We start from the raw sequence: 144179 nt of genomic DNA on the forward strand, positions 1-144179 counted from the left end.
TCAGTTATACATATACATCTGTTCCCATATCCCTTCCCTCTTGCGTCTCCCTCCCTCCCACCCTCCCTATCCCACCCCTCCAGGCGGTCACAAAGCACCTAGCTGATCTCCCTGTGCTATGCGGCTGCTTCCCACTTTCTATCTACCTTACGTTTGGTACTGTATATATGTCCATGCCTCTCTCTCGCTTTGTCACAGCTTACCCTTCCCCCTCCCCATATCCTCAAGTCCATTCTCAAGTAGGTCTCTTTATTCCTGTTTTACCCCTAGGTTCTTCATGACATTTTTTTTCTTAAATTCCATACATATGTGTTAGCATACGGTATTTGTCTTTCTCTTTCTGACTTACTTCACTCTGTATGACAGACTCTAGGTCTATCCACCTCATTATAAATAGCTCAATTTCATTTCTTTTTATGGCTGAGTAATATTCCATTGTATATATGTGCCACATTTTCTTTATCCATTCATCCGATGATGGACACTTAGGTTGTAGCAAACACTTTATAGTGTTTATTTTCCAAGAACTGTTCTGAGCAGTTCATTTTCCAGGAACTGTTCTGAGCATTAACTCATTTAATCCTCACAAGGGCAAAAATTGATTCTTGGAGGCAGGGTAGGAGGACAAAATCTCACTCTTTTTATGTATAAAGTCATATGCTCGAGATCACAGAACTAGAAAGATGGGCTTCAAATCCATATAGTTGGCAGCAGAGCCTGTACTTAACTACCACATCATAATGTAATAGTATGTATAGGCTATAAACATCTTCAAATTTGTAAGAGAATGTTAAAATGTTTTCCAAAGAGGTTATACTAATTTATACTCCCACAAGTAGGATAAGAGAGTTTCCATTATTTCCTATCTTTTACAACACTTGTTATTTGTCATATTTTAATCTGGAGGTTGTGTAATACAATATCATTGTGATTTGCATTTGCATTCCTCTATTACAGATGAGGCAAAGGGTATTTTTTATGTTTACTGATCATGTGGGTTTCCTAGTTGTGAATTTCTTGTTTTTTGCCTATTTTCTATTGGATTTTACATCTTTCTCATTGATATGTAGGAATTCTTTAGATGTTCTGAATACTATTTATTTGGCCACTATACACGGTGCAACCATTTCTTCACACTCTGAGGCTTGCATTTGCATGCTTTACTCCTTTGAATGAAAAAAAGTAACATGTTAATATATTCAGATTTATTTACATTTTTCCTTTACAGTTAGAACTGGTTGTGTCTTATTTTAAAAATCCTCTACCACTCCAACATTTTGAAGATATGCTCTGTATTATATTCTTACAGTGTTGTAATTTTGCCTTTAATTAAGAACCTATAGTCAATTCTAGGCACCAAAAAGTTTGTTTTTCCCCCACAAAAATACTCAATTGTCCCAGAACCATTTACTGAAAGGGAGTCCTTTCTCCACCATTATGGCAATGGCAGTACCACCATCGCCATAAACCAAACCTCCATATAATTAAATGCTACACTGTCTTAATGACTATAGTTACGTTACTGACCAGAGTTCTTCGAATCTTTAATCAATAGAAATTAGTAAGAGGCCAGACAAATTCGGGCAAGGCTTTACTGGGACTCGTGCTGCAGCACAAGGGAGCGAAAGCAAGCAAGTTTCCCTTGATAGCTCTCTGGGGTGTGGGTGAGCTGTTCCTTAAATGGGGTGAGGGTAGGGGCAGGTCCGGGGGTCGGACAGGAGGGGCGGCTTGGGTGGCCTGCCCACCCCTTTGGTGGTGCTGGGATCATGTGCAGTAGGCTGCTTTTGCTCCCAGCACCTCAGAAGTGGCGGTTGGGTTTTGGTCTTTTTTGTTCCTTGTTTTTCATAATTTGCCCCAAATGTACATGCACGCAGTTACTTTTCAGTCCCTTGTAGTTTCTTTGTATTCTGCTGCTTGAGGAGACGTTTGTCCAGGTGCAAGCACTGCAGCGAAGGGTCCCAGGTCCCAGCCTGTCTCAGTTATGTTTGGATAACTCACAGGCAGGGTAAATCCTATTACATTGTTCTTCTTAGAGTGTGCCTTGGCTATTCTTGGTCTTTGCATATCCATATAAATTCTAAAATGTGCTTGTCAATTAGAAAAAGATCATCTGGAATTTTGATGAAAATCGCAATGAAACTACAAACCATTTGGCGATACTTAAGATATTTACAATATTCAATCTTTAAATCTTTGAGCATGGAGTACAACTTCATTTAAGTCTTCTTTTAGTGTCTTTAAGTGAAATTTCACAATTTTCTCCAGAGAGTTTTGAATATCTTTTGTGAAACTGCTAAGTATTTAATACTTGATATTATTTTAAGGATACTTTCATAAATTTTCATGTTGTTTGTTGCTATATAGGAATGCAATTGACTTTCATATAGAATTTTTGCATCTAACTTGCTAAATTCTCTTATTCATTCTAATGATTTATAGATTCCTTTAGATTTTCTACATATATGATATTATGAGACTAACAGTTTTGACTTGAAGAGCAGTGATGACAGACATTCTTGTCTTTTAAGCTCGGAATTATTTATTTATTGAATACTTGGCGGTACTCATGAAAGAAGTTATTTAGGCCTGGAGTTTTCTTTCTAGGAATATTTATTAATAACTGTAAAACCATTCTTCTATTTTGGTAAGCTATATATTTCTAAAAATGTGTCCATTTCTTCTACATGATACAAATTTATTGGTTTTTAGTTGCTCATATCATATTTTAAAATCACATAAATAGTTATGTCCTCTTATTCACTCCTGATATTATTTGTGCCCGCTTTTTTTTCTTAACTTCACCAGACTTACCACTGTTGTCTTTTTTCAAAGAATGAACTAATGCTTTTTTAAAAAAATTTTCTGCCCTTATCTTGATTTTCTTCTTTACTTTGAGATTATTTTATGTTGTTTTTCTAATTTATTAAGTTAGATGCTTCTCTCATTAATATTCAGCCTTTTTCTTTTCTTTCTTTCTGCTAGACACATTTAAGGCTGTTAATTTCCTTCAACTACTACTTTAGCTACAACCCACATATTTTATTAAGTATTCCACTAGTGCTCAGTTTCACTTATATTCTAGGATCCATTAGGATTTCTTGATTAATTCATGGGTTATTTGGAACTGTTAGCTTCCTAGAATATGGGGTTGTTTAATCACTTACTTCCCAGGTAAATAACAATTTAAAATGATCCTCCTAGTAAACTGAACCTTTCATTTTATGAAGTTACTTTCTTTAGCAATCTCTCTGCCTTAATCAATTTTTTTTCAAATATGTATATAACTACATCAGCTTATTTCCGGTTGGTATAACTTTTACCATCATTTTACTTTCAAACGTTCTGTATTTTATGCTTTAGGTGTGGTCTCTTACCGTAGCATATAATTGGTTTCATTTTTTAACCAGTTTAACAATCTGCCCTTAACTGGATAACATAGTCCATTTACATTTAAGATAATTACTGACATTTTGAGTTATATCTCTCAATTTTTATCTCTCTACTTATCTCCTCTTCTATGTTTTTTCTCTTTCCTTATTTTATAATTATTATTTTTTCCTATTTCATTTTTCCCCTCTACTAGCTTGGAAGTTATATTCTCATTTCTATGTAACAACCACTAACATGTTATACAGAAATGAGTTACACACTAGAAATCACATTTCCACTTAGTTAATCAGTACTTTTATTCTCTTCTCAGTCCATCCAAACTTAGAGTACTTATTCCAATCACTACCATGCCAACTTACATATTGTTTTCTAAATCCCTCATTTCTTAACCCCAGGAAACATCATTATTGTTCTATATGGTAATGTTCCTTTAGATTAATCTATATTTACAACCATCTTGGTCCCTTATTCCTCTTTCATCACCTTTCTACTATACAAAGCACATCCTTTAGAATTTCCTTTAGTAAGAACCTGCAGGTGGCAACTGTGCTCATGCTTCGTTGTCTAAAACTGTCTTTATTCCACCGTCATTCTTGAAATATATTTGCTAAGTATAGAATTTTAAGTTGAAAGTTATTTTTTGCTCACGCATTAGTTATCCAACTGGGTTCTGGCTCCCAAATCAGCTAAAGAAAAGTCTAGCTGACGTAGCTCTGAAGGTTATCCGCGACTTCTGTTTTAGCTGCTTTTACAAGTTTTTGTCTTCAGCATTCCACTGTTTCACTGCAGTTTATCTAAGTGAGGATTTCATATTTATCCCACTTGGGATAAATCTGTGGACTGGTATTTTTCATTGATTTAAAAATTCTCAGCAATGATTTCTTCAAATATTGCTTGTTCCCCATCATCTATTTGAGACTATTATTAGCTATACATTAGACCCTGTTTTAGCACCCAGATAACTTGAATTTGGGGTGACTTCACTTTGCACAAACACTGGAGCAGGTTTGCTTCTGGCTCACTCTTACCCTGATGGTGTAGTCCTTAGTGGCTGGCTTTCTCCACCTCTGGAGGGCTGTATGCTTTGTCCTCTGCCTACTGTTCCAAAGGACTATCAAAACCAAAGCTGAAATTCACCCTCAGAGCCAAAGGGGCTTCAGCAGTTTCACTTAGATATTGGCCTTGTATTTACTTAATCTCTTAGAATACTGCCAACTCTAAATGCTTCTCAAAAATGCTTTTATATTCTACCTAAAAGTTTTCATTTTCACGAGGAGAAATGCTCAGATTAACAAAGTCTGCCACATTACTGAAAAGGAAATCTAACGTCTTTGTGAAATGTTGTCTATTTTGTAGCATCCTTTTTGTGCTTATCAGTGTCAAGTAATTTCCCATGTCGTTAAAAACCCTTTGTAAATCTAAATTTAAATTGTTTGACTATACATGTTATCACAACTCACTTAAACTTTCTGATGTTTGGGGAATTTCTGTTCTCAAATTTTGACGCTTTTAAACACCAATTCTAATAATACGTTTATATCAAAAACTTTGTCCACATTTCTAATTTCTCCCCCCTTAGGACAGAATTCTAGAAATAGAGTTAATGGGTCCAAGAGGTATGATAATTTTTAAAGTTCTCAATACACATTGCCAATTTCTATAAACTGTACTAGATTCCCCTCAACCACCACCACCAATGGTAAGTTGATAACTGAACAATCTCTAGATCAGATTTGCATGTCAATAAGGCAATGTTTACAGCCAAATGGAGAATAATATATTAAGGAGTATGCCAAAGACAAGGAAGCCATATATAACTTACTACAGAAAAGGAAAAAAATTCTGTCTGAAATATCAGACTAGGTAGAGAAAAGGTAGTGATTCTGAAATAGTAAAGCAGTAGAGTGTATCAGTTTTAACTATATAACAAACCACCACAAAACATATAGTGACTTAAAAGGACTACCATTTATTTAACTTACAATTGGCAATTTGGGCTGGGATCAGCCGGGCAGTCCTTCTGGGCTTGGCTGAGCTTATTCATGTAACTGCAGTTGGCTGAGAGCTGGCTGGTCTAGGGTGGCTTCATCTCTGCTCCACATTCTCCACAAGACCAAGTTTGTTCACATGGTAGCTGGGTAGGTTTCCAGTAGTGCAGGTAGAAGTGTACAAGGCTCTGAGGCCTAGAGCCTGAGTTGGCATACTGTCATTACCCACATTCTTTTAAGCAAATCAAGAAACAAGGCCAGTTCCAGGTTTGGGGAATTCTAAAACACATGGAATTCCTGACGGGAGGAACTGCAAAGTCACACTGCAATGGGCATGGGTACTAGGAGCGATAGAGAACTATGGCTATTCTGCAGCCACCACATGGAGTTGTCAGAATTGAATAATGAGGGGGAGGCCTCCAGGAAAATTGTGAAAATCTAGGCTAAATTACAGAATTCTGGACTGAGTATATGTTAATATCATTCATTCCCTGAGGAGGGAAGAAAAGTAATTTTAAATATGAGTTGGAAAACGCCAAACAGAATTTTAAACACAGATCTGAAGGTAAGAAATGAGATTTAGGTTGGTCTTATAGATTTAAGAGTATAGCTAATATCTGAAGCAATGGATGTGTAAAGTAAGAGTCCTGAAGACGAAATCCCAGAGAACATCACTTTTTTAAAAATGAGAAAAATTATAACCTAATGGAGAGTTAGGCAGTATACAAACCAAGCAGGAGTGAGTTAAAAGCAGGAGAGAGTAAATAATACTATCAAGCCTCACAGGATAACATATCAATCTTTTTTTTTTTTTAATTTTTAAATTTTTGGCTGCATTGGGTCTTCGTTGCTGCGTGCAGGCTTTCTCTAGTTGTGGCGAGTGGGAGCTACTCTTCATTGCAGTGTGCAGGCTTCTCACCACAGTGGCTTCTCTTGTCACGGAGCATGGGCTCTAGGCTCACAGGCTTCAGTAGTTGTGGGTGCAGGCTCAGTAGTTGTGGCTTGTGGGCTCTGGAGCACAAGCTCAGCACACGGGCTTAGTTGCTCTTAGTTGCAGCATGTGGAATCTTCCTGGACCAGGGCTTGAACCCGTGTCCCCTGCATTGGCAGGTGGATTCTTAACCACTGCGCCACCAGGGAAGTCCCTAACATATCAATCTTATACTGATTAATACCCTATTAATTTTGGCAAGTGAGTGGTTACCTTGGTGAGAGCAGCAGATGAGGTAAAAGGAAAAGGAGACAGTGACATTGAGGGTATTGCTAAATGGCTGGATGAAGTGAAAGATCACAGAAACTAGGGGAGATTGGGATGGAAATGAAGGCAGTAAAGGAATGATACTGAACATACTGAGTGGTCAAAAGACTAATGAGTTCACAGTTACAGACCACTCTCTGACATGCTGCTGATTTCATCAGTTCCCACACTCTTAGTGTCTCAGTATTTACATAGCACACCTACAGCAAACAAAACAAAACCCCACAACAGTTTCACTACATACTTCAAACAACTCAGTAGGCATGTAAGTACTAACAAACAATTTAGCACCTACTGGACACTACACAGCTTCTCAAACACTGTAATCATACTGGACATTTTCTGTCACTAATTTTTGTGTGGTATTTGCTTTTCTCACAGCAATTGCTAAAGCCCAGGTTTACAAAGATACATCATTCAAAAGAATGTTGAAATACAACAGTAAAACTGAAATACCTCAAGCTAGTAACTGTGTGGTATCCAATAAATATGGCTGTGATTTCCTGAAAATTTAAAAATATCCTGCAGCGCCACTGTGGTTCTCTGTGGTGCCCTGGGGCATCTCAGTTCATATTTTGGGAACCACAGCTCTATCCTCTGTCCTTGCTTTATTTCTTCATAGTTCTAACCACCCTATCTATTTTATTTATGTATTTTGTTTCCCTCCTTTAGAATGTAAATTCCATAGGGATAGACATTTTGTCTTTGATAACTGCTGTATCCCAGTCTCTAAAATGATGCCTGGCATATGAAGGTTCTTTAGTATTTGTTGAAAGAATGCCCTGGTGCAGGAGTAGAAAACTAATCACATTAAGATGCAATGACAAAAGCATGGAATGTAGTAATTCATAATTTCAGAATTGGAGCTTTATTCAGTTTTGAATAAAGCAGGTTTACGTGTAGCCAAGAAAATGGGTGGTTGGATTAGTGAAAGTGAATAATGAACCATCAAAGAACCATCTGGCTACTAGGCAAGTCAACCACATAGATTAGTACTAATGTCACCAAAATGATGGCAAGACATGAGATGAAGAGGTATGAGCCAGGTACCAAAGAACAAGAAAATGTATAACCAAAAAGAAAATACTACAAATGAAAGAATTCTTAAGTAAGGGTGACACAGTGATGTGTTGAAAGGGACAACAGGAGGGGGTTCTATGTTACAGTGAGTTCTAAAGGATCCCCACCTCCCACATCACAAGACACAAAGAAGCAGTGTCGGGCTTCCCTGGTGGCGCAGTGGTTGAGAGTCCACCTGCCGATGCAGGGGACATGGGTTCGGGCCCTGGTCCAGGAGGATTCCACATGCCGCAGAGCAGCTAGGCCCGTGAGCCATGGCCGCTGAGCCTGCGCGTCCAGAGCCTGTTGCTCCGCGACGGGAGAGGCCACAACAGTGAGAGGCCCGCGTACCGCAAAAAAAAAAAAAACAGCAGTGTCCTCACAGGTGTTAGGTTTCTATTAACCAAGAAGATGAAAAAGATAGTACTATAAAGAGTTTGAGGATGTAACATATTCGTTCATGATGAAACAGGGTTCCTGAATGCACAGTTAAGACTAACTTCAGGGCAAGTGCTTTATCTTATTCATTGTTTTATTCCTGGAGCCTGTTATAATGTAAAGACTAATTACTGATTGACTTATGAGAAAAGACTCACTGATCAGAAAGGAATAGAAGAAAGGACTGAGGGACCCAGCAGCTATACACATAGAGAAAGCACAAGACAGAAGAACAGAGCAAATATGAATTAATTTTTTAAAAAGCTGACATAAACACAATTGCATCTGAAAAATGATCACTTAAGAATCTCAGAGTACAGGTCATGAAGCACCTAGGGGTAAGATGGGAATAAAGACACAGACCTACTAGAGAATGGACTTGAGGATATGGGGAGGGGGAAGGGTAAGCTGTGACAAAGTGAGAGAGTGGCATGGACATATATACACTACCAAACGTAAAATAGATAGCTAGTGGAAAGCAGCCGCACAGCACAGGGAGATCAGCTCGGTGCTTTGTGACCACCTAGAGGGGTGGGATAGGGAGGGTGGGAGGGAGGGAGAAGCAAGAGGGAAGAGATAAGGGAACATATGTATATATATAACTGATTCACTTTGTTATAAAGCAGAAACTAACACACCATTGTAAAGCAATTATACTCCAATAAAAGTGTTAAAAAAAAGAATCTCAGAGTACACATACATAATTATATATGCAAGTTGTTTTAGTGTACAATATTTTTTTAAATTCATAATCCCAGTCACATTCTAAAATGCTTATTTTTTTTCAGTGTATAAATCGACTTAAGTGTAAGTAAAAAATGAAAGTGTTTTTATCTCCCCATGAATTAGGCCATAAATGAGATTCTCAAGGTAACTACAAATTAATTTAAGGGGTCATCTGTTATTAACAAACACCAGAGAAATGTATTAATAAACATTGTAAAATCTAGTAGACAAATGTTAATATGTATAATACTGAATCCTAAAGCTTCTTTTTAACCTTTCATTGTAAATAAACAATGACTCAGGGAGAAGGGACATTTAAAAGAATAATCATAAGTATTATTAAAGCAGAAGTGATGAAATTTTCAGGATAACAAGGTATTTAAATACTAACCTTGCTGGACTTGAGCTCACCTCCTCTCGCAAAAACTCCAAAATCACAATCAACTGATTTTTCAGCAGAAACTCTGCAGGCCAGAGGGAGTGGCACAATATAATTAAAGTGATGAAAGGAAAAAACCTACAATCAAGAATACCCAGCAAAACTCTCATTCAAAGTTGGAGAAATCAAAAGCTTTACAGACAAGCAAAAGCTAAGAGAATTCAGCACCACCAAACTAGCTTCACAACAAATGCTAAAGGAACTTCTCTAGATGGAAAAGAAAAGGCTGCAACTAGAAACAAGAAAATTATGAATGGGAAAGCTTACCAGTAAAGGCAAACATACAGTAAAGGCAGGAAATCATCCACACACAAATATATCAAAACCAGCAATCATGAAGAGAGTTACTAATGCAGGATATTGGAAATGCATTTGAAATAGAGACCAGCAACTTAAAACAATCTTGTGTATATATAGACTACTAAATCAAAACCTCCTGGTAACCGCTTTACCATGGTAAACCAAAACTATGATGCACACACAAAAAAGAAAAAGCAATCCAAACACAACCCTAAAGACAGTCATCAAATCACAAGAGAAGAGCACAACAGAGGAAGGGGGCAAAAAGGGCCTTCCCTGGTGGCAAAGTGGTTAAGAATCTGCCTGCCAAAGCAGGGGACGCAGGTTTGATCCCTAGTCTGGGATATGCTGCAGAGCAACTGAGCCCATGTGCCACAACTACTGAGCCTGTGCTGTAGAGCCTGCAAGCCACAACTACTGAGCCCACATGCCACAACTACTGAAGCCTAGAGCCCGTGCTCTGCAACAAGTCACTGCAATGAGAAGCCCACACACTGCAACGAAGGGTAGCCCCCAGTCACTGCAACTAGAGAAAGCCCACACACAGCAACAAAGACCCAACACAGCCAATAAATAAATAAATAAATAGATAAAAGAAAAAGAAAAAAAAAGAAAATTTAAAAAAAGAGGAAAAGAAGAAAAAAGACCTACAAAAACAAATCCAAAACAATTAACAAAATGGCAGTAAGAACATGCGTATCGATAATTTCCTTAAATGTAAATAGATTAAATGCTCCAACCAAAAGACAGACTGGCTGAATGGATATGAAAACAAGACCCCTATATATGCTGTCTACAAGAGACCCACTTCAGATCCAGGGACACATACAGACTGAAAGTGAGGGGATGGAAAAAGATATTCCATGCAAATGGAAATTAAATAATAACCTCAGAATTCTATATCTATCAATCATTATCATAATAAATATACTTATAAAGCTAAAGCCATGAAGCTAATGCTTAAACAAGAATAGCATTAAAACGAATTTATACATAAAAAAATTTTTGGCAAAATTTCACAAGCTTGTCCATTTTAGAGCCATTCTTTCTTGTTCAATCCAAAAAACAAATCCTATCCTTCAAATGCTGTTACTTCAATAATGTAAAGTTTCATCCACTTATGATCCTGATCTGTATATTACAAAGAGCATTCATCCCCAGATAAAAGAATATTTCATTAACACCAGGCATTCTCAAAGCCTAAAAGCTTAAGAAATAAATTTTAAAAACCAATGATAGTTAAAATAAGGGGCTCTGAAATGCTTTGTTAAACTTTATTGTATAGAGTAAAATTTTGGTTTCCTGGACTCAGTAATACTCAACTGCCTATTGGGTTTAGTGGCTTCTTGCATCAGCTCCTGCAACTGTCCGATTTGTTCATCACGAAAGTCATTAAGTCTTTCTTCTGGTAGGGAGATTCCAAAACATGCTTTTTCAGTTGAATTGTGTCTGTTTTCATTAGCTTGTTGCCATAGCACTGCTGCATATGCCTAGTAAAAAGAAAAAAATTGAAGGTCATAGATATTAAAATGAGATCTGTATTCATTCATTTAATGTTGAAGAACTTAAAGAACTCTATCACTGAGTCTTGTGCATTTGGCAAATAAGACGCGAACAACATAGAGCTGTGTCTTTACTACTCAGTGATAATTTCAAATACATAATCTTATTTTTAGCATTTTAGGAGTTTTATTACCAAAGTCCTGAATCTGGAAATCTAGAAGGTTCAAGGCAGGTAGAAGTGGTCCATGAATTGGCTTCAGGAGCATGCATAAACCACCCAAAAATCATACACAAAATTGTATGTACACAAACATGCACATAGTTCTGGGGCCATAACTTTCATCAGATTTTCAAAGGGGGAGCCATGGGTCTTATAAAGTGGGTCTCAAAATTCTTTAGGTTCATTCCCCTGTCTTCAGTTTAAAAACTAATTTAAATCACACTTAGAAAAAATTTTCAAACCTTTAAGCTTTCAATATTTAACAACCATCTTTGCCAGAAAAAAATTCTACATTTTTCACACTGTAATTTTTCTCTCATTCAGTCTTCACTTTCAACTTAATATTCCAACTACCATTATCTAGCACAGATTAATTAAAAGCAGATTCTCACTCTAAAATCAGTATTTTAATCAAGCAGGAAGTACCACTGTATTTCAGTTCATGAAGTTAAATTATGTGCACCCTCTGGGTAAGTAAACAAATTAGTTAACTCTGGATAATGCTGCTATTGTATCTGGTTTAAGATAATTAAATTGCTCATAACTGTTAGATACCAGCATCACCAAAGAAACTTTAATTTCAGATATTCCAAACCTTTATTTGAATTGGAAATAATATCTTTGTCACATTTTACAGAAACCCATTTCATATAATACCAAAAAATTGCACACACCCTAGGGCTTTATAAATTCCACTTCTAAGTATATGCCCCAGAGCATAGTTTGTCAACCTCAGTACTATTAACAAATTGTATAATTTGGATAATACTTTGTAATGGAGTGGGTGGGAATCTGTTTTTGCATTGTAGGATGTTTAATAGTGTCCCTGGTCTCTACCCACTAGATGCCTGCAGCACCCCTCCTCAGTCTTGATAATCAAAAATGTCTCCAAAGACTGCCAAATGTTTCCTTGCAAGCTAAACTGCCCAGGTTGAGAACTACTGTCCTAAAGACACTTTCCAACATGTGGACAAGAGGCATTCAAAGAATGTTCATTGTGGCATTCCTTATAAAAGCAAAACATTGTTTATTAATAAACAAAGTGTTTATTTAGACACTTCTTTATAACCCATTAAGTGAATTAAATGTCGATATTAACATGAATAAATCTCTAAAATAATCAGAATCCAAAAAGCAAGTTAAAAAATTTATTCATTTGTAGAAATAGAAAAACCAATACTCAAATTCATATGAAAATGAGAGGCCTTGAAGAGCCAAAACAATCTTGAAAAAGAAAAAAACAAAGTTGGAGCATACACAGTTCCCAATTTCAAAACTTACTGGCTTTAGGGTAGATATATATAGACCAATGGAATAGAACTGAGCATCCAGAAATAAACCCTTACATATATGGCCAACTCACTTCTGACAATGGTGTCAAGTCCATCAATGGGGGAAAGAATATCTCTTCAACAGATGCTGGGAAAATTGGATTTCCACATGCAAAAGAGTAAAGCTGCATCCCTACCTCCCACCATATACAGAAATTAACACAAAATGGATGAAAAACAAACATAAGAGCTAAACCCATAAAACTCCTGGAAGAAAACAGAGGTAAATTTTCATGACCTTGGATTTGGCAACAAGTCTAAGATATGACACCAAAAGCATAAACAACAAAAGAAAAACTAGATAAATTGGATTTCATCAAAATTAAAAACTTTTGTGCATCAGAAGACACTCAGTGAAAAGAAACTGCAGAATGGGAAAAAATATTTGCAAACTATATGTCTGATAAGCATTTAATAACCAGAATATGTCAAGAATTCCTACAACTCAACAATAAAAAGACAACTCAAAAAATGGGCAAAAGACTTGAGTAGACATTTCTCCAAAGATATATAAACCATCAACAAGGACATGAAAAGAGACTCAACATAATTAGTCATTAGAGAAATGAAAATCCAAATCACGAGATACCACTTAATACCCACTAGGATGACTATAATAATAGACAATAAATAAAAGGAAAATAACACATATGGGTGAGAATTTGAAGAAACTGGAAACTTGTACATTGCTAGTGGGAATATAAAATGGTATAGCCACTGTGGAAAACAGTTTGGCAGTTCCTCATGAAGTTAAAGAATTACTGTATGATCCAGCAACTCCACTTACAGGTATATACCCCAAATAAATGAAAGCAGGAACTCAAACAGATACTTGTACATCCATGTTCATAACAGCATTCATTATTCACAACAGCAAATATGTGGAAACATATCCATCAACAGATGAATAAATAAAATGTGGTATGAACATACAATGGAATATTATTCACACTTTAAAAGAATTTGATACATTCTACAACACACATGAAACTTGAAAACATTATGCTAAAACTGAAATAAGCCATACACAAAAAAACAAATATTGCAGGATTCCACTCATGTGAAATATGTAGAACAGGCAAATTTATAGAGACAAAAGTGTAATAGAGGACACCTGGGGCTGGGGGAGAGGGAGTGGGGATGTACTGCTTTTGGGGCACAGATTTTGGGTAAGAAAAAGTTTTGGGTATAGACAGTGGTAACCGATGAACAAGACTGTAAATGCAATTAATGCCCCTGAGTGGTACACTTAAAAATGGCTAAAGTGGTAAATTTTACGTTATATGTATTGTTACCACATTAAAAAAAAAGCTATGCAAGGAGTTCTACTCCCATTAATAGTGGAGTACCTTCTATCAGACCAACCCTCCTGCAGATAACATAAAGTCTACACAAAATATAATCAAACAACAATCCCAAGACACTGGAGAGCAACCAAATCAGAAAGTAGAAAGGAGTTGACAGAATGGAGAATGGCAGGGAACACAGGGTTAGATTGCCACTTTTACGGCATTTTTTCTGAGGGAAGATGCCAGTTGGTGCTGCAAGGTTACTGAGGACTCAGAGCACAATGTGGGAGAACAGCAGCAGTTGGAAAGTAAGAAAGGGAAATCTCAGAAAAAGAACTACAAAAGGGGAACCCCAAATTCTGCAAATAAACTCTGCCAAAATCTCTGGCTAACCCCTTAACTAAGCATGCTCACGACAGACTGAAGCCCAGCTAAGGCAAAAAGAACGAAATAGACACTTCTTGTCAAGGGGGACACAGAGCTTGGAATCTGAGTTCTGCCAAGTTAACTGCTTGATAAAACAAAAATCAATACACTTTGGAAGAACATAGTGGAATAATGTCTCTACAATGTATCTATCATTCACAGTGTCCAGAAAAAAATCCAAAATTACAAGAAACATGAAGAAACAGAAAATGTGACCCATAATCAAGAGAAAAGGTAATGCCTGAAATGGTTCAGACATTAAAACTAGCAGCAAAGGATTTTGAAACAGTTATTATTTATGTTCAAATACATAAAAGAAAATGTCATAATAAATGCATAGATGAGAAATCTCAGCAGAAAATGAGAAACTGTAAGAACCAAATGAAAACTCTAGAACTCTAAAATGCAGTTATCTGAAATTTTAAAATCCTCACTGAATGGGCTTAACAGCATACTAGAGATGAGAAAAGAAAGATTCAAACAATTTGAAAGTATGTCAGTAGAAATTATCCAACCTGAAAGTAAAAAATATTTTTAAAATGAACTTAATCTATATTTCTGTTTTTGTGCCAGTACCATACTGTCTTAATTACTGTAGCTGTGTAGTATAGTCTGAAGTCAGGGAGCCTGACTCCTCCAGCTCCGTTTTTCTTTCTCAAGATTGCTTTGGCTATTTGGGGTCTTTTGTGTTTACATACAAATTTGTGATTTTTTTGTTCTAGTTCTGTGAAAAATGCCAGTGGTAGTTTGATAGGGATTGCATTGAATCTGTAGATTGCTTTGGGTAGTAGAGTCATTTTCACCATGTTGATTCTTCAAGAACATGGTATATCTCTCCATCTATTTATATCATCTTTAATTTCTTTCACCAGTGTCTTAAAATTTTCTGCATACAGGTCTTTTGTCTCCTTAGGTAGGTTTATTCCTAGATATTTTATTCTTTTTGTTGCAATGGTAAATGGGAGTGTTTCCTTAATTTCTCTGTCAGATTTTTCATCATTAGTGTATAGGGATGCAAGAGATTTCTGTGCATTAATTTTGTATCCTGCTACTTTATCAAATTCATTGATTAGCTCTAGTAGTTTTCTGGTAGTATCTTTAGGATTCTCTATGTAGAGTATCATGTCATCTGCAAACAATGACAGTTTTACTTCTTTTCTGATTTGGATTCCTTTTATTTCTTTTTCTTCTCCAATTGCTATAGCTAAAAGTTCCAAAACTATGTTGAATAATAGTAGTCTATGTTGAATAATAGTGGTGAGAGTGGGCAACCTTGTCTTCTTCCTGATCTTAGTGGAAATGGTTTCAGTTTTTCACCATTGAGGATGATGTTGGCTGTGGGTTTGTCATATATGGCCTTTAGTATGTTGAGGAAAGTTCCCTCTATGCCTACTTTCTGGAGGGTTTTTATCATAAATCGGTGTTGAATTTTGTCAAAAGCTGTCTCTGGGGCTTCCCTGGTGGCGCAGTGGTTGAGAGTCCGCCTGCTGATGCAGGGGACACGGGTTCGTGCCCTGGTCCGGGAAGATCCCACATGCCGCGGAGCGGCTGGGCCTGGGAGCCATGGCCGCTGGGCCTGCGCGTCCGGAGCCTGTGCTCCACAACGGGAGAGGCCACAACAGGGAGAGGCCCGTGTAAGGCAAAAAAAAAAAAAAAAAAAAAAAAGAAAGCTGTCTCTGCATCTATTGGGATGATCATATGGTTTTTCTCCTTCAATTTGTTAAGATGGCGTATCACGTTGATTGATTTGCATATATGGAAGAATCCTTGCATTCCTCGGATAAACCCCACTTGATCATGGTGTATGATCCTTTTAATGTGCTGTTGGATTCTGTTTGCTAGTATTTTGTTGAGGATTTTTGCATCTATGTTCATCAGTGATATAGTAATCAAGGCAGTATGGTACTGGCACAAAAACAGAAATATATAGATCAATGGAATAGGATAGAAAGCCCAGAGATAAACCCACACACATATGATCACCTTATTTTTGATAAAGGAGGCAAGAATATACAATGGAGAAAAGACAGCCTCTTCAATAAGTGGTTCTGGGAAAACTGGACAGCTACATGTAAAAGAAGGAAATTAGAACGCTCCCTAAAACCATACACAAAAATAAACTCAAAATGGATTAAACGAAAATGTAAGGCCAGACACCCTCAAACTCTTAGCGGAAAACATAGGCAGAACACTCTATGACATAAATCACAGCAAGATCCTTTTGGACCCACCTCCTAGAGAAATGGAAATAAAAACAAAAGTAAACAAATGGGACCTAATGAAACTTAAAAGCTTTTGCACAGCAAAGGAAAACAAGACCAAAAGACAACCCTCAGAATGGGAGAAAATATTTGCAAATGAAGCAACTAACAAAGGATCAACCTCCAAAACATACAAGCAACTCATGCAGCTCAATATCAAAAAAACAACCCAATCCAAAAATGGGCAGAAGACCTAAATAGACATTTCTCCAAAGAAGATATACAAATTGCCAACAAACATATGAAAGGATACTCAACATCACTAATCATTAGAGAAATGCAAATCAAAACTACAATGAGATATCATCTCACACCAGTCAGAATGGCCATCACCAAAAAATCTACAAACAATAAATGCTGGAGAGGGTGTGGAGAAAAGGGAACCCTCTTGCATTGTTGGTGGGAATGTAAGTAAGTTGATACAGCCACTATGGAGAACAGTATGGAGATTCCTTAAAAAACTAAAAATAGAACTACCATACGACCCAGCAATCCCACTACTGGGAATATACCCTGAGAAAACCATAATTCAAAAAGAGTCATGTTCCACAATGTTCACTGCAGCTCTATTTACAATAGCCAGGACATGGAAGCAACCTAAGTGTCCATCAACAGATGAACGGATAAACAAGATGTGGCACATACATACAATGGAATATTACTCAGCCATAAAAAGAAATGAAATTGAGTTATTTGTAGTGAGGTGGATGGACCTAGAGTCTGTCATACAGAGTGAAGTAAGTCAGAAAGAGAAAAACAAATACCATATGCTAACACATATATATGAAATCTAAAAAAAGGAAAAAACAATTGGTCAGAAGAACCTAGGGCCAAGACAAGAATAAAGATGCAGACCTACTAGAGAATGGACTTGAGGATATGGGGAGGGGGAAGGGTAAGTTGTGACAAAGTGAGAGAGTGGCATGGACATATATACACTATCAAACGTAAAATAGATAGCTAGTGGAAAGCAGCCACATAGCACAGGGAGATCAGCTCGGTGCTTTGTGACCACCTAGAGGGGTGGGATAGGGAGGGTGGGAGGGAGGGAGATGCAAGAGGGAGGAGATATGTGGACATATGTATATGTATAACTGATTCACTTTGTTATAAAGCAGAAGCTGACACACCATTGTTAAGCAATTATACTCCAATAAAGATGTTAAAAAAAATGAACTTAAGATCAATTATCTGTGGGACAATGTCAAAACTGTGTTTTAATGGAATCCCAGAAGAAAATGAGGCAAAAATTTTTTTGAAAAATAAATGTACAGGTTCAAAAAGCTTAGCAAGCCCCAAGCAAGATAAATACAAAATGAAGCCACACCTAGGCATACAGTAGTCAGATTGTTGAAAAGGACCCATAAAGTAAAAATCCTAAAAGAAACTTATATAGTATGACCATATGTGTAGAAAATATATATTCTTTAGAGTTATATACATATGTTCAAAATGTATGAAAACAAGCATGGAAACAACAGACACCAATGTCAGGATACTGATTTCCCCCTTCCTGTTTTTCAAGGAAAAGACTGGGGTAAAGTTTTAGCTGTACTTTTAGTATTCTATTTGCTTTTTTTTTTTTTTTTTTTTTTGCGGTAGGCGGGCCTCTCACTGTTGTGGCCTCTCCCCTTGCAGAGCACAGGCTCCGGATGCGCAGGCTCAGCAGCCATGGCTCACGGGCCTAGCCGCTCCGCGGCATGTGGGATCCTCCCAGACCGGGGCACGAACCCGTGTCCCCTGCATCGGCAGGCGGACTCTCAACCACTGCGCCACCAGGGAAGCCCCTATTTGCTTTTTAAAAGACTGACTTAAGCAAATACTGTAAAATGTTAGTATTTGTTAAATCTGGGTGGTGGATACATGAATGTATTTTATACAATTTTCTTCTTCCTATATTTTGGAAATTTTCATTATTTTACACTTATAAATTTAAGTATACAAAATTTTAGAACATTTCACTGGGGTATAATTTATAATAATTAAGGTAACAATCTAATGCTTATCTTAAATTCTTATGTTTCCTGAGAAAACTAGAAATGCATTTCACACAGAAGTGTGAGGAGGAGGTCCCAGTTCAAGATGACAACAAAGAAGGCTCCTGAACTCTTCTCTTCCCACAAACACACCAAATCTACAGCTATACATAGAACAACTTCCTGTGAAAAAAATCCAGAAACTAGCTGCATGACACTTACATATTGGGTAAATAAGAAAAAATCCACACTGAAAAAGGTAACAGAGGCTGAGACACAATCTCCCCATAAACCCCAACCCAGCACTGAGGATCTGCAAATAGGTGGGCACCATCCTGGCATGCTCCCATTGCCCTGCCACAGGTTGTCAGTATCTCTATGAAAGAAGCTTGTAAGGCTGGTCTAATAGTGATGAACTCTTTCAGCTTTTGCTTCTCTGTCAAGAGTAAGTCCATATCTATCGACAGTTATTTTAAATGTCATGAACTAAATTATACAATCAAAAAACACAGAGTAGCTGAATGGATTAAAAAAAACAGACATAAGTATATGCTGCCTACCAGAGACTCAATTCAGCTTTAAGGACACAAACAGACACGTGGAAAAAGATATTCCATGAAAGTGGAAACCAAAAGAAAGCTGGGGTAGCTATAGTTACATCAGATAAAACAGACTAAGACAAAGACTAAAAGCGAGACAAGGAAGGTCACTGTATAATGAAAAGGGGGTCCATCCAAAAAAGAATGGCATTTTTAATATGTATGCAGCAAATATTAACAGATCTAATGAGAAAAACAGGAAATACAATAATAGTAGGGGGCTTTAATACCATACTTTCATCAATGTACAAATAATCCAGACAGAAAATCAGTAAGAAAACATTCAAGTCCATCTGGTGTAACATGCACTTTAACAAACATTTACAGAACATTTCATTCAAAAGCAGCATAGTACACATTCTTCTTAAGCCCACATGACACATTTTGCAGGATAGATCTTATGTTAGGACACAGATTAAGAAGACTGAAATCATATCAAGCATCTCTTCCAACCAAAATGGTATTATTACGCTAGAAATCAATTCCAAAAAGAAAACTGGAAAATTCATAAATATGTGGTGATTAAATACCATGAAATTGAACCACCAATGGGTCAAAGAAGAAATCAAAAAATATCTTGAGACAAACAAAAATGGAAATACAACACACCGAAACGTAGAGGATGCAGCAAAAGCAGTTCTAAGAAGGAAGTTCATAGTGATAAATGACTACATTAAGAAAAAAGAAACACCTCAATAAAAAAACCTAACTATATACCTGAAGGAACGAGAAAAAGAAAAACCTAAGCCTAAAGTTAGTAGAAGGAAGAAAATAACAAAGATCAGAGCAGAAATAAATAAAGACAAGAAAGGACAATACAAAAGTTCAATGAAACTAAGCTGATTTTTTGAAAAGATAAACCAAGTACACATACCTTTAGCTAGATTCACTAAGGAAAGAAGAAGACTCAAATGATATTAGACATGAAAGAGGACAATACAACTGTTCCCACAGAAATGCAAAGGATCATCAGAGACTACAATGAACAATTATCCGTTAACAATTTAGACAACCTACAAGAAATGGATAAATTGCTAGAAACATAAAACCTACTAAATAAGACTGAATCATGAACAAATAGAAAATCTGAACAGACCAATTAGAAATACGGTGATTGAATCAGTAATCAGAAACCTCCCAAAAAACATAAGTCCAAATGGATTTACTGGTAAATTCAACCAAACATTTAAAGAATTAATACCAATCCTTTTCAAACCCTTCCAAAAGACAGAAGAGAAGAGAACACTTCCAAACTCATTTTACAAGACCAGCACTATTACTCTGATACTGAAACTAGACAAAACAAACAAGAAAAGAAAATTACAGGCCAATATTCCTCATAAACATAAATGCAAAAATTCTCAACAAAACATTAGCAAGCCCAATATAACAATACACTAAAAGGATCATAAACCATGATCAAATGTAATTTATCCCTGGGATGAGATGGTTCAACATCAGCAAAACAATCAATGTGATACACCACATTAACAAAACTAAGGATAAAAATCATGCGATCATCTGAGTAGATGTCGAAAAAGCATTTGACAAAATTCAAATTCAATTATGACAAAAACTCTCAACAACTCGGTACAGAGGGAACATGCCTCAACATAATAAAGGCCATATATGACAAGCCCACAGTTAATATCATACACAGTGATGAAAAACTGAAAGCTTGTCCTCTAAGATCAGCAATGATAGGAGGATGTCCACTCTTGCCACTTTTACTCAACATACTACTAGAAGTCCTAGCCAGAGCAATCAGAACAAAAAGAAAAAAAAAAAGAAAAGGCATCCAAATAAAAAAAAGTAGTAAAGCTGTCATTATTTGTAAATGACATACATAGAAAACCTTAAAGACTCCAAGAAAAAACCTTATACATGAATTTGGTAAAGTTGCAGGATACAAAATCCATATACAAAAATTAGCTGTATTTTTATACACTAGTAACAAACTATTAGAAATATTAAGACAATCCCATTTACAACTGGATCAAAAAGAATAAAATACTTAGGAATAAATTTAACCAAGGAGCTGAAAGACCTGTATACTGAAAACTGTAAGACATGGATGAAAGAAATGGAAGAAGGCACAAATGAAGAGATACTCCATGCTCACGGACCAGAATATTGTTAAAATCCATACTACCCAGAGCAATCTATGTATCCAATGCAACCCCTAACAAGATTCCAATGGCATTTTTTTCAGAGAAATATAGTAAACAATACTAATATTTGTATGGAGCCACAAAATACCCCAAATAGCCAAAGCAATCTTGAGAAAGAACAAAGCAAGAGGCATTACACTTCCTGCTTTCAAACTATGTTACATAGCTTTAGTAATCAAAACAGTATGGTATTGCAATAAAAAACAGAAACAGATCAATGGAACAGAAGTAAATCCGTGCATATGTGGTCAACTAATTTATGACAAAAGAGCCACAACTATACAATGGAGAAAGGACAGACTCTTCCTGGATAAAGAAAATGTGGTATATGTGATTTTATATATATACTACCATATATAATACGATATATATATACACGCACACACACAAAGGAATATCATTAAGCTATTTACAACAACATGGGGGCATTGTGCTAAATGAAATAAGTCAGATAGAAAAACACAAATATAGTATAATCTCACTTATATGAGGAATCTTAAAAAAAAAAAAACCTCACAGATTCAGAGAACAAATTGGTAGTTACTAGAGGGAGGGAGCTGGGCAGAGAAGGGAGGAAATGGGTGAAGGTAGTCAAAAGGTACAAACTTCCAGTTATAAGATAAATAAGTCCTTGGCATGTAACGTATACATGGTAACCATAGTTAACAATACTGTATTGTATATTTGAAAGTTGTTAAACAGTAAATCATAAAAATTTTCGTCACTAGAAAAAATGTAAATGTGTGGTGATGGATGTTAACCAACTTATTCTGGTAGTCATTTCACAATATATACATACATTAAATCATTATGTTGTAGACCTAAAACTAATACAGTGTTATACAATCATCCCTTGGTATCCACAGGGTATTGGTTGCAGGACCCCCTGTGGATACCAAAATCAAAGGATGCTCAAGTTCCTTATATAAAATGGTGTAGTACAGTTGGCCCTCTGTATTAGTAATTGCAGCACTCACAGATACAGAGGGCCAACTACATGTCAGTTATATCTCGATTTTTAAAAATCTGATAATTCAAGCCCATATTAGTTTGATAAAATGCCAAAAAAAAAAAAAAAAAGATCTGGGCTTCCCTGGTGGCGCAGTGGTTGGTTGAGAGTCCGCCTGCCGATGCAGGGGACGTGGGTTCGTGCCCCGGTCCGGGAGGATCCCACATGCTGTGGAGCGGCTGGGCCCGTGAGCCATGGCCGCTGCGCCTGCACGTCCAGAGCCTGTGCTCCGCAACGGGAGAGGCCACAACAGTGAGAGGCCCGCGTACCGCAAAAAAAATAATAAAAGATCTAAGGGGAATGATCAGTGAACATTTTGAGTGTAAAGACTGTCACAGCAGGGAAAAAGAACACCCTTCCCCCCTGCTGTCACCCTCTATTGCCTACCAGTCTGCCCTATGCACTTTCAACATTCCTCTATTGACAGGATGCAAGAAAAATGTCAAACAAAAAACCCAAAAACTTTAAGACAATTTGTATGTGTCCAGATACAGGGAGAAGCAGCAATAAAATATTAATTTTCTGACTCGATCCCCTGCCAAGAAAACCTACCTAGAGGGAGAAAGACAGAATAGAAAAACATCTCATATGAGCTACAGCACCCTTTGGTTTCAAGCTTGTCATGCTAGCCTCTAAGAACAAAGCTATCCCAGAATTTTCCTAAAGTTAGAAGACTCCTATGATTTGATCTCTTGAACCAAAATGAATGCACAGTGCTTCCTCAGGTAGCAGAAAGCCATCAAAGGAAGACTCTTTGAGTATGGTGAGAGAAGGTGTAGTGGGTTGAATGGTGTCCTCCAAAGATAACAAGTCCTGATTCCTGAAAACTGTATTACCTTATATGGTAAAGGGTTTGCAGATGTATTTAAATTATGAATTTTTGAGCTGAGGAGATTATCCTGGTACCTAAATACCATCACAAATGTTCATAAAGGAGAGAGACTGAGAGAAATCAGACACACCAGAGGAGAAGGTACTGTGAAGATGGAGACAGTTTGGAATGACATGCAACACATCAAGGAATGCCTTCACCCACCAGAAGCTAGGAGAAACAAAGCACGGTTTCTCCCTGAGAACCTCCAACATCTTGATTAGGACACAGAGCCTCCAGAACAGTATGAGAATAAAATTCTGTTGTTTTAAGTCACCAAGTTGTGCTAATTTGTTACAGCAGCTCCAGGAAACTAAGACAGCAGTAAACTACAGAAATATGATGTTAGAAAAGGCTTGTAACAGGGAAAACTACCCTTCATGCTATGGTAACAACTTGAAGTGTGGCTTGCTAATTCTCTTTCTCACTAGAGTTTTTAAAAAGGCAGAGAACCTAGAGTACCAGAGTACCTAGTCTTATCAGTGACAATAATTAGAAATATTTTAAGAGACTAGTTATGCCGTCACTGTACTTTCTTATTCTTTATGCATTAAACTTGTCTATAGTCTGAATCCAATTGATTTACCATTAAATTACTGGTAACAAAGTAGATAGAATCTTTTATAACATGACTTTAACTTAAAAGATAAAAATAAACTGTCCATCTAATAAAATTACCTCTAAAGCAAAGTATCAGCAAAATGCAGGCAAAGACTTTTTTTTTTTTCTGGTACGCGGGCCTCTCACTGCTGCAGCCTCTCCCGTTGCGGAGCACAGGCTCCGGATGCGCAGGCTCAGCAGCCATGGCTCATGGGCCCAGCCGCTCCGCAGCATGTGGGATCCTCCCGGACCGGGGCACGAACCCACGTCCCCTGCATCAGCAGGCGGACTCTCAACCACTGTGCCACCAGGGAAGCCCAAGACTTTTTTAAGAATAAAAATGAACTGTATTAGGTTTTTTTTTTAACCAGCTTTGGGACTTAAAAAACTAAAGGAATAACTCAACAAGAGAAACAACCAGATATTATGGGCCTCCTGATGGAAGCACCTAACACAAAAATCTATCTACACTGAATATCCTCTACATTTAACCCAATTTACAGAATATGTTAAATATCACTATGGAAATTCAATCAGCAGAATCCAGACTATGAAGAGCTACAAAAACAAACAACCCCAGTCTTAGAGCTAATAAAGAAAAAATAACTTTACAGTGGAGAAACCTAGAAGACACCACATTAACCAAATGATCAAGATTAACATTACCAGTAATAAGTGATACTGAAAACATCATGGTGGAGTAAGATGCTCCCTTTGTTTCTCCTCTTCAATCTGCAAACTCTAAAACATATGCCCTCAACAAAGGTACCTCTGCCCAACACATCAGGATTCCAGAGATCCACATATCTGTACATCTAAAGGTGGGTAGACTGGAACACATAGAGAAGACAGAACCAGAAAAAGAGCAAAGGCAGTGCCTGCAATCGCAGCTACCTGGTTGTGGCAGCAGAGCCCACAGCCCCAGGGAGCCCAGTAACAGCAGAGGAGGTAGCACACATGACTCCAGATACCTGGCCACGTTGGCACTCCTGGCCATGGTAATTGGGCAGCAGCAGCAGAGGGGCCTATGACCACATTCCTCCAGCCACAGAGACACCCACCACTCTGACCCCTTACTCAGAGCAGTGGTGCCTGCAAACACGACAACCCCAGACACAGCAGAGGCAACCTTGCCCCAGCTCCTCCCCATTCCCCTCCCCCCACAGCAGCAGAGCCTGTGGCTTGGGTGATCCTGGACACAGCAGAAGCACTTACCATCCCAGTGCCCCTGGTGGCAATGCCAGCAATAGTGCAGCAGCAAGGCACCAACAACCCTCGAGGCACAAGCAGCAACAAGGTCAACTGGCAACACCTATGACAGGTGGTAAAGGGTGGAAAGTGCCAACTCTCAAATATAACCAGAGGCAGCTAAGGTAAGAAAAACAAAAAACTTGTGTCATAGTGTCACCCACTGGAAAACAAAAGAAAGGACTCTAATTTCTAACCTGTTGAATCCTTAGAATTAAATTAAAAAACCAAAACTAAAACCAATAACTTTAAAGAAGAAAGATGTTTGCTATTTCAAATGCACCAGCAGAGGAACAAGTCATCAAGTACCATGAAGAACCACAGTAACACTATATCAGCAGTCCCCAACCTTTTTGGCATCAGGGACCAGTTTTGTGGAAGACAATTTTTCCATGGACCAGGGCTGGGTGGGAATGGGAATGGTTTCAGGATGATTCAAGCACATTACATTTATTGTGCACTTTATTTCTACTATTATTACATTGTAATATATAAAGAAATAATTTTACAACTCACCATAATGCAGAATCAGTGGGCGCCCTAAGCTTGTTTTCCTGCAACTAGAGGTCTTGCCTGGGGGTGATGGGAGACAGTGACACCTGAAGTGTGTTGCTTATTTCCAGTCTACTCCATAAGATGCAGCTTAATTGTCACTTGCCACTCACTGATAGGGTTTTGATATGAGTCTGCAAGCAACTGATTTATTATGGTCCCTGTGCAGTCAAACCTCGCTGCTAATGATAATCGGTATTTACACTAAGCATCACCGCCTCTGCTCAGATCATCAGGCATTAGATTCTCATAAGGAGCACGCAACCTAGATCCCTCACATGCACAGTTCACAGTAGGGTTCATGCTCGTATGAGAATCTAATGCTGCTGCTGACCTGACAGGAGGCAGAGCTCAGGCAGTAATGCGAGCAATGGGGAGCAGCTGTGAATACAGATGAAGCTTTGCTCCCCTGACCAGCGCTCACCTCCTGCTGTGCAGCCCGGTTCCTAACAGGACGCAGACTGGTACCAGTCTGTGGCCTAGGGGTTGGGGACCCCTGCACTATATCACAAAAAGAGAATGACAATTCTCCAGAAACCAAACTTAAAGGCATGTAATATTGTGATCTAACTGATAGAAAAGTCAAAATAGCTGTCACAAAGAAACTAACAAACTTCACAAAAACTCTGAAATGAGCTCAGGAATAAAATTAATGACAAGAAGGAATACTTTACCAAAAAGATTGAAAGGTAAAAGAACCAAACAAATTCTGGAGATGAGGAACTCAATAATCAAAGTGAAGACTGCATTAGAAAGCACTAAAAACAGAGCAGACCCCATGGAACAAAGAACTAGTAAGCCTGTAGATAGAAATCTATAAATAATATAGGTAGAAGAAGAAAAAGAATGAAGATCCAAAAAAATTGAAAAATAAAAAAGAATGCCATTCGCAGTGACATGGATGGACCCAGAGATTGTCATACTAAGTGAAGTCAGAGAAAGACAAATATCATATGATATCACATATGTGGAATCTAAAAAAATGGTACAAATGAACTTACTTACAGAACAGAAATAGAGTCACAGATGTAGAAAACAAACTTATGGTTACCAAGGGGGAAAGGGAGAAGGGACAGATAAATTGGGAGATGGGGATTGACATAAACACACTATATAAACACACTACTATATATAAAACAGATAACTAATAAGAACCTACTGTACAGCACAGGGAACTCTACTCAATACTCTGTAATAACCTATATGGGAAAAGAATCTAAACAAGAGTGGATGTATGTATATGTATAACTGATTCACTTTGCTGTACAGCAGAAACTAACACAACATTGTAAATCAAATATTCAATAAAAATAATAAATAAATATTTTTTAAAAAGAGGAAATTCTCTAAGAACTATCCAACTCTTTTAGGAAAGGCAACATTAGGATAATGAGCATTCCAGAAGGAGAAGGGAGGGAGAAGGAAACAGAGAGTTTATCTAAAGAAATAATAGCTGAGAACTTCCCAATCCTGGGGAAGGAACTGGATATACAAGTCCATGAAGCTAAGAGAACACCTAATTACCTCAATGCAAAAAGACTTTCTCCAAGACATTCTACATTTAAACTGTCAAGTCAATGGCAGGGCTTCCCTGGTGGCGCAGTGGTTGGGGGTCCGCCTGCCGATGCAGGGGACACGGGTCCATGCCCCGGTCCAGGAGGATCCCGCATGTCGCGGAGCGGCTGGGCCCATGGGCCATGGCCACTGGGACTGCGCATCCGGAGCCTGTGCTCTGCAACAGGAGAAGCCACAGCAGTGAGAGGCCCACGTACCACACACACACACACACAAAAAAAAAGTCAATGACAAAGAATTTTAGAGGCAGCTGGGGGAAAATGTATGATAACTGACAAAGTAACCACCACTAGGAAATGAGCAGATTTCTCACCAGAAATTCTACAGTCCAGGCGAGTATGAAATGACCACCTCAAAATTCTCAATGATAAACACTGTCAGCCAAGGACACTCTATCCAGCAAAGTTATTCAGATATGAAGGAGAAATAAAGACTTTCCCATCTCTGAGGGAGCTCATCAACACTAGACCTGCCTTACAAGAAATGTTGAAAGGAGCTCTTCTACCAGAAAGAAAAGGCCAGAGTACACAAAACTTTGCATAAAGTGATAAATCTGAACATTTCAACTCTACATCAGAATAGGTTTTTAAACACATTATAGAATAAAGGTTAAAGAGGAAAAAAAGCAGCAAAAATAACTATAGCTACTTCAATTTGGTAACAAACTCACAATATAGAAAAGGATAATTTGAGACAACAAAAACAAAGGCAGCAGGGGAGAGGAAAAGGACAGAACCCATATAGGCAAATGAAGACAAGATGCTGTCATCACAAAAAGGACTATTTTACCTATGAGACATTTTATACAAACTTCATGTTAACCACAAAATACAAATCCAGAACACAGACACAAAATATAGAAAAAGAGGAAACTGAGAAAACATAGAAGACCACCAAAGGAAACATAAGGAAAAAGAAACAATGGAGATAGAGAGCAACCAGAAAACACAGCATAAAATGGCAATACTAAGTTCCCATTTATTAATAATCATCCTAAATATAAATGGAATGAATTCACCAATTCAGACACAGAGTGCACAGATGCATTATAAACATGACCCAACTATATGCTATCTCCAAGAGACTCATCTCAGCTCTAAAGACAAACTTGGGCTCAAAAGTGAAGGGATAGAAGATGATACTACAAGCAAATGGCAGCCAAAAGAAAGCACGCATAGCCATAATCACATCAGACAAAATAGACTTCAAGCCAAAAAAGGTAACAAGAGACAAAGACGGACATTAATAATGATAAAGGAGATATTTCATCAAGAAGACATAACAGTTATTAATGTAAATGCACCTAACATAGGAGCACAAAATATATACAGCAATTATTAACAGACCTAACAGGAGAAATTGACAGGAACACAATAATAGTAAGGGACTTTAACACCCCACTTACATCAACAGATAAATCATCCAGACAGAAAGTCAAAGAGGAAACAGTGGCCTTAAGTGAAGCACTAGACCAGATTGATTTGATATGTTTTTATAGAACATTCCATCCAAATGCAGCAGAATACACATTCCTCTCAAGTGGACATGCAACATTCTTAAGGACAGACCATATGTTGGGATGCAAAACAAGATCAATAAATTTAAGACCAAGATCATATCAAGCATCTTTACTGATCACAGTTGTATGAAATTAGAAATCAACTCTAAGAAGAAAACTGGTAAAATCAGAAATATGTGGAGACTGAACAACAGGCTACTGAACAACTACTGGATCAATTAAAAAGTCAAAGAAGAAACTTAAAAATACCTGAATAGAAATGAAAATGAAAATACAACATACCAAAATCTACAGGATACAGCAAAAGCAGTGCTTAGAGGAACATTTATAGCAATATAGGCCTACCTCAAGTAACAAGAAAAAATCTCAAATAAATAAACTTACACCTAAAGGAATGAGAAAAAGAACAAACAAATCTCAAAGTCAGTAGAAAGAAGAAAATAAAAGAGATCAGGGGAGAAATAAATGAAATAGAAACTAAAAGGACAAAAGAAAAGATCAATGAAACTAAGAACTGGTTCTTTTAAAAGATAAAATCAACAAACCTTTAGCTAGACTCACTAAGAAAAAAGAGAAGGCTCTGATAAATCAGAGATGAAAGATAAGAAATAACAATGGATAGCACAGAAATACAAAGGATTATAAGAGAATATTATGAACAGCAATATGCCAACAAATTGGACAACCTAGAAGAAATGGACAAATTCTTAGAATCATACAACCTTCCAAGACTAAATACTGAATAAAACAAATCTGAATAGGCCAATTGCTAATTAAGAGATTGAAACACTAATCAAAATCTCCCAGCAAACAAAAGTCCAGGACCAGACAGCTTCACTGGTGAATTCTACCAAACATTCAAAGAAAATTTGATACCTATCCTTTTCAAACCCTTCCAAAAAACTGAAGAGGGAGGAATGCTTCCTAACTCACTTTACGAGGCCAACATTGCTCTAATACCAAAACCAGACAAGGACAACACAAAAGAAAATTACAGGCCAATATCTCTGATGAACACAGATGTAAAAATTCTCATCAAAATTATTAGCAAGCCCAATACAACAAAAGGATAATACCCCATGATCAAGTGGGATTTAGTCCAGGTATGAAGGATGGTTCAACATCATCAAACCAATCAACCTGATACACCACACTAACAAAATGAAGGATAAAAACCATATGATCATCTCAACAGATGCATAAAAATGATCTGAAAAGATTCAACACCCATTTATCATAAAGTCTCTCAATAAAATGGGTACAGAAGGAATATAGCTCAACATAACAAAGGCAAACCCACAGCTAACATCATACTCAATGATAAAAAACTGAAAGCGATCCTTCTAAAATCATGAACAAGACAAGGATGCCCACTCCCAGCACTCTTATTCAACACAGTATTGGAAGTCCTAGCAAGAACAACTAGGCAAGAAAAATAAATAAATAAAAGGCCTCCAAACTGCAAAGAATGAAGCAAAACTGTCACTATTTGTAGATGACATTTTATTTAGAAAACCTGCAAGACTCCACCAAATAACTATTATAAATAATAAACAAATAAAGTAAAATTGCAAGATACAAAATCAACAAAAAAAAATCTGTTATGTTTCTAACACTGAGTTAGCAGAGAGAGAAATTAAGAAAACAATCCCATAAAAATGTTATAGACAAAAGTTACATGTTAATTCATGGATTTATCATTTCATACTCTGCTCTCTATTAAATATATCATAAAATTAACCCATATCATTAAAATTCATCACAAACTTAAAGAAAAAAGAAAATCCCACTTACAATCGCAATAAAAAGAATAAAATACCTAGAAATAAATTTAACCAAAGAGATGAAAAACCTATACACTGAAAACTATAAGACACTGTTGAAAGAAATTGGTGAAGACACAAGTCAATGTTCATGGATTGAAAGAACTAACACTATTAAAATGTCCACATTACCTAAAGCAATCTATGGGTTCAATGCAATATCTATCAAAATCCCAAGGACACTGTTCATAGAAATAAGACAAAAAATTCTAAAATACATATGGAACCACAAAAGACCCCAAATAGTCAAAGCAATTCTGAGAAAAAAGAACAAAGCTGGAGGTATCACACTCCCTGATCTCAAACTATATTACAAAGCTATAGTAATCAAAATAGCATGTTAGCAGAAAAACAGATACGCAGATCAATGGAACAGAATTGAGAGCCCAGAAATAAACCCCTTATATGTGGCCAACTAATTTATGACAAAGGAGCCAAAACTATACAATGCGGAAAGGACAGTCTCTTGGGAAAACTGGACAGTCACATGCAAAAGAATCCCTATCTTATACCGTACACAAAATTAACTCAAGATGTATTAAAGACTTGAATATCAGACCTGAAACCATAAAACTCCTAAACAAAAACTATAGGCAGTACACTCTTTGACATCAGTCTTAGTAATATCTTTCTGGATATGTCTCCTCAGGCAAGGGAAGCAAAAGCAAAAGTAAACAAATGGGATATCAAACTAAAAAGCTTCTGCACAGCAAAGGAGACCATCAACAAAATGAAAAGACAATCTATCAAATGGAAGATATTTTCAAATCACATATTTGATAAGGAGTTAATATTCAAAATACATAAAGAAGGCATACAACTCAACAAACAACCTGATTAAAAAATGGGAGGAGAGGGCTTCCCTGGTGGCGCAGTGGTTGGGAACCTGCCTGCATGCAGGGGATGCGGGTTCATGCCCTGGTCCGGGAAGATCCCACATGCTGCAGAGCAGCTGGACCCGTGAGCTATGGCCGCTGAGCCTGTGCGTCCGGAGCCTGTGCTCTGCAACGGGAGAGGCCACAACAGTGAGAAGCCCGCGTACCGCAAAAAAAAAAAAAAAAAAAAAAAAAAAAATGGGAGGAGAAACTGAATAGACATTTTCCAAAGATGGCCAACAGACACATGAAAAGATGTTCAGCATCACTAATAATTAGAGATACGCAAATCAAACCCACAATGAAATATCACCTCTTGACTGTTAGAATGGCTATTGTCAAAAACAAGTGTTGGCAAGGATCTGGAGAAAAGGGAACCCTCATACTGTACTGGCAGGAATGTAAATTGGTGCAGTCACTATGGAAAACAGTATGGAGATTCCTCAAAAAACAGAACTACCATATGATCCAGCTATTCTACTTCTGGTATTTATCCAAAGAATATGAAAACACTAATTCAAAAAGAAATAAGCACCCCTAATATTAATGGCAGCATTATTTACAACAGCCAAATATTGGAATAACCTAAGTGTCCATTAACAGATGAATGGATAAAGAAGAAATGGGGTGTGTGTGTGTGTGTGTGTGTGTGTATAACCATCAGACATAAAAGAGATGAAATCTTGCCTTGTGACAACATGGATGGACCTTGAGGGTATTATGCTAAGTGAAATAAGTCAGAAAGAGAAAGACAAATATATGACTTCACTCATATATGGAATATAAAAAACAAAATAAACGAACAAGCCAAAGCAAACAAAAAACAGAAAAAAACACATAGGTCAGAGAACAGATTAGTGGTTACCAGAGGGGAAAGGGTTGGCAGGGCAGGGTGAAATGGGTAAAGAGGATCAACTGTATGGTTACAGGTGGAAACTAAATTTTTGGTGGTGAGCACAATGTAGTGTATAGAGAAGTAGAAATATAATGTACACATGTTTAAAACATATATGAACTTATAATCCAATGTTACTTCAATAAAGAAAAATAAAAAATAATACATGATATTAATATCATGACCCTCAGATAATTACACACTGAGATGGGTATATAAGCTCTGTAATATTCGTCTCAGTAATATACAGCCTCAATCTAATCATAAGAAAATATCAGACAAATCTCAATTAAGAGACACTCTCGAGGGACTTCCCCGGTGGCGCAGTGGTTAAGAATCCGCCTGCCAATGCAGGGGACACCACTTTGACCTCTGATCCAGGAAGATCCCACATGCCACAGAGCAACTAAACCCATGTGCCACAACTACTGAGCCTGCACTCCAAAGCTACGAGCCACAACTACTGAAGCCCACGTGCCTAGAGCCCATGCTCCGCAATAAAGAGAAGCCACCGCACCGCAACGAAGAGTAGCTCTCACTCGCCACAACTAGAGAAAGCCTGTGCGCAGCAACAAAGGCCCAACGCAGCCATAAATTAATTAATTAATTAACTAAAAAAAAAAGACACTCTAGAAAATAACAGACCAGGAATCTTCAAAAGCTTTAATGTCACAAAAGGAAAAACTAAGGAACTATCACACATTAGAGGAAACTAAGGCTGCATAACAACCAAATCCAATGTGTAATACTAGATTAGGCCCTAGAACAGAAGAAGAATATTAGTGTAAAAACTGGTGAAACTGAATACACGTAGTAACTAATATTGCACCAATGTTAATTGCTTACTTCTGATAATTGTACTATAACTCTGTAAGAAGCTAAAAAAATAAGGAAAAAATATCTAAAAGAGATTTAATGGACATATCAACTAATCACAGTGCATCAGTTTATTTGGATTCTTATTCAAACGGAAGTGCTATTAACAAATAGACAACTAGGAAATTTAAAAAACTGATTAGATGTTTGATGATACATGAATTAGGAATTATTTCTAATTTGGGAGGTATTATGGTCATTATTTTAAAGTCTCTTAAATATTGAAATATTTGTGAATAAAATTATATGCTTGTGATTTGCTTTAAAATAACCTAGGGGTGAGAGGAAAAGTAGGTGGGAGTACGGATGAAACAAGACTGGCCTTAAACTGATGCTAAAATGTTGGAAGCCAAGTGATAGGTACATGGTGGTTCCTTATATTCTCTCTATATTTGTATACGTTTGAATTTTTTTCCATTAACTAAAAAAAAGTACATATATATACACATATGCATATATAACATATAACTTAAAAGAATTAACTGTGTACAAATAGCATTAAACTAAAACTATTCCCATCACTTATAAATTTCAACTATGAGTATGAAATTTAACTTACCTCCAAAGCTTCCCAGACACTGAAACGCTACCATTGGTCTAATCTAACCCCAAGCCTGCAACTCTAGAGAGTGCTCTCATGTTGCTTTAACTTCTCAAACCAAAAATCATAGCTCTCAATTCTTTTTGTTTCAATGAGTGAGAGATATTAGGTGTCTTCAGTGCTAAATTTAAATTATTTATGAATCAGCACAGAAAAAAGCAAACTTTCATTCAGATTCGAGTATTATTTGTTCTTTGCCGTCTCAACTTCTAAATTACCCTTTGGGGTTTTTGTTTGTTTTTGTGGATTCAGCAGGGTTCATATAAGAAAACTAGTTAGCTTTGAGGGTATCTTTTCTCAGTCCTGAGAACTTCGTTTCCAATGAGGTCATAATGATTACCTGGGTAACAAAGTTTCATCCCTTTTAGTTCTTGTTAATTAATCTTATTTGAGCCTCAGTCTCTCCTGCACCAATTAACCATTTCCTTAGGTTTCTCCTTCTTCTCTATCAAGTGTTCATTAGAGAGCACACCAAGGTTCTTTAACTTTAAAAAACCCTACATTCATCATCCATTTTTCTTTTTTCTGTTTCTGACAATATTCTTAAACACCTTAGAATTACTGTAATTTTTAAGACAGACACATTTTTTAAATCTAAGTAAAACATACCAAAATCATTTTTAAATAGGCTTCACAACAATTTCCTCACCAAGAGAATAGAATTTTGAATTCATACTTTAACACATGCTTGTGACTGTTGATTAAATTTACTTTGTGCACCACTTAATTACCATTTGTATTTATAATTAATGTGAATCACTGAATTTGTGCTACCTGCCCCACAGGCTAGCATCAAAGTAGAATAAAATTCCTTATACACCTGACATACAAAACTTGAGACTGATTGGTTCTTATAAACAAAGCTGGGCCACAATTTTTTAAGATGCCAATGAGAAACACAGTTGGTAAGAAGAGAATGGGATTGAATATGAGATGGTGATAGAATATCAGAAAGCTCAGAAGCTATAGATTTCAGAGAATTGAGACTTTAAGTGCAAGTAACAGGAACATGTGGGCAGAAAAGATACTGGACATATTCATATCTTTAAAAAAATCCATGTATATAGAAAAAAATAAAAGGATTGGTCAAATTAACTATGGTACATCTATTCTATAGAATAGTATGCAGCAGTTAAAAGGAATAAAGTAAAAAATGTACTGACATAAAGAGCTCCCCAAGACAAGTAAAAAAAAGCAACTTAGGGGCTTCCCTGGTGGCGCAGTGGTTGAGAGTCTGCCTGCTAATGCAGGGGACACGGGTTCGAGCCCTGGTCTGGGAGGATCCCACATGCCGCGGAGCAACTAGGCCCGTGAGCCACAACTACTGAGCCTGCGCATCTGGAGCCTGTGCTCCACAACGGGAGAGGCCGCGACAGTGAGAGGCCCGCGCACCACGATGAAGAGTGGCCCCCGCTTGCCACAACTAGAGAAAGCCCTCGCACAGAAACGAAGACCCAACACAAAAAAAAAAAATTAAAAAAAAAAAAAAAGCAACTTGCAGAATATTATGTAAATACAATTCCATTTGCATATGTTTTTAAAATATGTACAAATTTATATATGTAATAGAATTTTTATATATTTATGTAAACACAGAAGCTGAAAGAGTGCCCACAAAAGTTTGGGGGGATGTCTTTCATATTTTGTTCTCAACATCTCACCTCTGTACTGTTTTGATCTTTTATAATGAACATTATTTTAATAGTTAATATTATTTAAGTAGTTAAATGGGAGGGAAAGAAAGCAAAGAGAAGCTTATATGAGAAATTTTGGAATGGAGGAAGTTACAACTCTGCTTTTTCATGATTTATCCTAACAGCAGAGACCAAATCAATTTGCCTATTGTGCTTAATGAACTTGGCCATAAAGATTAACAAAAGAAAACTCAAATTCCATTATTTTGTTTAATCACATACATACTATTTGTCCTTCTTTGTTCTTTAGAACAAAATTACAACTAAATATCCCAAAAGCACAGTCAGAAATACTTGTTCTTTCTTTTTTCAGGAACACTTTTGATTCTGTAAGAAACCATGATATATGACAATCCAAACCGTCAAACTCTGTAAATAAAAGGATTGCGTCCCAAGAGGATATTCAAACTTAGAAAAGCATTTATCATAGACCCCCTTTAATGAAACCAAATGGTTTAAGATATCTTTCTTTTGAACTATATAAATCATATTATTAATTCCATTACAAGATAGGCATATATGGTGCTGCCATGCCCACAATTTCCTGGAAAGCTAAAATGACAATAATTTTTCAGAGTTTTGGCAAACTACTTATACTCCTTCAGTGTAAACTCACAAAGAGAAGGACAACTACTAAATCTAAAAGGAAAAAATTACCTTTCTGCCCAAATTACTGGATTATTTAAAAATTTTATTTAGCAACATTGAACCAATAAACTTAAGTTTGGAGCATTTAGTCAAGCTTTCCCCAGAGAACTGATTAAAATGCCATGGCGCCTCCTCCTCCTCAAGGAACAAAAACAACAAAAACAGCCGCTCTGTAAGAAACCTGAAAGTTACTTGAATTACAATGACTAAATTCAAAGACACCTTGGGGATTTGAAGCACAGCTGCCTAAGTCATTAATACAGAATACTTTATATTACAGGAAAAAAAGGCATCCATGTTGTCAATAATAATAAATTTGATTTCTTGGCTCTCTTTAATCAGGTTTTATGATTTTCAAGTCACTGATGACAGATTATCCCTTTTTATAGCACAAAAAATATCAAATAACCACCTATGCTATTTCTTAGCCCCTAAACACTTTTATTACATCACACTGACTCACAGAATACAAACAAACAAGAATAGAAAGTAGCACCAGGCCTTCACTGGTGGCGCAGTGGTTGAGAGTCTGCCTGCCGATGCAGGGGACATGGGTTCGTGCCCCGGTCTGGGAAGATTCCACATGCCGCGGAGCGGCTAGGCCCGTGAGCCATGGCCGCTGAGCCTGCGCGTCCGGAACCTGTGCTCCGCAACGGGAGAGGCCACAACAGTGAGAGGCCCATGTACCGCAAAAAAAAAAAAAAAAAAGAAAAGAAAAGAAAGTAGCACCAGTGTCACCAATCAGTGTATTTCTCAGGTGGCCATGAAGCTGGGCCTCCCTGGAATCAAGGTCCCCAGGTTCCTCTGCCCAGTGCAGTAAAGCAAACTCAGGTCTCACCTATGACTCCAGGGATGAACAAAAAAGGTATTAATTACTACCTAAAGCAGGAAAAAAAGACCGGAACAAGAACATGTAAGATTCTTTGTTAGGAAAATAGTAAGGAAATGTAGACGATCTGGTTCACAAATGCTCCTTACACTTGTTTACTATGAATTCTGTAGACACATACAAATCAAATATGTCATGATGGCAGAAATGAGACATCAGTGCAAATAAATAAGCACATTCCTATTTATGAAATTCATTCAAAAGTTCCTAGAAGCCTAATAATAACAGATTGTACTTAAGGTAAATATTACATAACATTTTACTTAAAGGCAACTCTTCACCACCTAAAAATAGATTCACAAAAGTAATTTTAAATATACATTTTCCTGACCATTTAGAGAACTATGGAAGTAAATGGATATGTACATTTTATGCTTTATATAGTAACTTTATTCTTTTGTGATATAATTTGCCTAAGTCTTACAATACTTATGTTATAGATAATAGAATTAAATCTATAATACTGTGGCTCACTAACATGGGACACTGAAAAATGATTTAAACAATGTTATCAAACATTCCAATTAACTGGACATCATTATTAGACCTACCAAATGTGTACCGTACAAGATTATTGTGAGAATTAAATGACAAACAGTATTTTTAAAAGGTATATGTACCCAGGCTGTAAAATACTGTAGAATTCTCTTGAGGGTTATGTATCTTTGGGAGTACTCTTGCCTGAAATGCTCTTCTTGTGGCTGGCTGCTGCTTCTCCCTCAGGTCACAGGCTTAAATGTCACTTCCTTAGAAAGGGCTTCCTTACTCACCTATATAAACCTGTTACTCTCCTTCTCAGTACCCTAAATTTCCTGCTTGGCACTTACCCTACTACTCTAATATTATTTTATGTCACCCCTGGAATGAAAAATCCACAAAAAAAAATAGGGACACATCTATCTTTTTCACTACTGAATTCCCTTGATCTAGCATGGTACCTAGATCAAAAAAAGTGCTCAGTAATGATCATCTTAATGATGAATAAATGAATGTTGTCCAAACATCTAACAGAAACCACTTTTCCAAGCACAATGTCAAATGCCTAATCTTCAAATACACCTATTTTTTAATCTAGTTTTTTTTAAAGAATTCATAATATAAGATTTTGATATTTTCACTTTATGGAAACAACCATACTCCCCTCAGTAATCTATTTCTTACTGATGACATTTTCAAAGATTATCTTCTCTGCTCAGTGGTTCTCAAACATTTTGGTCTCAGAATACCTTTGCACTCTTTTAAAAAAACAAAGAATTTTTGTTATGTGGATTTTATCTATCAATATTTACCATATTAGAAATTAAAAGACTTTAAATTAATTTAAAATAATACAGGCATTAGCCATGAACTCATAAATTTGACAAATAAACTCATAAAACAGCACATTTTTATAAAAAACTTTTCCAAAAACAAAAAACCTCTTAGAAAAGTGGCACTGTTTTCTGGTTCTGCAAATCTAATGTCCGACTTACTAAAAGACAGATGGGTTCTCATATCTGCTGTGATATATAATTGTGGTTGAAGTATATATGAAGAAAATCTACCCTCACACCGACATAACAGTTGGAAAAGGAAGTATAGTATTTTAATACTTTTTCTGATAACTATAGATATTATTCCTTGACACTACACCAAAACTGGACAAGTGGTAGTTTCTGAAATGTTAGTTGCAATATACCGTATCAATGAACTTTTTTTACTCTATTACATAAAAATTCATTGCTGTATTTCACCTTTTGAATGAATTTTTTAATCCATACATAATTCTGTAATATCATGCATTGGTCATTTGGAAAACATTGGCTTATGCTGATCTCCCAAATGCTGACATTTTATTATAGTATGTAATATATATATATATATTTGTTAATATCACCACTGATAAAATGAGGGAAATCTTTAAGTGTTGGGAACTGTCAAGCTTACAGTGGTAGATATAACCTTTCCAAATCCTAATTTTTACTTGAAAGCTCAAATTTTATCTTTGGCAATAAATGTCAGTTATTTTCCATGAAGTGACTGGCTCATTCCAGTCATTTTTGAGAAAATGCAAATACCCAAGTCCGAATAATGATTGTCACGTTGTTTTTTTAGATAAAAATGGTGCACAATTTAAAAAGTGACTAACATACAATTCAAATATATGCATAAATGCTTTTACTCATGACAATCATGATATGTCATGAGTAAAAAACCATGAAACCAAAGTGCTTCATGAGTGCTTCCCATTCTTTGGTATGAAACCAAAGTGCTTCATGAGTGCTTCCCATTCTTTTTTATTAAAAAGACATGCACTCAAAGATCAAAATTTAATAAAATTAATAATCTTTACTGTTTCATTAAGACCAGTATTAAAATCAGCATTGAAAAGCACAAGTGCAAGGCAGATGAACAGAATATTACCTGTGTCCTGATGCAATTGTGCTCAGGTGCCAGCAGTTTTACCCATCATTGGTTTTGCACCACCAGTTCCACTGTTAAGAGACTTTCCCAAAGTATCTTTCATGGATCTCTAATCCCACTATATGCTCTTCCTTAGAAAAGAGAATTCTCTGTTTAGGGGTATTTGGAATATGCTGCACACTATGTGCCATCTTAGAGATTACTCATTAGTACATTTAGGGTTTGAAAAGTACCAAAAATTTTTTTTTAAAAAAGGAAAACTATAAAACTGTTTAATATAATGTTCCAAAAACATGTCTATAGAACCTCTTCAATGAAGAGATTAAAAAGATCTCAAAGCACACACATGAAAAAAACATTACTATGATCAGCAACTTTAAAGTGACGATTCCAACTTGCCTCAGAGAAGAGCCACTAGTCTTTCCAATTTTGCATTTTTCTTTCATTAAATGCTTACTTTAGTTGTCAATTATCTAACTGCTATAAGGATTTAACAAAAATAAAATCTAGGAGAGGACCTTCAAGATGGCAGAGGAGTAAGATGTGGAGATCACCTTCCTCCCCACAAATACATCAAAAATACATCTACATATGGAACAACTCCTACAGAACACCTACTGAACGCTGGCAGAAGACCTCAGGCTTCCCAAAAGGCAAGTAACTCCCCACGTACCTGGGTAGGGCAAAAGAAAAAAGAAAAAACAGACAAAAAAATAGGGATGGGACCTGCACCACCAGGAGGGAGCTGTGAAGGAGGAAAGGTTTCCACACACTAGAAGCCCCTTCACTGGTGGAGACAGAGGGTGGCGGAGGGGGTAAGCTTCAGAGGCTCGGAGGAGAGCGCAGCAACAGGGGTGCAGAGGGCAAAGCGGAGACATTCCCGCACAGAGGGTGGGTGCCAACCAGCACTCATCAGCCTGAGAGGCTTGTCTGCTCACCCGCAGGGGCGGGCGGGGGCTGGGAGCTGAGGCTTGGACATCGGAGGTCGGATCCCAGGGAGAGGAATGGGGTTGGCTGTGTGAAGACAGCCTGAATGGGGTTAGTGTACCACGCTAGCAAGGAGGGAGTCTGGGAGAAGTCTGGAGCTGCCGAAGAGACAAGAGACCATTGTTCCGGGGTGCACGAGGAGAGGGGATTCAGAGCACCGCCTAAACGAGCTCCAGAGACGGGGGCGAGCCGCGGCAATCAGCGCAGACCCCAGAGACGGGCATGAGACGCTAAGTCTGCTGCTGCAGCCACCAAGAAGCCTGTATGCGAGCACAGGTCACTCTCCACACCTCCCCTCCCGGGAGCCTGTGCAGCCCACCACTGCCAGGGTCCCATGATCCAGGGACAACTTCCCCGGGAGAACACACGGCCCACCTCAGGCTGGTGCAACAGTCATGCTGGCCTCTGCCGCCGCAGACTCACACCGCATTCCCTACCCCGCCCCACCTGAGTGAGCCAGAGGCCCAGAGTCAGCTGCTCCTTTAACCCCTCCTGTCTGGGTGAAGACCATTTGCCAGAGGGCGACCTACATGCAGAGGTCGGGCCAAATCCAAAGCTGAACCCAGGAGCTGTATGAACAAAGAAGAGAAAGGGAAATGTCTCCATGCAGCCTCAGGAGCAGTGGATTAATTCCCCACAATCAACTTGATGTACCCTGCATCTGAGGAATACCTGATTAGACAACGAAATATCCAAAAATTGAAGCGGACTTTGGGAGCAACTGTACACTAGGGGTGTGCCTTCTGTGTATAATTTGTTTCTAGCTTTATGTTTATCTTAGTTTATGATCTAGAGCTTATTATCATTGGTAGATTTGTTTATTGATTTGGTGCCTCTCTCCCTTTTTTTAATATACATATTAGATTTATATATATTACATTTAAATATTTATATATTTTTTCTTTTCGTGACTGTGTATTGTATGCTTCTTTGTGTGATTTTGTCTGTATAGGTTTGCTTTTACCATTTGCCCTAAGGTTCTGTCTGTCCATGATTTTTTAGTACAGTTTTTAGTGCTTGTTATCATTGGTGGATTTGTTTATTGGTTTGGCTGCTCTCTTCCTTCTTTTTAAATTACTTTTTTATTTTTTATTTTAATAAGTTCATTTTATTTTTCCTTTTTTTTTTTTTCTTTTCTCCCTTTTCTTCTGAGCCATGTGGCCGGGTGTCTGGCCTGAGCCTCTGAGGTTGGAGAGCCGAGTTCAGGACATTGGACCACCAGAGACCTCCTGGCCCCTCGTAATATCAATCAGTGAGAGCTCTCCCAGAGATCTCTGTCTCAATGCAAAGACCCAGCTCCACTCAACAACCAGCAAGCTCCAGTGCTGGACACCTCATGCCAAACAACTAGCAAGACAGGAACACAACCCCACCCACTAGCAGAGAGGCTGCCTAAAATCATAGTAAGTTTACAGACGCCCCAAAACACACCACTGGATGCAGTCCTTCCCACCAGAAAGACAAGATCCAGTCTCATCCACCAAACACAGGCACCAGTCCCCTCCACCAGGAAGCCTACACAACCCACTGAAATAACCTTACCAACTAGGGGCAAACACCAAAAACAATGGGAACTACGAACCTGCAGCCTGCAAAAAGGAGACCCCAAACACAGTAAGTTAAGTAAAATGAGAAGACAGAGAAACACAGCAGATGAAGGAGCAAGGTAAAAACCCACCAGACCAAACAAATAAAGAGGAAATAGGCAGTCTACCTGAAAAAGAATTCACAGTAATGATAGTCAACATGATCCAAAATCTTGGAAATAGAATGGAGAAAATACAAGAAACGTTTTAGCAGGACCTAGAAGAACTAAAGAGCAAAGAAACAATGATGAAAAACACAACAAATGAAATTAAAAATTCTCTAGAAGGAATCAATAGCAGAATAACTGAGGCAGAAGAACAGATAAGTGACCTGGAAGATAAAAGAGTGGAAATTACTATAGCAGAGCACAATACAGAAGAAAGGATGAAAAGAATTGAGGAGAGTCTCAGAGACCTCTGGGACAACATTAAATGCACCAACATTCGAATTATAGGGGTCCCAGCAGAAGAACAGAAAAATAAAGGGACTGAGAAAATATTTGAAGAGATTACACTTGAAAACTTCACTAACATGGAAAGGAAATAGTCAATCAAGTCCAGGAAGTGCAGAGAGTCCCATACAGGATAAATCCAAGGAGAAACATAACAAAACACATACTAATCAAACTGTCAAAAATTAAATACAAAAAAAAAATATTAAAAGCAGCAAGCGAAAAGCAACAAATAACATAAAAGGGAATCCCCATAAGGTTAACAGATGATCTTTCAGCAGAAACTCTGCAAGACAGAAGGGTGTGGCAGGACATATTTAAAGTAATGAAAGGGAAAAACCTACAAGCAAGATTACTCTACCCAGCAAGGATCTCATTTAGATTCGACAGAGAAATTAAAACCTTTACAGACAAGCAAAAGTCAACAGAATTCAGCACCACTAAACCAGCTTTACAACAAATGCTGAAGGAACTTCTCCAGGCAGGAAACACAAGAGAAGGAAAAGACCTACAATAACAAACCCAAAATAATTAAGAAAATGGTAATAAGAACATACATATCAATAATTACCTTAAATGTAAGTGGATTAAATGCTCCAACCAAAAGACACAGACTAGCTTAATGGATACAAAAACAAGACCCATCTATATGCTGTCTACAAGAGACCCACTTCAGACCTAGGGACACATACAGACTGAAAGTGAGGGGATGGAAAAAGATATTCCATGCAAATGGAAATCAAAAGAAAGCTGGAGTAGCTATTCTCATCAGACAAAATAGACTCTAAAATAAAGACTATTACAAGAGACAAAGAAGGACACTACATAATGATCAAGGGATCAATCCAAGAAGAAATCACAATTGTAAATATTTATGCACCCAACATAGGAGCACCTCAATACATACGGCAAATGCTAACAGCCATAAAAGAGGAAATCGACAGTAACACAATAAGAGCAGGGGACTTTAACACCCCACTTTCACCAATGGACAGATCATCCAAAATGAAAATAAATAAGCAAACAAGAGCTTTAAAATGATATATTAAACAAGAGGGACTTAACTGATATTTATAGGACATTCCACCCAAAAACAACAGAATACACTTTCTTTTCAAGTGCTCATGGAACATTCTCCAGGATAGATCATATCTTGGGTCACAAATCAAGCCTTGGGAAACTTAAGAAAACTGAAATCGTATCAAGTGTCGTTTCCAACCACAATGCTATGAGACTGGATATCAAATACAGGAAAAAATCTGTAAAAAATACAAACACATGGAGACTAAACAATGCGCTACTAAATAACCAAGAGATCACTGAAGAAATCGAAGAGGAAATCAAAAAATACCTAGAAACAAATGACAATGAAAACACGAAGACCCAAAGCCTATGGGATGCAGCAAAAGCAGGTCTAAGAGGAGAGTTTATATTAACACAATCCTACCTCAAGAAATATCTCAAATAAACAACCTAACCTTACACCTAAAGCAATTAGAAAAAGAAGAACAACAACAAAAAAAACCCCAAAGTTAGCAAAAGGAAAGAAATCATAAAGATCAGATCAGAAATACATGAAAAAGACATAAAGGAAACAATAGCAAAGATCAAAAAACTAAAAGCTGGTTCTTTGAGAAGATAAACAAAATTGATAAACCATTAGCCAAACTCATCAAGAAAAAAGGGGAAAGACTCAAATCAACAGAATTAGAAATAAAAAAGAAGTAACAACTGACACTGCAGATATACAAAGGATCATGAGAGATTCCTACAGCAACTATAGGCCAATAAAATGGACAACTTGGAAGAAAGGGACAAATTCTTAGGAAAGCACAAACTTCCAAGACTGAACCAGGAGGAAATAGAAAATATACACAGACCAATCACACACTGAAATTGAAACTGTGATTAAAAATCTTCCAACAAACAAAAGCACAGGACCAGATGGCTTCACAGGTGAATTCTATTAAACATTTAGAGAAGAGCTAATACCTATCCTTCTCAAACTCTTCCAAAATATAGCAGAGGGAGGAACACTCTCCAACTCATTCTACAAGGCCACTATCACACTGATACCAAAACCAGACAAAGATGTCACAAAAAAAGAATACTACAGGCCAATATCACTGATGAACATAGGTGCAGAAATCCTCAACAAAATACTAGCAAACAGAATCCAGCAGCACATTAAAAGGATCATGCACCATGATCAAGTGGGGTTTATCCCAGGAATGCAAGGATTCTTCAATATACACAAATCAATGTGATAGAGCATATTAAAAAACTGAAGGATAAAAACCATACGATCATATCAATAGATGCAGGAAAAAGTTTTCAAAAAAATTCAACACCCATTTATGTTAAAAAAAAAAAAAACCCTCCAAAAAGTAGGCATAGAGGGAACTTACCTCAACATAATAAAGGCCATATATGCAAACCCACAGCCAACATTGTTCTCAATGGTGAAAACTGAAACCAATTCCACTAAGATCAGGAACAAGACAAGGTTGCCCACTCTCACCACTACTATTCAACATAGTTTTGGAAGTTTTAGCCACAGCAATCAGAGAAGAAAAAGAAATAAAAGGAATCCAAATTGGAAAAGAAGTAAAGCTGTCACTGTTTGCAGATCACATGATACTATACATAGAGAATCCTAAAGATGCTACCAGAAAACTACAAGAGCTAATCAATGAATATGGTAAAGTAGCAGGATACAAAATTAATGTACAGAAATCTCTTGCATTCCTATACACTAATCATGAAAAACCTGAAAGAGAAATTAAGGAAACACTCCCATTTACCACTGCAACAAAAAGAATAAAATACCTAGGAATAAACCTACCTAAGGAGACAAAAGACCTGTATGCAGAAAACTATAAGACACTGATGAAAGAAATTAAAGATGATACAAACAGATGGAGAGATGTTCTTAGATTGGAAGGATCAATATTGTGAAAATGACTATACTACCCAAAGCAATCTACAGATTCAATGCAATCCCTATCAAACTACCAATGGCATTCTTCACAGCACTACCACAAAAAATTTCATAGTTTGTATGGAAACAGAAAAGACCCCAAAGCACCAAAGCAATCTTGAGAAAGAAAAATGGAGCTGGAGGAATCAGGCTCCCTGACTTCAGACTATACTACAAAGCTAAAGTAATCAAGATAGTGTGGTACTGGCACAAAAACAGAAATACAGATCAATGGAACAGGACAGAAAGCCCAGAAATAAACCCATGCACATATGGTCACTTTATCTATGATAAAGGATACAAGAATATACAATGGAGAAAAGACAGTCTCTTCAATAAGTGGTGCTGGGAAAACTGGACAGCTACATATAAAAGAATGAAATTAGAACACTCCCTAACACCAACACAAAAAGAAACTCAAAATGGATCAAAGACCTAAATATAAGGCCAGATGGTATAAAACTCTTAGAAGAAAACATAGGCACAACACTATGACATAAATCACAGCAAGATCCTTTTTCACCCACCTCCTAGAGAAATGGAAATAAATACAAAAATAAACAAATGGGACCTCATGAAACTTAAAAGGTTTTGCACAGCAAAGGAAACCATACAGATGAAAAGAGAACACTCAGAATGGTAGAAAATATTTGCAAAGAAAGCAACTGACAAAGGATTAATCTCCAAAATATACAAGCAGCTCATGCAGCTCAATATCAAAAAAACAAACTACTCAATCGAAAAATGGGCAGAAGACCTAAATGGACATTTCTCCAAAGGAGATATACAGATTGCCAACAAACACACAAAAGGATGCTCAACATCACTAATCATTAGAGAAATGCAAATCAAAACCTCAATGACGTATCACCACGCACTGGTCAGAACAGCCATCATCAAAAAGTCTACACACAATAAATGCTGGAGAGTGTAGAGAAAAGGGAACACTCTTGCACTGTTGGTGGGAATGTAAATTGATACAGCCACTATGGGGAACAGTATGGAGGTTCCTTAAAAAACTAAAAATAGAACTACCATATGACCCAGCAATCCCACTACTCTTTTTGAATTATTGTACCCTGAAAGAACCATAATTCAAAAAGAGTCATGTACCACAATGTTCATTGCAGCACTATTTACAACAGCCAGGACATGGAAGCATCCTAAGTGTCCATCAACAGATGAATGGATAAAGATGTGGCACATATATACAATGGAATATTATTCAGCCATAAAAAGAAACGAAATTGAGTTATTTGTAGGTGAGGTGGATTGACACAGTCTGTCATACAGAGTGAAGTAAGTCAGAAAGAGAAAAACAAAAACAAATACCATATGCTAACACATATATATGGAATCTAAAAAACAAAAAGGTTCTGATGAACCTAGGGGCAGGACAGGAATATACAAGCAGACGTAGAGAATGGACTTGCAGACATGGGGAGGGGGAAGGGTAAGCTAGGACAAAGTGAGAGAGTAACAGTGACATATATACACTACCAAATGTAAAATAGATAGGTAGTGGGAAGCAGCTGCATAGCACAAGGAGCTCAGCTGGGTGCTTTGTGACCACCTACAGGGGTGAGATAGGAAAAGTGGCAGGGAGACACAAGAGGGAGGGGATATGGGGATATATGTATATGTATAGTTGATTTACTTTGTTATACAGCAGAAACTAACACACCATTGTAAAGCAATTATACTCCAATAAAGATGTTAAAAAAATAAATAAAAAGAAATAAAATCTATAAAAACAAAACAACTGAAGTCTTTTTGATTTCTATTTGGGAGGAAACATATCAAAATGAGATGTATGGGCAACTCAGTAAGATATAAAATAAATGAGATAAAACTATTAGAAAAGAGGAAAAGTGATTTGTATATAATATAGTTATCAAGAAAACTTTAAAAAACTGACTAAAACTATTAGGATTAACACAGGCACTCAGGAAAAAGGAGTTAGTACCAAAATGAACAGCACCACACACACACACACACAAAAAATCAAACACATACCTGTGTTAATTCTCCCCAAACTGATTCACAGATTCAATGTAATCCCAATCAAAATTACAGCAGGGGGCTTCCCTGGTGGCGCAGTGGTTGAGAGTCCGCCTGCCGATGCAGGGGACACGGGTTCGTGCCCCGATCCCGGAAGATCCCACATGCCGCGGAGCGGCTGGGCCCGCGAGCCATGGCCGTGGAGCCTGTGTGTGTGTCCGGAGCCTGTGCTCCGCAACGGGAGAGGCCACAGCAGTGAGAGGCCCGCGTACAGCAAAAAAAAAAAAAAAAAAAAAATTACAGCAGGGTGTTTGTAGGAATTGACATGTTGATTCTAAAACATATTTGGAAAGTCAAAGGAACTAGAAAAGTTCAGTTTTGAGAAAGAACAACAAAGTTGAACGACTTGCTTACTTGATTTCAAGACTTCACTATGAAAGTACAATAATCCAGACAGTGTGGTACTGGCAAAAAAGACAGACACAAAGAACAACAGAATGAAATAGAGAACCCAGAAGTAGCCCCAACAGCCAAATGATTTTTTACATGGCACAAAGGAATTCAATGGAAAAAGGATCATCTTTTCAATAAAATATACTAGAACTGAACATTTATATGCAAAAAAGTGAAAACTCAATCCTTCCATCACACCATGAGCAAAAATTAAGTCAAAATTAATCATATACCCCAAAGTTAAAACCTCTAGAAGAAAAACCAAGGAAACATTTTTGTGACCTTGGGGTCACAAAACTTTCTTATATACAACACTAAAAACAATCCATATAAAAAAATTGATAAACTGGGCTTGCTTTTCTAAAGGCACGGTTAGAAAAATGAAAAGGCAAGCCACAGATTGATGAATATGTTCATCAAAACATATCTGAGGGCTTCCCTGGTGGCGCAGTGGTTGAGAGTCCGCCTGCCGATGCAGGGGACACGGGTTCGTGCCCCGGTCTGGGAAGATCCCACATGCCGCAGAGCGGCTGGGCCCGTGAGCCATGGCTGCTGAGCCTGCGCGTCCGGAGCCTGTGCTCTGCAGGGGGAGAGGCCACAACAGTGAGAGGCCCGCCTACCGCAAAAAAAAAAAAAAAAAAAAAAAAAAAAACATATCTGACAAAGGACTTGTATTTAGGACATTTAAAGAATTCTCATAATTCAGTAATAAAGAGACAACTCAATTTAAAAAGGAGGGTGTGGCCGAGAAAGGGTTAATTTCCAAAATATACAAACAGCTCATACAACTCAGTATCAAAAAAATAAACTCAATCAAAAAATGGGCAGAAGGGAGAAGCATTGGTTTGAGAAAAGCATGGGTCGCAAGTACACATTGGGACCCTGCCATTAATGGAGGGGAAAAGCGGGGAGACGCCAGCAGATTCCATCCTGTAAGCTGGTAGGAAGCCTGAAGGCTTGATGGGATTCCAGTGTGATAGGAGGCAAGGACATGCTTCAGGACCCCGGAGGAAGATGGCGGAAGAGTAAGACGCGGAGATCACCTTCCTCCCCACAGATACATCAGAAATTCATCTACACGTGGAACAACTCCTACAGAACACCTACTGAACGCTGACAGGAGACCTCAGACCCCCCAAAAGGCAAGAAGCTCCCCACATACCTGGGTAGGGCAAAAGAAAAAAAGAATAAACAGAGACAATAGGATAGGGACGGGACCTGCACCAGTGGGAGGGAGCCGTGAAGGGGGGAAGGTTTCTACACACTACAAGCCCCTTCGCGGGCGGAGACTGCAGGTGGCGGAGGGGGAAAGCTTCGGAGTAGCGGAGGAGAGCACAGCAACAGGGGTGCGGAGGGCAAAGCGGAGAGATTCTGGCACAGAGGACCGGTGCCCTCAGGCACACACCAGCCCGAGAGGCTTGTCTGCTCGGCCGCCGTGGCGGGCGGGGCTGGGAGCTGAGGCTCGGGTATCGGCTTTCAGTCGGAGCGCAGGGAGAGGACTGGGGCTGGCGGCAGGAAGAGAGCCTGAAGGGGTTAGTGCACCACGGCTAGCCCGGAGGGAGTCCGGGGAAAGGGTCTGGAGCTGCTGAAGAGGCAAGAGACTTTTTTCCCTTTTGTTTCCTGGTGCGCGAGGAGAGGGCATTAAGAGGGCTGCTTGGGGAAGCGCCGGTGACAGGCACGAGCCGTGGGTAAGGCACGGACCTCGGAGACGGGCGTGGGCCGCCGCCGCCGCCGCCGCCGCCGCCCGCCCGCCGCGGCCCGCCGCCGCCGCCGCGGCCCGCCGCCGCCGCCGCCGCCGCTGCCGCCGCCGCCGCGGGGCCTGTGTGCGAGCGCGGGTCACTGTCCGCCCCGCCTTCCGGGGGGCCTGTGCACCCCGCCACTGCTGGGGTCCCCGAGACCCGGGGACGGCTTTCCCGGGAAAGCGCACGGAGCGCCACGGGCTGCTGCAACGTCATGCCGGCCTCTGCCGCCGCAGGCCCGCCCCACACTGCGCGCCCCTCCCTCCCCTCTGCCTGAGTGAGCCAGAGCCCCCGAATCAGCGGCTCCTTTAAACCCGTCCTGTCTGAGCGAAGAACGGACGCCCTCCGGCGACCTACGTGCAGAGGCGGGGCCAGGTCCAAGGCTGAGACCCGGGAGCTGTGAGAGCAGAGGCAGGGAAATCTCTCTGTGCAGCCTCGGAGGCAGCGGATTAAAGCTCCACGGTCCATTTGATGTGCCCTGCGTCTGTGGAGTGCATGAATGGACAGCGAATCATCCCAAATTGAGGAAGTGGACTTTGAGGACAAGATTTAAGACTTTCCCCCCTTTTCCTCTTTTTACAACGAATTATTCCAAATTAAGGAGGTGGACTTAGAGAGCAAGATTTCAGACTTCTCGCCCTTTTCCTCTTTTTACAACGAATTATCCCAAATTGAGGAGGTGGACTTGGAGAGCAAGATTTTTGATTTTTCCCCCTGCTCTCTTTTTGTGAATGTGTATGTGTAATCTTCTGTGTAAGATTCTCTCTGTATAGCTTTGCTTCCACCATATGTCTCAGGGTTCTATCGGTCCGTTTTTTTTTTTTTTTTTTTCAATAATTACTTTCTAATTTTAATAACGCTACTATATTTCATACTTTATTCTATTTTACTTTACCTGCTCTTTCTTTTTTTCCTACTCTCCCTTCCTCCCTCCCTCCCTCCGCTCCTCCTTTCCTTCTTTCTTTTTCTTTCCTCCCTCCCACCCTTCTTCTTTCCACTTTCTTTTTCTTTCCTTCCTCCCTCCCTCCTGTCTTTCTTCCTTTCCTTTCTCCCTCCCTCCCTCCTTTCTTTCCTTCTTTCTTTCCATCCTTCCTCCCTCCCTCCCTCCCTCCTTTCTTTCTTCCTTCCTTCCTTCCTTTCTTCCCTTCTTCCTTTCTTTCCCTCTCTCTTTCTTTCTTCTACTAATTCTTTCTTTCTACTTTTTCTCCCTGTTACTCTGAGCCGGGTGGATGAAAGGCTCTTGGTGCTGTAGCCAGGAGCCAGTGCTGTGCCTCTGAAGTGGGAGAGCCAACTTCAGGACACGGGTCCACAACAGACCTCCCAGCTCCACATAATATCAAGCAGCGAAAATCTCCCAGAGATCTCCATCCCAACACCAGCACCCAGCTTCAGTCAACGACCAGCAAGCTACAGTGCAGGTCACCCTATGCCAAGCAACTAGCAAGGCAGGAACACAACCCCACCCATTAGCAGAGAGGCTACCTAAAAACATAATAAGGCCATAGGCACCCCAAAACACACCACCAGACGTGGACCTGTCCACCAGAAAGACAAGATCGAGCCTCAACCACCAGAGCACAGGAATTAGTCCCCCCCACCAGGAAGCCTACACAACCTACTGAAACAACCTTAGCCACTGGGGTCAGACACCAAAAACAACGGGAACTACGAATCTGCAGCCGGCAAAAAGGAGACCCCAAACACAGTAACATAAGCAAAATGAGAAGGCAGAAAAACACACAGCAGGTGAAGGAGCAAGATAAACACCTACCAGACCTAACAAATGAAGAGGTAATAGGCAGTCTACCTGAAAAAGAATTCAGAATAATGATAGTAAAGCTGATCCAAGATTCTATTTCCATGATCCATAATCTTGGAAATAGAATAGACAACATGCAAGAAACAGTTAACAAGGACCTAGAAGAACTAAAGATGAATCAAGCATCGATTAAAAACACAATAAATGAAATGAAAAATACTCTAGATGGGATCAATAGCAGAATAACTGAGGCAGAAGAACGGATAAGTGAGGTGGAAGATAAAATAGTGGAAATAACTGATGCAGAGCAAAATAAAGAAAAAAGAATGAAAAGAACAGAGGAGAGTCTCAGAGATCTCTGGGACAACATTAAACGCACCAACATTCGAATTATAGGGGTTCCAGAAGAAGAAGAGAAAAAGAAAGGGACTGAGAAAATATTTGAAGAGATTATAGTTGAAAACTTCCCTAATTTGGGAAAGGAAATAGTTAATCAAGTCCAGGAGGCACAGAGAGTCCCATACAGAATAAATCCAAGGAGAAATACACCAAGACACATATTAATCAAACTGTCAAAAATTAAACACAAAGAAATCATATTAAAAGCAGCAAGGCAAAAACAACAAATAACACACAAGGGAATCCCCATAAGGTTAACAGCTGATCTCTCAGCAGAAACCCTACAAGCCAGAAGGGAGTGGCAGGACATAATTAAAGTGATGAAGGAGAGAAACCTGCAACCTAGATTACTCTACCCAGCAAGGATCTCATTCAGATTTGATGGAGAAATTAAAACCTTTACAGACAAGCAAAAGCTGAGAGAGTTCAGCACCACCAAACCAGCTTTACAACAAATGCTAAAGGAACTTCTCTAGGCAAGAAACACAACAGAAGGAATATACCTACAATAACGAACCCAAAGCAATTAAGGAAATGGGAATAGGAACATACATATCAATAATTACCTTAAATGTAAATGGACTAAATGCTCCCACCAAAAGACACAGAGTGGCTGAATGGATACAAAAACAAGACCCATATATATGCTGTCTACAAGAGACCCACTTCAGACCTAGAGACACATACAGATTGAAAGTAAAGGGATGGAAAAAGATATTCCATGCAAATGGAAATCAAAAGAAAGCTGGAGTAGCAATTCTTATATCAGACAAAATAGACTTTAAAATAAAGACTATTAGAAGAGACAAGGAAGGACACTACATAACGATAAAGGGATCGATCCAAGAAGAAGATATAACAATTGTAAATATTTATGCACCCAACATAGGAGCACCTCAATACATAAGGCAAATACTAACAGCCATAAAAGGGGAAATCGACAGTAACACATTCATAGTAGGGGACTTTAACACCCCACTTTCACCAATGGACAGATCATCCAAAATGAAAATAAATAAGGAAACACAAGCTTTAAATGATACATTAAACGAGATGGACTTAGTTGATATTTATAGGACATTCCATCCAAAAACAACAGAATACACATTTTTCTCAAGTGCTCATGGAACATTCTCCAGGATAGATCATATCTTGGGTCACAAATCAAACCTCGGTAATTTTAAGAAAATTGAAATTGTATCAAGTATCTTCTCCGACCACAATGCTATGAGACTAGACATCAATTACAGGAAAAGATGTGTAAAAAATACAAACACATGGAGGCTAAACAATACACTACTCAATAACGAAGTGATCACTGAAGAAATCAAAGAGGAAATTAAAAAATACCTAGAAACAAATGACAATGGAGACACGACGACCCAAAACCTATGGGACGCAGCAAAAGCAGTTCTAAGGGGGAAGTTTATAGCAATACAATCCCACCTTAAGAAACAGGAAGCATTTCGAGTAAACAACCTGACCCTGCACCTAAAGCAATTAGAGAAAGAAGAACAAAAATACCCCAAAGCTAGCAGAAGGAAAGAAATCATAAAGATCAGATCAGAAATAAATGAAAAAGAAATGAAGGAAACGATAGCAAAGATCAACCAAACTAAAAGCTGGTTCTTTGAGAAGATAAACAAAATTGACAAACCATTAGCCAGACTCATCAAGAAAAAAAGGGAGAAGACTCAAATCAATAGAATTAGAAATGAAAAAGGAGAAGTAACAACTGACACTGCAGAAATACAAAAGATTATGAGAGATTACTATAAGCAACTCTATTCCAATAAAATGGACAACCTGGAAGAAATGGACACATTCTTAGAAATGCACAACCTGCCAAGACTGACTCAGGAAGAAATAGAAAATATGAATAGACCAATCACAAGCACTGAAATTGAAACTGTGATGAAAAATCTTCCATCAAACAAAAGCCCAGGACCAGATGGCTTCACAGGTGAATTCTATCAAACATTTAGAGAAGAGCTAACACCTATCCTTCTCAAACTCTTCCAAAATATAGCAGAGGGAGGAACACTCCCAAACTCATTCTACGAGGCCGACATCACCTTGATACCAAAACCAGGCAAGGATGTCACAAAGAAAGAAAACTACAGGCCAATATCACTGATGAACATAGATGCAAAAATCCTCAACAAAATACTAGCAAACAGAATCCAACAGCACATTAAAAGGATCATACACCATGATCAAGTGGGGTTTATCCCAGGAATGCAAGGATTCTTCAATATACGCAAATCAATCAGTGTAATACACCATATTAACAAGTTGAAGGAGAAAAACCATATGATCATCTCAATAGATGCAGAGAAAGCTTTCGACAAAATTCAACACCCATTTATGATAAAAACCCTGCAGAAAGTAGGTATAGAGGGATCCTTCCTCAACATAATAAAGGCCATATATGACAAACCCACAGCCAACATTGTCCTCAATGGTGAAAAACTGAAACCATTTCCACTAAGATCAGGAACAAGACAAGGCTGCCCACTCTCACCACTCTTATTCAACATAGTTTTGGAAGTTTTAGCCACAGCAATCAGAGAAGAAAAGGAAATAAAAGGAATCCAAATTGGAAAAGAAGAAGTAAAGCTGTCACTGTTTGCAGATGACATGATACTATACATAGAGAATCCTAAAGATGCTACCGAAAAACTACTAGAGCTAATCAATGAATTTGGTAAAGTAGCAGGATATAAAATTAATGTACAGAAATCTCTGGCATTCCTATACACTAATGATGAAAAATCTGAAAATGAAATCAAGAAAACACTCCCATTTACCATTGCAACAAAAAGAATAAAATATCTAGGAATAAACCTACCTAAGGAGACAAAAGACCTGTATGCAGAAAACTATAAGACACTGATGAAAGAAATTAAAGATGATACAAATAGATGGAGAGATATACCATGCTCCTGGATTGGAAGAATCAATATTGTGAAAATGACTCTACTACCGAAAGCAATCTACAGATTCAATGCAATCCCTATCAAACTACCAATGGCATTTTTCACAGAACTAGAACAAAAAATTTCAAAATTTGTTTGGAAAAACAAAAGGCCCCGAATAGCTAAAGCAATCTTGAGAACGAAAAACGGAGCTGGAGGAATCAGGCTCCCTGACTTCAGACTATACTACAAAGCTACAGTAATTAAGACAGTCTGGTACTGGCATAAAAACAGAAAGATAGATCAGTGGATCAGGATAGAAAGCCCAGAGATAAACCCACGCACATATGGCCAACTTATCTTTGATAAAGGAGGCAGGAATGTACAGTGGAGAAAGGACAGCCTCTTCAATAAGTGGTGCTGGGAAAACTGGACAGGGACATGTAAAAGTTTGAGATTAGATCATTCCCTAGCACCATACACAAAAATAAGCTCAAAATGGATTAAAGACTTAAATGTAAGGCCAGAAACTATCAAACTCTTAGAGGAAAACATAGGTAGAACACTCTATGACATAAATCACAGCAAGATCCTTTTGGACCCACCTCCTAGAGAAATGGAAATAAAAACAAAGATAAACAAATGGGACCTAATGAAACTTCAAAGCTTTTGCACAGCAAAGGAAACCATAAACAAGACCAAAAGACAACCCTCAGAATGGGAGAAAATATTTGCAAATGAAGCAACTGACAAAGGATTAATCTCCAAAATTTATAAACAGCTCATGCAGCTCAATAGCAAAAAAACAGACAACCCAATCCAAAAATGGGCAGAAGACTTAAATAGGCATTTCTCCAAAGAAGATATACAGACTGCCAACAAACACATGAAAGAATGCTCAACATCATTAATCATTAGAGAAATGCAAATCAAAACTACAATGAGATATCATCTCACACCAGTCAGAATGGCCATCATCAAGGAATCTAGAAACAATAAATGCTGGAGAGGGTGTGGAGAAAAGGGAACACTCTTGCACTGCTGGTGGGAATGTGAATTGGTACAGCCACTATGGAGAACAGTATGGAGGTTCCTTAAAAAATACAAATAGAACTACCATATGACCCAGCAATCCCACTACTAGGCATATACCCTGAGAAAACCATAATTCAAAAAGAGACATGTACCAAAATGTTCACTGCACCTCTATTCACAATAGCCCAGAGCTGGAAACAACCTAAGTGTCCATCATCGGATGAATGGATAAAGAAGATGTGGCACATAGATACAATGCAATATTACTCAGCCATAAAAAGAAACGAAACTGAGCTATTTGTAATGAGGTGGATAAAAAGAAACGAAACTGAGCTATTTGTAATGAGGTGGATAGATCTAGAGTCTGTCATACAGAGTGAAGTAAGTCAGAAAGAGAAAGACAAATACCGTATGCTAACACATATATATGGAATTAAAAAAAAAATGTCATGAAGAACCTAGGGGTAAAACGGGAATAAAGACACAGACCTACTTGAGAATGGACTTGAGGATATGGGGAGGGGGAAGGGTAAGCTGTGACAAAGCGAAAGAGAGGCATGGACATATATACACTACCAAACGTAAGGTAGATAGATAGTGGGAAGCAGCCGCATAGCACAGGGAGATCAGCTCGGTGCTTTGTGACCGCCTGGAGGGGTAGGATAGGGAGGGTGGGAGGGAGGGAGATGCATGAGGGAAGGGATGTGGGAACAGATGTATATGTATGACTGATTCACTTTGTTATGAAGCAGAAACTAAAAAAAAAAAAAAAAAAAAAAAAAAGACTTGAAGAAGAAACACAGCGAAGGAAAAAAAAAAGATTTGAAAGGTGTACTTGGGCCGGAGATTGTAGAGAATTGGGGTGCCTGATTTAAAATTAGTTAAATGGTGCAAACGAACTTATTTACAAAAGTGATATAGAGTCACAGATGTAGAAGACAAACTTATGGTTACCAGCAGCGAAAGGGTTGGGGAGGGATAAATTGGGAGACTGGGATTGACATATACACACTACTATATATAAAATAGATAACTAATAAGGACATACTGTATAGCACAGGGAACTCAATAATCTGTAATGACCTATATGGGAAAAGAATCTAAAAAAGTGTGGATATATGTATATGTATAACTGATTCACTTTGTTGTACACCTGAAACTAACAACATTGTAAATCAACTATATTCCAATAAAAATACAAAAAAGGGCTTCCCTGGTGGCGCAGTGGTTGAGAGTCCGCCTGCCGATGCAGGGGAAACGGGTTCGTGCCCCGGTCTGGGAAGATCCCACATGCCGCGGAGCGGCTGGGCCCGTGAGCCATGGCCGCTGGGCCTGTGCGTCCGGAGCCTGTGCTCTGCAATGGGAGAGGCCACAACAGTGAGAGGCCCACATACCGCAAAAAACAAACAAACAAAAAAAAAAAAACAAAAAAAAAGTTATTCGACTGATCAAAGAGCTCCAAGCTATTGCTTTCCATTAAAATTTCCTCATAGCCATGATACATCATTTTAAACTATGTTCCCTAATATATGTATTTTGCCATCTTTCCTGTAGTTTAAGTTCACCATATAGTTATTTACACGATAATAATATATTGCTTCAGTAGGCAGCAAATTATAAGAAATTATGTTAGTCTGTCCTCCCTCCTTTCCCGAACTGGTAGACTAGTTTCACTCTAAAACTTCACCCCCAGTTATTCACTGTGAACGACTCAAAACAATTCATCAAGATGGCTGGTGGCCTAACTGTCAGAGCTATATAAAAGAACCATGAATCGCCCTGTGTTTAGTTTGGAGGTAATTATTACCTTTCCACTATACATTTAGAAACAATGACATTAACACAGTCATTCTCTTATGTTAGAAACCACAATGGTGTCCTAGTTCGAACTGGATCAAATTTAAATTCTATCAACCAACCCCAGTTAACCAGTTCAAAATTACTTTCAACTTAAATTTAATTGGTATTCCTTACTCCCACAGTAATTTATTTATTTATTTATTTATTTATTTATTTATTTATTTATCTATCTCCAACTCTACTCCGGCATTTATCAGTTTTATTAATTTTTTATTTATATACCTATCACAGATACTGGACCTAAAGCTCCTCCTTGGAAGGGAAGATGTTTTATTCACATAATAGACAATGAACAATCAATGAATGAACTAATAAGCAAGCAAACACCAAATCACCTTTCTCATTAGATCCACCTCTATATCTGCTTTATCCTGCTTCTACACTTTTACTCCAGCTATTCTCTCCACCTGAAATGCCATCTCTTTTCTTGTTTATTAATCTAAAACCTTACAGGATGATAGGGAGACCAAGACTGAAACCGCAGCTATAAAAGCCCTTTGTGTTTTGGGATTCATACTTTAAAAAGAACAACAATACTAGACAGCTAATTAAATAAGGTATCAATGATATATATGTTAAATCAAAATTATTTATTCAATCTATTTATTTGCATATTAGAAATTTTTATGCTTTCCCCTTTCCCTTTTCTGTACTTCAACCAGATGCTTACCAATTTTTCTTCGTTATAGGTAATATGCATACAGTAAAAAGGCATTTTTGTGTTTATATGTAAGATCTATCAACTGAACATCTAATTATGTGACTTAAAACTTAATAAAAATTGATTGTCTTGGGCTTCCCTGGTGGCGCAGTGGTTGAGAATCTGCCTGCCAATGCAGGGGACATGGGTTTGAGCCCTGGTCTGGGAAGATCCCACATGCTGCGGAGCAACTGGGCCCGTGAGCCACGATTACTGAGCCTGCACGTCTGGAGCCTGCGCTCCGCAACAAGAGAGGCCGCGATAGTGAGAGGCCCACGCACCGCGATGAAGAGTGGCCCCCGCTTGCCACAACCACAGAAAGCCCTCACACAGAAATAAAGACCCAACATAGCCATAAATAAATAATTTTAAAGTAAAAAAAAAAAAGTGATTACCTCTGGGAAGCAAAAATGCAGGAATGGAGAAGGATAAGATAGGGTAATGATTTTTTTTTAATTATAAATGTTTTGGTACTACTTGACTTTTGAAACTATGTAAACTTAAAACTGAAAAAAAAATTTAAAAGAACATGTGATGATATTGCCTCTCTGGCAGGTAGGGTAGGTGTTTGTGAACTAGAACCAATTTTTCCATAACCCTATATCTAATTGCCTCTTAGATTTCCAATCTGCTTTCATTTTTAAAGTGTAGTCTTCCTTCTGATTTTCCTGTCAGCCTTATCTGTCTTAAGTCTATGAAACAGGAAACAGCGCCAGCATCACCTGGGAACTTGTTAAATACGCAAATAATGTCTCATCCCAAATCTTCAGAGCAGACACTTCAATTGGGATCCAGCAATCTGTGTTTAAGAAGCCCTCCACATGATTCTTATGTACACTAAAGTTTGAGAATGACTACTATAATGGTTCAACATTCTCTTTTCCTGACTCCTTCCTTCACAAAGGCTGCAATCTGTCAATTTCCACACAACCATGTATATAAGTGCACAGCCCACACAGAAGATCAGTTCTGCTTAACATAAATACCTGGGGAGAAGCCACCAATTATGATAAACACTGCTCTTTATTCTGCCCTCTAATACCCAGGAACTGATAGGTGTTTAATGATAAATTTGAAATGTCATGTTCAATGAAAAGAAATAGTACGAAAAGGATGCCCTGGAGAACTTGTCACCAAATAAAAGTATCCTTTTTAACTGTAAGGTACAACAAAGACAACTACTCTAACAGTAAAAAACTGGGTGTACATAAAATATCACATTTTTGACCACTTTTACTTACCTTCTCTTAATTCTTACAATCAAATAAAACCACAGAACATATCCTATAGCATATGTTCATAAATGCTAATAAACCAAAACATAGCTTCTAAGGATTATTTTTAAATTAAAATTTTAAAACTTTATAATAGCAAAGAAAGACAGCTTAAATTTAATAAAGGATTCAAATAAAAATGCTATTTTTTTAAATGTCACATCATAAAGTGTGTTCAATACTTCACAACAATAAATATTTGGAAAAGTCAACTCCCATTCTAAAGATAAAAAGCTAATATGGACCCTGGAATATTACTGAAATCAACTGAATGTCTGCTGGAAAAGAAAGTAATATAGTTAAATGGAGCTTAACTTAGTACCAACGTAAATTTCAACAGAGGTACTGTGATCATAATGTTGGTAGTTTTAGTTTCTAAAAAACTATCAGTATAAAATTAAAGTGACTCTAAAGGCCAGAGTCTTACTTAGCAAGATTTTTTTGTAATTTTATTCTACTTTGGTATATCTTAAATTTCAAAAAATTTTAAACAAACACAAAAATATTAACATTCAGATACTATCAAGGGCTTGGAGAAGGGTTACTTTCTTCAATAAAGTCTTTATTCAATATGTTAAAATGGCAATTTAACATATTCAATATGATCTCAGGATGAAAATAACAGACGTATAATTCATTATTAATGTAAGAACAACATTCTACAATATAGACATTTCTATATATCATATTTAGCACAGGAAAATTTCTGGGATATTCATGGACATAAACATGTTAGCCTAGATTTACTAGAAGCTAAGAGGTGCATGTTACGTTACATGTATCAAATAATCCCACCATTATTAAGTAAAAATTCTACACTTTAATCACAATAAAGAAAAACTGGGGCTTCCCTGGTGGCGCAGTGGTTGAGAGTCCGCCTGCCGATGCAGGGGACATGGGTTCGTGCCCCGGTCCGGGAGGATCCCACGTGCCGCGGAGCGGCTGGGCCCGTGAGCCATGGCCGCTGAGCCTGCGCATCCGGAGCCTGTGCTCCGCAACGGGAGAGGCCACAACAGGGAGAGGCCCGCGTACCACACACACACACACAAAAACATACACTGCTGAATAAGAAAATATCTTTCTCAACGCCTAAAACTTGGACAGCACTGGAGTTAACTGCAATGAGATTTGTGATATATCTGAATGTGACAAAAAAAAAAAAAAAGAAAAAAAAAAGAAAAACTGGACACATTTGCATGATGGTCAATCACTAAAATGACTCAAGACGAAAACCATGAAAAAATTTCTGATTATTTATAATGCATGCACCTACTCAAGCTCAACTGTAAGTTCTGGTTTACTCCTCATAAATGTTATACCATACTGTAGTAAAATCAGCTTAAGAAAAATAATACTCTTTTACAAAACAAAAGTGCCATTTCGGGCCTTCCCTGGTGGCACAGTGGTTGACAGTCTGCCTGCCGATGCAGGGGACACCGGTTCGTGCCCCGGTCCGGGGGGATCCCACATGCCGCGGAGCGGCTGGGACCGTGAGCCATGGCCGCTGAGCCTGCGCGTCTGCAGCCTGTGCTCCGCAACAGGAGAGGCCACAACAGTGAGAGGCCCGCGTACCGCAAAAAAAAAAAAAAAGAAAGAAAGAAAAGAAAGTGCCATTTCATATAGTCTTATCCATTCTTTTTAAAGAAAATAACTTCTCAAACAGAATTAGGAACCTATCTTTAAAAGCCTCTTAAATACAACTTAACTATAAAATTTAAAAGTGTAAAAATTATTAATTTCCATAACAGCAATTCTTAATCATCAGAATAATGAAGAGACATACAGGTCACACAGGGTTAAATTTGATGTACACTCCTCCTAGGTGAACTGGACCTTAGGATCTTTTTCCAAAGGCAGCCTGCCCTGCTAGACCACAATTTTAAACAAGTTGAGATCAGAACCACTACAGCTACTAAAAATCTTTAGTCCCTACAGGTTCCAAGAAGAATGAGACAATGACTGAGTAAGTAGGCTGGACCCGTCTCCCATGCTGCCAAGTGAGTAAAGGGGAACGCTGCCAGCATGCTGTAATTGTCACCTTCCTTATTTCCCAGTTAAGCTCATATTAAGACAGTAAGAAAATGCAGAGAACTGGAGATGCTGCACTCCACAGGATTCCTGCCCCCATGTCCCTTAACAAGTTTCCCCATTTCACTGAGTTAAGCCCTGGGCTTATAATGAAACCAGCCTTCAAGGCGTGCACATATTCTCCAGTGCATACAGATTAATGTAAGTTTTTATACTATTCCTCATACAATAGAGTAAGAATACTTTAAAGAATACATATTCACAAAATTGGATATTCAACTCTAAACAAAATTTCCTTAAAACCTCTATACTTTATTAGTCGATATACAAATTAACATGTTCTAAACCAATATGCTAGGGGAAAGGCTTTTGGTGTTTCTCCTTTAAACAACACAGTCTAGAGTATACTGTCCTATTCCAATTTTTTTTAATGTTATTACTTTGGTAAAATACACATAGGGAGCAATTAAAACTTTCATGATCATATTCTTTCTTTTACAGTCTAATTATGGATTGATTTTTAAAAGACAACTTATGAGTCACTAGAGAGAAATTATTTTGCAATTCCCAAGAGGTTATGATTCAGTCTATATTTATGAACTACAATTTTGAAATTTAATGGGATTTTTGGCAGTTGCAAATAATTAAAGCCTCTGGTATTTCACCCTGGAAATTAGTGACGTATATTGGAATTTTTAATAAATTTCATCTCATTGCCTTTTCATAAATGCCTATAACCTGTAATAAACGGCGTTAACTATGAGAGAAGTAAAAACTGGAAGGGAAAGGAGAATGAGAAGAAGTGGAAAACGGGGTAAGATTGGTTTGAATACTTGAAGGACTGGCTAGATAACAAAGTTAGTTTTGCTAAATTGGTTGTTCAAGATGATTCAGCAGAGATTTAAAAACTCTGGTATTAATAGTAACTACAAATAATCTACCTGAGTTTGAGGAGGGCTAAGAAATTGGGAAAGTAAAAGAAAGGTAACAAATCAGTGATTCTCTGATAAAAACTAAGCAGAGAAACACTACTATTGATATCATTCCTTCTTCCAATCCCAACCAATGGCAGCTAATTGTGAAGTAGAGTCCCAAAGACTCTATACACTAAATATCTTTTTCAGAAATGACAAACTGGCACAAGGAGAAATTAATGTGTTAGTTTACACCAAATTCCAAAAATAATTTTCCCATTTGAAAAAGTTCTACTGCACCGCACCAATTTCAGTTTCATTTTACACAACTATAGACTGTTCTCCAAACCTAAGGCCTATTCTTTCTACAAATTCGCTTCTGAGTTCCAGAGGTTCAACATTACCAAATCCAAACTCTAATCTCAAACCCTGACACCTCTGCCTTTCCCTACAGTTCCACATTTACAACTGCCTACGGTGCATCTCCATTTGGGTACTTTTCCATTAGTATCAAATGGGTAACATCTCCTTGTCATTATCACCTCTTCTTTCCCAGTGTCCTCAGGATAGAACCATTCTTAAACATTAAAAATCATAGAACCAGATGTCAGCAAAAATGGTGGAGTAGGGAACCCCCCAATAGTTAACTCCTCCACAAAAGCAACAAATACACTGGCAAAAATTGTCAAAACCAACTTTTCCAGAATTCTGGAAATGAATGGAAAGCTTGCAGTAACCAGGTAAATGTTTAGTCAAGGAAAAATAGCTGAATCTCAGTCAGAGAGCCTTGGGCTGGTCTTGAAGACAACAGCTCACGGTCCCAGAACGGGTACCCAGTATCAGAGGGAACAGAACAGACCTTATTCTCAAACAATTGGGATTATTTTTGTGACCTGTTTGGTGACTCCCTGGAGGAGCAGCGTTCCTTTATCTCGTCCGACTCGGAAATCACCCAGTGCTGGGGGACCACCAAGGCACGTTTGTCAAAAACACGTAAGGCAAATGTACACTGATACCTGGGGCAAGGGATAACAGTTGAGGCAAGCAACAGACTAACCAAAAACCCTAGGAGGAAAGGCTGAGGAATGAGGTGCCTTTGGGGAGTAAGGGTTTTGAAAAACATCCACATATTTCTGAGAATTTAAAAGGTCATGCAAATGGCCACATGTCTAAAATGTTGATGGAGTTAAGATTCCAGAGTCACTGCTTAGAGGAGATCCTTCTGGGAAAGCTATCTGAATAGGAACATCTACACAAACTTCTCAGGAGCAAGACATAAATTTTTATATTAAGCCACCGAGATTTGGGGATTATTTGTTACAGGAGTTGGTGTTAATTCTATGGGTAATTCAGACCTAGAATCTAAAAAACCTAGAAGATATGCATGCTATTTTGCTGTAAAATAAAGAACTTGTTTAAAGAAAAATGAGTGACTTCTTTATACTATGTTCTTGTTTAATTAGGCTCTTAGCAAATATATTTTATTTATATTGTTGACTAACAAAAACATTAAAAGGAAAAAAATACCAAAAAATAGGCTGTTTAAATGTGTTTACAGATAGATATACTTTCCAATAAGTTACTTAGAGCAGTGTATGTTAGCCAGCCCAACCAAATCTTATATTTCATAATATAAGTCATTAGGTAAATGGATTATATATGCTCAAATGTAACTTTGCTAGAATCTATCTTACAAGGTGAGTTTCATCTGAATCAGAGTTTTAGTATTAACATCTGGCAGAAGTAACTGTGAAAATAATAACTATGACTAGTTTCAAGCTAAAATTGTAGAGTAACATAGTCAATACAAATCTATTCAAATCCATTCAATTACTCTTCTGAAAATGCTTTAGATGAGGAATATATGACAAGAGAATAGCTCTGAATAATAAAAAGAGAATCATTTGAAACAATGGGAAGGCAAAGTAACGATGGAAAAACATGCAATTGTTAACAGTTTACCTGGAATGACCAAAACCTGCATTCATCTTGAATAAACTTTTTTTTTTTTTTTTTTTTGCGGTACACGGGCCTCTCACTGTTGTGGCTTCTCCCGTTGCAGAGCACAGGCTCCAGACACGCAGGCTCAGCGGCCATGGCTCACAGGCCCAGCCGCTCCACGGCATGTGGGATCTTCCCAGACCGGGGCACGAACCCGCGTCCCCTGCATCAGCAGGCGGACTCTCAACCACTGAGCCACCAGGGAAGCCCCTTGAATAAATATTTTTAAACCAAAAAATTAACAAGTTTCACAAAATTCACTAAAACATATACATAAAAAAAAATTCAGGAAACAGTATCTCAAAAATGTCAAACAGACATAAGATACTAATAACTTCCTTGAGCATGCTGCCATATGTCACACTTGAAAGTATCATGAGGGCTTCCCTGGTGGCGCAGTGGTTGAGAGTCCGCCTGCCGATGCAGGGGACACGGGTTCGTGCCCCGGTCCGGGAAGATCCCACATGCCTTGGAGCGGCTGGGCCCGTGAGCCATGGCCGTTGAGCCTGCGCACCCGGAGCGCTCCGCAACGGGAGAGGCCACAACAGTGAGAGGCCCGTGTACCGGAAAAAAAAAAAAGTATCATGAATTTCTTCTCCTTACAGCAGCATCAAAATGCCAGTTACTGAATTTTGCAATTTACCTTTCATATTTAGAGACTTAGCATTTAGTATTATATAGTTAATGTTAGGTTGAAATTTTCAGACTATTACATAGACCATAAATGCTGAAATAAGTAAAAGTCACATAGAAATATTATATAATGCTTGTAATACTGTATAAAATGGAATATATTATACTTATTTTCCTTAAAAAGATTATGGATACCCCCAAGATCCCCCCCAACAAAACATGTATCGTTAACTATTACATTTGTGAAGTATAATAATATATAGTAGCATAGCTTGCCCAAATATTGCTTTATATAGAATCCATTAACTGGAATCCCTTAACAACAGGAATCAGTCATAAATGCCTAGAGATATATGCCTCACTTTATAGTAGAAAATTCTGAAAAAGTTTCATGAGTCAAATTTTGATAAGTTGAAATATATTAAATGAACTACAGAATGAAAGGGTTTCTTCCTAAATACTTTGTTAATGTTTAAAAATCCCTTCAGAGATAAAATAGTCCTAATTAATCATGATTTAGCTTTATATGCTATACACTGGATTTCCTTAAAATGATCTTGGTCTATATTATTTTCTAATAGTTTTTCCAGTGTTACAGCACATGCATCTTCCCATTTCAAAGAATTACTCATAAACATTGGGAAAATAGGAGAGTGTTTATAAGATGAAAAGAAATGAAGACTTGTTTTGAAAAAAAGGCAAAAGAGCGAAAGCATTCATCTATATTCCTGGAGAATATACATGTCAGCCTCCTACAAGTACCCTCCTAATTAACCCACTCCCCAAAAGAAAATTTTTAAGGCAAGTAATCTAGCAATGGCTGGGATTTCTATATGGATTCCCAGGTTCTAACTAACTGGAATGTAGTAATGTACATCCAGTCTTGTTATCAGAAAACAGAAGGAAATGTCATAACAAGGAAACTGTGCACAAAGGAGTAATAATGTGAGAAAGTCTGGAGAATATAGAAAAGAATCAATTTAGGGAGGCAGTAAAATGATCTCTGAAATTCTTCCAGTAGATCATTCGTCTCCAGAGCAGATGTGAGCACCTCAGGGATACAGGGATTACAGCAAGGCAATCCACTGGGGTAAAGGAAGAAAATATCAGAATTTCTATTTAAGTTTTTCATTCAAATATAAGAGAAATTTTATTTTATTGCTATTTAAATTACAGGCTGTCACTGGCATCCTCATAACTGTGTAATACAGTCAAGGTCATGCAGGATTCAGGCAAAAAATAATATGAGGTTAGTTCTCCAGTTCCCCCATGTCACCAAACTGACAGAGACCTCTCCCTATAACCCGTGCATCTGCTTCTGGTATACAGTATTTGGATGTGCTCCAGTGTGATGCGTCAGTTAAGTAGATTTATCATTTATATTATCTAGTTTAATTAACTCATAAAATGAACAATGGCTTTAAGAGATGCCTATAGAGAAACTTCTGGTTGAAGACAATATTAATAATGCAAGCACAAGCAAAGAAGATAATGGAGAATGGACACTTTTCCAATGACGAGTACAAGCTCATCAGCCACATTAACAAGGTAAAAACAATGGCAATAATGTACCTTGATATGATGTGATGAGAATGGCATTTACTTCTTCTGTGGTCTTCCCCCCAAAACCTGTAATTTCAAGTCTATTCATGAGGAAAATATTAGATGAATCCCATTTGGAGGACATTCCACAAAACACTTGACTTATACTCCTCAAAACTGTTAAGGTCATCAAAAACAGGAAGCGCCTGAGAAACTGTCACAGTCTTGAAGAGGCTAAGGAGACATGTAATATGGTCTCCTGGATGGGATCCTAAATCAGAAAAAGGTCCTTAGGTAAAATCTAAGCAAATATGAATAAAGAATGGACTTAGTAAGCAACAGTGTACCAAGACTTGTTCATTAGTTGTGACAGAGGTACCATACTTTTTTAAAAAATGGAAATATAATCAGACCTAAAAAAAAATCAGCCACAAATTTTCAGAAGTATCAAGACTATTTGAAATTCAAATTGACATCCACTGTTGTTAATGATGAATGCTCTACCCTAAGTTATAATTTGCTGCAGATATTAGCTAACCATAAGACATGTTCAGCTTTTATAATAAATATATATACACATATGTAATACATGCTCCAAAAGCTGAGACCACAATTTTAGAAAATAAGTAAATTAACTAGATGTGATACTACTATTCATATCTCACCAATTATTTACTGAGCACACACTTAATGTGAAGTACTAGAGATACAAGGATAATAACACAATTTGATTCAAGGCAGCTTATAATTTAGTGATGAAGCAGACAAGTAAGAAAGGTAATTAGCATACAACATAATAATGAAGAGCAATGAGTACATAATAATCGCCATAAATAGAAATGAACAGAGTTCAATGGGAGAACTTGGGCTGAGAAACGAGACATGGGGCAGAGAAGGTGTCTAGGACAGGGTGCCATCTAAGCTGAGTCTACAAGAATAAGAAGTTGATTAAAGCTAAACAGGAAGAAGGGTTCCAGAAACAAGGAACAGTAGGTACAGGAGTCTAGAGCTACGTTGTCCAACAGAGTAGCACAAACCAAAATGACTACTGAGTACTTGAAATATGATTACTGAGAATCTGAATTCTTAATTTTATTTCATTAAAATTTAAATTTAAAAACGGAAGCAGTTCAGCTTGGTAAAGATGTCAATGCTCCCTAAATTGATCTCCCCAAGTTTTAACACGATTCCTACCAAAATCCCAGAAATTTTTTTTTTTTTTTACACATAGACAAACTTATCCTAAAATGTATATGGAAAAGGAAGGGCCCTAGAATGGCCAAAACAGTTTTGAAAAAGAAAAATAAAGTGACAGGAATCACACTTCCTGATGTTAGGGCTCACTATAACGCCATAGCAAACAAGACAGTGTGGTGAAGCATAGACACAAAGACCAATGGAAAACAGAGAACCCAGAAACAGACTCACAGGAACATACCTAATTGATTTTTTAGGTACAAAAGCAATTCAATGGAAGAGAAACAGTCTTTTCAAGAAACAGTGCTGAAGCAACTCGACATCCATAGGCCAAAAAATGAACCTTGAGTTAAACCTCACACCATATGCAAAAGTTAATTCAAACGAATCACTGCCTTAAATGTTAAATGTAAAACTATAAAACTTTCATTAAAAAAAAAACTGGAGCAAATCTTCAGGACCTGGGGGTAAATGAGGAGTTCCTAAACTTGACACCAAAAATATGACCCATAAAAGGAAAAAAACAGTAAGTTGGACTTCATCAAAATTTAAAACTTTTTCTCTGAAAAAGATCTTGTTAAGAGAATGAAAAACAAACTATAGAAAAAATATGTACAAACCATGTATCTGACAAAAGACTAGTATCAGAATATATAAAGAATTCTCAAAACTCAAGAGAAAATCTAATTAGAAAATGCACAAAAAGGCATGAACAGACATTTCACCAAAGACAACATACAGATGACAAATAAGCACATGAAAAGATGTTCACCATCTTAGTCTTTAGGAAAATGCAAATTAAAACACAAAGAGATATCACTACACACATATCAAAATGGCTAAAGTTAAGAACAGTGACAATAAACACTAATAAGGATGTAGAGAAACTGGTCAATTATACATTACAGATAGGTATATAAAATGGCAGTCACTCTAGCATATAGCTTGGAAATTCCTTTCAAATGGACTTACCATATACCCCAGAAATTGTACTCTTGGGAATTAACCCAGAAAAATGAGGACATTTTATATAGGAGTTTATATACAAATGTTCATAACAGTTTTATTCATAATAGTCAAAAACTGCAAACTACCTAAATGTCCTTCAGTGGACAGTGGTTTAACAATGGTTAAACCAACTGTGGTACAACTACACCATGGAATATTACTCAGCAATAAAAAAGGAACTGTTGCTACACAAAGCGGTTTTGAATTCCCTCAAGGGAATTGTGCTAAGGGAAAAGGCAAACCTCAAAAAGTTACATGATACCATTTATATAACATTTCTGAATAACAAAATTATTAAAATAGAGACCAGATTAGTGGCCAGGGATTAGGAATGGGGTAAATGTGCCTACAAAGGGGTAGCACAAAAAAGCCTTCTAGTGATGGTACATATCTATCTTCATTGTGGTAGTACTTACCTATCCATATGAAATTGCACAGATCTATAACACACACGCACACACACACACACACACACAAAGTGCATTTGTAACTAGAGGAATATGAATAAGTTCTCTGGACTGTAAATAATGCCAATTGCTTGGTTTTGATATTGTACTATAGTTATACACGATGTTAACACTGGGCAAAGATGGGTCAAGATCCCTGTACATTTCTTTGCAACCTCCTATGAATCTATAATGAATTCAAAATAAACTTTAAAAAAAAAACAACTAGCATAAAATATCTTCCCAGTAAACACAACTTTCTTGTTTTGATTTCGGTTTAACAGTTGCTTTGTGTAAGATATCATTATTGTACTATACTAAGGGAAGGGGAGTGCAAGCATTATTTCTAGTATTACACACAAGCATATTAACCAATCCAGTTAGTGTGAATGGATTGGTTCAGCTCAAGTGATGTTTTTATAGGCACCAAGGTAACGTGTATTAGAATACTTTACGCAAGACAGAATGACTTACAGTGATACCTATTAATTGGTAATTAAATCAAAATACTTTTAAAGTTAAAATATAATTAAATTTGTTTTTTAAGCTTAAAAAATTTAGTATGGACAACTTTTAAAATTTAATAGAAACGCATATTATTGATGCAGAATCGAGTAGATGCAAAAGCTAGTATGATAACCAAAACATTAAAAAAGAAAAAAAAAAAGGACTGGAAGAAGGTACTACAAATTTCATGATGAATGGCAACTGCAATTTACTAGAGCACAGCAAAATGAGAAGGCTGTTTGTTTTTGTGCTGCTTATTAACTTACAGCCACAGCTCCCAATTCGCTCAAAGCCTGCTCTGTGAAATGCATCTGGGCCCTTTAACTATTCTTCCTTTGCCAGCAGGCTGGATGTTAAGCTGTGTCAGGAGAGGGCATGGGAGAGAGTGCAGGAGGAAGGTTTTGCCTCCTTATTCTGGAGTGCTTAAGCGTGCACAGCTTTCTCTAGATCTGCTCCTGTAGCACTTGCATCTCCTGCAGTGCCTGGTAGCCAGCAACAACCAGCAGCCCACAGCTCCTCTAGTCACCCCCCTCAGAGGCCCCCAGTGAGACACCTCCCTGTAAACAGCTTTCCTCAGCACCCTTAGGTGCTAATTTCTGGCAAGTTCTGCCAACAGTGCACCACAGCAACTTCTCTGCCATCCAGACAGCTATTGCTGTGCCCTCTCCAACAAGGTCTGGCTCTCAGCTGGAGTGGGAGGACATGGCTTTGTGCACTCTCCCTCAGCCCTGAGGGGAGCAGTTGCTCCTTTTATGTTATTCCTATTCTCTTCACTTCTTCCTAGCCAATCTCTTGTTATTCCAATCTCCTGTTATAATTACTAATGCTTTATATTACACTTTCCTATTCAAATTACTGTGTGGTTTCCCCTGCTGATTGGTCCCAGTCATGTAAAAAAAAAAGTATTTTTAAGATAAGAGACAATCTAAAGAGACATTTTTAGTAAACAGTGATTTTGATAAGTTTCCTTTGAAAAGTTAAAAAAGAACTGATAAAATTAGTTACCTAAAATCAGAATTACATGTCAAGTAAAGAAATTTTAAACAATTTTTAATAGGATCTGAGCCTGTAGCTTTGGCCAGCTATGAAAGAAATAAAATCAAGTGCACTGAGGCACAGAGGGTCCAGAGATATAACTCCTTCTGGTTGGGAGTAGAACAGTCAAGTAAGTTTTTGACTCTACTTCCCTTACCAGATACTTAGTCTACCAGGCAGTTGTGCTCTGGTCTGTGCTTCACCCAAATACAAAGCTGCCATTCTGTAGGCTCAGCAGGAAACATGGGAAATTATAGGTTAGGTACATGTGAAATATGTAAGGGAAATAGAGTATATAAGGAAAAAACATAGAGTTCGAACCTACCAGAGTAGTTTCGTCATTTAACATACAGCACAAATCTACAACTATTTATGTATATTGTCTGGCAACGCTTTTTTATTTTGTCATCGACTCTCTTGGCACCAGTGTTAAAAAAAAAATGCATCTTGAATAAAAAATTAAGTACAGAATTTCCATTTCTTAAAAAAATTTGATAATAAATGTGCAACATGGACAGGCAACAATACTGCAGGCAATATCACTGACCACATGAAAAGCAGCAGATACAAATTCACTGATTCAGCACTGGTATCTACTTTAAAGTTATAATGAAGTATTTTAAGAAGACTGTGCATGGAGACAACCTAACGTGTAGCTAGAGATACTATGTTTACACATTACACTAGAAGCATTTTTTAAAATTAGATCAAATCCCTAATCGTCTAAATTAATTTTACTCATTTCTACTCTAGATTATCATATGCTTAAATAAAAAGCAATCACTGTTAAACTGTTTGCCAAAGAGTAACTTTGCAAAAAGTTAAATGATGTTAGCTTGGTATCAGTGATACCAGATGCTTCAAATAGAAAACCAATTAAATAATAGCTTGATTTCTTTATCCAATTCATGGAATCAAAGTAAAGCTATTAGAAATTCATTCTTAAAGGTGAAATATCTGACACTATTGAGCTACTATAAATTCTGTTTAAAAGTTCAACACGAGGGCTTCCCTGGTGGCGCAGTGGTTGAGAGTCCGCCTGCCGATGCAGGGGACACGGGTTTGTGCCCCAGTCCGGGAAGATCCCACATGCCGCGGAGCAGCTGGGCCCGTGAGCCATGGCCACTGAGCCTGCGCGTCCAGAGCCTGTGCTCCGCAACGGGAGAGGCCACAACAGTGAGAGGCCTGCGTACCGCAAAAAAAAACCAAAAACAAACAAACAAAAAAAATTTCAACAGGAAAGATAAAATTACTTGTTTTTACAGTGATAACATGAATATAAATTGTGGTAGAGCAAAATGCCAAGAAAAAATGTTATTATTAAATTTAGAGACCCTTAGAGAAGCAATGTACTTGGCATTGGTTGTGGTATGTACATAATTTATAACTATGCCCAAACTGTGATATTCTACTAATCAAAGCAGAATCTGTTGTCAAAACTGATACATTTTTTTAAAACTCTGTAGTTTATACAGAAAGAATAATCTACAAAATCTTTATAACAAGCCTGACATTGAATGCAACAATTCAGCACTGCTGTACGAACTTTCTCTTTGTGCTATCACGTACGAAGTTTAGAAATAACTGGACCTTTTAAAAACCTAATTTATAAATCAACTTAAGTGTCCTACAAAGATACTGAACTTTTTTGTAAAGGAGTTCCTTACATTTTGGTTGCATTTTGTTCAAATCAGTAGGAATTCTTCAAATATGAGACAAAGCAAAAAGCTTAACCTTTTAACTCTTAACAAATGGCATTTTTTGAAAATAAAGCTTATAAACAGAAAGACTGAGATTTACTACTGCAAAAACAAGAAAGAAACAATAAATTAAAATTAAATTTTAAGAACACAAATGGTATACAAGACTTAACTATGAAATTCTATCATTGCATATTTATCTCAACTTCTGGGAACAATCTTTTTTTTCTTTTTTTAAGCAAGGTAACTTCGCCTTTTTTAAAAAATTTATTTTATTTATTTATTTTTGGCTGTGTTGGGTCTTAGTTGCTGCGTGCAGGCTTTTTCTAGTTATGACAAGCAGGGGCTACTCTTTGTTGTGGTGCATGGGTTTCTCATTGCGGTGGCTTCTCTTGTTGCAGAGCATGGGCTCTAGGGCTCAGTAGTCGTGGCTCGTGGGCTCTAGAGCACAGGCTCAGTAGTTGTGGCGCACGGGCTTAGCTGCTCCATGGCATGTGGGATCTTCCCGGACCAGGACTTGAACCCATGTCCCCTGAATTGGCAGGCGGATTCTTAACCACTACACCACCAGGGAAGCCTCCTGGGAACAATCTTTTGAAGGATCTCCAATATTTATAGTTGTATGTATTTATATTCATACCAAAATGGATGAAAATTTAAAAGGCCTGTGATTTTGGACCAGCTGAATCTGACAAAACATTCAAAATAATCAATAAATAAAGACAATTTATCTAACAAGTTTTGTCTTATAAAAATATTGGTTGGGACTTCCCCGGTGTCCAGTAGATAACACTGTGCACTTGGGGTGAGGGAGAAGTCAAGATGGCAGAACAGGAAGACGCGGAGTTCACATTTCCTCACAACTAGGGCACGTACCAGGTGGGGGCTCGGACACCTAGAGGGACGGGAAAAATCCCCACCCAACTGGGTAGGACATGGGAGGTGAAGGATGGGGAAAGTTAAAGTAGAGGTGGGTCATGACCAGCACCCCTGAGGGGTGGCTGGGGGAGGGGATGGGTTCCCAAGATCAAAGAGGCCCAGCCACGGAGCAGGGATCAGTGAGGACAGGGAGAGACCTTGAGGGAATCAGGGGATTGGAGGGGAACACGACTAGTGACTCCCCCAACCACTTGGGCCCCGGCAAGCCAGCTGGGGTCCTGGGCCTAAACCTCAGCCCTCCAGGGCCCCCCTCCAGCTGAGTGGGTCCTGGGGGCATGGGAGTGAGGGAGAGGGGGAGGAAAAGTGGAGGTGTGAGGGGACCGGCACCCATGAGGGGTGGTGGGGAGGAGTTCCCACACTGAGGGGCCCATCCACAGAGCGGGGATTCACAGGAATGATGAGAGACCATCCAGGGATCAGAGGGGAATGCAACCAGCGTTTCCCCTGTCCACTCAGGCCCCCACGAGCCTGCTGGGGTCCCAGGACTGAACCTCCGCCCTTCAGGGCCCCCTCCATCTGCGCTAAGCCTAGGCCCCTCCCCCCCACCTAAGCCCCACCCCGCCTGAGCCCCACCCCCTCACCCCCCACCAAGGCCTTTTCTGGTCTTTTTGTCTCTTGTTTCATTTATATTTTTATTTCTTCTAACATATTTTTTGTTTTTCTAATTTTATTTTATATTTTATTCTTTGTCATTTTTTTTTTCCACACGGCTTACAGGATCACAGTTCTCAGGGCAGGGGTCAAGCCTGAGCTCCTGTGGTGGGAGCACTGAATCTGAATTGCTGGACTAACATAGAACCTCAGACACCAGGGAATGTTAATCGGTGTGAGGTGTCCTGGAGGTATTCATCTCAGCACCAAAACCCAGCTCTACCCAAATGCCTGCAAACTCCAGTACCAGACACCTCAGGCCAAACAACCAGTAAGACAGGAACACAGCCCTACCCATCAAAAAAAAAAAAAAAAAAAAAAAATGAGATGACAAAAAAATGTTACAGACAAAGGAGCAAGGAAAAAACTTACAAGATCAAATAAATAAATACAAAACAGTCAACCTACCTGAAAAAGAATTCAAAGTAATGACAGTAAAGATAATCCAAAATCTCAGCAAAAGAATGGAGGCATGGATTGAGAAAATACAAGAAATGTTTAACAAGGATCTAGAAGAACTAAAGAACAAACAGTGATGAACAACACAATAAATGAAATGAAAAATGCACTAGGAGGAATCAATAGCAGAATAACTGAAGCAGAAGAACGAATAAGGGGGCTGGAAGATAGAATGGTGGAAATAACTGCTGAGGAACAGAATAAAGAAAATAAACATAAAAAGAAAAGAGAACAAACTCAGAGACCTCTGGGACAACATTAAACACTAAAACATTTGAATTATAGGGGTCCCAGAAGAAGAGAAAGAGAAAGGGTCTGAGAAAATATTTGAAGAGATTAGAGTTGAAAACTTCCCTAACATGGGAAAGGAAATAGGCACCCAAGTCCAGGAAGTGCAGAGAGTACCATACAGGATAAACCCAAGGAGAAACACACCAAGACACATACTAATCAAACTAACAAAAATTAAATTCAAAGAAAAAATATTAAAAGCAGGAAGGGAAAAGCAACAAGTAACATACAAGGGAATCCCCATAAGGTTATCAGCTGATTTTTTCAGCAGAAACTCTGCAGGCCAGAAAGCAGTGGCAGGATATATTTAAAGTGATGAAAGGGAAAAACCTACAACCAAGATTACTCTACCCAGCAAGGACATCATTCAGATTCGACGGAGAAATCAAAAGCTTTACAGACAGGAAAAAGCTAAGAGAATTCAGTACCACCAAACCAGCTTTACAACAAATGCTAAAGGAACTTCTGTAGGCAGGAAACAAGAAAAAGACCCAGAAAAACAAACCCAAAACAATTAACAACATACATATCAATAATTACCTTGAATGTAAATAGATTAAATGCTCCAACCAAAAGACACAGAGTGGCTGAATGGATACAAAAATAAGACCCATATATATGCTTGTCTACAAGAGACCCACTTCAGACCTAGGGACACATACAGACTGAAAGTGAGCAGATGGAAAAAGATGTACCATGCAAATAGAAATCACAAGAAAGCTGGAGTAGCAATACTCATATCAGATAAAATGACTTTAAAATAAAGACTGTTATAAGAGATAAGGAAGGACACTACATAATGATCAAGGAATCAATCCAAGAAGAAGATATAACAATTACAAATATTTACGCAACCAACACAGGAACATCTCAATACATAAGGCAACTGCTGCCAGCCATAAAAGGGGAAATCAACAGTAACAAAATAATAGTAGGGGACTTTAACACACCATTTACACCAATGGACAGATCATCCAGACAGAAAATAAATAAGGAAACACAAGCTTTAAATGACACAATAGACAAGATAGATTAACTTGATATTTATAGGACATTCCACCCGAAAGCAGCAGAATACACTTACTTCTCTAGGGCACACAAAACATTCATCAGGATAAATCACATCTTGGGTCACAAAACAAGCCTTGGTAAATTTAAGAAAACTGAAATCGCATCAAGCATAATTTTCGACCACAATGTTATGAGATTAGAAATCAATTACGGGAAAAAAACTATAAAAAACACAAACACATGGAGGCTAAACAATAAGCTACTAAATAACCAAGAGATCACTGAAGAAATCAAAGAGGAAATCAAAAAACACCTAGAAACAAATGACAGTGAAAACACAATGACTCAAAACCTATGGGACACAACAAAAGCAGTTCTCAGAGGGAAGTTTATAGCAATTCAATCTCACCTCAAGAAACAAGAAAAATCTCAAACAACCTAAGCTTACACCTAAAGCAAACTAGAGAAAGAATAACAAAGAAAACCCAAAGTTAGTAGACGGAAAGAAATCATAATGATCAGAGTAGAAATAAATGAAATAGAAATGAAGAAAACAATAGCAGAGATCAAAAAAACTAAAAGTTGGTTCTTTGAGAAGAGAAAGAAAATTGATAAACCTTTAGCCAGACTCATCAAGAAAAAAAGGGAGAGGATTCAAATCAATAAAATTAAAAATGAAAAAGAAGTTACAAAAGACACTGCAGAAATACAAAGCATCATAATAGACTACTACAAGCAAATCTGTGCCAACAAAATGGACAACCACAAAGAAATGGACAAATTCTTAGAAAGGTACAACTTTCCAAGACTGAACCAGGAAGAATTAGAAAATATAAAAAGACCAATCACAAGTAATGAAATTGAACTGTAATCTAAACTCTTCCAGCAAATAACAGTACAGGACCAGATGGCTTCACAGGCGAATTTTATCAAACATTTAGAGAATAGTTACCACCTATCCTTCTCAAACTCTTCCAAAAAACTGCAGAAGGAAGAACACTGCCAAACTCATTCTATGAGGCAACCATCACCCTGATACCAAAACCAAAGATATCACTGAAAAAGAAAGTTACATACCAATATCACTGATGAACACAGACACAAAAATCCTCAACAAATTTCTAGCAAACAGAATCCAACAACACATTAAAAGGATCATACACCATGACCAAGTGGGATTTATCCCAGGGATACAAGGATTCTTCAATATGTGCAAATCAATCAATGTGATACACCATATTAACAAACTGAAAGAAAACCACACGATCATCTAATAGATGGAGAAAAAGCTTTTGACAAAATTCAACACCCATTTATGATGAAAAATGGGTTTCTCCAGAAAGTGGGCATAGAGGGAATCTACCTCAACATAATAAAGGCCATAAACGACAAACCCAAAGCAAACATCGTTCTCAATGGTGAAAAACTGAAAGCATTTCCTCTAAAATTAGGAACAAGACAAGGATGTCCACTCTCGCCACTATTATTCAATAAAGTTTTGAAAGTCCTAGCCATGGCAATCAGAGAAGAAAAAGAAATAAAAAGAATACAAATTGGAAAAGAAGAAGTAAGACAGTCACTGTTTGCGAATGACATGATACTATACATAGAGAATTCTAAAGATGCCACCAGAAAACTACTAGAGCTAATCAATGACTTTGGTAAAGCTGCAAGATACAAAATTAATGCACAGAAATCTCTTGCATTCCTATACAGTAACAATGAAAGATCAGAAAGAGAAATTAAGGAAACAATCCCATTCACCACTACCACAAAAAGAATAAAATACCTACAAGTAAACCTACCTAAGGAGGCAAAAAACCTGTAACTCAGAAAACTACAAGATACTGATGAAAGAAATCAAAGATGAAAGAGACAAATGGAGAGATATACCATGTTCTTGGATTGGAAGAATCAATATTGTGAAAATGACTATACTACCCAAAACAATCTACAGATTCAATGCAATCCCTATCAAATTACCAATGGCATTTTTTACAGAACTACAACAAAAAATCTTAAAATCTGTATGGAGACACAAAAGACCCCGAATACCCAGAGCAATCTTGAGGGAAAAAAACGGAGCTGGAGAAATCAGACTCCTTGACTTCAGACTATACTACAAAGTTACAGTAATCAAGACAATATGGTACTGGCACAAAAACAGAAATACAGATCCATGGAACAGGATAGAAAGCCCAGAGATACACCCATGCACCTATGGTCAACTAATCCGTGACAAAGGAGACAATGATATACAATGGAGAAAAGACAGCCTCTTCAATAAGTGGTGCTGGGAAAACTGGACAGCTACATGTAAAAGATGAAATTAAAACACTCCCTAACACCACACACAAAAATAAACTCAAAATGGATTAAAGACCTAAATGTAAGACCAGACACTATAAAACTCTCAGAGGAAAACATAGGAAGAACACTCTGACATAAATCACAGCAAGATCTTTTCTGACCCACCTCCTAGAGTAATGAAAATAAAAACAAAAATAAACAAATGGGACCTAATGAAACTTAAAAGCTTTTGCACAGCAAAGGAAACCATCAACAAGACAAAAAGACAACCCTCAGAATGGGAGAAAATATTTGCAAACGAATCAATGGACAAAGGATTAATCTCCAAAATATATAAACAGCTCATGCAGCTCAATATTAAAAAAACAAACAACCTAATCAAAAAATGGGAAAACCTAAATAGACATTTCTCCAAAGAAGACATACAGATGGCCAAGAGACACATGAAAAGATGCTTAACATCACTAATTATTAGAGAAATGCAAATCAAAACTACAATGAGATATCACCTCACACTGGTCAGAATGGCCATCATTAAAAAAATCTACAAACAATAAATGCTGGAGAGGGCATGGAGAAAAGGGAACCCTCTTGCACTGTTGGTGGGAATGTAAATTGATACAGCCACTATGGAGAACAGTATGGATGTTCATTAAAAAACTAAAAATAGGGCTTCCCTGGTGGCACAGTAGGTTGAGAGTCCGCCTGCTGATGCAGGGGACATGGGTTCATGCCCCAGTCCGGGAAGATCCCACATGCCGTGGAGCAGCTGGGCCCGTGAGCCATGGCTGCTGAGCCTACGCATCCGGAGCCTGTGCTCCGCAACGGGAGAGGCCCGCGTACCGCAGGAAAAAAAAAACTAAAAATAGAACTGCCATATGACCCAGCAATCCCACTACTGGGCATATACCCTGAGAAAACCATAATTCAAAAAGACACATGCACCCCAACATTCACTGCACCACTATTTCCAAGAGCCAGGACCTGGAAACAACCTAAATGTCCAAAAACAGATACCGGATAAAGATGTGGTACATATATACAATGAAATATTACTCAACCATAAAAAGGATGAAATTGAGTCATTTGTAGAGAGGTGGATGGACATAGAGTCTGTCATACAGAGTGAAGTAAGTCAGAAAGAGAAAAACAAATATTGTATATTAACACATATATGTGGAATCTAGAAAAATGGTACAGATGAACCTATCTTCAGGGCAGGAATAGAGACGCAGACATAGAAAATGGACATGTGGACACAGCGGGGGAAGGGGAGGGTGGGACGAATTGGGAGATTAGGATTGACATATATACACTACCATGTATAAAACAGATAGCTAGTGGGAACCTGCTGTATAGCACAGGGAGCTCAGTTTGGTGCTCTGTGATGACCTAGATGGGTGGGATAGGGTGTGGGGTGGGAAGGAGGTCCAAGAGGGAGAGGATATATGTATACATATAGCCGATTCACTTCGTTGTACAGCTGAAACTTACACAACATTGTAAAGCAACTATACTCCAAAAAGAAAAAAAGTTAAAAAAAAAAAAAGACCTCACACTTCCACTGCAGGGGGCACAGGCTAGATCCCTGGTTGGGGAACCAAGATCCTGCATGCCGAGCGCCACGGCCAGGAAAAAAAAAACATTTATCAAAAAGAGCTACTAGAAATGGAGATAAGAAGACAGTACCTGTTAAAATATTGTGGCTTAAATATTTATACAATTCCAATACAAAATATATTGATTTGAAAATATCCTCCATCGAGCAGAATTTGCCCTGAGCTCCTTTGATATCTCAACATTTATAGAAAGTTTTCTCAATTAAAGAAGTCAACAATTCAAATGCATTAGTCATAAAATGTAACCTTTTTTTTTTTTTTTGCGGTATGTGGGCCTCTCACTGCTGTGGCCTCTCCCGTTGCGGAGCACAGGCTCCGGACACGCAGGCCCAGTGGCCATGGCTTATGGGCCCAGCCACTCTGCGGCATGTGGGATCTTCCCGGACTGGGGCACAAACCCACGTCCCCTGCATCGGCAGGCGGACTCTCAACCACTGTGCCACCAGGGAAGCCCCATAAAATGTAACTTTGATAAAGCTTGTTGCAAGCAATTTTAAGAAAAAAATTTAAATAACAAAACCATATTGCAAAACCTATATTCTTCAGAAAAAAATGACACGTTACAGACAACAACATCTAAAAAGAAAGTACTTTAATATATCCCAAGAGTAATTATTCTGTTTATGTTCTTTTTGTAATGGTCATATAATCATTATAAAGGCGATTTTCTTGGCCTTAAACAGATATATATAATTTTCACATTCTAAAAACTTATTTTTGAGAACAGTTTTCATAAAGAACTATTTTATAGCTCTATCAATATAATAAACCAAATCTATAAGTCAATAAATATACATTTCAGATGTGTGTGTTTTATGATTTTATTTTAGTACTTCTAAACTTCCAAGTGTCCCAATTTTAACAAATTATACAATCAAATTCAGACATAAGATAAAACTGCATATTGAAAAAGACCAGATCAACTATACTTCAATAAAAAAATTTAAAAAGCTTAATGAACATCAATATGTAAAAATAGGAGGAACGGGGAAGATGGTGGAAGAGTAGGACGCGGAGATCACCTTCCTCCCCACAGATACATCAGAAGTACATCTACACGTGGAACTGCACCTATAAAACACCTACTGAACGCTGGCAGAAGACCTCAGACTTCCCAAAAGGCAAGAAACCCCCAGGTACCTGGGTAAGGTAAAAGAAAAAAGGAAAAAAAAAGACAAAAGAATAGGGACAGGACCTGCACCAGTAGGAGGGAGCTGTGAAGGAGGAAGGTTTCCACACAATACGAAGCCCCTTCGCGGGCGGAGACTGAGGGTGGTGGAGTGGGGAAGCTTCGAAGCCGCGGAGAAGAGTGCAGCGATAGGGGTGCGGAGGGCAAAGCAGAGAGATTCCCGCACAGAGGATAGGTGCCGACCGGCACTCACCAGCCCGAGAGGCTTGTCTTCTCACCCGCCGGGGTGGGTGGGGGCTGGGAGCTGAGGCTCGGGCTTCAGTTGGATCCCAAGGAGAGGACTGGGGTTGGCAGCGTGACCATAGCCTGAAGGAGTTAGTGCACCACGGCTAGCAGGGAGGGAGTCCGGGAAAAAGTCTGGAGCTGCCTAAAAGGCAAGAGACTTTTTCTTCCCTCTTTGTTTCCTGGTGCTCGAGGAGAGGGGATTAAGAGGGCTGCGAAAAGGAGCTCCAGGGCTTCCCTGTTGGCGCAGTGTTTGAGAGTCTGACTGCCAATGCAGGGGACACGGGTTCGTGCCCTGGTCCGGGAGGATCCCCCATGCGGCGGAGCAGCTGGCCCCGTGAGCCATGGCCACTGAGCCTGTGCGTCCGGAGCCTTGCTCCGCAACGGGAGAGGCCACAACAGTGAGAGTCCCTCATACCGCAAAAAAATAAATAAATAAAAATAATAATAATAAAAAAATAAACAAATGGGACCTAATGAAACTTAAAAGCTTTTGCACAGCAAAGGAAACCATAAACAAGACCAAAAGACAACCCTCAGAATGGGAGAAAATATTTGCAAATGAAGCAACTGACAAAGGATTAATCTCCAAAATTTACAAGCAGCTCATGCAGCTCAATAACAAAAAAACAAACAACGCAATCCAAAAATGGGCAGAAGACCTAAATAGACATTTCTCCAAAGAAGATATACAGATTGCCAACAAACACATGAAAGAATGCTCAACATCATTAATCATTAGAGAAATGCAAATCAAAACTAAAATGAGATATCATCTCAAACCAGTCAGAATTGCCATCATCAAAAAATCTAGAAACAATAAATGCTGGAGAGGGTGTGGAAAAAAGGGAACACTCTTGCACTGCTGGTGGGAATGTGAATTGGTACAGCCACTATGGAGAACGGTATGGAGGTTCCTTAAAAAACTACAAATAGAACTACCATATGACCCAGCAATCCCACTACTGGGCACATACCCTGAGAAAACCATAATTCAAAAGGAGTCATGTACCAAAATGTTCATAGCAGTCCTATTTACAATAGCCCGGAGATGGAAACAACCTAAGTGTCCATCATCGGATGAATGGACAAAGAAGATGTGGCATATATATACAATGGAATATTACTCAGCCATAAAAAAGAAACGAAACTGAGTTATTTGTAGTGAGGTGGATGGACCTAGAGTCTGTCATACGGAGTGAAGTAAGTCAGAAAGAGAAAGACAAATGCCATATGCTAACACATATATATGGAATTTAAGAAGAAAAAAAAATGTCATGAAGAACCTAGGGGTAAGACAAGAATAAAGACACAGACCTACTAGAGAATGGACTTGAGGATATGGGGAGGGACAAGGGTAAGCTGTGACAAAGCGAAAGAGAGGCATGGACATATGTACACTACCAAACGTAAGGTAGATAGAAAGTGGGAAGCAGCTGCATAGCACAGGGAGATCAGCTTGGTGCTTTGTGACCGCCTGGAGGGGTGGGATAGGGAGGGTGGGAGGGAGGGAGACGCAAGAGGGAAGGGATGGGGGAACAGATGTATATGTATGACTGATTCACTTTGTTATAAAGCAGAAACTAATAAAAAAATAAATAAATAAAAAGAACTACCATATGACCCAGCAATCCCACTACTGGGCATATACCCTGAGAAAACCATAATTCAAAAAGAGTCGTGTACCAAAATGTTCATTGCAGCTCTATTTACAATAGCCCAGAGATGGAAGCAACCTAAGTGTCCATCATCGGATGAATGGACAAAGAAGATGTGGCACATATATACAATGGAATATTACTCAGCCATAAAAAAGAAACGAAACTGAGTTATTTGTAGTGAGGTGGATGGACCTAGAGTCTGTCATACAGAGTGAAGTAAGTCAGAAAGAGAAAGACAAATACCTTATGCTAACACATATATATGGAATCTAAGGGGGAAAAAATGTCATGAAGAACCTAGGGGTAAGATGGGAATAAAGACACAGACCTACTCAAGAATGGACTTGAGGATATGGGGAGGGGGAAGGGTAAGCTGTGACAAAGTGAGAGAGTGGCATGGACATATATACACTACCAAATGTAAAATAGATAGCTAGTGGGAAGCAGCCACATAGCACAGGGAGATCAGCTCGGTGCTTTGTGACCACCTACAGGGGTGGGATAGGGAGGGTGGGAGGGAGGGAGATGCAAGAGGGAATAGATATGGGAACATATGTGTATGTATAACTGATTCACTTTGTTATAAAGCAGAAACTAACACACCATTGTAAAGCAATTATACTCCAATAAAGATGTTTAAAAAATATGTAAAAATAAAATAGCTTCTTGATACACATCATTTAAAAAAAAAACAGAGGGCCTCCCTGGTGGCGCAGTGGTTGAGAGTCCGCCTGCCGATGCAGGGGACACGGGTTTGTGCCCTGGTCCGAGAAGATCCCACATGCCGTGGAGTGGCTGGGCCCGTGAGCCATGGCCGCTGAGCCTGCGCGTCCGGAGCCTGTGCTCCGCAACGGGAGAGGCCACAACAGTGAGAGGCCCACGTACCGCAAAAAAAATTAAAATATAAATAAATAAATAAATAAATAAATAACAGAATGTTATTAGCCAAAATAAAAATTGCCATGTTATTCCCCCCTGTCTTTTTTAACTAGATCATCTATCACCTAGTGTTCAAAAAACAAACAAAATACCTTGGTCTATTTACATTTTCACAAAATTTCCATATCTTTATTTTGATGTTTTTCAGGTCACTGTTCATCTAATTCATGCTTTCAGAAGTAATCTACCATAACTATGTAAAAGCTGCATACTCTTTATAATTTTATGCAAAGTATACTGCTTTATAAGAACCACAAACATCAACTCAAACACAGTAATGTATTTGGTAGCTATCTGCCTTGTAAGACTGTGAACTCCAGCAAATGAAAATTACATCTGGTGAAATTTTTTTTTAACACTATGAATTATCAATGTTGAGGGCAGTATATGAAGCATGATAAATATTTAACAAACATATACAGAATGAATGAATTTCTCTCTCTTTTTTTTTTTTTGCCACACTGTGCGGCATGAGAGATATTAGTTCCCCAACCAGGGATTGAACCCTAGCCCCCTACAATGGGAGTGTGGAGTCTTAACCACTGGACCGCCAGGGAAGGCCCCAGAATGAATGCATTTCTTAAATTAAGACAGGGAAGATTTCAGAGTAGACCTGACAGTGATAGAGAAGGGAGGCAAAAAACAAAACAGTCAAGAGAGCATGAGGTGCATTCACACAAAAGAATGTACGTTGTATCAGTTCCTTAATTTCTAAAATAAAGTTGAATAAAAGTCCACATATTTGGTTTCACACATTTATCTATAAATAGTAAATAACTGAACTCAATCTCCGCTAAACCGGCTTACTAAGAAAAAAGACATTTACCAAAACAAGTATTTAAAACACTATTCAGGGGAAACCCATGAAACCTTCAAAAATGAATTTAAATTATATAAAGAAATTGGGAAAAAAATTATTCTTTTTAAAATTTTAAAATTAGTGAAAACATTTAAAATGTTCTAAATAGCAATAACCATCTCTATCAGACAATACAAGCATGAAAATTACTAGTAGAAATATGAAAAGACACTATTTCAGATAAAATTGAAATACAAAAGTTTTCTGAATTTCATTCAATAACATGTTTCCAGATATCTTCTGCCATCATGTGGAAATTTTTGAAATTACACTTAAACACAAAAAAATCCTGTATCTGACTGGAGTATTCCAGTCAATACTAGAAGGAATGAATGAATCCGGTTGTAAACAAGGTAAATATTCTTAGAAGAATTTAGTGAAAATGACCATGCACAGCTGCTCCTAGTTTCTCTCTTCTTCCGGAGAGAAGACGGTGTTCATTGTAGCTTAAGGAAACTGCATGACAGACACTCAACTTCTTTTTCTGTTTCCAAGATTCTTAGCAATTATGCCTGTCCTAGGACTCTCCCAGTTCATGATCTTAAATTTCCTAAATACTCTTTAATTATCTCTCTCCATTCTTAGGCACTTAAACCACTATATTAAATGGAAAAAGAAACAGATATTAAGCTACTTTAAATTGTCTTGAATCATTAGGAACCACAGACGCTTGATACAAGTTTTACACATAGCAAAAAAATTATATAGATATAGATATAGATATAGATATAGATATATAGATATAGATATAAACTGAACCAGGACTTCCCTGGTGGTGCAGTGGTTACGAATCCGCCTGCCAATTCAGGGGACACGGGTTAGAGCCCTGGTCCAGGAAGATCCCACATGCCGCAGAGCAGCTAAGTCCGTGTGCCACAACTAAGCCTGTGCTCTAGAGCCCGCGAGCCACAACTACTGAGCCCGTGTGCCACAACTACTGAAGCCCACATGCCTAGAGCCCGTGCACCGCAACAAGAGAAGCCACCACAATGAGAAGCCCGCTCACCACAACATAGAGTAGCCCCCACTTGCTGCAACTAGAGAAAACCTGCGTGAAGCAACGAAGACCCAACGCAGCCAAACATTAATTAATTCATTCATTCATTTTGAAAAAACGGAACCAGCTATTCATGCATTCATATGCCTAGTGACTTGACAGCATATCTAGATAAAAACATGGATTAAAGTGCTTGGAATAAGCCTAGTGCACTACGAAATGTAACACGGAATTCTCATTTACTTACGAAATACAATTTAAGAATTCCCATCATCAGGCTAAAAGTCTTCGCTTAAGCTACTAATCTTTATAAACTATAATTCACATATTTGGTTAACTTTTTATCCAACATGTTTGGTCTTCATCTGAAAAATCACACATTTTTCTTTTGGAGGAAAAAACCAAGATTTACTGAGCATCTATCATAAGCAAAATACTGTCCTAGGAGCTTTAAGGTACACAAAGATACGTAAAACATAGTTTTCGTCCTCAAGGAATTTACCCTCTACTAGCACCAAAAAGGATGTACACAAATAATTATAATACACTGTAGAAAGCAGAAAGAAAACAAAAATACAAAATAATGTTTTAGGAAATTAGAAGACAGAGTTTTGCTTTTTACTGGGAGAATTAATCAAGAAACGGTTGATAGCAAAGGATTGGAGCTGTTATGAAAGACATTTTAGGATTTGCCTATACAGAAAAAGACAGGAAAACATTTAGGGCAAATGAATAGTGAGGCCAAGACAACTTAAGGCCACATTCAGAGAACAATGCTCAGTTGAGTATGACTGGAACTTAGGAAACTTGACAAAGAATACTGAGATGTAAGGTAGGAAAAACATATTCAAGTCAGATTTTGCATAGTTTTGAACTTGGGTTCAAGAGAGGTCAGTGGGAAAACAGTGATGGCTTTTTACGAGGGCAATAATATGATCAAAGTTGTGTTTTATAAGCTGACATTTAAAAGGGACTAAAGGCAAGATTATTTATGAAATTACTACAAACATCCAGAGGCAAAGAGAATGGAGACAACAGCTCAGAGTTCTGATATGGTAAAAGGAATCAACCAGATTTGGCAACTAATTGGATATGGAAGATAGGAAAGAAGGAAGAATTAAGAATAATGAAATTACAAAATTTGTTTTCAGTACCTTCAAAACTCCTTCCTATCAAATCTCCTTCCTACCACACACTACAGCTAAAATAGTTAACACTTATTGAGAACTTACCATGTACAAGGCAACTATTGTGCATATATTATCTTATTTAATCCTTAACCTTTGAAGTAAGTGCTGCTGGTATTCCCATTTCACTGATGAGGAAACTGAGGCTTGGAGTGGTTAATCAAAGTATCCAAGTTCACACAGTAAGTAGCTGGATGTTAATCAATGTCATTGTTAATCATTAAAGTGTTAGCTGCCAATAATTTAAAATGGAATCTCTCATAGGGTAATTATATTTTAAAAAGAAACTCAAAGATAAAAAGATCTTCAAAATCCAACAGAACAGAGTCAGATTAAGGAACAGCAAGTGACAGGGTAGATATACTGGTTAGAGAACTGCCTAACAATCATAAATTGAATGGCTAAGGGAAAGAGAAGTTTCCTCCTGTAATCACACCACTCTTTGTTTGCCCTGCTGCCAGAAGACCAACATTCCCATCTACTACTCTTTAGAGTACAATGAGTCTTCTTCTGTCTTATACAGACTTGTACCACACTTATGAACTCCTTACAGATACTGACCATTAATCTCCGTATCCCCTGAAAAATAGTAGGCATTGAATGAACCAGTGAACAAATAAACTCAGTTGGGCTCCTCCTGTCTAGCCCTCCCAGCCTCACACAATTCAAGACCTACATTTGGAACAATTTCTCCATGTCCCACCTTGAACTTGTTGCTGAAACCTCTCCTCCTGATTCTTTGCTTTCTTTCCAGTTTTTGTCCTTAATAATGTCTTCTAGATTATCCCTGACACTCAACTTGGTAAGGCCACGAACAAGCAAATGGCTGGCCTTATTTATATTACAAGACGTGTCTCTACTAGATCCCAGGACATTTCCAAAGGTTCTCTAACCCACTGACTTCTTTCTCAGTTATCGAGGAAAGGCTTTACTTTCCACGGAATCAAATAGTACCCATGTTAAATCATCAGAGCCTTCTCCTTCGACTGACTATCCAATAGGCTGTGCAGCTGGTCTAAGAGATGGGGCCAAGTTCCCAATGCTCTAGACTTTAATTTGTATATACTTTCCCAGAGAAACAGTATAACAAATAGTAGTAAGGCTCCCAGACAGCCCTGCAGAAAAAGTCTATTTAACCACAGTACAGTTAAAATATTACACAATGGCAATTACATTTTTATTTTTTCATCATAAATATACCATATTTATGCTATACTGTGGACTAAATAGCTGTTTATGGTTAATACTGGTTAACAAGATTTCAGTATCCAAACTAAAAAAAGGATGAGTTATCTATCATCCAAGTATCAAGGAAAGGAGTAAACTGCTGGGGATCACGAAACTACAGTTAAGCAGAAAGCTAACAAACATAATTAAAAGCAACATATACATCTACCTCTATAAGTACAGACTAAGATAAAGCAAAATTTTTAAAGAAAAAAATCATTAAGATTTGAGATTCCAGTTATGCTTTTAAGAAAGAAAAGATAAAACTACTAAATAACTTTTTAAACTTTATATAACTTCACACTAGCTCTATTACTATTTAAGAAAATATAGTTTAAAAATATACTACAGTTCAATCTTAACATATGAACTTCTTGTCACCCCTTAAAGGTGTGGAGCATATTTTGATAGCAAAATGCTATCTAAAATATGCTTTAGTTGAAAAGAATAGAACTAAAATAATCTGGTATGTCTTACTTATCAAAAGTGCCACATCTGAATTTGTTCTTCACAAACAGAAATTAAATTTTCTTCTTTTTAGACACATGTATCGACATTTGTAGACAAACCCTATTTAAAACAAATTTCATGTATGCAAATGCAGGTTTACACAAAGAAGGAAATTATCGGCTGATTATTCATTTTACAAAACGATTAACAAAAGAATTTCTTTAAATAGTTAATCTGCCAGTATACTTAAAATACAGTTAAAATTTTTAAAAATCAACTTATAAACAATTTTTCAGAAATGCATTCATAGCATAAAAGTAGTTGCAAAAGTATCAAGCTTCCAAAATGTTATTATTACAATCTTTGTCCCAATCGCTTGACTAACCTAGCACGTGACACAAAAAGATTAAATACAATAGCTGAAAATGGCACAGAAAAGCAAATTTTATATAGTTCTTAACTATATACATGTATGTCTATCATAATCATTAATACTGGTTTCTTGTTAACTGTTTCTTTACTGTGTGCAGTAAAATTGCACACAGAGGCTAGCAAACAATGAATCAATATGGCTGAAGGTGACCTAAGAAACGACAGAGCAAAGGGTCTTCTCTGCCTTCATTGTGCAGGCAAGCCAGAGGTACAAAAGAAGAAAAATCCAAGAGATCCCATCAGCGTTGCAGCTTGTTTTTGATTTTTCCTTTGCAGTTTTCTAAGAAGTGCTCTGAGATATAGAAGACAATGTCTGGGAAAAGGAAATCCAAATCTGATGATCCAGAAATGGAGCATTTTGGAACAACTAAGAGAAGCAGGAAGTATCCTAATGCTCCCGAGTAGCCTCTACTGGGAGTGTTCTGTTCAGAGTTCCACCCTGAGATCAAATCCACAAACCCTGGCACCTCCACTGAAGACCAAACAGACGTGGAGTAATCTGAGAGCAAAAAAAGCAGCCTTACAATAATAAGGTAGTGAGGTTGAAGGAGAAATAGGAAAAAGGTTTAGCCAACTCAGGAAAATCTGACGGTGCAAAGGAGACAGATGTTGCCTAAAAAAAGGAAGATGAAGAGGATGACAGGAGGAGGGAAAGAAGAAGGGGGTTGTGAAAAAGGAGGATAGAGAAATAAACTTGAGTATCTAACTCCACATGAATTCCAGAGTAGGGAAAAACACAATAAACTTCTTTGAGATGGCTCTGCCCTCATTACATTTAATTACAAAATTCAAATATAATCATATTGCAGTTTCTAGAAGTGTACTAGAAATTTTAAATAGTTTACATGAAGTAGCCAAGGGTGTTATTAGTACCCTGAAACTATATCAAAGTTGTATATATTTCCAAATATTTTAAAATAAGACGTTTTTCTCACTCTGTGCATCTTGCTTAGCCTAGTAAAGACATTTAAATATGTTCATGGTGTTTTTTTAAGTGGTGTTAACTATGGTTATTGGCTAGAAATCCTGCATTATCAACTGTACGTATTTATACCTTATAGAATAAGTAGGCAGCCAGGCTGGGAAGTGTGAGGCAGTGAACAAGCTACCTTTTGGAGGGGTTAGAGCTTTGGGTCTGTGCTGTGAGGCTAGACCCATTGATGCTGCATGCTGATGTTATTATAGCTGTTTGTCTGTTTGTTTATAAATTTATTTATTTATTTATTTATTTTGGCTGCATTGGGTCTTCGTTGCTGCGTGCGGGCTTTCTTTTTAGTTGCAGCGATCCAGGGCTACTCTTCGTTGCGGCGTGCTGGCCTCTCATTAAGGTGGCTTCTCTTGTTGCGGAGCATGGGCTCTAGGTGCGTGGGCTTCAGCTTTTGTGGCACATGGGCTCAGCAGTTGTGGCTCACGGGCTCTAGAGCACAGACTTAGTAGTTGTGGCACACGGGCTTAGCTGCTCCGCGGCATGTGGGGTCTTCCCCAGACCGGGGCTCGAACCCATGTCCCCTGCATTGGCACCACTGCGCCACCGGGGAAGCCCTATAGTTGTTTTTATATATATGTATTTGCCATGCCATCAGCTGCCATTCTTAGTGTGGAAAGGGGAAAGTTCCTATGAGAAGTGTGTGATTTTTTTTTATTCAATGGGATAGTTTTAAACAAACTAGACAACTTCATCTTCAGCAAAGTGAAGAGTCACTGCAGCAAAGTCCAGAAAGCTTTGCTACTTAAACATACAATATATACAACATTCTGCTATTTTTTATGTTTATAATGATGAAATGTTTTTTGAAAAAAAAATAAACCATGTATATGTTTAAAATCTATTCAAATAAAGCATAAGTATTTTAGTGTTTGAAAGCTTAGGAGTCAAAATTCAATTTATTTTAGAAATGCTTCAAGTTCTACTAATTTAGGATTAGGGAAGACCAAAAACTTCTAAATAAGATAAATATGATCCTCCCTTGGGAACTGAGCTAAAAAAATCAACACACAATGAGAAACATCTGAATTCTCTCAGGCCCAGAAGACCAATTAGGTAGCTTAATCTGTCAACACACTGATAATAATAATAATGCTTTGGCAGGAAAAAATGTGCTTAAAATAAAAATAAAGTATCAAGAGGGGGCAAACTTCCTAATGTGTGTTCAGCACTGTCCAGGAAAAAAGGGCAGTGAAGCATGAGGACCCACAATGTTTTCTACTGTAAACTAAACGGATGTTTTCTACTACAAGGCCTGATGAAAAATCTCTCATGCCTACCCAGTTCCCATTATTTTAATTCCGTGTTTACCAGGCAACCTTCTAAACATTAATTCAGTTTCCTAGAAAGCTTAATAGAGGTCCACAATCCTTTACTTGCAATTCTGAAGTCAAAGAAGTTTCAAAAAACAATAGCTCTTTCAGAGCTCATCTGGTAGCAAATCCGGACCTAAATGGAATTATGTGAAGCGTTTATTTACTCTGCTTAATATGAACAGTCAAATGCTTTACTGCAGAAATATTAATGTACTTGATTACAGGGTACCACTCCAGATCCCACAGGGGTGTGTCTTAAAACTCAGTCATACTCCTTCTCACCTTTCTAAAATCTAGAAAATTCTAAGTTCTGAGACACCTCTGAAAGAAGTGTCCCTGGATCTAAATATGAATATTCTGACTCCTGGAAAAGGAGAGCCCTCTTCATCAGCCCCCACTCCCCAACCCACAGAAATCAGCATTCTAGCTTATACTTCAGTATTACATAAATTTAGTTAGTGTGAATCTGAAGTCAATATTCGATCATCTCTGGGTATGTTGATAAAGTCCAATTCCAAATGTACAAGATCAATTACCAGGACTTACAATGACAATCTTGGGTGGCACAAACCTACCTAGAATTTCCTTCCTAAGCCTACTGGTTTCCAAGCCACCTTCCATCCTCTCTGTCTCACTTGCCAGAAGACAAACCAACAGTTAACCAATTTCCTCTGCCAGTCCTAATACACTGTCAGCCTTCATGCAACCTTCTACAATACTTAGACAAAGAAAAAGTAAAAAATTAAAATAGATTTCTAACAGTTATTAAGTAGCAACTTAATTTTCATTAAATTAAGTTATTGGAGAATTATGACTATTTAAGTATGATCTCTAAGAAATTAACATGAGAAGATTCTTCACATTGCTTAAAAAGACTTAAAACTATACCAGATAGATGGCCCTGATGACTCTTTTCTGATCTCAGTTTAGAGCCCTAAAGATTCTAAATTCTAAATATGTCTTCTAGTGGTTAAGGAAAAAACAGTAACTAGATAAAGTTTAATTTTTAATCTATACATGTTTATTCTTTCTCAGCAATGCTTTGTAGTTTTCAGTGTAGAGGTCTGAACATCCTTTGTCTGAATTTTCCCTAATCGTTTCATATTTTTTGATGGTAAGTGATATTTAAAAAGTTTAATTTCCAAGTTTTCACTGCTAGTATATAAAAGTACAGTTAATTTTTATATACTGATCATGTATCATACAACCTTGCTAAACTGACTTAAATTCCAGAAGTTTTTTAGTAGATTACATCAAATTGTCTACATAATCATATCTGCTGTGAATAAAGGCAGTTTTATTTCTTTCTTTTCAGTCTGGATGCCTTTTATTTCTTCTCTTATTTCAGTGGCCATTTACAATACTGAATAAAAAAGTCTACACATTTAGATTGTTCTAATTCTACAAAACTCAGCAAGAAATAATTAAAATATATAGCTGACGTTATTTATTAAACATGAAGAAGTCTAAGTTTAACCTACAAAATTTAAAGGGCAAAATTAGGAACTATATTTATAAGGTGCTAGTTGACTCATGTATGTGTTTTCCTGTGCTTTGTGACACAAGACTGGTAACAAAAATGCTGAGTATATCCAACTGCATTGTTTAAAATCACATTTATTGGCTTTCTTATAATTACTAAAGTAGCACATGATCTGGAATTCTGAGGTACAAGGAAGAAAATTATAATCATCCTTAATCCCAGCACCCAAAGATAAACACTGTTTATTTTTAATTGTATCATGAGCAGTTTTCTATACCATTAATTCTTCTGAAACACCATTACTAAGAGCTGCATACTAACCCATCCATCATATGGCTAAGTTATAATTTCATTCTTCTGCCATCACTGGACATCTATACTGATTTAAATTTTTCACTATTACCATATACATTCAACACAGCAGTTAAATTCATATATAAATCAGAGAATGACCTCTTATTAGAGTCCCTTTTGCCCATTCCTGTATTAAAGCTGTTAAGTGTTTTCCCAGTCCAAGCTAAGTTCTTTTTATACTAATGCTATCAATCATCTATCACATTAATCCCAAATACATTCCATTTGCCTTTTAACTATTCTTTAATTCAGGAATTATTAATTTTATGTTAATGGTAAGTATTACAAAGAGAAATAAAATGTACTGCATTTTTATTGTCCGTGGTATTACTATGGTAACACATAACCCTAAAACGAAAAGATTAAAGAGAAAAATCAGTGGTGCCAATGAAAAGTGTAAAGTGGATGAAGCCGTTTGATATAGTTTTAACTCATCTCCTAAAATAATCATATCTTAGACGTAAAAGAGAACTTTCTGGTCCATCTGTAATTTCAAGGGTAAAATAGTACTTCCCCTACTAAGACAACTGAAGCCAAAAATCACACAGGAAATATATGTGCCTGACTAGCACAACAGTTTAACAGTTACATTGCAGCAACTTCTATTCCCATGTCATTAATGAAAAAAATCTTTGAGAAAGAAATGTGTCGCAATTAGCACCTTGAGCTAATAAACATACAAATAAATCATTACCTAAACAATACCTAAACATTTCCTGATTATGCTAGAGGTGTAGCAGATAGAAACATGATTTAAAAAATCTTCCCTGTCCCTTAGGAAAAATACCAAAAATGGAAAACAAACCAAATACACAAGTAAACTGTAGTAAGTAAACAAGCAAAATTCGAAGAAAAAATATATAATCATGTTACATTAAACAAAAGTTGAACAGTCTTTTGGAAACATTAATTTCCAAAATCTTAACGGATTTTCATGAGGTGAGAGCACAAGATTTTCATCATACCTAGTTGTGTGGCATCAAACAAGTCATTTTATTTCTACTGGCCTTAGTTTCTTCATCTTTAAAACTGAGAATCCCCAGTCTGAGATGGCAGATTGGAGAAATCACAGAAGCTTAATTCCTATTTATTCTCCCTTCCAAAACTCCACTGAACTGATAATAGAAAAACTTTTAAAGGAGCGATCCATAATGACTAAGAAAGGAGCCATTAGAAGCCAAGAGATTTCAATAAGGTTCTCAAAATGGAAATCAGGTGGAGAAGTTTAACTAGTAAAACAGCCTCAGTAGAAGCAGCCACAGCTTAGAAATCAAAACAGAGAATAACAGCTGAAGATAAAGCCAAACTGCCAGAACCAACTGAACACAAACACCAGGGAGGTAAAGAAAATGAGGAGCAAGAAGCAAATCGAAGGGAGATTTACTGAAACTCTGTAATCCTAAAAGTAATTTTCTAATCAACAAGCCTACCTATATGCAGAGTTCTCAGTTTCTTATTGCTTTACTTGTAAATTTGGACAGATAACCAAATTCACAAGATACTTGAAACCTGAAAGACACCAAAATAAAATGAAAAATGTCCCCAGAACAGATAAATTAAGGAATAGAAAAGAATATATTGCTCTTTATTATAAGCCCTCCCGCACTAATTTTTTTAACCACATACATACATTACTTCGGTTTTTCAAAAAAGCTTAAGAGCATTAACCTAAAAAACAAGTTTACTGAAGCAATGTGAAGCCCCTTTCAATCAATTCTAATACTCCCTATGTAAAATTTCAGACATCTGTTCTTATTAAGTAACCGTAAAATAATTTATCTCATAAAATAATAAGTAAACCAGTAAAATCAATATTATGCATATACATATAATCCTTTTATTAAATTCTATGGAAAAACTTACTTCAAATTCTTAAGTCTGTGTGGTATATAGACATACACACACCCCTACACACACACAGATCTGTTTTAGAACCATAACTACTAGCATATTAATACTATCATTCTATTGCCATTATTTTAAATCTATAAATTCCAATAACTTTAAAATCACTTAAATAAAAGGACGTACTTCTGTGTTCCAGTAATATAGTATAAAGTCAATAATATATGCAATGTTGATCAAACTATGATTTTTAAAAACGTCTTAAGTTACTTTATAACATAAGCACTGTTATAACACATCTGACACCAATAAAAGTTAAGTATTTCTAATCAAAAAGTATCGTAAAAGCTTCCAAATACTTCAGAAATAAAAAAAAGAAACATTTTATGTTCCAAGGATATACTGTTTCAAATCCTCACCTTCACCCCTTTTTTAACCATTAGTTAAGGACCACAGTATGGCTAAAAATTTTTAAATGGTAAAGCTTAATGTAGAAAACACACATGTGTGACATATCACCATTCAATAAACCATCACCATTCAATAAACCATCACCATCCAATAAACCATCACAAAAACACCACACTGAGTAACATGCAGAATAAACAGTACAACTAAGAGGTTCCCAGATGACTCCCTCATACTTGGTAGATGATCCCCCACACATACAATCCATCTATTGAACAGAGAGGTAATTCATTCCTTTTCTCCCACAAACTAAAATACAAAGTTCAAATCAGGATGTTCAAAAGCAACAAAATGAGGTCCTCAAATTAGGTAAGAGAGACATACAATTATAAAAACTGCAAAATACCCAGCCAACCTTAATTATATTAAGTTAAGGAAACTCTAAATATAGATGGCATGCAACGTAATCATACATTTTTAAATCTGATGATCCACTTCAAACTCATAAGATATCCCACATGAGTTACAAATGGACAGTTACATGAAATCTGAAGCATTTCCTCCTCTCTAAAATGAATACAACAAAATACAACAAAAAAGCAAATATTATGATAAAGACTATCATACAAATCTAAAGACTTAAACATAATCAGGAAGGGGAAAAGTATGTTCCCTTGCAGAAGTAGCTTAGGAACAACTGAGTACAGAAAAAGAAAAGAACAGAACAGTTCCAGCACTACACTACTACCTTCATTCTCTTTAACTCCTAAATGTTAGTGGTCTATCTTTGACCACTATCTATCTAGCTTCCCCCGTTATACCCAGCCTGGGCACTTTAATTCACACCTTTGGACCATCAAGTACAAATAATGAATTCCAAATCTCTATCTCCAGCCACAATCTGCCTCCTGAGTATCAGAGTAAATATATCTCAGAACATCTCCACTTGACTGTCCCACCACAATTTTTAACACAAAAATGTACCATACTGAACTCATCCCTCACCTCCTCCTCCTAGATACTTATTCTGGTTATTGGTATTGTATTCCAAAACTTGAGAGTTATCCATTCTATGGTCTCCCCTCTAATTAATCCTGTATCAGTCACCAAGTCAAACCCCATTCTACCTTAAAAAGGGTAACACAAAAACCCATACTCTCCATCCTCAACACCTCTGTCTTGGTTCAGGCACATACATATTTGGGATTACTACATCTCTCCTAACAGTTCTCCCTACCTTCAATCTGTCTCATTCTTCAATCATTCCTTTCTATTGCTGTTTAAGTGATCTTTCTAGAATATAATTTGAATCATTTTCACCACTGCTTAAAATCTTTCAATGATTCAAAATAAAGACCTAACATCCTTAGCAGAATATCCTGTCTCTTGTCACCTCTTTAGCTTTATCTCTTATCTCCCATGTAATACACTAAATTCTAAACACATCATTGCAGATCCTGGAAAAAGTCATACTGTTTCTTACCTCAATACCTCTGCATAGGTTATTCCCTCTTTCTAGAGAGTCTTTTTCTTGACAAGGTAACTCTGACCTGCTCAAACCTCAGCTCAGACATTACATGTGCCCTCAGCTTCTTCCATTCCCTCCTTGCCCCTATAGCACTTCAGAGACACTCTTTCATACTATAATCGTCTATTATACTCTAAACTTGGACACCATAAAAGTAAAATACATATATTATTCATTGTTGTGTCCTACAATGCCTAGCACTTTGCCTGGCAATAAGTGATCAATAACTATTTAAAGAATGTTTAAGCATTTTGCTTTTTCCAGAAACTTCCACTATAAACCTCCCTCAAGAGACACAGAGCAAAGCAGCTACTTAAGGAAAACAATGGAAACCAGGCAAGAAAGCAACAGACATAAATAAATGGGGCAAAAAAAATGAAAAATTAAACACACGGATTCTTTTCAAAGTGGCTCCTAAGGAGCTGTGTTTTGTCTCACATTCTAACACGAACGTCTTTTACTTGCTATTTAATTTTCAACGTTTATTCTAATTTCCCAGAAAATAGTGGTAAGAAGTTCTTCTCTCCACAACTGGGTCGGCACAGAAAGAAAAACGGAAAGCATTTCCTAAAACAGCTATTCTTCAAAACTGAGCATAGTCAGAACTTTAAAAATGTCATAATAAGTAAGACCCCCTGATCTACCCAGCCCCAATTCCACTTTTAACAGTTGTCCCCTAAAAGGCTTGGGAATAAGATTACAAGGGGTATTTTACTAACCAGTTATCAAACATCCCTCCCTGAACTTAACATTTTTTCTCTATGGTAAGGAATTATACAAATTCACTATTTACTCTGTAAATATGCATTTACATTTTTATCCTTGAAATAGAATGAAATACTTTGCTCTTACCTTCCCCCAAAGGTCCTTGAACAGAAATTTCCCCCGATGAATTTGCTCTAATATTTGCCACAGTTTTCTGTGATCAGAAGGGAATAGATGAAAGGGAATAGAGAACTCTCCTCCCAATACTGAGTCCTCTCATATTCCTGATCCTTCCCTTCTCTTCTCCAGTGGTATCCATACCCAACTTTGCCTTTTAAAGTAAAGCAAATTCAAGTTCATAAGTAATTTTAGAAGTGTGTGAAAGAATCCCAGAGACCAAATGCCACATAGCACTAGGATAGTTTTTTGTGGGTTTGTTTGTTTTTTTTTTAAGCTGAACTCCTGACACCAAGTCTCCTCGGTTGATCAACACATTTTTTTAAACCAGTTTTTTATAAATGTCTCTTTCCTCTAGCCTATTATCAACTTATTCTGGGTTGCTACTCTTTCCCTAAAAAGCTTCCCAGTTCTTAGGACCTCCCAAAGTGCCCTTATTTCTTCCCAACATAGAGCTAGACTTCTTCCTGTCCTGCCACAAACTGAGTTGGCTTAAAAGATGTCACTTACATTTACATACACTAATTTAGAGGTGCATGTTGTAAATACTGTTATGATTTTACAGATAAGAAAATAAGACTAGGAAAAGTGATCTGACATTTAATAAATGCCAGTACCTGAATTTGAATCCAGTTCTTCTGGCTTCAAGACCAAGTTACCATATTAAAAGAAAGCAGTCTGCAGCAGTCTGCATTTTAAGATTCAACTTCCCTGGCTCTAGGCAGCCTCACTACATCTAATACACATGATTTTTGGCAAGTTCTAAACTTCACCGTTGTCCTAAATGTCCCTCTTGCAAGCGTCAATGAGTCTACAATAAAAAATTCTGCAATTCACTGAAAAAGTTCGGTGTTCACCCTGATGTTCACCCTGTGTTCACCCTTTATGATTTTTTTAAAAAAACAGACTTCAATAATCTCTATAGCCATCAACTTTTTAGGCTGAAGAATTACTTACCTCAGTTCTTAAACCAACACCGCTTCATGCTTTCAAATACCTGTCGCTCTAATTGCCAATTTCATTCATTTCTTGATATCTGCAAATAACTAGGGGCAGTGCTGCATGGCTCCCAACCCCACGAAATACTCTAAATGAAGTACTCTGAATATCATTTGACTTCACTCAAAAAAGGGAGGGAAGGTCAAAGGGTTAATCCCTAATGCATGAGTCTGATTAAGATTTAGTGCAATGATGCAGAGCAATTCAACAGAATAACGTGATTTGAGACTACGAAGAAACCAACTTTCACCTGACTTACCTCTGATCAGCATTTTTGCCCACCGCTTGTAATTACTAATTACCCCCAGTCTTATCCGATTTCTGTATCAGTCAACTGAGAATATTAAGACCCAACAAAGAGCACTGGGATTTTAAAAATAGTAATTATAGAAACAAGCCTCTAAAACTCTGAAAACTAGTAACGAGAAAACCATTAATTTATCAACAGGCGTTTGCTACGTGCAAGGCATTGGAGGAGACAAAAAAGCTGCCAAACGGTAAGCTCTTCAAGCACTTGACGGTGACTTACTCAATTTTGTAACCTCCATCCTCACCCCTCCAGAGCCTGGCAAAACTTGAACTGAATTGGACACGCTGTTGTAACGGGATGTGCCCCAGCGAGGAACCCGTGGGATAAAACAGACCAGCTTGGGACGTAACTTTGTGAAGTGTTGTTTGAACGGCTTTGCGCTGTTTAACTCAAACGGAACAGGCTGCCGCTGTGTTCGAGCTCGTGCGGCCCGGGGAAACCAGCCGGGTCAGGCGGTCTCTCCCAGAGACAAACCGGGACACCGCTGAGGGACCTCAAAGATCTGGGGCGAAGAAAAGGGGTCAGTTACTTGCCTCCCATTCCTGCAAGAATCGCTCGGCCTCGTCAGAACCAACGGTCTTATGTCTCCTAAATTCGTCCTTCACGTACTGGTCACCAAGGGCTTTGAGGTCTGGGGGCAGAACCCGGTGCAGCAGCAAAATGCGCCGATACAAGGCCCGGACACGCGAGACGTGCCGAACAGGCATAACTCCGCGCGTGGACCACAGGCCCGCCTGCACAGAGAGACCGCGCGCGCCTGCCTCTCCTTACAAGCCGGGTATAAGTAACCCAAATACAAGCGGAAGAGGGCGCGCAACTTTCATCCGGTTGGGTCCGGTCGAATATCAGGACCTCCCGGAAACGCGAGCGGCAGAGGCGGGCAGAAATGGGCCGGTCCTTATCTGAAAGGGGCGTAGCTTTCGTGGAGCGCCAGCGCAGCGACTACTTAGGGGCTGCGTCTGGGGCGGAGGGGTCGTCCACCAGGAGTCTGGCTTGGGTGCTGTCACCCCTCAGTTACACCCCATCTTCTTTTCCATTCATCTTACCCCTTTCCCTCCTGATAAAGGCTCAAGAAAGGCTTCGTCAAAATCGGGCTCCTCCAGGAAGCCTTCCATGGTTGGCTACACACTTCAGTTGTCTTTGCAGTGTTCCTGCGTTCGGCGAGAGGGATCGGAATGGGATTAATCTCTCCATTCACGAGCCCACCCACCCACGTACCTTGCACAGAGCTGTGCTCCTAATTTGTACCCTGAAGGCGTAGCCTGTTTCATGTAACTCAAGTGAGACCTGAGCCAGCAGGTTTCAATCCTTAGCTCATGTCAAGTTGGCTTTAGAAGAATAATTAGAGAACATTTTAAATGTATTGTGTCCAAGGCCACGATCCAGGAGATTCTGATTAAATAGTCTGAGATGAAAACGTAGAATCAAAACGTTCACAAATCTTCACCTTTTACATCGGCGATACTGAGAGTGTGACAAATCAAAGCTGGCAGCAGTTTAGCCTCGTTCTTTCTGTCCCATCACACCTTTGGACCTTCAACAAATCCTGATGGCTCCACCAACAAAATGTATGCGGAACTCGATCATTTCTCACTACTCCCTATTCCACAATCGTCTCTCTTTCCCGGATGCTGTAGTCACTTTTTGTGTTTCTGCTTCTGCCATGATCAACTTTGATCATGATCCACCTAAACTGTAAAAGCCTCTGCTACTGGTAGTATCTGGCTGCCTTAGAAATCCTTGCTGGTTCCCATCACTCTGACCACACCTTTTTACATAGCTTTTTATTAAATTATCAATAGGCTTAAAAAAAATGTCACTACTCTGCTCGCCAAAATCCTCCAGTGGCTTCTCATTAGAGTAAAACGCAAAGCCTCTCCACGTCTTAGCTCTCTAAATTTTCTCCTACTGCTCTTTCCCTGGTTGGCCGATTCCAGCCACACTGGTCTTCAAAGCCCCTAATTCATCTTTGAACAGGCCAGGCACTCTCCCAACTGAGGGCCTTGGTATTTGCTCTTCCATCTGCTTGGAATGTTCTGCTTCAGGTATCTTTCTTGGCTAACACCTTTATTTCACTGAGCTCATTACTTCAGGTCTCTTTCTGATTAAGATCCTCCCTGGCAAGCATATTTGATATTGCTACAACATCATGCTAAGAACTCCCTAAGCCCCCTCTCTGCTTTATTTTTCTCTGTAACACTTACATATTTTACTTGTTTGCTTATTGCCTGCCCCCGCCTTGCCCCCACTAGATTACAAATTCCCGGAGGGCAGGGATTTTGTGATTTTAAGGGTGTCAAGTGATTTATATGACCTGCTGGTGATGAAAGGGCAAGAATGTGGGAAAATTTATGTGATTCCCTCCGAGACCCCAGATTTTTGTTTATGCAAAGACTTCTTGAAAGACAAAAAGATACACACCCCTCTACCAAGGGCAGGGACTTAACTCATTTTAGTATTCTTTTCAGGGTCCACCGCAGTGCCTTACAAATAGTAAGCACTCTAATATTTATTACCTTGAATGGACTCTTTTCCTTTTGCTTAAATTGTAGAAAAATATTTGTTTAAAAGAACACAGAACATTTTTTAAATGGATTTAATTTGGTTTTTTGACAAACCACATTCATGGCAAGGATTGAATGGCAGCATGGTTATTTTACTTCAGGAAATTTTTTTTCTAACCATATTTCATCTTTTAATATCCCTGTAAATTAAAAATTAATTTCTTGTTCCAGTTTACTTTTTTCTGGTTTCCTTTGGGGTTAAAGTACATGTATAATAAATGCTTCTTTTAGAGCCAAAGCTCTTATAAAAATGTGGGAAAAAATTCTGCCAGTAAATTAATAAAACATAACAATAAAAGAATTAATTCAGCATAAAGGGAGCAGAAAAGGTCCATAAAGCTTTGGGTAATCAATGCTCAAAAATGACAAATGATGGGTAAGAGAAAAGCCAAGACATAATGGTGTGGTTAGGCCTTGCGGAGAGGAATTAAGAATAACAGTGAGAATAATGGTAGATGACCTTTATTTTTTTACAGTGGGCTGGACAATGAGCTATGTTTTGAGGACAAAATTTTCTGTTTCTTTGACCTTCCAATTTAGGCTGACCAGTTTTCCTCTTGTGGTCAAAATAGCCATGAACTGAAAATAAGATCTGAGTTCTATTCCTGGCCACTAATCCAGATCAGTACACTTCATGCAGGCCTTTTCTTTATCCTTCCTGCATGTAATTCGTTTTCCTGTGTCATTCAGCAAGTCACTCAACCAATCTGCACCTCGATTTTCTCACATGTCAAATAAATTGGGTTAGGTAATTCTCAGTACCTTTCAGCTCTGCTATTCATGATTTGTCCCCAGTCCCCTCCAAAATTTTGTGTAAAAGGAGCAGCAGGTATGTACCCACTCTGAAATAACTGCTTTGAAAAGATTTTTGTTTAAGAAGGGGAAACTCCTCAAAATTTGAATCAAAGAGGTTTCCATGTTTTCCTTTATGGAAGTGCAATTGACAAAGAAAAATCAGGAGGGAAAATTACTTTTGGAAAGGCATTTTACTTTAGTCATATTGAGTTTGCAGGGACAGCCTACGTTAAATGACGCATTGAACAAGTTGCCTAATAGTAAAAGTGCTGTTGGTCTAAGTCAGTGGTTTTCAACTTTGGCTGTATATTAAAATCACCTGGGAAACTGGTTTAAAAGAACTGATAAGGCCCACTCCAAACCACTTGAATCAGCATCTTTGCGAGTGGGGTGAGGCATGCCTATTGCTTAGAAACCCCTCCAAGTGATTCTAATGTGCAGCCAAGATTGATAACCAATGGTCTAAGTTTCCAACTTGGAAACACCTGGGTTCCAGGAATAGTACCCAAGTTATTGACACTGTTAAAAACTGATTACTAAATACCAGTCCTTCAATATTAAAGTGTTCCTGCAACAATGAGGATAAAGATTTTGATATAGCTAAAAATATTTTAAACATAAAAGTAAAATGGGGGGGATAAATTGGGAGATTGGGATCGAAATATACACACTACTATACATAAAATAAGTAACTAATAAGGACCTACTGTATAGCACAGGGAGCTCTACTCAGTACTCTGTAATGACCTATATGGGAAAAGAATCTAAAAAAAGAGTGGATATATGTATATGTATAACTGATTCACTTTGCTGTACACCTGAAACTAACACAGCATTGTAAATTAACTACACTGCAATAAAAATTTTAAAAAACATAATCAAAAAGAAAGAAAAAAAAGTAAAACATCTCTGAGAAAGAGAATGTAAGAGTGAAAAATAAGTTATATAACTCCGGGCTATATGCACATTTATTAACAGGAGGTGATTAATAACTTAAGGGCTATCTGAAGAGCTCACTCCAGAATCATCCCACTTCCCACATGCCACATCCACAGCACCACAGTGTCTCCCAGAGGACATGGTTTAAGCTTTCCAAATAAGTAATGAACATTCAGAACACAGCTTACTTATGCAAACTTGGCACTCAATAAAAATCCACAAAATCTCTATCATCTGTACTCTCCTCTAACCCAAGCCTTCCACTAGACCTCTTGATTGTATCCCAACTCTTCTAAGAGGTAGTTTCATAATTATCCCCTCATTCTTTCTCTCACTGGCATCTTCAATTATTCTCTTCATAAGACTAGTCCATTCAGCTCATAAACATTCACAAGAGCACTTCACATTAAAAAAAAAAAAGTTCCCTCCATCTATTCTACCTCCCCCTCAAACTACCATCCTATCACCCTGCTTCTTTCGTTGGCAAACTTGAAACAAATATTTCTCCATTTCCATTCTCATTCCCTGCTTAATCCCTTTTAATCTATTGTCCCCACTACTCCTCTAAAATCACTTTCTTCAAATTCCCTAGTTCCTTGCTTCTGTTCACAAATCTACTCTCCCCTGACCTTCTAGAAATCTTTCCATCTTTCGGCTTCCATATGTTTGTACTGTCCAGGTGATCCACCTCTAGGGCCCCACTGTCTCTGGGTCCTTAGCTAGCTGCAGTTCTTCCTGCCTCCAAATGAGAATGCATCAGTCCAAACATCAGTGTCAGTGCCCTTGTCCCGGCCAGCTGTCCTCAGCAATTGGTGATGCTCTGCTGCCCCCACCTGGCCAACCCCATTCTAACCATTTTGGAGGCCCTCGCTGGACCCTTACCTGGAAAGGGCAAGGACATCTTAACCAACTCTCACACCCACCCTGGCCTCTCTACAGTTTCAACCTTCCTTGCTAAGCACTGGATAAATTCAAATTGGATATCCTGTCATTCTTTCAGAGTCTATGTCCCAATTTAAACTCATCATTTTTCTCCAAAGACCTTTCTCTCGCCACCGTTCTTAAATTTACCTAGGCTCAAGACTCAGGGTTCTGTAACATCTTTCACCCTCTTCATGTATCTTGTTATTGAGGAGCCCTTGTTGAGACTTCTTTTGTAAATCAGTCACTTTTTTCCCATGTCATTGACCCACCTGCCTTGACTCCATATCCCTCGTTTAAATGACAACAACAGTCTTCTGATTGGATTCCGTTTCTTCAAAATTCGAAAGATTTTCCATTGTCTTCAGTGTGAAGTATGTGCCCCCAGAATATAAAACTGTATTTAAAAAATCACATTGCAACCAAAGGCAAGACTTGCAGCTGAGCTATTATTGATCTACTTTTTCATTATATTATACATGTATAAAATTATATTTTCATTATAATATACAACTATACATTATACAATTTTCTTAAAATTGAAGGAAAAATTCTAAATGATAACTTCAGACAGATTTCAATTTTATAATGCCATTACACTTTTAACCTGCAGAAAGCAAAAGTAAGTAAATAGATAAACAAATGCAAAAAGTAATTGTCTTACAAGAGAAGGCATTCCTCTCCCCACCCCCCAAATTAGAATAAGTTCACAGTATGTGTTCTTCATGCTCACAAATTTGAAGTGAGTAAATTATATTCATATACCATTAGGTTCCAGCTTTACCTTTTCTTAACTATGTGATATTGGACTAGTTGTTTAAGCTTTCTGAGTCGCAAGTTTCCTTCTCTTAAAATGAGAATAATATTATGTACCTAAAAAGCTTCCTGTGTGCTTTAATGGTTTGATATGTAAAAGGAATTTAGACTAGTTTGTCTGCAGCATATAGAAAGTGCGCATAGTGTTAGCAATGATGATGATGACATAAAATGATAGCCAGGGGACTTCCCTAGTGGTCCAGTGGTAAAGAATCCACCTTACAATACAGGAAACACGGGTTTGACCCCTGGTCAGGGAACTAAGATCCCACATGCCACGGGGCAACTAAGCCCACGCACAACAACTACTGAGCTCACAAGCCTCAACTAGAACCCGCGTGCTGCAAACTACAGAGCCCAGGTGCTCTGGAACCCGTGAGCCACAACTACAGAGCCCACATGCCCTGGAGCCTGTGCACCACAACTAGAGAGAGAAAACCCGCACACCACAACTAGACAGAAGCCCACGCACCACAACGAAGAGCCCGCATGCCACAACTGAGACCCGACGCAGCCAAAAATAAATAAATAATAAATAAATCTTTTTTTAATTTAAAAAAATAAAATGATAGCCAGTAAAAACTGTGAATCTTAGTTTAAGGTTTTTAAAAACTATTTCCCGCTTCAGAATACAACAATCTTAGAGGTATGAAACTTAAACTAACTGAAATGATATAATGCAATTACACTGTGACACCTAAAATTATAAACCAACATTTGTGCCTGAGCCCCTACTATACACAAGCATGATGGCTTTCCTTTGAGCAACAAGAACAGTTGCTCTTGAGGTGAGAATCTCCTGTAAATCTGGACTGTGTTTATTGATTCAAGATAAATCCCGCAGTATCTAGCAGACCCTCAGCATCAACAATGGGAACGGAACTTTTCAGTCTTGGGCTTGTGTTGTGAAATCACTTGAATTGCTATTACTCATGATGGCTGGGAATGACTAACAAATTAAAGGAAAATTAGTGTTTAGTCTCTGTCTACGATACTGTAGCCATGAGGATGAGGAAGGAGGATCATTTATCTACAGAATAAAGAGTGGGGGTTGGATAATTCTTGAAACTACATAATTCTGAACCAATAACTTATTAAAAATTAATTTCAAGATTGCATTGAGTGGTTAAACAAAGAAGCATTTGTTCTTCCTTCATTAGACAAGACTTTGGCAACAAAAGATTACAGTATTTCTTTAAAAATATAACAGCAAATATCATATACATCTTAAATTCAGCTCAAATTTTAGAACAAATCATAAATTTATTTTAATTACTTTGTTTAATCGAACCCCAAATGGCCTTTAAGATAGTACACTAATGTTCTTAAGCAGATGAGATTATTTTTAAATTGTTACATTCTTTCTCAAGAATGTGACAACACATGCAGCCAGTGATGAAATATCCATTTCAGTTAGATCAAATAGGGTCTATATTAACGAAAAATTTAAAAAGAAGAACATAACTCTAGTGTTCCTTTATGGATATATGATGTGATTATAGCCTTTTTCAAAATCTGTGGCAGAATAAACATTCTATAGAGAAGCTACTTTGCCACATATAGGTATATAATATTAAAGAAAATTTTTTGTTCACAAGTACCCAATTTAAATGTATTCATAAATGAATAGTAAATCAATTTTTAATGTACTAATTATAGTCCAGAACCATTATAAATTAAATTCAGACATAATTAAAGGGGAGACAAAACCTTGTGCAGTGATTCTTCATTTTTATTCTATGTAGCAGACTTCTAATGAGTCCATAAAAAGGCCATTCAAGATGCCTAAGGAAGAATCTAACCTGAGCATACAGAATGTTTTCCACAGTCTTCCTACTGGAGAACCTACATAATGTCTCAAGGAGATGAGTCTGAGGGAATTGGTGCTCCTCCAACTGTGATGTACTCACTAATCATCTGGGTATCTTATTATAATGCAGATTCCAGTTCAGTTGGCCTGGGGATGGCCCTGAGAGTCCGTAGCTCCAACAAGCTCCCAGGTGATGCTAATGCTGCTGGACCACTCGCTTTAAGAAGTGAGGTCCTAAAACATAATACATATCAGAAGCAAACAGAGAATGACATTTTAGTTCCCCAAACTTCATCTTCTTATTTAGATATATATCGAATGTGGATATTTTGGCTGACTTGTAAAAATTTCTCCAAATTGAAGTCCTATTTAAAATATTTGCATTGCCCTCAAAAAGAAGTGGTATGAGAAGCAAAGAGAAAGGAGAGTTCTTCTTTGTTAAATAAATATATCATCTGAAAGGATAACATAAATTATTGAGAGCAGAGAAGAACAAAAATAAGGCTCAAGTATGATAACCTTGAGTTAAAGAACCAAGGCAGGAGAGAAAGGAGACTACAAAGGGAAGATGAATCAGTCCAGCCTCAGACGTATTGCCTTCAGGGGTGGGGCTCGCCCAGCCTCAGTGGATAACCTTGGTATGGGGTATGGAGGAGATTAAGTCTTAAGTACTTAAGGCTCAAAGTATTCACGAAGACCTACAGTTGCCTAATCAAACTGCTTTTATGCCTTTGGATCAGCGTTACATTACCCCACAGGGAACTTAAACACAACATAAACATGTATTTACATGAACTTAAAAGAAAGCTTGTTGTCCCGTCTCCTGTTTTAATTAGATATGTCTTATATAAATGCAGACTCTGTGGTTTCCCTGGCAAGGCTACAGCACTAAGTAAATCCACAATAGCATTATTTTGTTTGCTTTTTTCCCCTTAATTAAGTTTTTAAAGTTTCCTTAGCTCTCTGTGTGGCTGCTTTAGCTTAGGCAGCCGGGTTTGTGGTGAAGGGTTGGGAGAGCACATACCAGCCACCTCATACCCCTCCTGGGCGCCTTATCCCACCTCCTGTGCAGCTAGATAGAAAAGCAGGAGGAAAAGGAGGGCAAAACATCCCAACTGCACAAGTAAATGCCCTTCATGGAAACCCCCTTATATCATACCTAAGAAAAGCCCATTATCTTCCTAGCATATTGACAGAGTGGGGATACTCAAAACCCTTAAGTACGTGGACAGCCTTCCAAGGCTTATGGAAAACAAGGATACTGTCCAATTTTATAGTGCCAATGTATTAAAATATTTTTCTGGCTCCTGTGCTATCTTCACCGTAGATCTCTGGCCTGGAGGCTCCCTCTACAAGCCAATTTCAGAGGCTGTAATCATGTCTTAGCAAAATAACCAACAAGGGGGCAATCAATACACAGGCCTCTAACATCTTTTGTGCAAGCCTTAGTGAGGAAGGCAAGGTCTGACTAATGGTCACACGCTGAACAGCTGCCTAATTAGAAGACTGAATGGCCCCAAAACGTTGTGAGTTTTTGTCTGCCTTTTTGTTTGGGGTTTTTTTTGTCTTTTATTTTTTGCGGTACGCGGGCCTCTCACTGTTGTGGCCTCTTCCGTTGTGGAGCACAGGCTCCGGACGTGCAGGCTCAGCGGCCATGGCTCACGGGCCCAGCCGCTCCGCGGCATGTGGGATCCTCCCGGACCGGGGCACGAACCCGTGTCCCCTGCATCGGCAGGCGGACTCTCAACCACTGCGCCACCAGGGAAGACCCGGATTTTGTTTTTAGTTTAATATTAATTTGACTTTAAATGAATGCTGCTAAAATCGAGAGCAAAAAGGAGCACATGTATAATATGACGTGTGTGTTGATACAGCAGGCTCCAAATGTGTGATTAAGCTAATGGTGACTCACATAAAATATAGGTATATATTTACATATCTGTTTTATGTTTTCAGACTATAGCAGAGAAGACAATATATCCATATAGTATTCTTTAATTTATGCTTCTGTTCTTCAGGTTATATACTTGGTTTAAATAAATTACAATTTACATATGAACAAAGATATACATAGGAAAAAGACTGGAAGAAATATACCTACATGTTGAAAGTGATTACCTTTGAAAAGTGAAATGAGAGGTGATTCTTTTTATTTTTTATGTGTTTCTTCTCCCCTCACCCCCCAAATTTCTGAGCTGTTTAAAACAAAAACAAACAAACAAAGAAGACTATACTACAAGCAGAAACATAATTAACAATTCTTCTTATTGATACTTGTTTCCACAGCTATTTTACATAGGTTACTTAATTCAGTCATTCAACGCAATTTATTAAGAATCTCCTATGTCCCAGACATAGGAGATTGTGCTTGGCACTGCAATGCACTAATATACATACATTACATGTGTTTATCAAACAAACATTAGCCAAATCCTCTTCACTGACCTATGGAAGGGTGCTAGAAATGCAGGCTCCAAGTTACACCTGATCCTTACTCGCCACCTTTTCTTAACGTCACTGAGAGTAGACTTACTCTGACTAAGCAAACGTTTTTTAATCACTTTGTTTTGATCTTTAGTGAAAGTAATGTCACTTGATGTTAGCAGCGGAACCAACTTCAGTCCTGAAGGCACAAGTGCGCAGGCCTCACGTCTGTCTTTTTGTGGCTCTGTGCTAAGAACAGCAATGGCACAGCAGCTCCCACACGCCCTTGAGGCAGAGGCAGGCTTGGGGAGATGTCTGTGAACCCCAGCTCCTCTCCCTTCTGAAGACACTCATACTTAGGAAGCCCCAAAGAAAGCTCTGTGAGAGCAGGCTCATCAAACAGAATAAACAAAAACTGATTAAACACTCAAAGACCAAAGTCTGGAAAAGATGCTTAGCTAGTTAAATATAGATCTCTTCAAAATGGAACTTTTGTGTATGCCCCCAGGTTCCAGAAGAAACCACTGTGATTAACAACTTCCAGCTAACATTTAAATTCCAGTGTAGCTAAGTGGTGTGCCTGCACTGTCTAGGTGTAGCGTGTTATTTAAAAACATCTGTTGCCAAGCCCAGCCTGTTGCTTTCCACAACAGACAGCATATTAGAAAGATTTCTTGTCTGGGCATTCACGGTCCTTCATACACTGATCCCAGCCCTTGGTCCTCACATTCTGTGTCTGCATGAACTTTCTCTCTAGTCAACTGTCATAACTAGCTAGTCCTAGAACATGCCTCTCATTTTCCCTTTTTTGTCTCTTAATCTCAAAAGACTTCCTTTCTTTTCTCTATATTATCCATTCTTCAGGTGACATTTACTTCTTCAGGAAACTTCTTAAGAGGACTTCAACCTCCAGAAGGCCCTCTATCCTTGGACTCCATTGTGCTTCTCTCTATAGAACTCATTAGGCCATGAGTGGGACTAAGGGGGAAGATGGTTGCGATTGGGTGAGGCTGTCGATCCCCAGTCTACACACTCTTAGAGCATCTTCTCTCTCCAGCTCCTTACTGTTGTTTTGGTTTTCTTGTCTTTGGCCTGCATAAGACAGCCCATCTAATAGCGAGCTTAGATGGATCTTCAATGGGCCATAGGGTTCTTTTGTGTTACAGAGCACACGAAGAGTAACCAAAGAAATGTTAAATCATCATTTTATAACCTCATGGCTCTTTAACTTTTCAAGATTGAGTCTATGCAAGTAGACTTCGTGTTCTTTGGAGACAAGTATCATCTCATACTCCTTTTATCTCTCAGGTTCCCAAGGCAATGCTCTGCATTATCTTTGGTGCTCAACAGATTAGTGTTTCTTTATGTTTTTATTCAATACTATCAATGACAAAGTGGTCCCCTAGAAACACCACAAAGCAAAATACCCATGACATTTTTCACAGAACTAGAACAAATAACTGTAAAATTTATATGGAACCATAAGAGACACAGAAATGCCAAAGCAATCCTGAGGAAAAAGAACAAAGCTGGAGTCATAACCCTCCCAGACTTCAGCCAATACTACAAAGCTACAGTAATCAAAACAGTGTGGTACTGGCACAAAAACAGATATATGGACCAATGGAACAGAACAGAGAGACCAGAAATAAACACACCTATGGACAATTAATCTTCAACAAAGGAGGCAAGAATATACAATGGGGAAAAGAGAGTCTCTCCAGCAAGTGGTGTTGGGAAAGTTGGACAGCTGCATGTAAATCAAGGAAGCTATAACACACCCTCATACCATACCCAAAAATAAACTCAAAATGGCTCAAAGACTTAAATATAAGACAAGACACCATAAAGCTCCTAGAAGAGAACATAGGCAAAACGTTCTCTGATGTAAATCATAGCAATATTTTCTTAGGTCAGTCTCCCAAGGCAAAAAGAAACAAACGTGACTCAATCAAACTTATAAGCTTTTTCACAGCAAAGGAAACCTGAAACAAAATGAAAAGGCAACCTACAGACTGGGAGAAAAAATTTGCAAATGATGTGACCAACAAGGGCTTAATTTCCAAAATATACAAACAGCTCCTACAAGTCAATAACCAGAAAAAAACCAAACAACCCAATCAGAAAATGGGCAGAAGACCTAAATAGACATTTCTCCAAAGAAGACATACAGATGGCCAATAGGCACATGAAAAGATGCTCATCATCACTAATTATTAGAGAAATGCAAATCAAAACTACAATGAGGTATCACCTCACACCAGTCAGAATGTCCATCATTAAAACATCTACAAATAATAAATGTTGCAGAGGGTGTGGAGAAAAGGGAGCCCTCTCACACTGTTGGTGGGAATGTAAACTGGTACAGCCACTATGGAGAACAGTATGGAGGTTCCTAAAAAAAACTAAAAATAGAGTTGCCATATGATCCAGTAATCCTACTCCTGGGCATATATCCAGACAAAACTATAATTCTAAAAGATACATTACCCCAATGTTTATAGCAGCACTATTTACAATAGCCAAGACATGGAAACAACCTAAATGTCCATTGACAGATGAATGGGTAAAGAAGATGTGGTACATATATACAACGGACTATTACCCAGCCATTAAAAAGAATAAAATAATGCCATTTGCAACAACATGGATGGACCTAGAGATTACCATACTAAGCGAAGTAAGTCAGAAAGAGAAAGACAAATACCATATGATATCACTTATATGTAGAATCTAAAACATCTACAAAACAAAAACAGACTCAAAGATATGGAGAACAGACTTGTGGTTGCCAAGGGAGGGGAAGGGAGGGCAAGGGAAGCATTAGGAGTTTGGGATTAGCAGATGCAAACTATTATACATAGAATGGATAAACAACAAGGTCCTACTGTACAGCACAGGGAACTATATTCAATATCCTGTGAAAAACTGTAATGGAAAATAATATTTAAAAGAATACATATATGTTTAACTGAGTCACTTTGCTGTACAGCAGAAATTAACACAACCTTGTATATCAACTATACTTCAATAAAATTTAAAAAAAGAAATACCACAAAGTAAATAATGTCCCTTGTAAATCTGGAGCTGATCAGCTATCTGGCTCCATTCTTTTTGGACCCTCAGTCAGACCGCTTTTATAATCTGGATATTTTGCAAATATACTCGGACTAGATATGGTTGCAGTGGCTCAGACAAGAGTGAAGAGGGCACAATATCATCATTGTAATCATATCTTCTACCAGCATTTCTATGTGGACTCTGTAACTCCATGATAATTTTGTGGCAGAGACTATTTATTGTCCCTGATACTATCCTCACATCTCCCTTTTAGAAATAGAAATCTCACATTTTAACTGAACCCATGGCTGCCAAGCTGGCATCATACTGTCTAGTTCTCCTTGTACCTAGGGGGAGGCATATGACTAAATTCCAGCCAGCATACAATCTCAGATATAGCTCCCACCCAGTTTGCTGAAACACTTGTGTTGAAGCCCTGAGATGCCATGTTAAGAAGTTCTACCTTTCAGCTGCCATGCGGTGAGGAAGCCCATACTAAACCTACACAAAGAGTCCACAGGGAAAGGCCTCTAGGGCTATAGGAAGAGAGAGATAACTGGCCAGCTTCCAGATGTTCTAGTCGTCTACTATTCCAGCTCCAACCACTGTCTAACTATAATTAGATGGGAGATTCTGAGACAGAACTACCTAGCTGAGCCCTTCTTGAATTTTTGTCCCATAAAAACCACAAAACATTATAAAATATGCTGTTATTTTAAGCCACCAAGTTTTGGGGTAGTTTGTTACATGGCACAGATAACTAGAACAGTCACCAAAAGTACAGAGCTCACTACCCAGTTTTGCTGGGGCCATGAGGGAAAAGGAGTTTTTCTGGCCAGAGGCCTTGCTGCCTGAGAATTTTAGCATACAGACCACAGGATTTGGAGGTAAGAGTCTTAGTCTTTCCCCTTTGCCCCAACTTGCCTGGAAAGGATGAGTTTAAGCAAATCACCTGAGTTTTTGGATTCCACAGACTCTTCTACAAAGAGCCTATGTGGCTTTTAGGAAGGCTATGAGGGTCAACAGGACACAGGAGGAACAATCCTCCCAAGGCAAGTGTTCAATAACTGTCACCTGTGGCTTGATATCCTCATGCCCACTCATCTTCATGAAAATCTATGAAGAAGCTGAAGCTGCATGACGTAGATAACAATTTGATGAGCAGACTTCCTCTAGTGCATCTCCACAGAGTCAGTAGAGCCAATGGACTCCAGGTCAATGTCAGTTACCTCTGACTTGTTAAGTTACAGATGAAAGGCACTAGCCCTTCCATGATTTGCAGAGGGGAATGCTGCTTCCCATCCTAAATCTCTCTTCCGTAACTCCACAGGGGCAGGCCCCATTGCTTTTCAATGGGAGGAACAGTAGAAAAAGTCTTCTCTAAATGGCCTCTTTTTCTGGGCTTTGCTCTCTGTGAGATCTCAGAGAACACATGTGGTCAGGATCATTTCTTCCAGCACCACAGCTCTTTTCAAAATTTCTTCTTGGGCAGCCAGCACGTCTCTTATAATCCCCCTGGAAATAGCTTTTCCCTGAGAATAATCGCCCTGGCAATGAGGCAGGGAAGAACACATTACAGTGTCCCAGGAAAGCCCTAAGGCCATCATTTAATGGCAATCCTAGCATGGTATGGTGACCACTAAAGGAAAATAATGCTTTACTACAGAAATCAGGGTCTGTGGCTTCTCAGCATGGGTGGCCAGCCAACCAGGTGGGCAGCAACTGCGGGGACAGTCCTTAACCTAGGATATTTCTAATGTTCAATGGTTAAAGGAAAATACTGAAAATTAATTATTTTTACTATATATTTCAGTATTTATCCTGCCTGCAACCAGACAGAAGCAGAACCAGAAATAGCTGCTACCCTAAAAGCTAAAATTGAGACTATTTTCTGAAAAATGTATGTCTATACTTCTACACATATGCAAAATGAATTGTTTAATCATTGTAATTTTGAGTGAAACTCTTGAGCAAGCTACTTATTAATAGTAAGGTGAGCCAAGCTCAGTATTTTTGAAAAAAGAAAGATGGGCACAGATCATTGATTGATATTGCACTACTTAGGATTCTGGAAATGTAACTAAATACTTATGTTGAAATCGATTTTGATTGCATCAGTATAACTGATAACATCCCATAGAAAGGTATAAATTTAGAAGAACAGGCTGTATTTCATAGGCTATGTTTCAGGTAATATTTTTCTCATCTTTCGATCTGTTCCCACAACCCCATTTTTGCCAGAGCAGAAACACAAAGAAATTCTGTTTCTGGCTTCAATTTTTAAAAATCTAAAGTCAAGCAAAAGTCAGTTCTGAAGGCTACTTTGCCTCTCACTTTTAAAAATGTTAAAAATACTAATTATTGGACATATGAAAAGATATATGCTTTTGAAAAGATTAATAGATTCAAAGCAATTTTTAAATCAGCCTTTTTCCTACTATTATAATTTTTAAGTGTTTCAGGCTTTTTAATGGAAGCTTTCAGAGCTGTATCCTGAGTCATTTAATTTCTGTTAACAGATCTGTCCTGGCTTCTCATTGGCATTTATTCCTGTGCCACCCACGTAGAACTCCAAATGTGGATCCAACGACTGCTGAGCTGTGAACACTCTATTTGTGTAATTCTGCCAATGACCACCCTTAAACCTCAGAAGAATCAAAGGAAAGCAAAGATATGCTGAAATGTTAAAAAAAAAAAAAAACAACACACACACCAATTTTGAGGACACAAGCAAGAATGTGAGTTCTTCTATACTGCACCCTGTCAAATAGGACTCCTAAGGGTCAGGACCACCAATGTACAGTTTTTAGCTGTGAAGGGCATGATCTGTGGCAAAGCCGTATATGCATCTGTACCAGCCTGCCCAGTGCTCCACACAGAAACCAAGACTAACCACAGCTGAAAGAGGAAACCTTCATTTGGTGCAAAGAATAGGTGAATTGTGAGCCCTGGGTCAAAATACCTTCTTTTACCTTCCTCTGTCCTTAAATAGGATTTGTGTCTGTGTGTGCATGTGCACGTGTGTGTGCGCACACGCACGCACATGCTTTTTACCTTAAATCACAATAAAAAGACATCAGACAGTAAGGCTCAGCAACTATGGATTGGGCAAAAGCTAAACAAAAAGAATCTATAGTAGTCATTTGAACCTTAACTACCAACTTTCTTGCCAACATCACTAACACTACAACCTTTGTTTCATTTTGATTTCAATTTGTAATTTCAGTTTTATTCAGTGCTCTAAATTAAAGTGAAGGTAATTTTGGCATAATCTGGAATAAATTAGAAGATTGCTTAGTTCCCATAAATATATTGTAATCATAAATTGAGACTTTAGACTCTGAAGGGCGCTTTGAAATTATTTCTTGTCTAAACCTCTCATTTTAGAGATTAAAAAATATATATATATGGAGATCCATTGTGATTAAGTGACGTGCCCAAGGTCATACAGCTAGTTAAAAGTTGAGAGAACTAGGTTCCATGTCTCCAGCTTCCCCATCTGCTGTTAGTTTTTTCTATTACACCTCAACTTTTGATTCGTCATAGTAAGAGGTAGCAATGAGCTGGATTAAACAAAATAGCAAATAAACTCGGTGCTCCCTTTCCTTGTTCCTGGGCTCCTTGAAAATGGGGTTTTTTAGATTTGTTTGTTTATTTAATTATTTTTATATCCTCCATAGTATCTAACGCAGTATAGGTTTTCAACAAAAACGTGTTGAGTTAAATAAGCACTGAATAATTGGGGGAAATCAACTGAGATATCTTTCGAGAAGCAGCAAATTAAGGTTAACATTAGCATTATAGATGGTGAAGGAAGTCTGCCAGAGAGATGGAGAATGATGGGGGAAGCTGGTCTGGAATTTACATTTTTCCATTTCTATACCACAAAGAATACACTTCATGGAGGTAGCAGAGATTTAACAGGAAAATACAAATAGCAGTATTATTTATATTATGTGAATAAGCCATTCCTTTTTCTCATTATCCTCCTCAAGTTGCTAATGAATCATATTCTGACACGTATAACTCTGACTGTTTGTTCTTATTTCTCAGATATAACTTATCATCTCCCCATTGTGTATAGTACAACTAGCTCTGAGCTTATGAAGATTCAAAGTAGGTTGCTAATTTAACTTGTAGCAGAAGGGGTATCATACATTATAAAGAGCATTTGAGCTGGAATTTGGAGACGTGGTTTCTAGTCCTGAACCTGTCAATAATAAGCTGTGTTACTCTAGACCAGTAGTGCAAACCCACTTCTCCCATCTTCCTTCCAGCTTTAAAATCATAGGACTCAATATCCTTTCTTAATGAATCATAAATATTAATCTAAGACTAGGTATGTGTTTATTGCTCTAAATGAGGTAACTACACCTCATTTGGAGAGAGCAAACTTTACCATCATACACAGAAGACTCAAGTCACATGTTAGGCAATGACGAGGTGATGATGAGGGGCAAGGGGATTGAAGAAGTATAAAACAGGGTCTCTATCCTCCAAGGCATTAACAAGGCAGCTGGGGAGACAGACTTTCACGTAAGAAAATAAATAGATAATGTTCACATTGGTCTTCTCCACGCTACGGGTCTAATTGGTGTCCAGGTAGTTTTACTGGGGCAATGTTTTTTAATAAGTACTAAATTAGGTTATATAATCTTAAATGCCATATGCATACAGAGACACAGAAACGTGACCTAGACTGGAACCCCATACCCTGAAACTGGAAGACTGCGGCAAGATTAACTAGCCCAGGTGCCTCCCACAAAAGGACAGGGCCGCGAAAGCAGCGCAGTCACACAGGGCCAGGTGCTGGAAGGGTCCCACAATTGGGGTTTAATGCTCTGTGGTTGCTGTCTTGAAATTCTTAATAATGTTACCTTTGGATCTGGATTTTGTGAGTCAAGTCCAACGAGGCAATGGAGCATGCGCCAGGATCTTAGCGCCTCCGCTCCAGCGTGATCCCGCCTACCTCCATCTTCCCGGGACTGGCTCTCAACGGCCTTCTCCCCACACACGCCCACGCCCCACACACTAGGCAGTCCGACCTCCCCCTTCCCGCCCCAGGACTGCTAACGCCCTCTCTGCTGGCAGGAGCCCGGGCGCAGTGTGGGGACGGAAGGAATGAGTGGTGGCCATTGCTCGCCCTCGGCAGACAGCAGCATCTGCTGGGCAACCGGCCAGAGGCTGCGTCTGGGCGTGGGCGAGCCTCTTCCCCACCCTCATCCAGATCCGGAGCACCTGCAGGCCCTGAGGTTTAAAGATCTCAGGGGTCATCCATCTTGCTGTGGCCTCAATTTCCCTAGACCCCGCCCCCAGCCGAGGCACCTTGCCTGGGTTGACAGCTGCCAGAAGCAGAAGCTGGTAACTGTCAAGCCCAAGCACACACGACCTTGGGCAGCTGTGAGGGGCTGCACTCACCCCACAAGTACCCCCAGCTCCTGTCTGGGGGGGCCCTCTCTTCCTCCTTCCTCCTGTCTGAGTACCGCTGGTATTTGCTCTTCTGGTCCCCGAGAGCCAGGAAATATTTCCACTTCATTTTTATACTGTGCTCTGATACTTATTAAAATTGACATTGCACAATATAAAGATAAGTGGGAATACTCATTTAATATCTTATTTTTATTTAATATCTAATTTTTTCTTTACTTAGAATGACATTAAATAGCAAATTAAAAAAAAACCACAAACCATGGCAATGTCAAGAGAGAGAGGATGGTAAAAAGGAAAAAGCTTCTCATATACCTTCTTTTCAAAAAATAAATTTATTTATTTATTTTTGGCTGTGTTGGGTCTTCGTTGCTGTGCACGGGCTTTCTCTAGTTGTGGCGAGCAGGGGCTACTCTTTGTTGCAGTGCGCCAACTTCTCATTGCGGTGCTTTCTCGTATTGCAGAGCACGGGCTCTAGGCGCGCAGCCTTCAGTAGTTGTGGCACACAGGCTCAGTAGTTGTGGCGCACGGGCTTAGTTGCTCTGCAGCAGGTGGGATCTTCCTGGAGCAGGGCTTGATTCTGTGTCCCCTGCATTAGCAGGCAGATTCTTAGCCACTGTGCCACCAGGGAAGTGCTTCATATACCTTTACTTTTCCACCTGCTTTCTAAACAAGGGCTCCACATTTTTCTTTTTATCTTGCAAATTATGTAGTCAGAAAGAGTTTTTATTATGTAGTGTATTATGTACATATTATGTAGAGATTTTTTTTGTTTTTATTATGTATTACAAATTACATAGCCAGAAAGAGTTATTTTCTCACAGAGAGAGGAATTCTGTCCTAAAAATGTTTACTCACTTGTAGTGATGTGTATACTTTCGAAAGGTTGAAGGATTTCCACCAACCCCTAATTTCCTGATCCTCTTTATTTTATTTTATTTTTATTTATTTATTATTGCCTCTGCCATTTCCTTGAAGACTCCTCAATCTTCCAGAAAACTTGAGTTTTAACATCTGATGCTTGGAAACAGTTGCTCCACTCCTAGTTGCACACATCTTGTCAACCATTTTGAGATAAAACTATTCCCTAAGTACAAACTAAATGGCAGGAAGAGAGACCCTGGAAGAATAAAGAGCATCCACTGCACAGTATACTGAATGTGGGCGAGCTGAAGCTAAAGGTCTTATAGACTCCACTAGGTACCACTGGCTGAGACAGCACATTAGCACTTGGAATATGGGGGAAAAGATATTTAAAGTGACAATAGTGAGTGTTTAATATATATTATAAAGGAAAATATCATAGAGACAAATCATATTTATAACAAATCAATTATAATTATAATATAAATGGCATTTAGGGACTATGAGTTTACAGTTTTTTATTCTTTCTTCACTTGACTTCAAAATGTCAAATGTGGGCTTCCCTGGTGGCGCAGTGGTTGAGAGTCCGCCTGCCGATGCAGGGGACGTGGGTTCGTGCCCCGGTCTGGGAAGATCCCACATGTCGCGGAGCGGCTGGTCCCGTGAGCCATGGCCACTGAGCCTGCGCGTCCGGAGCCTGTGCTCTGCAACGGAAGAGGCCACAACAGTGAGAGGCCCGCATACCACACACACACACAAAAAATGTCAAATGTATCTGCTATAATTTATTTAATATTTTCTTGTCTTTGGACATTAGTTGTTTCTGGTTTTGTGTCCCAAACTCTTCTGTATTTAGAGTTATTTCTTTAGAATAGTTTCCCAGTTATTGGGACAAAGAATACGATATTGACAAAGAATATTGATAAGTATTTTCAATTGCTTTCAAAAAACATTACAGACAGCCACTATGGAAGAGTATATGTTTCAGCAATTGCACTCCTGGGTATTTAACCAAAGAAAATGAAAATGAAAACACTAATCTGAAAAGATATATGCACCTATGTTCATTGCAGCATTATTTACAATGGCCACGATATGGAAGCAACATAAGGTTTCATCAACAGATGAATGGATAAAGAAGATGCTTTATATATGTGTGTGTGTGCGTATATATATATATATATATGTATATATACGCACACATACAATGGAATATTACTCAACCATAAAAAAGAATGGAATCCTGCCATTTGTGACAACACAGATGGACCTAGAGGGTGAAATAAGTCATAGAAAGATGTACTGTATGATTTCACTTACATGTGGAATCTAAAAAACAAAACAAATGAACAGACATAACTAAACCGAAACAGAGTCATAGGTATGGAGAACAAACAGATGGTTGTCAGAGGGGAGGGCGCTGGGGAGGGGAACGAAAGAGGTACAAACTTTCAGTTACAAAATAAATTAGTCCTGGGTATGAAAAAAATTACAGAAATTTCCACCCTACAAACTTATGTCTTTTTACAAAAATGAATTTAAAAAATGAATAGACTATGATGGCAAAGATGGGCAATATTAGCTTTAGGCTTACATCCTACTAGCACAGCAGTGCCAGCAAAAAGAGCCTCTCTTTCCCAAACTGACTGTCACTGCCTGGATAGGATAACACACACACACACACACACACACACCACTGAACCAGTCACCACGGGTAAGGGATAGAGTGGCACCTTCATCAGTGAGGCCTGGGCCATGTGCCAACCATAATGCCAGGGGATAGAGTCAACCCAGTTGAACTGGGAGCAACAAACATCACAGCCCTGAGCTAGACTAAGGAAAACTACACAGTCCCCAACTTTAGACATCATGGCATATGGCTTAAATGTATTTCCATGCCTTCAACTGGGTTAAATGCTCCCAGGCTAAAGGGAATTGAGGAACAAATAATCACAAAGTGATCATTTGTAAAAGGCAAAATATACTTGCAGATGATCAATTACCAAGTACTTTACTGCCCACAGACAAAAACTAACGCTCTCTTTTAGAACTAGGCATCTGCTAAAAGCAAGCACTGGACTAGATCTATTGTGCACAGTATTTTATGAAAACATCAAGTTGTATCCTTAATGCACGCCCAGACAAACTTTCTTTGACACATCAGTCACTATTATCTTTTCCTCTGAATGAAATTTGTCAGGCATGAAATAGAACAATAAAAACCTTTGCAAAAAATAATAATGGAAAAGTATCTCTTAAAAAGAGAGACACTTTCAGCTTATGGGGTTCAGATAGATATAAACCAAGAGAAGCTGACTGAAATGAATTTTGAAACCTTGAAGTTCAACAATGCAGGGAAGTATATAATAAAAGAGTCCTCTGAAAGTGTAAATAAAAGGACCATGTTACATAAGATGACTTTTTAATCACACTCTTTTCTTTTTGGATCACAAAGAGACAATGTATCACGAAGCATCAACTCAGAGTTACTTATGTTGGCCCTGAAATGTATGTTAGTATCATATTCTTCCCCTCTATTTTTCACTTCCCCTTTCATTGCTGGGGGAAAAGTGGGAGAGGGGTACACAAAGAAGCTAAGTAACTTGTCTGAAGTCACACAGACATCACTAACAGAGCCAGAAACCAAAACCCCATTTCCTTTAGTCTAATCCACTAAATCCTTCCAACAAGCATCACAACCTCAGCAACTGGATTTTTTGGGGGGTGTGTTCCAATGGCTAGAAATCAGGCAAACTGTAAATGCCACCAGCAAGTGCTAAATACGAACTTGTGAGCACCCAGAGCTGAACCCAAATCCCTACTCTAAACACTCCATAGTCAACCCATTTTTCACATATTTCCCTGAGTTCTCCTGGATATTATTACAGCTCTGTAAAGAAAGTTGGTTGGAAAACTTGGCATCAACTGTGCAAATAAAATGAAATGAATAAGTTTTTCTTTAAAGAGAGTTTGTTTCTTCAAAACATCAGCTCAGAAGCTGTGGAAGCAGCCGCATTTAATTAAACAAATGCTAAGAAACCTCATGTTTTCAGTAGAGCAGACATGGTTTTTGCCATCTGTCTTTTTGCAATTGTAGAGTCTCCACATAGTAGATGTGGTAAAAAGAAATCATGATGGGTTTCTTCCCTAACAAACATTTTTCATGAAAATTGTCATCATCTTAACTACTGTCAGAATGAACAAAATATGACAAAACAGATATAAAAGGAGTAGAATTTCTGAGCAGGTTTTTGAAAAGGTCCTGATTTCTGTGATATGCTTTCCGTTTCCTCGTTGAAAATGTATATACAGTTGTCTTCCATTCCAAAATGAACAACATAAAAAAAATGGGGGCTTTTAGAAAGATGGATGAACACGTCGTGATTTTAAAGGTAGCAAGGTAACTGGAAGTGCCTTGAAAACCTAAAGTTAAGAAAAATGCAGAAAAATGAGATACCACATGTGCTATAACACAATATAAAACAAGTTGACAACATAAAAGAAGGTGACAGGATTCTATTTTCATCTTGTATAAAGTTCTAAATATGTGCAGGTTTTCTTTTTGTATTTGCAGAGTTGTAGTAATAATAATGTTACTCATACTCAGAGGGACATTTTACAGTACCAGGTAAGAGGATTTTAAAAGCAAATACTTCATAGTATTATTACAGTCATTTCAGATTCTCACTTCGAAAATTATTTACAATGTAGAATCCTATAAATCCCACTTCCAATATATCTCTTGAATCTACATATTTGTCCTCATCTCCATCATCATAACCCTAATTTAAAATGACTTGGGGACTTCCCTGGTGGCATAGTGGTTAAGCATCCACCTGCCAATGCAGGGGACACGGGTTCGAGCCCTGGTCCAGGAAGATCCCACATGCCGCGGAGCAACTAAGCCCATGCGCCACAACTACTGAGCCTGCGCTCTAGAGCCCACGAGCCACAACTACTGAGGCCTCATGCCACAGCTACTGAAGCCCACGCACCTAGAGCCCATGCTCCACAACAAGAGAAGCCACCGCAACGAGAAGCTCACGCAATGCAACAAAGAGGAGCCCCCGCTCACCGCAACTAGAGAAAGCTCGCACGCAGCAACAAAGACCCAATGCAGGTAAAAATAAATAAATAAATTTATTTTTTTTAAATGATGATCTCATATCAAGACTGCTTCAACACTCTCCCAACTCATATTTCTGCCTCCTTTCTTGCTAAGGGCTGACTCCAAGTCCTGAAAAGATTATGGTTCTCTCTCCCAACCCCATGTAATTTGACTAAAATTGTGATTTATCTTTGAAAAGACTTTAGCATGTGACTCTGGAAAACTGTTTACTTTTTTCTGGTTTTCAAGGTAGGCATGTGACTTGCATTTATATAAGAATAATGTTTAATACAGAAGTACCTCTGTGTTTGAGTGTCTGCATTCTGGACCATATTAATTAGAATCTAGAAGTAAGTACTGATGGGTAAAAAAAAAAAAGCCATGACAATCATAGTTTCATAGGCATGAATCTTAATCAAAATTTCAAGCTCAAGAATCACTGAGCATAGTACAACGGAAATGCTACTTATGTGGCACTTTATATTTTTGCAAGTGAAGATGCTTTTGAGAAGCGCACATCTGCTGTTTTTGCCCACTCAGCATCTACTAACTGTTCCTCTTTGGGAGACCAAGTCTCATTCATTGGCTATGCCCTTGAGAGGACTGAAATCAAGGAAATGAGCATGTGATCAAGACTAGGCCAATGTGAGGCTCTCTTCCTAGAATCTGAATCTCGAGCAAGTAACAAGAACTAGGATAAATTCAAGTTCATTCATTCTGATGGCAGTGACCTTAAGAACTGTGCTCTGATTCCTGTTACCTCTACTCCTGGAGCTATTCTAATTCCCATCCTCTTAGAGACCAGGCACTTTGAGTTCTGGCAACAATATCCTTCTACTAATTTCCTTTTTTGTTTAAATTAGCCGGATTTGGTTTTCATTACTTGCAACCAAAGAACTGTACTAAGGACAGCTGTCACACCTTTTTAATTTAAATACTAAATTAATTTACCTAAATAATGCCTAAATAGTACTGTAAACTTAATTTCACAACAAAGAGAATTATAAAAATAATATGATTAGGAGAAAATCTGTAACACATGGTTCTGGTCACCCTTTCCTTCAGTATCTTTTTAAATAGAAGATGGTGCTAAGAATATTCAAAGTTTTTTTCACTAAACACACACACACAACATACACACATGCCCTTTGAGTAGCCATTGAACTTGCTATTAGTACAGAGTGAGGCAGCTCAAATATACATTTCTCACTTATGTTAAGAGCATCTACAACTGAGGATTCTTGGCTACTCCCCAGTAGCTCCAGTGTGCTAAGATTTCTTTTTACAACTCTTCCCATATCTGAGGGTCTGAATGCCTTCTGCCAGGTCACCAGAGGACCTTCAGATAAAGAGGAGCAGGAGAGACTGGGGTTAATAAAGCAGTGGCCATGTCCAGCTCAGCTGCTACCCAATCAACGCTCCTTTCATGATTTTCTTAGCGACAAAATTCCTCTAGCTTCACTGGAGTCTTTCAAGTAAGTACTTTATTTTCCAGCTTATTCGTTTTTTTTTTTAATTTTTTTATTGGAGTACAGTTGCTTTACAATGTTGTGTAAATTTCTGCCGTACAGCAAAGTGAATCAGTTATAGGTATACATATATCCCCTCTTTTTTAGATTTCCTTCCCATTTAGGTCACCACAGAGCACTGAGTAGAATTCCCTGTGCTATACAGTAGGCTCTCATTAGTTATCTATTTTATACATAGTGGTGTATATATGTTAATTCCAGTTTATTTGTAATATCAAAGTTTAACCATAAAATAATGAGACTTTGAAAAATAAACAGCAAATGCATACATCCAAAAGAATATTATTTAAAGTAGACACCTTAAGGTTCTATACATTTTGTGAACAGGGCAAAGAAATATTTTTCTAAATCCTCTGTTAGAGTTAGGTAGTCTCACTATCTTTTTTTTTTTTTTTTTTTTTTTGTGGTACGCGGGCCTCTCACTGTTGTGGCCTCTCCCGTTGCGGAGCACAGGCTCTGGACGCGCAGGCTCAGTGGCCATGGCTCACGGGCCCAGCCGCTCTGTGGCACGTGGGATCTTCCCGGATCGGGGCACGAACCCGTGTCCCCTGCATCGGCAGGTGGACTTTCAACCACTGTGCCACCAGGGAAGCCCTCTCACTATCTTTTTGACCATCAAAACATCTAGTGCGGGCTTCCCTGGTGGCTCAGTGGTTGAGAGTCCACCTGCCAATGCAGGGGACACGGGTTCGTGCCCCGATCCGGGAAGATCCCACGTGCCACGGACCGGCTGGGCCCGTGAGCCATGGCCACTGAGCCTGCGCGTCCAGAGCCTGTGCTCCGCAACAGGAGAGGCCACAACAGTGAGAGGCCCGCGTACCCCCACCCCCCCACACACACAAAATATATATATATATGTATATATAGAGAGAGTGCTATTTTTTCTGTCTGAAAATCAAGTTTATCCCCAAAGAAAAAAATACAGTCATTCAAAGGAGGCAAGAATATTCAGGAGAAAAGACAGTCTCTTCAGCAAGTGGTGTTGGGAAAGCTGGACAGCTGCATGCAAATCAATGAAGATAGAACACTTCCTCACACCATAAACAAAAATAAACTCAAAACAGCCTAAAGACTTACACATAAGACATGACTCCATAAAATGACATGACTCCATAAAATGACATAACATGATTCTATGACTCCTAGTAGAGAACATACGCAAAATGTTCTCTGACATAAATTGTACCAATGATTTTTTAGGTCAGTCTCCCAAGGCAATAGAAATAAAAGCAAAAATAAACAAATGGGACCAAATCAGACTTACAAGCTTTTGCACAGCAAAGGGAGCCATAAACAAAACAAAAATACAACATACAGAATGGAAGAAAATATTTGCAAACAATGTGACCGACAAGGGTTTAATTTCCAAAATATATGACTGCTCATACGATTCAATATCAAAAAAACAAACTAATCAAAAAAATGGGCAGAGATGTAAATAGACATTTCTCCAAAGAAGGCATAGGTCAATAGGCACATGAAAAGATGCTCATCATCACTAAATATTAGAGAAATACAAATCAAACCTATAATGAGGTATCACCTCATACCAGTCAGAATGGCCATCATTAAAAAGTCTACAAATAACAAATGATGCAGAGGGTATGGAGAAAAGGGAACCCTCCTACACTGTTGGTGCTAATGTAAGTTGGTGCAGCCACTACGGAAAACACTATGGAGTTTCCTCATAAAAACTAAAAATAGAGTTGCCATGTGATCCAGTGATCCCACTCTTGGGCATATATCTGGACAAAACTGTAATTCAAAAAGATACATGCACCCCAATTTTCATAGCAGCACTATTTACAATAGCCAAGACATGGAAACAACCTAATTGTCCACCACCAGATGAATGGATAAAGAAGATGTGGCATATATACACAATGAAATACTACTCAGCCATAAAAAAGAATGAAACAATGCCATTTGCAGCAACATGGATGGACCTGGAGATTATCATACTAAGTGAAGTAAGTAAGAAAGAGAAAGATGAATACTATATGATATCACTTGTATGTGGAATCTAAAATATGATACAAATGAACTTATTTACAAAACAGAAAGAGACTCACAAACAAACTTATGGTTACCAAATGGGAAAGGGGCTGGCGGAGGGATAAATTAGGAGTTTGGGGAGTAGCAAATACAAACTACTATATATAAAACAGATAAACAACATGTTCCAACTGTATAGCACAGAGAACTATATTCAATATCCTGTAATAAACCATAATGAAAAAGAATATAAAAAAGAATATATACGTGTGTATAACTGAATCACTTTGCTGTACACCAGAAAAGAATACAACATTGAAAAACAGCTACATTCAATAAAAATTTTTTTTTAAAAAAGAAAATATTGTTATTTTCCAAAGAATACGCAAAGTTTCAGAACATTGTGTATATAAGATCCCATTTTAAGGAACTAGAGAAAGAAGAACAAACAAAACCCAAAGTTAGCAGAAGGAAAGAAATCATAAAGATTAGAGCAGAAATAAATGAAATAGAAACAAAGAAAACAATAGCAAAGATCAATAAAACTAAAAGCTGGTTCTTTGAGAAGATAAACAAAATTGATAAACCTTTAGCCAGACTCATCAAGAAAAAGAGGGAGAGGACTCAAATCAATAAAGTTAGAAATGAAAAAGGAGAAGTTACAACGGACACCACAGAAATACAAAGCATCCTAAGAGATGACTACAAGCAACTCTATGCCAATAAAATGGACAACCTGGAAGAAATGGACAAATTCTTAGAAAGGTATAACCTTCCAAGACTGAACCAGGAAGAAATAGAAAATATGAACAGACCAATCACATGTAATGTAATTGAAACTGTGATTAAAAATCTTCCAACAAACAAAAGTCCTGGACCAGATGGCTTCTCAGGTGAATTCTGACAAACATTTAGAGAAGAGCTAACATCCATCCTTCTCAAACTCTTCCAAAGAATTGCAGAGGAAGGAACACTCCCAAACTCATTCTACGAGGCCATCATCACCCTGATACCAAAAGCAGACAAAGATACTACAAAAAAAGATAATTACAGAGCAATATCACTGATGAATATAGATGCAAAAATGCTCAACAAAATACTAGCAAACAGAAGGCAACAACACATTAAAAGCATCATCCACCAATGATCAAGTGGGATTTATCCCAGGGATGCAAGGATTCTTCAATATATGCAAATCAATCAATGTGATACACCACATTAACAAATTGAAGAATAAAAACCATATGATCATCTCAATAGATGTGGAAAAAGCTTTTGACAAAATTCAACACCCATTTTTGATAAAAACTCTTCAGAAAGTGGGCATAGAGGTTACCTACCTCAACATAATAAAGGCCATATATGACAAACCCACAGCAAACATCATTCTCAATGGTGAAAAACTGAAAGCATTTACTCTAAGATCAGGAACAAGACAGGGATGTCCATTCGCGCCACTATTATTCAACATTGTTTTGGAAGTCGTAGCTATGGCAATCAGAGAAGAAAAAGAAATAAAAGGAATACAAATGGGAAAAGAAGAAGTAAAACTGTCACTGTTTGCAGATGACATGATACTATACATAGAGAATCCTAAAGATGCCACCAGAAAACTACTAGAGCTAATCAATGAATTTGGTAAAGTAGCAGGATACAAAATTAATGCACAGAAATCTCTTGCATTCTTATACACTAACAACGAAAGATCAGAAAGAGAAATTAAGAAAACAATCTCATTCACCATTGCAACAAAAAGAACAAAATACCTAAGAATAAGCCTACTTAAGGAGGTAAAATACCTGTACTCAGAAAACTATAAGACACTGATGAAAGAAATCAAAGGTGATACAAACAGATGGAGAGAGATACCATGTTCTTGGATTGGAAGAATCAATATTGTGAAAATGACTATACTACCCAAAGCAATCTACAGATTCAATGCAATCCCTATCAAATTACCAATGGCAATTTTTATAGAACTAGAACAAAAAATCTTAAAATTTGTATGGAGACACAAAAGACCCCCAAGTAACCAGAGCAATCTTGAGGGAAAAAAACAGAGCTGGAGGAATCAGGCTCCCTGACTTCAGACTATACTACAAAGCTACAGTAATCAAGACAATATGGTACTGCCACAAAAACAGAAATACAGATCAATGGAACAGGACAGAAAGCCCAGAGATAAAGCCACACACATATGGTCACCTTATCTTTGATAAAGGAGGCAAGAATATACAATGGAGAAAAGACAGCCTCTTCAATAAGTGGTGCTGGGAAAACTGGACAGCTACATGTAAAAGAAGGAAATTAGAACACTCCCTAACACCATGCACAAAAATAAACTCAAAATGGATTAAAGAGCTAAATGTAAGACTGGACACTATAAAATTCTTAGAAGAAAACATAGGAAGAACACTCTTTGACATAAATCACAGCAAGATCTTTTTTGACCCACCTCCTAGAGTAATGGAAATAAAAACAAAAATAAACAAATGGGACCTAATGAAACTTAAAAGCTTTTGCACAGCAAAGGAAACCTGAAACAAGATGAAAAGACAACCCTCAGAATGGTAGAAAATATTTGCAAACGAAGCAACTGACAAAGGATTAATCTCCAAAATATACAAGCAGCTCATGCAGCTCAATATCAAAAAAACAAACAACCAAATCCAAAAATGGGCAGAAGACCTAAATAGACATTTCTCCAAAGAAGACATACAGATGGCCAAGAAGCACATGAAAAGCTGCTCAACAATGCTAATTATTAGAGAAATGCAAATCAAAACTACAGTGAGGTATCACCTCACACCCGTTAGAATGGGCATCATCAGAAAATCTACAAACAGCAAATGCTGGAGAGGGTGTGGAGAAAAGGGAACCCTCTTGCATTGTTGGTGGGAATATAATTTGGTACAGCCACTATGGAGAGCACTATGGAGGTTCCTTAAAAAACTAAAAATAGAACTACCATATGACCCAGCAATCCCACTACTGGGCATATACCCAGAGAAAACTATAATTCAAAAAGACACATGCAGGGGCTTCCCTGGTGGCGCAGTGGTTGAGAGTCCGCCTGCCGATGCAGGGGACACGGGTTTGTGCCCCGGTCCGGGAAGATCCCACATGCCGTGGAGCAGCTGGGCCTGTGAGCCACGGCCGCTGAGCCTGCGCATCCGGAGCCTGTGCTCCGCAATGGGAAAGGCCTCAACAGTGAGAGGCCCGCGTACTGCAAAAAAAAAAAAAAAAAAAAAAAAAGACACATGCACCCCAGTGTTCATTGCAGCACTCTTTACAATAGCCAGGACATGGAAGCAACCTAAATGTCCATCAACAGACGAATGGGTAAAGAAGATATGGTGCATACATATAATGGAATATTACTCAGCCACAAAAAGGAATGAAATTGGTTCATTTGTAGAGACGTGGATGGATCTAGAGACTGTCATACAGAGTGAAGTAAGTCAGAAAGAGAAAAAGAAATATCCTATATTAACGCATATATGTGGTCTCTAGAAAAATGGTATAGATGAACCAGTTTGTAAGGCAGGAATAGAGACACAGATGTAGAGAACAAACGTGCGGACACCAAGGGGGGAAAGCTGGGTCGGGGGTGGGGGTGTGATGAATGGGGAGATTGGGACTGACATATATACACTAATATGTATAAAATAGATAACTAGGGCTTCCCTGGTGGCGCAGTGGTTAAGAATCCGTTTGCCAATGCAGGACACAAGGGTTCAAGCCCTGGTCTGGGAATATCCCACATGCCGCGGAGCAACTAAGCCCATGCGCCATAACTACTGAGCCTTCACTCTAGAGCCCGTGAGCCACAACTACTAAGCCCACGTGCCACAACTACTCAAGCTCAGGTGCCTAGAGCACATGCTCTGCAACAAGAGAAGCCACTGCAATAAGAAGACCACGCACCTCAACGAAGAGTAGCCCCCGCACGCCGCAACTAAAGAAAGACCGTGCAGCTACGAAGACCCAGCACAGCCAAAAATAAATAAATAAAATAAATAAATATACTAAAAAAAATAGATAACTAATAAGAACCTGCTGTATAAAAAAATAAATAAAATAAAAATTTTTAAAAAGATCCCATTTGTTAAAACATTTATGAATATGTTCAAGACATATTTCTTCCCCCATTTTAATGTGGAAGTGTTTTTTCAATCCCCCAAACATATTATTAAAATAACAGTTCATCATACAATCATTGGCATCTGAGAAATGAAAAATATAGATAATCCATATATCCCCAAGTCATATAAAGAACAAACTAATGGTTACCAGTGGGGAGAGAGAAGTGGGGAGGGGAAATATAGGGGTAGGGGATTAAGATGTACAAACTATTATGTATAAAATAAGCTACAAGGATATATTATACAACACAGGGAATATAGCCATTTTATAATAACTATAAATGGAGTATAAACTTCAAAAGTTGTGAATCACTATATTGTGCACTTATAACATATAATATTACACATCAACTATACTTCAATTAAAAAATTTTTTTAAGTTAATCCTGATTTGAAAAAAAAAATCTCCAAGGCTTCCATCCTACTTTAATATCCCTTTCTAGTAATATCCAAATAGAGGGGCTTAAATTTTTACCCAATTTCTACAGTATCTAGTACACATCCCAAAGTGTCTTGGGATTCCTTTACAGCAGTTATCATCACCATCTCTGGGCCCAAGTAACTACTCTGGCTAATTTTTTTTTTTTTTTTTTTTTTTGGCTGTGTTGGGTCTTCGTTGCTGTGCGCAGGCTTTCTCTAGTTGCGGCGAGTAGGGACTACCCTTCGTTGTGGTGCATGGGCTTCTCATTGCAGTGGCATCTCTTTGTTGCGGAGCATGGGCTCTAGGCTTGCGGGCTTCAGTAGTTGTGGCATGTGGGCTTCAGTAGTTGTGGCTTGCGGGCTCTAGAGTGCAGGCTCAGTAGTTGTGGCGCATGGGCTTAGTTGCTCCGCGGCATGTGGGATCTTCCTGGACCAGGGCTCGAACCCGTGTCCCCTGCATTGGCAGGTGGATTCTTAACCAGTGCGCTACCAGGGAAGCCCTGCTCTGGCTAACTTTTTGATCTATATTCATCATCTTGCTCGCCCTCCTTTTCTGCTCATCTTCAAGTGCTTCTGCACCGTTAGCCATCTTCATTTCCCAAACATCATTAACACAAAGTTTCACAGATATTCCCACTTTTACTAGAATTTGAGGGAATTGGAGACATATTTCAAATCAAATAGTAAATAACATTAAATAGAATTTTCTAAATCTTATTTATTCTTACCCATCCCAGTCCTAAGGAATTTCTCAATGTCAGTTTTTCTCCCTGGGCTCCACTTTCCACCATACTTGGGGGGGATCTAGTTCTCCTTGATGCATACATCTTTTTCCAATTTCCTCCTTTTTCAGGCCTAAGAGGGCACCTTAGACCCTCTCTCCCCAGCTGCGAGAGGAAACTCAATAATTCTAACATTGTCTATGCAGAATAATCTCTTAACCTCCACTCCAGAACAGGTACACAGAACATTTCATAGCAAAAAACAAAGCCATTGATTTCCTTCAAAACAACTGTATCATGGTGGGGGGAGTGATGTACATGGATGAAACAGATTGGACATATGTTGATTACCGTTGAAACTAGGTGATGAATTCATAATACTAATAGCTCTACACTTATAATATAATCATAAAAAGTTTCTAAAAAGATAACAATTGTGGGGTAAATATAAATATGAGTTGTTTTGTTTTTTTTCTGTAGAGGTAGATATCTCTTTTTTGGAAGTCTATACGTTTCTATGGGGCAACTCCTACAAATGGTTAGAAGTTGTGTAGGAGCCCAATCCCACTCTTTAAAAAGACCTGCTACGGTGGTTTTATAAAATACAAAAATTTACAATTTATGTGAACTGCGAATTCTCTCTCTCCTTTCTGAAGTTTTGCACATGCTAGTCCCTTTACCTAGAAGACTGGCCTCGTCACCTTCCCCTCACATTTACCTCCTAAGTTTTATTTGTTTTTCCGATCTCAGCTCCTTTGGAAGGCAGTTTTCCCTGGGCTAACTTAGGTTCTCCTGTTATGTGCTCCCACAGCACTCCTAACCTCCCCTTCCCAACACCCATCACACATTGTATGCGCATGTTTATGTCTAGATTGTATGCTCCACGAGGGCAGGGACAAAATATGTCTTGTCCTTGGGTATATCCAGGGTGTTTAGCATGGTGCCCAGGATATAGGAGTTACTCAATAAATGTTCGTTGAATAAACAATTGGGTGATGGATTCAATGAAACTGGGTAAAAGCACTATCCCTGTTTCTGGTCAAACAGCAGATATAATATATGAGTTGAAAGAAGGAAAGGATGGAGAAAAGCAGATTTAGAATCAGGGTTGTACAGAAAGGAAATGTATGTAGATATAAGTGGAATAAAATGAATACACAGCACTGAAGCTAGATAACGCTGACTTCCTCAGTGAAGTAAGAGATTAAGAAAACAGTAAGTAAATGGCAAGCAATAAAAACAAATCACATACAAACAAATGTTGATTATTTTCAGATCTATTATATTTTCTTTCAATCTATTGTCATTGCTTTCATGCTTGACTTATCTGTACTTAAATGTCTAGCAGTCCTACCATCACCTAATATTATTATTATATTTAACCCAGGAACAAAGCACATTGACAGTATATTATTTTAAGATAAACCTATTTTTCCGTGTTCATTCTGTGAAAGAATGAGCCAAGATGGTATAGGAATGGGTAATTAAATATCTTTTTCTTTTGTGATCTATGTCTCTGTGCATCTTTGTGTGCGTCTAATATGTGTTTTTATGACTTTGGGTGAAAATAACCCCCTCATTGGACTGGTGTGGTAGACATTATTTAAACATTAAAAGTAACATAAAAATTCCCTGCTTGTTTTTTTCCTTAGAATTATGGAGTTGTCAGGGTTTTCTCTGGTAATTTTCTAATATTCCCCCAACCATCACAGCAGGACTGATATCTTTATCCCTAACTCAGAAAAAGCATTAGGCCTAGCCTTGAAATGAAGGTTTTCATAATATTTAATCCTTTTTTTTCCTTCCTTTGCTGTAGCTTAAGTCCCATTACTCCTGGTCCCATCCTTGTTGACTAATGAGGATAATTGGTCCCTTTCCTCCTGAAAACATCCTTTTATGTATTTTGGAGAGCTATTATAGCCCTTTTCAGGCCTCTCTTCTCTAGGCAGAACCAGCTTGATTCTCTTCACCTTTCCTCACAGGGCTGATTTTCCAAACTTTTGATCATTTTTGTTCTTCCCCTCTGAACCCTCTCCAATTTGTCTATCTCTTTTAAAATGTGGTGCCCCGGAGAGAATTCAACCCTTCTGTTGAATCTTAACCAATATGTTATTAACCTGGTCAACGCTTACAGCATGTGTAATAGAATCTCAGATATTACTTATCCAAATTCTGGTATGGAGGTTCCTTTTATTTAAAAAATAATAGAAATTAGGGATTTTAACTTGACATTCAAGTGCTCTTTAGGTAGGCCACATGATAGTATACGACAGTATTTGAAAAGCAGTGAGATGTCAAACAACAGCGAACAGAGTTGGAGAGAGAGGATAACATTTTTAGAGCGGATGATCTTCCTAGAGGAAAATAAATAGAGCTCTTCAAATACTGAGAAAGATTTCCACACTATTCTATGTCATTCCACTCTGTCTGTGTAGGATCCCATGTTTGTAAGAGAATTTATTTCATGCTTACGTTTCCTTGAGAATCTCCTGAGAATAAACTTTCATAACTCAAGTTGATCTAAGGCGTATTTTACTGACTCGTGTAACAACTTAGCATCAAAAACTGTAGTCCTTCAGCTGGTTGGACAAAAGGAAATAGAACTTTTTCCACTGAAACATGCGGAAAGTTTAAGGAATGGTTTACAAGAGGATATGTTTTCCTTATTTTACACCATTAAAAAACTGAGATTGGGGGCTTCCCTGGTGGCGCAGTGGTTGGGAATCTGCCTGCCAATGCACGGGACTCGGGTTCGAGTCCTGGTCTGGGAGGATCCCACATGCCGCGGGGCAGCTGGGCCCGTAAGCCACAACCACTGAGCCTGCGCATCTGGAGCCTGTGCTCCGCAACGGGAGAGGCCGCGACAGTGAGAGGCCCGCGCACCGCGATGAAGAGTGGCCCCCGCTCCCCGCAACTGGAGAAAGCCCTCGCACAGAAACGAAGACCCAACACAGCCAAAAATAAATTAATAAAAATTAAAAAAAAAAAACTGAGATTGTACCAAAACATCTGCCTAAGTTCTTCCACTTGTACCATTCCTTCAAATAAAGTAATTCGGCACCCCTTACCCCCGAATTCAACAAACCTAAGGAAAATACAAAAATACATATAAGACATCAACCATTGCTTTTGCAGGATTTGAACTCTAGCAAATACAAGATAAAGAAGCATGAAATACTAGAAAAGCAGTTTAATGCTAAACAGTGTGGTACTAAGTATAAATAAAATAGGAATTCAGAGAACAGAGAGATCAGTGTAGATTTAAAGAATAAAGAAGATATAGCTTCATAGAGGAGATGAGCTTACACTGAGCCTTGAAAGATAGGCCGCAGAAAAGAAAGGGAGAGAGAAGAACAAAGGCAGGAAAGGAGAAATTAATATGATGGGTCCAGAGGACAGTGAGGAAACTGATTTGACTGAAATAGAGAAAAGAGTTGACGAGCTGTGAGTAATAGGTGAAGTGGATTAGTCTTATGGGTGGTTAAAAGCTAGGCAGGCATGCATGAGTTCAGTGTGGCGGGCAACTGAAGGACTGAGGAGAGTTACTATGCAGGACTATTAGTCTGGTGGCAGCTTTCTGTGTGGATGGGATGAAGCAGGAAGGGGCAGTGCTGAAGCAAATGGAGCACCTGCGAGCATTCAATCCATCACCATGTGCTTTGGGCTGTCAAACTTGTCCTTTTAAATACTTGAGCCCAATTATTCTCCCTTTACTATACAGCTAGGTGACTTTCGTAACAAGTCGAAGAAATAGTCAGTGAAACATTTCACTCTTAATCCATCAACACATGTATTTGAAGCACGCGTTGGAGACCCAGAAAGACCATTTAAGTGTGGATATTAATAGAGAGATTCAACTTGAAATGCTTAACTCTGATAACATTGTTTCTTTAGTGGGGGGAGTCAAGGAAAGAGAAAGAAGGGAGAGGGAGAGGGAGAGGGAGAGAGAGGAGAGAGAGAGGGAGGGAGGGAGATGACCACTAGATGTCACTGTTGCTAGCCTACCTCAAGGTTAGAAGTACAGTGCGTTTGAAATAGCTTTCAAGGCAAGAGAAAAATTTTAAATCCATAATACTTGCAGCCAAAATGCTCCAAAACCCAGATCTCCCCCACATCCAGTCTCTGCCCAGGAGGCAAATTCAGGCTACCTGTCTGAGGGTATATTATAATTTCTAAAATAGGCTGGCTGCAATTGTTGCATTCTTATTTTAATGTAGCTTTCTTCCTTAGCATTGAGCATACTGCTGTGCTGTGCTTAGAACTGGGATGTCATTTCTTAAGCAGTATACGCAGCCATATTGACTTAGTGGGTTAGTTCTTTTTCAAGTGATTTTTAAAATTTTTTAATCACTTAATATCTGACTTTGAGCGTTCCATTTAGTTACATGTGTCACAGGTCTATTGCTACATCAGAATCCCTGAATTCTGTTTCACTGTTTCATAATGTGACTTTTAATACAGTGGGCAATTTGGAAGCTCAAAGCACACTCTCTCATGTGTTTACACAGTTCTCATTACTGAGCCATTAAAGATATTTTGGATATTTTAGTTATTCGACATGTATAGGCTATAGCTTATGTTCTGAACATAGCAACTTATAACAACATTTTGTGTGCCTAATAAAGGCTCTTAAGTAGCACTGTATGTCTTTTTTGTAAATAGATACTACATAAAATACCTTATGAAATATTTAATGACTATCCTCTATGGTAACCAAATTGTATTTAACCCAGATTCTTGGAGTTTTGTTCCTACTCCTTAAAGATACTATTTAAATTAAGATGGTGGGAAGCCAGCCACACACGAAAGTGGAAGCAAGGATTCACAAGCCTGACATCTTAAGCATCTGGGTTCTTCTGCAGCTCCTGTTTTTTTCAGGGTAACAGAATCATGTGATTCCAACTCCTGTTCCGTCTCTGATTGTAATTTCATAAAGGAGCTAAAGATGGGGATATCACAAAATACCATTTCATTGAATTAAGGGATTATAGATGCATAATTGTTCTTCAAATTCATGAGAGTGGGTATAGATTTTTTTAATCAGAAAGTTTTGTTTTGTTTTTTAATTTTTGATGTGTCCAAACCTCATTCTGTTTCAGGAATTTTGGGAGGCATATGCGGCCAGGTCCTCCATGCCTTGTAGGACAAATTACCTTTTTTTTTCCAGTCATTTGCATCTTTGGGGAACTACTTGGTCACTTCCTCAGCTGGACTCCTAAGAGCACAAAATCTGAGAGATTCATCTCACACCGTGTTCCAATTCATGTTGCACTGTGATTTCAGCACACCAGACATTCCAGTTTCAGGGCAATGCAGAGAATTCAGGAGATTCTGAGGGCAAAGGCCTTCTATGTCCCAGACATAATGTGCTGGTCCAGCAGTGTGCGAGCAGTCAGCTTTCTGAGGGCGTGGCAATATACAAGAGGAAGATGTTCTTTCTATTCCCTTCATCCCCTCCAAAGAAAACTTGCTTTCCCTCGAATCTAGCTCACCACAAGGGACAGAGTCAGGCTGACAAATTCCTTGAGCAGCTAGAAAGCTTAAGCAATCTGAAAAAAACTGATATTGTGGAATCTACATTTTATAAGGTAAAATGTTTAGCCACAAAGAAAGTTTACGTATTTTCCATTTGGAATCATGTTATTACTTCTTTGGGGAGTTTGTTAATTCATTGTATGCTACTTCAGAGCAACTAAAAGAAACTACTAGTATTCCTCTATTCTATCAAAAGCCATGCAGATTTTCCCTAATTTATATGATGCAATAATATTTGTAATGTAAATGGTTATTCCCATTTGAGGTCAAAATGTGGTAACAATAGAAAATCAGACAGTTGGTGGAAATCCCAGGTTTACGCTTAAAGAAACAGGAAAACTTTTTGATCACTAGTAACCAGAAAAAAAAACCTTTGTGTTTAGTTATATTAAAACGTGTTTGCAAATTAACAATTTGTTATTGGTAGTAAAGTTGGTGGGATGCTTTAATCTGAACTAAAATTTGATAGTTCAGATGGAAAGCCCAGATTATAGGGGAAAAAATTCAGTTACAACCCTGGGCAAAACGTCCCAGGAGATCTGTGTTCTGAATGATGACTTGTCTAGAGTTCTTTTTGGAAATGCTCTCTGTCCGGATGCTCCCACACTCCAACGTGGGACCTGTGCCAGTTGCACACCACATCCGAGCAAAGAGAAGGCATGTGAAATCAAGAGTTTGGTTTGGCTTTCCCAAGCCAAACCCTGCACAGTCAATAAGAGGGGAGAAGGAGCTTGTGGCTGTGCAAGGCTCATCTCATAAACTGGTTCAAAGCATTTAAATATATTTTACATATATTAATTTCTACACTTACATCTGTTTATCCTTTCAGGTGTTACTGTTTGAGGTTGTGTGGTTGGTTGCCTCCCTAAAGACACCCAGACAAGGGTGCTCAGGCATGAGCAGGCTGAGCACTGGCCAGGGCCGTGGGACCTAAAGGAAGGAGCTCCGTGCTCTAACTCCAACAAGGGCCTCCCAGGTGCTAGCAGCAGCCTTTCATCCTGTCTACTGTGCTCCAACCTCTCTAATGCCACCCCCCACGCCCACGCACCTTAGGAGAAGAGGCAACATTGTATATTCCCCTGTGTCAACTACAGTAGCTTATTCCCCCCATCCCTCCCATAAGTGAATAACTGAACAACTATGAGATTTCGAGAAATCAGTACACTTTAGAAAGTATATTTTCAGGCTCTGTCCTCACCTGTGAATGTAGACAACAAGAACCAAGGCAATAACCACAGAGGAAAGAAAGAGCTGGGCTTTTCAGGCAGTCAGCAGCTGGAGTAGAAGAACTTCTCCATGATGCTGTGCTTGGAGGAGTCTGAAATGCCTGAATAACCACCCAAACATCTCCACCACAGCCTTCTTGCCGAACATTAAAAGTTCATCTCCTTGGGCTTCCCTGGTGGCGCAGTGGTTGAGAGTCCGCTTGCCGATGCAGGAGACGCAGGTTCGTGCCCCAGTCCGGGAAGATCCCACATGCCGCGGAGCGGCTGGGCCCGTGAGCCATGGCCGCTGAGCCTGCGCGTCCGGAGCCTGTGCTCCGCAACGGGAGAGGCCACGACAGTGAGAAGCCCACATACCGCAAAAAAAAAAAAAAAAAAAAAAAGTTCATCTCCTCTTTTGGCTGAGACGCACATTCTCAGTGGGAGTGATATCTCCCCCAAGCGGAAGAAAATTGGTTCTTGAAGGGAGAAAAAAATCTTGCTCTTTTTATGCATGGATATACAGATATTCCATAAAGAAATATACTGTTAATCTGTGGCATTAAAACTTCACGGTAAAGGAGATCAGAAAAAGATGCCTGTAAACGTTCCTGCGGGGAGGACTGTGCAATAATGAAAAATGTTGAGAAACACTGGATTCAGGCATTTTTCTCAGAAAAGCTCCGTCAAGATTATGTGAGCAGGAACAACACAGAATCAAATGACTGACCAACAATTATTGAGCAACATTATACGTGGCCCACTTTATCAGTTATTATAAGAGAACAAAAGAGATACAAAATTTGATTCCTTTTTTAAAAGTACGTATAGATGAGTTGGGTAGTGAGGATCTAGCACAGGATAAATAGATGCCGATGTGGATATCAACATCTGAAAACAAAGAACTATTTAAAAGATTTTTAATAATGTGAAACAGTTTATGAAAAGGGCTAACTAACTACACAAACAATAAGGTCAAGGGGAGCTCAAAGGACAGAAAGATTAGGGTGGTGATCAGGGAGGGTTTCATACAGCAAATGGGATATGAACTGGACCCTAAGAGGTGAGGGGGGTTGACTCAGTGGAGAAGAGATGGGAAAGTACCCAAACAAGAAAGCGGCTCTGGGCTGAGGCCTTGCATCAGAACACAGAGTAAGACTCTCAAGCCCAGAAGGAAAACAAAGTCTCAGGGGATCTAGGAGAGAGTTTAGAGGCCTGAGCCAAGTCTTGGCCAGTTCGAAGTTCTCATTGGGACAGTCTTCATTTTGTTTCCATTAAAAAACTTTTTTACGATAGCAATCTTAGTGCATGTGATGTGGTACCTCACTGTGTGTTTCTTTTAAGTTTACATGTTTTTACTTAGTAAAATAAACATAACATAAAATTTATTGTTTTAACTCTTTTTAAATGTACAGTTCAGTGGCATTAAGTACACTCACACTGTTGTGCAACCGTCACAACGATCCCCCTCCGGAACTTTTCCACCATCCCATACAAAACTCTACTCCCATTAAATAATCACTTCCCACGGCCTTCTTCTCCTCACCCCTGCCAATCACTGTTCTACATTTTGTCTCTGTGTATTTGACTTTCCTAGGTACCTCGTATAAGTGCCCTTTTGTGTCTGGCTTATTTCATTCAGAATAACATCTTCAAGTTTCACGCATGTTGCAGCATGTGTCAGAATTTCATTCTTTTTTAAGGCTGAATAATGTTCCATTGTATCCAGCCCTTTCTCCTTGTTCCAACTTCCTTGATAATGTAGCTGAGAGACTAGAAGTTCAGGTATCCTTTCAAAGGTCTTAGGGTACAATGCTATAGCCATGGGAGGCCGTATTACTCCAGGTTGAGCTGTAGTCACTGAAAAGACCCTCTAATCATGGGTACATATAAACTCTGTCAGGAAAACTTCCCTTCAGAGACAGGACTGGGGGAGGGTGGTACAAAGCAGAGCACACAGAACATGTCAGACCAGCAAGCTGCATCCCTGGCCCCAGGTGGGGAAGCTCTTCTGGGAGCTACCACAGTGACTGAGGAGGGCCAAGAAGTACTGAAGGTCACAGCAAGAGGAGGAAATAGTATCCTTGGAAATAAAATCAGGGAGTGACTTGGTGTCAAATATCACTGTTATTTTGATTCCCAGGACTCAAAGGAAAAGAAAGACATGCAGAAGGCTTGACCTGGCTTAGAGTTGCAAGATGTGTTAGAGAGGGAAAGCACTAAAAGGTAAGAAGATATGGTGGTTATTGCGACACAGTGACAGAAAAAAAAGACACAGTGGGTAGTAGTCCTTCTATATAGGTGTATCTGTTAGCTACTGCTGCATAATAAACCACCCCAAAATTCAGTGGCTTAAAATAATTGTGTATTATTTCTTGTGACTCTATGAGTTGTCTGGAGGATTCTGCTCGGCTGGGCCAAGCCTGGCTGATCTCAGCTGGGCTCACTCATGAATCATCCGTTGTATCAGCTGGAGGCTGGCTGATCTAAGATGACATCTTCTGAGCTGACTTGAGTCTTCATGTGGTTTTCTTCTCCAGCAAGCTAGCCAGGGTTTCTTTTCATGGTGATAGTAGAGGTCTGGGAGAGCAAGGAGAAGCAATGAAAGGCCTCTTGAGGCCTATGCTTGAAACTGTCATGTCATGATTTCTACCATGTTTTGGACAAAGAAATTCACAAGTCCAGCCCAGATTCAAAAAGTAGATTCCACTTCTTGATGGGAGGAGCTGCAACTTCATGTTACCAAGGGAGTAGGGCAGAGAGGGATGGAAAATCTGAGCCATTTTTGCAACCAATCTTTCCACAGAAGGAGAAATGAACCAGGGCTTCAAATATACAACATATATGAGAGAAAAAAATGTGTTTCTTCATTTCCTATAACCAAGCTTATCTTTCTCATGAGACCCCACTGCCCTAAGTATGACTCTGGGGTCAAGAAAACTTCAAGTGTCTTAGTCTCCCTGTTGTAAAGTCACTTTGCAATAATTCAATCTCTTTTTGAAAGCTGCTCCTTTAGATTCTCTCTCTCCCTGTTCCTCCCCAAGATGGCATCCCACTGTTAGTAAGGCTCATGTGACTTCATGGTAATGGGGTAGAAAAGACTTGGAGTCAAGATGTGGAAACAACATAAATGTCCATGGATGAATAAATGGATAAAGAAAATGTGGTATATATACAACAGAATCTTACTCAACCATTTAAAAAAGCTTTCCTCTTTCTCTCAGTTTAAACTCTTCTATGTCATATCTCTCTTCTACCCTAGGGCAGAATTTCACAGCCTACCCATCACAGGTAGAAGCTAAATCTTCCTGAGACTATGGAGAAAACTCTAAGGTACACATTGGCCAGACATGGATGTGAGATCCGTGGCTCAGCTAGGAATTAGGGATTGCCAAGGATAAAATACACCAGTTTAACACCCTCCCCACCCCAAATATCATCCCTGTTACAGAAAGAAAAGAGAAGGGGTCATCAAGGTTGATTGCAAAATTTTCCACCTTTGTGACTGGGAGAATTTTGGACTCCTCGAAGAAAGAGGAAAATCAGAAGAATGATGAGAAGGTCCATCTGCCTGAGTCGGAGGTAATTATGGAATCAATTGAAATGTCCACTTGAAGGTATATAACTGGACTTTAGAAGAGAGGTTTGAAAAAGAGAAGTAGAATCTAGGCTCATGTGCATTAATAGGCTCCTATGCTGAAAAATCTCAGCACTAAAAGAGCCATCTCAGAAACAGGACACTGACAGTCTCCGTGGGTGGGGAAGTCAGAGAGGTGGATGATCTAAGAGTAAGGGAAGACCCACTTGAGGGCAGGGGCCATGCCTTTATCACCTATCAGCTGACTGAGGCTGACTTGAGTACTGTGATAAGAAGGATTCTGAGGCCAATTCCAGGCCGAGTAAATTTTGTGCTTTAATCTTGCTATTCAAGTGAGATGACTGTCAGGGTATAAGGAGGCAGGGTGTGGCTATGTGAACCACATATTTACCATCTCTGCAACGTGGTTCAGGGTGACTAGGAAGTATAAAGATCTACCATTGACATTGCTTGTTATTTTCTGGAGGAGGAGACGTTTGAACTGAACCTTGGAATAAGTAAATTTTGGTAGAGAAGGAAGAAGGCAGACCTTGGTGTTACGTTATACATGATATCATAGATCATGTATCTAGGAGAAGTAAGCAAGAAGCAAGGACTGGTGTTAAAACCATGGACTAGCTCTCTCAAACTTCATTCACCATTTTTCTAGTTTCCCTCATGTACAGAAAGACTTCTTTTCAGTGAGGATTCAGGCTGCAAAGACATGCATTTTTTTTTTCCATGTAGAAAGCAGACATGAAGGAAAGGCCATTTTCATACCCCTTTGGGCTCTTTACGCTAGCTACAGGTTATGGAAATGAATTTTTGGTTTTTTCCCCCTCAATCACATTCTGGTGTTTTTTCCTCAGCTTCTTTGGTTAAGAGGCAACTGCAACAGCAGTGACAGCAATAGTTTCTGATCCCTGGATTGTTGCAGCAGCGTTTCTTGAATTAAATCTGTCTGTTAGCAGCCTCTACGATGCTCCAGGGGTCGTCCTTGGAGGCCCAGCCTAGACTCTTCCTCCAGCCCTTCTGACACTTTTGTAAGTACCCAACTGCCTGTATGAAATCCCTCGCTGCCTCAAACATCGCGAATGACTTCTGTTTTCTACACTGAGCCCCAGCTGGGATCAGGATAGTCAAAGATGGTGGAAAAGTATATGCTATGATCAGGAAACAAGGAGGAAAGCTGCTTGACTGAAGAAATGGGATTGTTTGGGGAGCTCAAGGAGATGGAAATATACTAGACTGATGGGGTCAGAGCCAGATTGTAGAAGCCTTTCATACCATGGTATGGAGTTTGGGCTTGATCTCACAGGGAATAGCTATCATTGGTGAGGCAGATTGAGGGTGAGGCTGGTGGAGTGGAACACAGAGAGACTGAAATTGAAGGTGATTGCAATAGCAGTGCTTGAGACAAGGAGGACCTAGGATAAGGTAGGCTGGGAGTGAAAAGAAAAGAGTAAATTCCAAAAGTATAAGGAAAAACTGGAAGTTGTGCATAACATATAAAAGATGCAGTATTCCTGACCTCAAAAGCTCATTTGAGGGGCTTCCCTGGTGGCGCAGTGGCTGAGAATCTGCCTGCCAATGCAGGGGACACGGGTTCGAGCCCTGGTCTGGGAAGATCCCACATGCCACGGAGCAACTGGACCCATGAGCCACAACTACTGAGCCTGCGCATCTGGAGCCTGTGCTCCGCAACAAGAGAGGCCACGACAGTGAGAGGCCCGTGCACCGCGATGAAGAGTGGCCCCCGCTTGCCGCAACTAGAGAAAGCCCTCGCACAGAAACGAAGACCCGGCACAGCCAAAAATAAATAAATTAATTAATTTTAAAAAAACTCACTCACTTTAAAAAAAAAAGCTCATTTGATTAAAAATATTAGTTTGTCACAAAACTGATGTGATGGTTAATAAGTCAATATATATGGACATATGTATAATTCCAGGAGTTATGACTTTATTCGTTTAAAGTGAAAATCTGTATTCTTCTCATTTGGTTTCTCCCTTTTACAGGAGGGTGGGGAAAGATTTGGTAAAATAATATTAGTCAGTCAAAGTTAGACAAACTGGTTCTGATCCATCTACACAGGCTCATCCACTGACGCTGCTCCCTTTCACTGCTGAATCATTGCAGAGAGTGGCCAAGTAAAATAATAATCCCT

The 144179-nt window shown here is 38.5% G+C and overlaps 1 protein-coding gene across 2 annotated transcripts; it reads right to left on the bottom strand.

Moving 5' to 3' along the window:
- Positions 1 to 10858: 10858 nt before the first annotated feature.
- On the bottom strand, positions 10859 to 99938 carry SDHAF3 (succinate dehydrogenase complex assembly factor 3). 2 transcript variants are annotated; one of them, XM_081243900.1, is made up of 3 exons: positions 99693 to 99938; positions 97821 to 97887; positions 10859 to 11088 (listed from the first exon to the last, which is right to left on the bottom strand). In XM_081243900.1, the coding sequence occupies exons 1-3, from the start codon at positions 99864 to 99866 to the stop codon at positions 11057 to 11059; spliced, it is 273 nt and encodes a 90-aa protein (XP_081100026.1). In that variant the 5' UTR covers positions 99867 to 99938; the 3' UTR covers positions 10859 to 11056. The 2 variants fall into 2 exon arrangements, with proteins under 2 accessions (XP_081100026.1, XP_081100025.1); XM_081243899.1 differs by lacking the exon at positions 97821 to 97887.
- Between the last annotated feature and the right edge of the window lie 44241 nt (positions 99939 to 144179).

This window comes from Mesoplodon bidens, assembly GCF_964165515.1.
Source record: "Mesoplodon bidens genome assembly, chromosome: 9".
Classification (NCBI taxonomy): domain Eukaryota; kingdom Metazoa; phylum Chordata; class Mammalia; order Artiodactyla; family Ziphiidae; genus Mesoplodon; species Mesoplodon bidens.

Excerpts from the sequence above, each read along its gene's own strand:
- SDHAF3 (XM_081243899.1), bottom strand. The coding sequence starts at position 99,866 with ATGCCTGTTCGGCACGTCTCGCGTGTCCGGGCCTTGTATCGGCGCATT. Across the intron at positions 11,089-99,692 it reads GATTCTTGCAGGAATGGGAG|GCATATGCAGCAGTGCTATG; the intron begins GCAAGTAACTGA and ends TCTTTTTACTAG.